This window comes from Daktulosphaira vitifoliae, unplaced genomic scaffold (assembly GCF_025091365.1).
Source record: "Daktulosphaira vitifoliae isolate Bord-2020 unplaced genomic scaffold, ASM2509136v1 Scaffold_5, whole genome shotgun sequence".
Taxonomy (NCBI): domain Eukaryota; kingdom Metazoa; phylum Arthropoda; class Insecta; order Hemiptera; family Phylloxeridae; genus Daktulosphaira; species Daktulosphaira vitifoliae.
The window spans coordinates 10,094,995-10,216,936 of NW_026099576.1; the positions used below are offsets into that span (position 1 = coordinate 10,094,995).

The following is a 121,942-nucleotide window of genomic DNA, read 5'->3' on the forward strand; positions in this document are numbered from 1 at the left end:
CTTTAGTGGCTTGCAAAGAACGGGCGACGAACTGGTCTTATGTTGTCTCGAATGTAATCCCATGGATCTTCTAATTTGTCTTTTTAAATGATGATTACTCGTTTGAGGTGGTTGTGCGCACAAGACAATGACCCAAAAAATCTGTAAATTAAACCAGAGGGATCCAGCGAGTGGATAATTAGTGAGTGACCGGGCGGGTAAACGTGACGAGAAACATGACGGGCGTCACGTTTGGCACCGTGCACGCGCTCAGGGCGCACATCGAAGCCGCCCACTATTCGCTGGTCCAACAGCCGAATTTGTCGGACGAGATGGAGGACGTGGTCAACCAAATCACAGCCCTGGCCGCNACGTATCGCCTATTATATTATTATTATTATTGTACCATTTCGCCTTCTTCAATTTTTATTTTACTTATAATTACGGCTAATTATATACGCCTCTCCTCTTGCAGCGGTCACGATCACAACCGAGTGGAGCTCTCCCGACCACCGCGCGGTCGCCGCCGTCTTTATCGGCCGAACTTCCATCGTCTCGATACACAGTGTAATGTTATGTGCGTCATCTGTAATACAACAGTGTTGCGTACACGATTCCTCGGATGCTGTTACATGCACTCGAGTTCGATAATTATAACCGGTCCCGGCAACAATAATAATTATAATAATAATGAAAACAACGGCGGAGGGTTCTCACACGGCGAACACTATCGTTCGAGTGTAAAATTAACGTGAACTTTCAGCGGAATAAAAAGAGAAATTTTCTATCTAGTGAAAAAGTCATATTTAAATATCCCGTTGGCGTTGGCGTAGCCCAAGTGGGATCGTTCCGTAAAAAGGTCATAATTAATGGTAATGATTATTTGGAAAAAATGTTGACCATATGCCAAAATTTACAGTTGGCCAATTAGATTCACAAAGTGTATGGAGTTTGTTTGTCTCATCGAGTCTATTTGAACGTTTTAACGAAATCCACGAGTAAGATTGGAATTAATGAGCTTAGTTTAGTATAATTAATGAGCGGATCAATTTTCGAGCGTGGGCTCAAACCATACACTGAGTATTTAACGGCATTGATATTTATTCGAAAAATCGTTGCACAAAAATCGGTTTAAACCTACCGACGTCTGTAAGATTACCCGACGACACAAAATATGAACATTTCCTGGGGGTCGCCGATGATCCGGACAATTAGATCTGTACAGGGGGTTGCATTTTTAAAAAAAATTGAGTTACGTCGTGTTTCGCGTAAGACGTGTTTTGCTAAAAAATGTATTAAATAGATGCGCCAAACCCAACCGGGCGGTCAGCACGACCTCTGACGATGTCGTCCAGTCTGTTACGTGACGAACAACTGCGTAAAGTCGACAATTTTCAGGCGCCACTACTGTTATCTCAGGTCGCCCCGAATATTATCATTAAGTAAACCGAGTGCTCGGACCGCTACTTATCGTACTGCGATATTACGACGTAGGTAATAATATTGTTATCTCGTACGGATAAAGTTATCAGTGACGTTCATTTGCTAATGGATCTCGTCTTCGTCTCAGCCCTCGAACATCACCGCAGTGTTTATCGAACGACTCGTATACGTGTAGAATAATATATACACGGTAGTTATTATATTAGACAAACAGTAGGAATAATAATATTATCTATTGGCGGGGGTGTGAAAAAGGTGCCGGCGACAGTGACCTGGGGAGGGTTACTCTGGTGTATATTGAGGAATATTCCCGTATCAATCATAATCAATCATCGGCAATATCGGCTCCGCCTCAGGTTTGCCATGGTAACGACACCGCCGCCGCCGTGTGAAACGTTATCAGCGCTTTGGCCGCACCACGCCGCCGGGTTCTTTGGGTACGTTTTAATAATAATAATCATAATAATGCATTCACGTCAAAAAAAAAAAAATTATTGTCAGCGTTTCACCGAGTGGAAGTCATTCGCTTTTACGATGTGCGGTTGACATTACATAGGACCGAAATCCAAATGGGAAATAAACACCTGTAACGTAACAGTGTTAAAACCGCATAAAGCGTTTCGATACTTTGGGACAAGGTTTTTTTTTCCTAACAATTTCGAATGTCACGATAACATATTCTCCGAACGGATTTTAATCATATAGTTCAATTTACATTTAGATTAATATTAACATAATGTTGGAGCATACACCTATGATAATGAATAACTTAATTGAATTTATACACTTAATGTCCGTCTATTTATTCAGACATTGGCCAATCTCGTTTAGATCCGATCAAAACCTCACTATGATATTGTTTGAAGTCAACTTGTTTTAACTTTTCATCGATAACAAACCGCATTTAGTTTATTTAACAACCGATAAAATTAACATATCAAATTAATAACGGCTATAACAATACCATCAATGTAGTATATACCCACCCACCCAATCAATCGATTTATTGTAAAAGTTTTTACAAACAAATGTTTTGACATTCACTCGAAAAATGAAGAAAATTAACGTAGGCACTCTCGAGGTTTGATTGAATCTCTTAAAATAGTATTCGCCATAAAAACTTATGATATTTGACACTATTTGATGTTTTCAGATCAATTTGTAAAAAGCTCATCAACTAATATCGATTATTTAAAAAAATTATTTATCACTACTTAGGCGTGGGGAAAGATGTTTTTTGTTTATGAGAAAAGTCGAATACCTTAGTTTATTTTATGTTATGCTTAAAAAATCTTTTATGTACGTACAGCTTCCCAGCCTTGTAGAAGGCTCCCTGTATCCTTAAGAACATTTTGTATGTATTAAACAATTTTTTTATTGGTATATCGAGTAAATAAAAACAATAATTGCAGTGTAAAAATATTTAAAAGAGGAAGTCGACCTGAGGACCCCTGCTGAGGTGCACCTATTATTAGGTTAATTTTCTCAGCAACTCGGCTAGTTCAACTGATTATAAGCAAATTGTTTTATACATAGAAATAACGAAAAAAAACCAACTTTATCCATTTTATTTTTATTCAAAAATCCTCCCTAGTAATTTCCTATTTTGTATATGACTTAAAATGTCAAATACTTTTTACTCGTCATGTTTTTCTCTAGCTATTGCAGTAAAAAAAAAAGTTTTATTTATTTATTCACACTCAAGTTATTTATTTATTCACGCCGTAAAACCTCAATACTTTATTGTTCTTACTAAAAAGGTGCATATGTAATTTAAAACCAACATTTGTGTTCATTAAAATTATGTTCAACAAATTTGTCATTGTTTAGTCAATACATTTAAAAATATTTCCATAAAAAGTTCGCAAACATTATTATATTTTTTAAATCTATAAAGACTATCATGTTCTAAATGTCAACTTTCCCTACTTACCTCTACTTATAATTACATGGTTAAAAGGTCATAGCAAAAATACGACACAAAGGACAATCCGGTTTAGAGTACATCTGTTGATTTAGAAATAACATTTTATTTATGTGTTCAAGTTTTTAATTAAAAAAAAGAACATATATATATATATATATATATTAAATGTAAGCTTCTTTCCCAACAGCGTGGAATTTAATTAATTACTAAAGAATATAACTGATCAACAGCAGTAAAATACAGCGAATGCGCAGTATATTAATCCATCAAATTAATTAAAGACACACCAATAATTTACAGCACACGAGTAATGGCAATACTAGTAATTTAATTAACTCAGTGGTTACCCGTATTAAAGTATTGGAAATCAATTGATGTATTTTTTAATCAAGTTTAATTGAAATTGGTTCTCTAGAAATGTGGTAAACAAAGTTTCTAGCATAATCTATTTTGGTGAAAAAATTAATTTAAATATAGTAATCTTACAGGAAGACTATGATTCTTTTAGGAACCACGCGGCGCCCAATATATTGAATATAAATTCACAATCGATTCATTCGGTACATTAAATAACTTGTTACAAATCAAACATTTTTGATTTGTTAAAAATGAAGTCAATTTTTAAAAGTTTATTTTATGAACTTTTCATATTAAAAGTAATTTATACATATATATATATGTAAATGAAGAATTTTTTCCATGCTCATTGACGTCATATCTACAAGTTTGTTTTTAACTACTATTTCTATACAAGTAATTATCATAATATATTAAAACGCGTTGATTGCTAATGATATTAATGCATCTTGTCATTAATAATATTATATTCTGAATTTTATGCGAGATGCATATTAACTAAGCAGCCATAAAAGTAATTTTTAATTTGAATAATTTTTAAATGTTTAATAACAATAAATGCTTAAGTACTGTGTTTGTGGTTGTAATAAATTGGTTATTCCAAAACGAATTTTTATTTTTTTACTGATTTTAAGGTTTACGATTAAACCTCAACAGCGACTCGCGTTACAAGTACTGTCAGTATTAATATTGTGTTGTAGAGAGTTTCGTGATTATTATTATTATAATTTTTTACTTTTTTTTTCGATCGCCGTTGAAAATTAAACATTATTTGAATACAATTGGTGTTCGTCACGAAACAGTTTGTGCTATTATTATCTATTTCACGTGTCTACAGTTTTTCCCATTACATTTAAATCGAAAACGATGAACAACCCAACTGTTTAGAGGGAATCATTGTGCTTGTATGTTTTATTCGTGTAATAGATTTTTATACGACAGTATATATACAACTTTATTACTTACAATTGTTAGTTGAGCTGTTATTGAGGGAACTTACGACTGTGTTATTATAAGAAATTTAAAAGGAGCACACGAGCACGTTAAATCATTACGAAGACGTAATTTTTCGTTAACATTTAAAACGATTTCTTCTAATTCTAATATATCAATCAAAATATATTATATTAATCGTGGCTGTATGTTTAGCGTCACAAATTTCAAATTTCTAGAGTTAATTTATAGGCGTAGCCAATAATAGGATAAAGTCCACCATATTAGCCAAATTTTATTGACACTATATGACTTTGGCGCTAGTAAGAGCATAAGATAAGCCAAAAAAAGAAATGGTCCTTAGCCTCCTAAGCAAAAATCTTTGCTATTCTACTGCGTATGACAATTTAAAAATTCTAGTCACCTGAAACTATTCAGGTCTTTTTGAATTTTGTCATTTAACTTTATTTAGTCAGATCTTGAATCTATAGAATTTATTTTTCAATTTTCATTTTATTTTATCTGCTAAATCTAAAACGATAAAACAATAGTCATAGTTTATGAGATTATTTATTTATGAATCATAAAAATACAATATTTTCAATTATTCAAATACTATTAATCTAACATGATGTTTATCAGAAATAAACGGGATAAAAAGTCTACTAAAATAGAACTTAAGAAATATTTATTGATAATATAAATTTTTGTAATATTTAATTATCTTTACGGCAAAATTAATTTTGTAGATCCATCTTGAAAGAACTGAAATGAGAACTATCCAATCAATAAAAGTCAATAAATCATTATAAACGTTGTCAGACCATTTTTTTATTACCTAACTTTTGATTTCTTAACGTTTTTATAATTTAAAAATTGTTAAACCAATTTATTTTGTCAATGAAAATGAGTTGACTTATATAATATTATAAAATTCTCATCATATTCGTTTATTAGTTTTAAAACATTAATTTGTTTTTAACCAGCCTACTTCACCTCAACAAAAAATATTAAAGCATAAAAAAATTAATATTAATTATCTTGAAATTACTGATCAATCAGTTGATCTGGTAGTATTACAGTAATGACTTTAGGATGACAAGAAAAAAAATAATTGTACACAAACGCTACTAAGTAATTATGTGACACTTAGTATTTTTTAGAATTCATAAATTTTCGCGTTAAGCCTAATCACGACGTGACAAAGACGGGGAGAGAAATAATTAATTACACAAGTAACAGCTATTAACTCTATATAATCGACAGAATGAACTGAGCTCGATGAGTTTGTTGACATTCGGTTTTGGAAATCGCTTGAAAATCCCACGATTCGGTCGTTTATTTTTTAGTGTGAAGGTGTTTTGTTCTTCTATTCGTTCTCTTCGAGACATTTGGGTGATATTCAATACACAAGTACACATGGTTTTTCGTTTGTTGTCCAGGTGACTGTCTAGCCGAAGAACTACACACTTATATTGGATAAATGTGGTTATATGCATCACGTTGCAAAGTGATCGAAGTGTAGGAAAAAGTGTATCTATCTTATTTTTCCCTCCGGCGGGATTGTTTCTGATGGAGTTTCTGTGTCATCTCACACGGCAACTGTAATACATAGTGTATAACGACGAAGTTCCCCTACGGGTTTACATACACCCACTCACGTATACATTACCACACATAAGTTTTAATACCATATCGTTTGCATCTATTGTCGCATAGCTCTTAAAAGCTTCGAATATACTCACAAATTAAATTTACTAGTATATAACTTAAGAAATCTCTAAAGAATTTTGAATAAATCTGCATTAATAATCTTTAAATTTAAAAATATATATCATGGAAATGTATTATACAGTCCGAGAATCTTTTATTACAAATATAAATAAAATGTAAAAGCAATAAATTTTCAAAATTTTGTTAAGTTTTAGTTTACATTCTTTGTCTTCATTCAATGGCCATAAAAAAAGCTCCAAATTTCATCACCTTAGAATAAAAAAATCCTAACGCGAGTTTTTTCAATAAGATCTCCTGTAAGTCGTAATTTTTTTTTTCATTAATAGTCCTTAGAAATCTTTGAAAATTTTATGAAAGCGTGGAAATGTATAAATATAGAGAAGCTTTAGAAAATTCACAAATATAAAGAAGCTATAGAAATGCAAAAATATTAAGTAGTCTTAATTGAGAAATCTATTTACAAATATAAAAATATTCTAAAAATATATCGTTACTTGATCAATTAAGTGGTTCATAATTTTGTGAATAAGATAGTGTGCTAAATACTGTGATGTAATGGAAACCTATTATGTTTGAATTATATAAATGTGTTGAATGGTCAATAGTTGACAATTCTAATAAAAATTCAACACAAATATTCGTACAAATTACTTATGCGAATTTTGAAATAGATGCTTACGGCACCACTGAGTGAATCCTATGCAATTAAATAAATATTAAAGAAATTAATTGTAATTGATTGCATTAATTTAGCCAGATATTTCTAAAAGATTGGAGTTCAGATCTTTTCCTTTTTTTTTTTTTAATTTTAATGAAATTGCGGTCTTAATAGAACAGAAAAAATAAACAACTTTGTAATGTATTATTATAGTTTTGTTTCGTGTCAATAAATTACAATCAGACGAAAAATAGTTTTTGTACAATAAACAACATTTTTATAAATCAGTGTTAAGTACTGATCTTCACAATAACTCCATAGCTACAACAGTATTTTAGAGAAGGTGTCTCATTTTTGTTATCGACCCATTGATGCCCACACGTATTATTTTGTTTCAATTTTCAATTTGCCTCGTGGCTTAGCGTATTATAATTTCTGTGATATAATAAATTATAACCATGATCATAAAATACAATAGTTGGCCTTACTGCGTGCAAGACATGAGTACATTCAACGCTAAAAAACCTCAATAGATATTCATTTATAATCTTAGCATTTTAATTACACGTGTAGAATGTTTAATTCAACAAATATAAATAGCCACCACTCATTGTAGTATTTACATGTTTTTATTTTGCTAAATTGTTTTTTTAATTAAATGTGACGTCAATATAGCCATCAATTAAGCATATACACGTGTACTGTACGAATTTGAGTTCTATTAGATATTAGAACCTGTCTCGTGACTTGCTGCCGGCTGCACCCACTGTAAATTATTTGGTAGCTGACCTTATGTTCTCATGATAATCGACAGATCACTTCAGTATGGTGTCATTGACAAGATACGAATCTTAAGAAGACCAATTTGTTTGTGATAAACAAACCGTGGTCCATTTAGTTAACGGTTAGAATAGTGAATTTCCAACCGGATGCAAAAACGATAAATGAATGACAAAAATAATATTCATCAAAATAAACGTTTGATATAAGCAATAAAGACGATTGCAATCGTACACGATCAAATTACTATGAATTACATGTTTTTATTTACATCAAAAGAAATCATAAAAAACGTGAAAAACTAGTATTTAAAATACGTCCGCTAACAGAGTGAATACAGCTTTGTCAATGATCTTGCAGTGCGTTGGCTTTATGAAGCAGTTAAATGATTTCGTTTAGCGCACGTGTAGCGCTAACAAATTTTAAGGAGTTCTTGAGCATATGGATACGAGCTCAAGTATTATACAGTTTCACATTTGGTTGATTAATAAATTGTTTGCGTATGAAACTAAATGAAATGTATAAATAGCCTTCAGAGCGGAAATTGAATAGTTGTTCGTGAATCTTATTTTATAAGTTGGCGTATTATAATATTTAATTAAAGCAAATTATGGAGACCCAGTCAATATTTATTCTCGTATAGATATTTTTCTTATATATAAACCAAAAGTTTAAAACGCAATATTGTGTTTTATTATATTCTAGACTCATAATTATAAAAAAAAAAATTGCCAAGAGATGAATTCATGAAGATACTATTAAATTGTGAGCTATAAGGTCAATAATAAATCATAGCATCCTTAAATGAACATTTTATTTTTGATACTTACCAACTTTTTATAATAATATAAAAATAATGATTTTTCGGAGGATCCAATAAACAATGTTAATTTCTACTATGTTGGGTACTAATTAAAACTAACCTTGCGAATTTAAATTACACAACGGCAGGACTTGTATTACATAAATTCAATGGAAATTTTCGGTCTTAAAATTAATTTCTTTCTTTGTACCAAATAAAAATTAATACATTAATAGAAAACAATTTGAAGTTATGCGAATTATTCAACAACTAGGTGAATTCTTTTAAGTAAAATAAGACAAATACTATATTTATGCACTTTAAGTTCGCGTTGGAAAATCCATTGTTTTTTATTGTGCGTTCAAACTTATAAAACATTTTAAAATTCACTAATGTAGTACAGATAAAACTATCTATGCGTGTTCTTGGCAAGATCTTATAGGTGTATTGTAATAATTTTATTGCAAAATGAATAATTTTATAAAACAAATAACAAATATTAATTTATGGTAAATGCCGGTCACATCGATACAAGCGTCCGGCCATCTGTTTCTCAATAAAAATATATTATTACTAGTTTTGCCCAGTAAGAGCTATGCTGCCAATTTTTTTCTGTCTGCATAAGTAAACATTGTAATAAGTATATTTTTAATAATAAATCGTATGTTTTTTATAAGCTGCAATATAGATTGCACGTATAGAAAAAATGTAATGTCTATTTTGAATGAACGAAACCAGTTTGAAAATTTTTTATACGAACATTGCAACATTTTTTTTATATTATATTGTTTTTTGTTAATTTTATTTAAATGAACTCTGCTTGCATGTAAGTGTATTAAAATTATACATGTGTTCTGCGAAATCTTATTAAAACTAATTATTTTCATTATTATTTTTAACCAAGTTAATCAAAAGTAAAAACAACTTTTTTATAAAATTTATATGCAAGCAGATTGCTGTTGTTGAATTGCATAAATAATTATTTATGCTTAAAGATTATTTTATTTTATGATAAACTTAATTTAATTATAATCTAAATTATAATTGATTTTATAGAAGTATATACAACGCTCGGAAATTTCAATGGAATAGAAGTGTAGGTTTTTAATGGCATAAAATAGGGTAACAGAAGACAGTCAGATAATCCGAGTACATGCCGAGACTGTAAACGAAGATTTAGGGAACTCCAAAGGCAATTGGACTTAGTGTAAGAGAATTTTTATCATTTTACGACCATTAAAGCACCAATATATAGTAATAATAATATTAATAATAAAACATCGCGAGCAAAACTAAAGTCCCGGTGTGTGTATAGTCTCAATGTCTGTGTACTGACACAACACATACACATACACATCATACACACTGGATGATACTAATAATAACGAGGCCATAACGACGGCAATACGCGTTTAATAATAAAAATATCTCAGTTTTAAAAACGTCGGTGTACAGCCACAACGCCAAAAGGATGAGGCACGTTTTTAATTTCGCACAGTTTAATGTGTGTGTGTGTCCAAAATTGGGAGTGTCGTATATAAGACATACGACGAACCGAAGAGGGAGCGCAATAACTCTGAATATATGGCACTGGTGGTCACCACGAACCAGATCACGTTGCTGGTGCAAAGTTTGAATTGTAGACACACTTATTCGGTTTGAGTAATTACGACGGCCGTAGAACAAAAGATCATATAATATTTTAATGCGTCAGCTCAATTACAAACAACGGGCTACAGGACGTGTGTTATAATATTCTCTTTACAGACGAAGTTGATTAAGTATTTTTATTTCATAGAGATAATTGCCTAAAAGGTTCTCTGCACTGTCGTTTAGCAGTATCATAGATAACCAATATATTATCTAGATCAGTTGCATTATGAAAAATTCAATTCGACAATATAAAATTATTTTTTTAATCGAATTTTAAACACTCTTAAAAAAAATGTTCACATACATGTACTGGACGTTTTTTACTCATACAATGCAAGGGGTATTTTTCATAAATTGTGTATGTTAAAAGTATTTAACTCAAGTATGGGAATTATTGGATCATTCCTTACAATGAATGTAAAAATAGTTTCTCTCCAATCTTGGTGAAATAAAATAAGAACTAAGCGTTTTTAAAATTGTAAATTATTTTCAAAAATCCTTTTCCTTCTTATACGAACTTAATTTTAATTTTTCTATAGACTGTTTTGATACTATTTTCCTTAAAAAAGGACTTTTACTCTATTACTATGAATTTTTTTGAAAATTCATATATTACACAATTAATGTTTAAAGAAACTTTTTAAAAAAGTCGTTCAGAAAGTATCTAATTTTAATTTTTGATTTTCAATAAAAATAATACAAATTATAATCATAAAATTACATATAATTCTATTTAAAAATAATGTTATAGTAGTTTTAAATTGTAGGTAATATTTTTGAAAATGAAGTTTTTTGCGATAGTGTAGTTTTTTAAACTTCTAGAATTGAAAAGTTTTTTCAATTTTTTGGCCCTGTTTGGTTTAATTAGATCAAAATATTTTGTGATATTATTAATTAAAATCAATCCAATGAAAGCTGAGAATTTTTATAGACAGACTAAAAAAGCAACATTCCATCTCATTTGTAATTTGTTTTTAACTAACCTAATAGAAAATAAAAAAAATATGTATATCGACTTTTTTCAACAAGTAATTTTCTGGTAGATACAATCTGTGTTGATTGCGTATATTTTTTTAATCATTAAAAAAAAGTCGGTCGTTCCTCAAAATGAGCTGTTGTAGGCACGTGACTATTAAGTCGTATTCAAATACACCTAACTAACAGTTCAAAATTGTTCGTTTTTTTGACGAACACATTAAAAGATTATCAAAGTTGTATTCATTATAAATACTGTAATTCTCTCATTTTCTTTGTCAAATTCGTCATTGTCATTTTATTTGCTATTGTGAGCTTTGTTTAAGAGCAATTATTTCGACCGTGTACGATTTATAAAAAAATTACAGTTATAATTTGAGCGGTAAAAACTGCGGGGTTTCATCGATTAAGGGATTATTGCAATGTCTATATATCTAAAAATATTTAGTTGTATACGTGTCACCGTTAAATGATGAACGATTCTAGTCACACTATACTACTAGTGTTTCTTATTTTTATTAGAAATAACTGGATAGACATGTATCACAATTAACGGTAACACGTTACACAGATTAAACCTCGATTTCGTATGATTGAGATTTGTGGAAATTCAATTGTATTATCTATACGGTTAATAACATTTGATGATATGTCGCACAGAGAAAACACAACAGGTGGTAGAAAAAATACTGGAACAGTTCAACATTTTCCCATGATAATCATTCTTTTAAATTATTATTATAGACAAATTATTCTTATTTGTGAAAAAATTGTTCGTTGAAATTTCCTTATTGTTTTCGATTATTATTTTATTTTCGCTATTCGTATTGATGTCAATATTGTCAAAAGGATTCGTACCGCCAACTTGAGTCCCTATAAAAAATCGATTACAATGCACGACGGCATATTGGTTTATCATTGTACTATTAATCAAACATTTTATGTAATGATATATTTTCTATGTATTCATACAAAAACAATACATATATTGTATTATAATAAAGCGTTTAGTTCCTAATTTGATAATTGAGTATCAGTTATAAATCGTTACGTCGGCTTATTAAAAAGGTCCTAGAGGTATGAAGACATATTAGGAATTTTTATACAGCGTTTTTGAATCAGTCAATAATTAATATTATGAGAAATTCCAATAATAAAAGCGATGATTGCTTATAATCAGAAATTAAAGCTGGTCTTTAGTTATGCTAATATACAAATGAAGCGTTTTTCTATTATTGACTGTCCAACAATAACGTTCTCGATAATAACAATTACCTTAGTTTGTCTTGTCCGCTGAACGCGCACAAAGGCGGATTCGATCACGACTTTCAATATGAGTTCTTTTTTTATTTTGGAAAACTTATATTGTGCAAACGGCTAATCATCGTATCGGTCTGATAATTATTGCCATCATTGTGTTCGTAGAGGTCGAAGATCTAGCGTAGTAGAATATCCGGTTAATCGTCGTTCCGTGTGTTCGTGTTTTAATTTCAGTAATTAAATGTGATTCCAAACGCGTTTCAAATAAAATGCACTCGAGATTGGTAATAATTACAGGGATAGCAGCGGCTGGGCGCGACGCTCCAGAGTAGCGGCAACGCGTTCTTGTGCACATTATATAAGTCTGTGTGTATTTCACGGAGGCGATGATACTATTTTATTACACGAGCTATAATTATTATTATAAAAAATACTAATAAAATTGGCTGAAGGCATAATTTTCGAACCAATAATTATTACAGCCATCTAGAATATCGAGTTTAATTATTTTTTATTTCCTTTTTCCACTGTTCCCATGTAAAATAAATCATCCACTAATGCTACCATATTATGTCATTTACAGAACCTATAATTGACAAATGAACAAATTAGTTTTTAAATTAAATGTTTTTTTCCCATTCTATTTCACAACACGGAAACTGGCCAACATAGTTTTGTCTAGTTTAAAATTGTTTTTGTTATTGTTTTTACGTAATTTTTAAATCTCTTGTATTTAAATTTAGGTACCGATTGTACGGTAATGTTTTTTAGACCTGAAACCTTATGAATTATCTGGATACATAAACATCGCGTTAAAATATTGTCCGAAAAACATTTGCCGCGATGTCATAAAATATCAAATAGTTATGATCTTTTTAGAAAATTAGTTTCGGTCGTCTGGAAACGAAAAAGCTGCTTATAATGATTTCAATGTTTAATGGTATCGAACATGTAATATTTTCATCAGCTATTGATAAGTACCGTAAAATGTCTATATTATTTTTTTTCTATCGTTAGCATGCGAATATTTTTAATTTACTAATTGAAGAATCAACAGCAAAGTAGCTAGTCGCAGTATAAACGACATCGAGGTCAATTTATATTTAAAGTAATTTTTTTAAATAATTGAATTGTATTATATCTCGCGAGAAAAACTACGGATTTTCTGAATTCCTGGAAAACTATTCAAATGATACATTAAAAATATATATATATATCTTCACAAAAACTGTTGTTTGGTTCAGCTATAAAGCATTTAATTTGACTGGTTTTCAAAATAAAAGCCTTAACAATAAATTGTAAATCGTTTGATTCTTATGCATCAATATATTTTTAACCGAGTGAATATTTTAGACCCACAAATCGAAGTCATGTGGTCCAAGATTAAAAATGTATATATATATATATATATATACGATTCAAGTTCAGATTCAGTATAGAAACTCATTTTTTAATAAGTAGGTACTCCGCTACAATGATATCAATACATGAAGCAACAACAATGAAGTCCACTATTAATAATGATTAGAAATAAAAATATGAATAAACGTCGATGAAACTGATACCGACTGACCAAACGTAGTTCCATCAATCATTGGCTTTTGCCAGTGAATCACCGGCAGCCGTTCGCTCGAGTTCGTTGCGGTCGTATGCGACTAAAACCGGTGCTGTTTGAATTGCATTACCATAAGGGTGAACGCAACGAGTGTACCTCGACCGCGGATGTTAATGATGATTTTTTTCCTTCAAAGTTTATGTACAAGAAAAACACAACAAAGAGACTCCGTAGAGTTTTCGCGATCACGGAGAGTAACCGTTTTTCAATTAGCCAATAAATCGGGCGGAGGACAGTCGACTAGCCCATTCATTAAACGCAGAAATCCTTCAACGTCGTCGCTGCCGTGACATTTTTACCGTCGGCCGATCAGCTGCTGACACTGTTGGCAGCCTGTCGCATTGTCTGAGACGCGCGCAAATAGTCAATGCAATTGTCGTGCTCCAATGGCCCAACCGCTAAGCCTTGCGACGTTTATTGTACACGCATTTAAATGGGAATAGCATTTAAATTGGAATATCATTCATTAAATACAAGTTTTCCGCATGTGATTCTCTTAGGTATTTCAGGCTGGGCCGGATACCGTATAAATATGTACACAAATTATCGAGATTCCAGTCATGTCTCGCCGAGATTATTATTTTTAGTACTCGATGTATAACGTATAAAACTCAGTAGCATGCGATGAGTTTTTCTTTTCTTTTAGAATCAAACAAAAAAAACCTGAGAAAATCGATACAGGCCGTTAAAAAGTACTTGGGCGGTGTCGGTTTATCACTTCGACGTACAATCGTAAGCACATCAATTCCTGTGTTGCGATTGCAAATTCAAGTGTGGCGAAATCGCAATGTAATTATAACCTCTGAGAGGTATAGTTACTATTATTTTATTGTCTTATTGTATATTATACAAGAGCGGTGAGACAAAATATAAAATGTAAAAAAATTAAGAAATCATAACACGGTGACAGTACATGTTACAAAATACTCGGTGAACTATATAGTATGAGTGGAAGTCACTTATCCTGTCATCGTACTCATGTATTATTATACATTGCCATTACAAAGAGACAAAAGTCGCATAAACTCCAATTGTGTATTCTATTTTTTTGTTCCGGTGTGACATTCGTTTCCATTCAAAAACTCAATTGCGCACACGAGATTTTCGCTTAAACCATAATTTGTTTCGTGCACGACATAAATTATATTGTTCTACATTATTCGTATAAATATTAAAGGATAAATTTTATAGCGGAAAAGCGCGCCACGGACAAATTAAAAAAGTGAAATGCGCGTTTTATGTGCAAGTAATATTGCCGATCCAGTTTAGCGCTGCGATTGCTGATGTTGTGCAAAATATTATTTAATATCCTTTTGACGTTAAAATAACGTTTCAGAGAAAAAAATAAATTGTGTATTACAAATGAGGACGGGGCCGTTCTGTCAAACGCATCTTTATTTGTGAAAAATATTAAAATACACGATTTTCTATGTATTATACATACGCAGACCGATGACAGTTTGAAAAGTGCATAAAATACACATTGTTAGGGGTGTAGACGAGGACGGTGCGCGTTTTGGAAAAAAGGGGACCACAGAGACCCTAATATATGTACACTAGAGTAATATTTGCTTATTTTCACCGAAATCCCAAAATGAATTATTGTAATAACAGTGTACACATTTATGCAAACGTAACGCACCATTGCGTTCTATGCACCCTGATCTATGAGGTCGTGTACATTGGGCTCTTATATTTTTAAGCTATCTGATTTATACTGATCAATATGTCGACCATGAACCGCACAACAATTCATGCTTATGGAAATATTCACGGTGTTTTTCGATATTGTATGCATTTCAACTTATGAAAATATCACTCCTTTATATCAGAAAAATGAACAATCAGAACGCATTGGATTTAAATAAAAATCATAAAATCTACTCATGACTCTGGAAAAATGTGATCTCACACAACAATATGGTTTGAGCCGTTTTCTAGGGCACCAAATTGATTTTATCAAAAAAAATATGACGTGACATTATGTTTGACCGATTATTTTGTTTTTCGGTGGAACGAACTTTAGTGGTTACTAATTAGATTTTCATGTAAATCCTATTAAGCGTATTAAAAATAAAATATTGTGTTCGTTCGGAAATAAGTCGGTGTATAATTTTATTTAGAAAAAAATATTACATCATAAGATTTTTATTTTCAAGTCACATTACAAACAGTGACATCATCGACTACGGCGGTACGCGTGGGCATAAGTAAAACACAGATTAATAATTGTTCAAAATAGCAAATGTTTTTGCGATTTTCGGCTGTTCGATGAGAATCTAATAAATCCACGTTACGTAATATTACACACTAAGTTGCAATTATAATTATGACAAATAGCACACACTAGATATTACTCGAGAGCATTCAAATGTTTCAAATAAAAACTATATGGAAACACCAAGTGTTCATTGACTGTCAGAATTAATTGAGTTAAAACAGCGTAATAGAATTATACGTTTTTCTTATAATTCATACACGTGTACTTTTTTTAAGCCCAAGTTGACATCAACATTTACGTTTGGTGTTGTTAACGCACTCGCCTGTCGCAGACTTCTGTTTGGCAAAATTACATTTTTCTAAAGTAATATACACCGAGTAAAAAAAAAAAAAATGTATTTTTTTTCATGTACTTCATCGTTTACTCTGTCGCCAATATTTAAACTTTAGCTCACCACACATCTTCGTAGAAAACGAGACTAGTTGTGCTCGGTAATGTCATTCTATCTGACTCGAAACTGCTAAAAAATATAATAATTATAACTTTCGAAAAAGAGCGACCACGTCTTGTCGTCGCGTTTACACGTGTACGACAAGTAATTTTTAACGTTTAAGTCAAACTTGTCGAATAATTCGACAAAAATTATACGAAAGAAACGATTAAAGCACACAATTTGAGATGGTAACTCCTGAAAACGAACGAACGTTGCGCAGGTTGGACCGTAAACTCATTGCTTAGTAAAATGTGTAATTATTGTTATAGTAATACACAAAGGCGGCTTAAGAGTCGGTGAACGGACGAGGTGTATATGAACCAGAACGCAGGATATATGCGCCCTACTGCGAAAGACATATTATAATGGACAAATGAATATAAAAGTCAAAGGGATTGGAGCGCACCTGGTCGGAAGGTGAAATTTATAGTATACACTCACACGTATAGTTTTTCTCTTCTTCGTGTATTTATTTATTTATTTTTGTCTCCCTTTGCGCGACATAATAAAATATATAAAAACCGCCTTGATTTTAAGTACGCGTATATATTATAATGTGTATGTGCATTAAACATGCGCGCATTATACACGTGATACGGATTTTTACGATTTTTAAAACTCTACCGCCACCGTGCGCATGTTTTAATGTAAAATATATATAAAATCTGAGCAATAAAACACACCCGATGGGCCGAGGACAGCGACGAGAGGAGTTGGGTCGGGAAAATATAAAAATAATAATAGTAATGATATTCTTCCACGTCTTCTTCTCGTCCTCTCGCGCTATTTGTTCTCGGCGACCATCTCCACGATAATGCTCAATGTTCGTCCGTATGCGCCCTCCTACCCCGGTTTGTTATTGGTATTTTTTTTTTTTTTGCACCGATCATTTTTATGTACACATACGATTTTTGATCGATCATTTTCCGTCTCCGGGAATGTCCGATCCATTGTGCACGTCAACCCGAAATTATTATTATTGTTGTTGTACCGCTGCTAATGCAGCTGCGGCTCCCGAGACTCCCACCTATTGTGTACACGAACGTTTATTAAAATCGTTAATCGGCAAAACGTCGTAAAAATCCTGAAACACACATTTATTTATTATAATCCTCGGAGGACCGAGTTAATCCGGTATCGGATGCAGCGAAATTTGTATTTCTTTGTTGTGCTCTCTGTGGGTCCCAATTGGAGAGCATGTACTTTGGCCCGCGTTCACACGCCTTAACCGGCCGCGTAAATGCCAATACCGATAATAATCCTGGCCGAAACGGCGGTAGTAAAAAACATAAAGATGCTGTAAATTCTTCATGGCCTTCTAGTCAACCTTACGGTTCTGTAACGTAACAACGCACATGTGCACGCCCGGACTGTAAACACAAGTCCAATAACAACAGTGCTAGCCTAAAGGTTATTCTACTACAAGCTCTCCTTTTTAGTATTGTTAATAGGATTTTTAAACACGTGGATGCTGCTAATCAACGACGTGTTATTTTTAAATCTTCGACCGCGAGTATTGATTGTCCGACGCGATGTAATTAATATTTTAAGTGGTAATGAAACAAAAGTAATATCCTTACCGATTCCCCGGGGGTAAAAAAAAAAAACCGAGTCGATTTTATGTCGGTAATAATAATTAAAATTATGTTTGCGTGAAACGAGTCCTATGTAAAGTTGTCATTACTAATTTTCTTATGGCATCACAAACTGTGCACGTCATTCGTATGTAATTACTTGACATCGTTATTAAGTCGCCGGGGTAGTGTTTATATTCTGTTAGTTTTTTAGTACCGCTCGAAAGCCAAATGTTCCGTAGAGTCGTCGTGTTCGGTACCACAGTTGTGAACGAATTAAAAACGCCTACTTTGGTTTTAACGCGGCTAAGGTAAATGTTAAACAAATATTAATAAGTAAGCTAGACGGAGAAGGAAAAAAAACGGTCGTTAAAACACGGTGCGTACTAATTGCAGTTACAGTTTGCCGTGCACGTCAATTTCATAAGTATTACATTAGAGACAAGCAGTTTTGAAATGAAATTACGAAAGTTCGAATGGAATGACCAAAACACGTAGCCGGCGCAAGGGAAACGTTATTATTTTTATGAAAAAAAAAAAAAAAACATGCATACAGCAGTGTGGTGATACGCTCAGTGTCACAGAACGGGTAATTCACCTGAACCGCGTCAGCTGTGTTTCTTTTAAACGTCCGGTAATGCTGTTGGATAAATAATACGAAATTCGGTCTTTGGTTAATACAATGCAATATATTATGTACGGCAAAAAGAAACCAATATAACCCGGCCAGTGTCAATGTATTGTGCACGGCCGTCCGATTCCGAGAAAAAGGTCGTTTTCGGTCCACCCATGTTGAATCCCATAGGAATTCGTAATCAGGAATTGTAATTTTCTATCCGGTAACACAAAAACGATTTTTATCCAGAATCCATTTTCGAAACTCGTTTTACCTATATACATAATAATAATGCACGAGCCCTATGCCGTTTTCTTAAGGACTATTTCATACAATAGACGATATCCGTATGTCGCATTATGTGCTCCGTGAATGACATCTACTTATGAACAAATCGCATAAAATCCATTTAAACCATACAGAGAGGTGGGTGCAAAAATAATTTTCGGGGTTATACATTAGGAAAAATAAAATTCACTGCGGGGTAACGCATTACTGACGATGCGCATTGTCTATTAGTCTATTTGTTTGATTTTTACTTGACATTAAATATTCATCGTGTTCTATGTGATTTTTCGCTGTAAATATCGAACTCGACGAGTTTAGGTTGCAGTTCAAATCAACGTTTTTTCCATTGGTATGTTTTCAAGCAATATTTTGTTATTTTCGCCATAAAAAAAGCGGTCGTAACTCAATCGTGTTACATAACTTTTCTCGATGAAATATTAACGTTTGCACTCTTTGTAAATCAATAACGTTACAAAGGAAAGTGCGATCTAACTAACTTTATGGCTCTGTGCTATGTTTGCACATGCAATTAATCAAAATTATTCATTCCAAACAGTAAACGCTTAACAGTTATTTACAGTAATCTACTTAATTACGACAGAAAATTGTCGCGGGGCGAAGATGAAAGTTTTCTTTTGTAAAAAGAAAAAATCACCAAGTTAGCGTTGAAATAATTGAACGTTATTATAGAAAAGAAATGGGATTTTTGACTTTAATATGACACGAAAATCGGTTGTGAATGAACTTGAAAGTGAAACGAACTGTGTGTGTGTAAGAGGAACGTTGTATTTTGCTACCGTTTGTAGTATAGGACTATGACTTTGAATAGACAGCCAAGGGGCTGGTTTTTTTTAAAAACTACTACATGACGTAGTCACATCCACGACGCTTTTATTGTGCAGTTGTCTTATTTTGTTCAGATCGTGTTATTCGGTCGCTTTTGTTGATGGTCGTATCCAAAACAATATAAATGGTACTGTTAAACAAACGTAAGATCGTTGTTTGGAGGATACTCGGATCGGGGACTTCATAACGTTATAAAGTAATAAAAAACTTCAAAAACACAATGTCAAACGAATGGAATGATCCTTTTGTGGCAATTATTATTGGTCGTTCCGAGTGCATGTGTTCGTTTTTTTCGGAAATACTTAATTTATGCAAAAGACTCTTAACTCATCCATTTAAGATAATTATTACGTGTGATTATTTTTATAATGACTCATAAAAATTTCAATCTGTTTGGGATTTCAATTTAATAATTTCGCTAATTTAACGTGACTAATTAAGATGACTCACATTTTCGTGTCCTTTTCTGGCTGACCTCGATATTAGTTGTAATTATAATTACCAAGAAGTCTGTTTTCAATTAAAAATTAAACATACTGGTAGATTGTAATAAGTTTAATCATGCTGTTTTGAAAAAAAGACATATCTTCTAGTGGAGTAATGGAAGGTGGTAACACAGTGTTGTCGTTTAGAAGGGTTTCGCGTGCGGTCATTTCAAATGGACTCACATTTCGGTCGATTTACTAGCAGGAAAGTCAATGGAGATTTTTCTCAGCAGCCCAATGAATAGTACCACTCAGATCGGGCATTGTGTTCAAAGTCGTTGATATATGCGAGTAATTATACCGGTTACCTCTATAACCACAAAACTCGTGTCTTATCGGTCGAAACGCACACGCACACTAACAAAACGTATTACAAGGGTGTTCAAAGACTAAGATTAACTAAAAGAATGACACGGTTGCACTATTTGACGTATTCCATTTGATTTTAAAATCCAGTTTATCGATTGGTAGTGGCTCATTACAATCGTTTATAATTTTAATTTTAAGAACATAAAACACTACGGCAAATATATTTTAGAAACCAATAATTTTTTACACGTATAGTGCAGATTAATGGTATTATAAGGCGTCGTCATTTGTGCTACGCGTTTTCAAATACTATAAATTTCAAGTCTACGAAATCTCGTTTGGCTCTATTTCCATCTATAATTTGATAAACACATGAATTTTTTTTTTCGCGATTTTTTTAATAAATTTGCATAGCTTCTATTCGACGCACAACATGTATTGTAAAAATATTTCGAGATTTTTAGTCGGTGGCCAGCGGGATGGGTGAAATATTATTATCGATGACAACGGCCGGAAAAAGCACCGAGGGCTATCCATCAATTGACCAAGTTCGTACACCGCAAGAACCCCGAGCAAATATACGAACGCCTTATACATTGTGCGCGGGTGGGTGCACTTAAAAAACATGAAAAATTACTCAGTTTTGGTCGGCGGAATATTTTTTTCCGCCCTCGGGGAACCAGTGATGCATATACGCTTCGCATATATTGTATATAATTTTTTTTTTTTTTATTTATAAATCTATTATAAATAAAGAAAAATATAATAATAATAAAGAAACGTTTTTGACCGGCGGATTTATTTTTCTTTTATGTTTTCCATTTTGCGTCGGAACAGCCGCTAATATCAAAAAGGTTGGCCGCTATAAATTATTTTTCCGCCTCTTGCGTCCGCGTGTATAGATTGTGTGTGCAAGAAGAGGTTTTGCTAATGAGAACGACTTCTGTGGAAGACCAGGCAGCAATATTAACGATTCGATAGCGCGCGCGCACAACCAGAGTGAGACTTGTAGGCCGGCTGGGTGCAGCGCACTATTATCCGTACACTGCCCATAACTTGTGTGTTATTACAGTCCGAACGTGAGCGCATTGTTTGATAGCGAAGCTGAGGCGACTGCGTTGCCGGCCGGAGGATATCGCAGTCGACACATTGTTCGTCTGTAGAAACGCGTGCGATCGGCACACACACATATACTTACACAGCATCCGCCCCGATAACGGCCGTGGTAATAATAATAAATGGTAACGACGACTATTAGCGCGACTTTGAACGCCTTTTATTTATTCCTACCTTCCCCACCGCCCTCCCCTGATCGCCGCGTATACACCTTGCCGCGAATCCACTCGTGTGCCTATATTTTCCTATTAGAGGTACTATTATTATTATTGTTATCATCATCTTTTGCACCGCACTTCCTACACGCACATCTCCCGCAACGGTTTTTCTATTCTTTGTCGTCGTCTCCGTGTGTCCGCGATCCTTTCAGCCAGATAACTTCGTTATTCGCCTCTTTACGCTTCCGTATCACACTGCATCCAAGTGTGCGCCACGGTCAATATCATATTCGACATAGGACTATTGTAGCCCCGGGTGGATTTATGCACACTCTGAATTCGTCGACCATATCGCGTGCGACCAGCTGTGTCTAAGCTATTGTGTGCACTGCCGACACTCGAAAGATCCGACGTGTGCTGTTTAAGATATTGCGATAACTGAGTGTCTTAACGCACCGGCCACTGTATGAGTGTCGCAGAGCTTTGCCCAAGTGTAATTGCTGAGAAAATCACACCAAGTCCCCAAAGAGCTAATAATTATAGACCCGGCATCATTAAAAGGCATAACCGAGCTAAACACGGTTAATTTAGGCAATAATGCGAACAGAGTTTGAGGTATTGCTCGTCAACTGACGTTTTAATTTGAATTATAAGCGAATCGAGAACGGTCTTTTGTTGAGTTCATTGAACGATCAATTTAGAGTAATCGGTGAAATCAATACTGAACAGTACTCGTACGTGTGTTCGTAAAATAGGCCTATTGATTGTCTTTTCTAATAATACTATCTTGATTGTGTATGTCCTCTGGCAGGTTATTCTTGCGTTTCTTAAGCACACGCAGTACTATAATTATAAACGATTAATTAAAAGCTTAACAATATCCGCTCAGAACGTAATGCGATCAAATGGAGATAATCAAATGCATGAAAAAGCGAAAAAAGTAAAAGGTTAAACAATATTTAGGAACGTCGTACAAGGTTAACACTCGGGATTATTTAAATTTCCAAAAATTAAGCGGACAATAGGTCTTGACATTGAATTATTTATAAGGCGTGTTCGACATGCGCCGTCCCCATTGGCGTTTATGTTAATTAATTAAATCTAATGAAAAATATCTCTCATTTCATTTGAGGTACCTTGTGCGTTCCAACACCGTGCAAAACATTGCAGACAATTAGCAACAACACAACGGCCGCCATCGGTAATGATACGATGCGAGAATTCTCGAAGGACTAACAGAATGATTAGTCGGCCGTACAGAAACGCGTGGCGTAAACAATGAAATCGAAATACATATTTAATTGTCGGCGGAAACCATTTTCGACTGCGACTGATTTCTGTTTGTTTGTGTGTGTGTGATATATTGTCCTAGATTTGAAACGCGACGAGAAAACCCACTTGGAATCGTGATAGTTGGGTGCGTGGTAATGGTTCCTTCTTTTTCCTTGATTCGTAGCTCTCTCTTTGTCTTATCTATGCGGACGGCGGTGGGCGAATCTGACTAATTACCAGGCATTAGTCATCCGATACGTTTTCTCTCTCCCGCGCCCGAGTCTTTGGGTTTTATTGTAATTAGCCGCCGCCGCCACGATCGTAGTTGTTGTTGTTGTTGTTGTTGTTGAAACGGCCTCGGGGAGACTGTTGAGCCAGGACCGAATCAGACCAATAATTAACGCTAATTATTGGTCAGAGCAAATCTTTTGTTTTAATTCCTTTCTTTGCTTCGATATACGTGCACACGTCCACATGGATGTGCTCTCTTAGCTTCCCCTTACTGCCTCTCCTCGTGCATAGTGCACGGCAAATGATAATAATTATACATTGATTGCGGGTACGCGCGCTCAATAACAATATAACCTATGCGTTTATACGATGTGGTACAAAAACAAGGACTCTGGAACTGAATAGTCATCAAACCGTAACCGCCGCCGTCCGTGCGCTGGAAATATGACCGGAAAACGTACATTTGGACTCGTATGTTGACCATATAATATCGCGCCATGTTTTATGTTTATTGGTGCCAAGGATCACTATGTAAATCAACCTAATCATCTGTAAATAAGCCACATCGTTTTTAAACGCGCGACATTAAACGACTATAGCTTTTCTTATTTTCATCCGCTTTCTTGGTCCACTGTCACTGCTAATAGTTTTTTTTTTTTATTGTCAATCACCAAAATATGGCACTGTTACGTTGGCGGTATGTTCAAGGTGTAAGTTAAACTAATTTCAAACTATGCCCATTGTAGTCGTTCTGTAATTGAGTTTTTTCTGCATAACGATATTTGGACAACGAAATCGTTTCGTTTATTTGATTATGTCACGGTTATTTGATTTATAATTATTATAAGAACGCGCTATGTAACAGATGAACATGTCGACTTGGTATACCGAAGCGTTCCGAACGTGGGAGTACTTTTTAATTTAAATTCTTCGGACGTTTCTGGAAATTTATGAGGATCTTGGCCAGAGCGTGATATTAAAAATTATTTATATATTCATAAATTCCCATTGCTCGACTAAATACCACGCGCACTTTGTAGCCCAATTTAAATTAGGAAAACAAACCGGCCTAATTAATCATGACGTCCAGCGCAATCGATCATTGTACTTGAGTCGTGAGCTGCTGCTACTTCCATGCGGCTATTTGTCAATATGAAGATGCCAACCCAGTCACGAATTGTGACTGTTTGATTCGGTGAAAGTCAACTGTAATTATTTCGAGGAATTTCATGTTAAAAAATAATTAGTGAATCACTATTTATGCCACGGCGATTAGGGGACCGAGAGAAAAGTTCTTTTGCGTGTAACTCGGTCGCGTAGATTTTAGAAATTATGCAAAAATAATACATGTACTTTATGATGAAATACGCGATCGTAAATTATTATAAAACATCGGAACGCACGGGTCTTTAAACTCTATTCGATACAAAACGTTTCGGCAGAGACAAAGGCCTCGATTAGGTACGCTTCAATAAATGAACTTTTCTTATATACAAAAGTTTAATAATGTTTTTACGAATAAATAAAAACCACCTCGCTACTGTAATTATTATAAATTATAACAAAAACTCCTTTAGGCCAAGTTCTATTGTACCACGTTGTAAAGACGTATTGTTATTTATTACAAAAAAACAACAATAATATGTGCTTGTATTTGTCAACCGGCAAGAATATTACGCTAATTAAAAAGTAATCAATTAATGATTTTATATTTCATGAGATCCGCCGATGACGTTACAAGGTCAGTTGAATATAAACAGTAAAATTTTGTTGCACGGCATCATCTGTTTTGTGATCTTTGTCACATTCGTCTTGAGTGTCGAATAAAAAGCGACGCAAGTTGAGAACACACAAGAAGTCCAATAAATAATTGATTCAGTGTCGTTCTTTTAGCCGTTCGTATTGATTGTGAGGAACGCTTTTAGGTTTTTTATAACGCATCCATATTGTTGTGATTATGCATAGAACACGGACATTGTCACACTGAACAAAGCGAATTATGTCTGTGGCACACGAGAGAACACTGTGATTACCTCGGAGGTGGAAAACACTGGTCGGGTGTCTAATTATTTTTGACTGAAGATTAACTCAGTTCTACGAGGCTCACTCCAAACGACTAACGCGGTGGTCTATAATATTAATTCTATTGTTATTGCCAAAAGTGTTTACGTAAACGTCATGAAATGTCTATTATTTACGATGTGTAAAATGACAAGTGTGGTACACGATTTTCGGACATGCGTTTGAAATTAAAATTAAAGAAAATTATTTTTATCATAATAATTATCAGACGTTTCCACGTGGCAGTTATTATAAACTGTTCGGTTTTGGAAATTTGAATGGAGAGAAATCTACACACGAACGTTATATAAACGTTTCGAATAAAATTAAAAAAAAATAAGAATTTTTTGGTCTATTAAAAAAGAAAAAATATTACGCCATAATAGTGCTATTATCCTGGATTATTTTAAATTAGTATTATTGTATACTCAATCAGTAATAGTGACTATTAAGTCCTACCGTCCTGTCGGGAACCTAAACGCGTTTTATTTATTTTTTGTCGAGATTTTGTATTATTATATTTTAACAACAATGGCTAATGTGTGTGCAGTATGTGACTTGAGGAATACAAATTTGGAAACAGCTGAGCTAAATACTTTTGATACGAATAAAAATACAATTGCTGTTGGATATAATACATTTTTTTATTATTTTACACCAAATCTAATCCGTTCTCCGCGGGATACACTAGTCTGCCGAAGACAAATACACATTACTACACGTTTTCCCATTATCTTACCGTTTGTTTTCTTTTTCGACTATTACCACTGGTAGTGTCTATCCTCGGAATCTCTCGCCGCGTGTGCAGTTATTATCGTATCATTATATATTATTATTATTATTTCGGTTCACATTTGATTATTAACGCCACCGTGTACAATAACAATACATCGGTCCTTACATTATCTCTATGTACAGGTATAACGCGTACTTTGTCATCGTCATCCGTCGAGATGTCATTAAACCCAACCATAGATCCAAATCTATTGTAGTGTGTCCTATACGTCGAAGTTTTCCGATAGGTTTTCCGATACGCCAATAACTCGACCATCGTGTGCTGCGTGCGTATTTCGCCGGATGACAATAATAATTAATTTCATAGAGGCCATCGCACTTAAAAATATAATACCCGGGATTGTTCCAAAAAAAAAAAAAAACATCACAACGTATAAGTACAACGGTTTGAGAATTAAAAGGGTTTAAATTTATATCCACTATAAACATGGAACATTTCAAGTGCACATTTTTAATAAAACTAGTTTACATACTATATGAAAAAACAATTAAAAAACTTGTTTTCGCGAAAATAAAAACTTATTTGAATAAATTAAAGACTTAAAAAAATCAATCAATTAATGAAATGTATTTCACCTCTTATTTTTGGGCTCTAGTCACACGCCACGCAAAAGAATGTACGTTTATGTGATTACGCAATATAATAAGAAAAATACACTCCTATTTGTTTAAAATTAGGTACAACGCATTGTTTCTGCGACACACTTGTATAAATTATATTAAAAGTAAGTTTTGAAAGCATAACGGACATACTTGCTGGAATAAATAACTATAAATCGTTTACGAAGTTTACGGATTCGAAAAAAATTGTTTGTTTGAAATTTCAAGTTCTCGGAAAAAAATAAAGTGTACGCTTCGATATTAAATGTTATTTTGTCTGAAATGCAGTACATTTACAAAGACGTTCATTCATATTAAAAAATATATTTTAAATTAAAAAAGAAATGAAAAAGAATTATGTTATAGAAAACTGGAATTGGATATTCTTTTTTTTTATATACTGAATATTTTATAATAAATAATCCAGCCCCTAAATTATGCACGAAATTTAAATTAACTATTTTACCTTAATACAACAACAATAAGACCATTCATGTAAAAAACGTAAAGAGCCGCTAAATCTTATGACAAACGTGTTTTAGTGTAGTATTTAACCAAAAAAGGAAATTTAGTAGCTGTGTCATATATTATTGTATTATTACTTGTATTGTATACAAATATTTCTTTATAATAATTATTTAATTTTGAATGTTTAAAAGCGATGAAGGAATTTGACAAGGTTTTTTTTTACTAAATGAAAATAATAATTTAGATAATACAGTTTTAGAAGAGCACTTCTTTTCAGTTTTCTCATTATTTATATCTCTTTTGTTACCTATAAAATTGGTGGCTCATGGATTTCATTGAACACTGAGCGGGACGATACTATTGTTTGACAGATGACAGTCTGGGAAAGGCAACAGGGAATGGTTGATGTAAAGTCTAATGGACTATAAAATGTTACCAGATAGGATGTAGCCAATGCGTGTAAAGCGATTTTTGACAAAAACAGTCGCATTCGTGTAAAGACAATAGTTACTACTGCGAAAACAGAGTTTATTCCCCAAAATAAGACCGCATTGGTTAGAGGGGGCCGTTCAGTTGAATTTTCATCATTTTGATTTATCGACTTAATAAATTACATCTCTCCGCAGTTTTAGCCGAGGTTATCAACAAACCGAGTACAATGTCAAAATCTCAGCAGTAAACTTTGATTCAAACAGGATATCAATATTTTAAGAAACCAAATTAGCAAATATATCAAGCAAACGAGTATGGTAATTTCAATAATTACAAGTAAACATTTGTCAAGCTATATTGTTATGATAGAAGAAATTTTGTTTAACGGTTTCACTGTGCTTCACAGATGAATACATTCATTATTAATTAACCGGAATGTGTTTTCTCGAGGCATATATTTTTAACATAGATGTACGCTAAAAAAAAAAATATATAACTTAATGCATTAAAATATGCTTTTAACCATTAAAATATCTATCTAATTCACAAATACGATATGCAAGGCGCCATTTTAACGTCTGGAATATGCGAGAAGGTATAATTAATGAACTAGACGAAGATTGTTTATTAATCACGTGCATTCTAATTTTTTAGCAGTAAAATATGCGCAGGAAACATCGGGGATTTAAATTATTGACACGTGTGAGTCAAAATTTCGTCAACGTGAATAATTAATGATTATTGAAATTAGGCGCGTTGCACAAGATTAACATTATCGAAAACATGTATTTATAACATACGCCTTGTTAAGATAATGTGAAAATACAGCATTGTATTGACAACGGAGGCGATGACGGAGGCTGTGCGAGAAACACACAAGGTCGTCTAGGGAAACACCGGTCGAGGGATATGCTGAAGACGACTGGAGGGTTGGGGGGTAGCACCGGGTTTAATTATCATTTGTTGGTGCGCGACCGATGTCGACCACAAATATTTTTCCATTATCGTTTTTCCTAAACAATAATTGGCCACGTACTCATATACATATATGTATGTATATATATATATATATATAGTCATTTGCGCGCGCGCGTCCAGAGAGTACCCAGAGGAGAAAAAATAATAACAACGCGAAGGGGAAAGAAACACCGGTCTTTAATAACGGCATTCGTCCAACCGAGAACAAGACGAATTATTATTATTCTTAAGCTTTTCGTCAGTGTGCGTATGTATCGAAGAAGAATCCTCTCGTATTATAATGATGATCTCCGCTATAAGGCGTAATGATAACAATAATTGTTATTACCGATCGCTGACGGACGCCGATGACCGCAACATCACGATTTACTATTTTTTTGTATTTTTTTAGCCCTCTGGAGGATTCAAATGGTACACATTGGTGAATGCTACGAGCAAAATTTACGCTACTCGACTGGTGTGAATTTCAAGTTGACCCTCCTCTCGTGTCCAGCCTCGAGCTTGCACGTGCGTAGGCGTATATTAAAAACACACACAAACATCGTAATTTGTTTATGGCGAATTTTAATAGCGATAGTTTAAAATTCTTTACGGTAGAAAGAAAACAGTATACGAGACGCTAATCAACGATCAAGTCGGTACAACGGACTTGATCCGATCGATTGGTGTAAAATAAACCGTTTCGATAGTTTAACAATGTTTGCTATTTGTGTACTCGATGGGACGCGTTTAACTGTGAGACTGATGATCAGATGATTGAAGAATTTGGATCGCTATAGGATTAAGATCGTGTACAGCGAGCTATCGGAGAAGTTCAATATTCAAATGTATGTGCATCAATCAAAAATGTTAAGTACTCTTGGTGATCGGGGAACAAGTGCGAGATGTGTACAAAGAACTCTTGCTTATTAAATATTTGAATAAAATACTTATGGGTTTACGTGGGAGTTTAATGTTAAATCTATTTAAAGTTACGGCACTAAGCTAGCAACAAATTATTGTAACGCATACTGTTAAAAGAAATAATAAATTATAATTTTATACTTGTATAACTGAATTACATTTGAATGATTAACACTTGGTGTACGGTGTAGGCAGTAGCCACACATAAAGCAGTATTTCGATGGTCTCTAAAGTGGACAAATGAACATTATTAAGAAATTACCATATTTCAATAAATTATCATTAGAGTGGATTCCACAAACTCGAATTTATAATTATAAAAACATCTTTTTAATATGATATGAAATCTCACGGTAATATAGAATTTAATAAATTTAAAGGTTACATTCCAATCGAATAAAAATAAAAATCCCTTTAATGGAAACATAAACTCATGAAAAATACCTAATTCCTGACAAAAGTACTTTGAGTTATTTGTTTATGTGCATTCAAATTCTTTCGATAGAACATTCCGATTTTTATTTTTTCATTATCAGTTTAACCGAATCATTAACCACAAAGGTATCGAGGAATTGTACACAATTATTATTGTTTAATTTTTTCTTCTACTTATTCGAATCTGGCTCGTTTTCCGTCAAACGGACATCCATATAATTATTTATCATTATTGAAAAAGAAAACACCTCACATTTCAATTTAAGCATAATTATACGGGTAACTATTATTTTCTCGTTTCTTCTGCATTGGCCATGTTAATTAACAATGTTGAATGTAAATCGTCGTGCAACCTCCGACCCAGTGCATCGAATATTATACTTTTTCAACACGCCGTCGTATCCGACCGTTGTGTACAGATGATGGATCGTGTGAATTTTATAGGTATACACAATATATTAAATTCGTGCGATAACTTCTTAAAAAAACGGATGAATAGCAGTAAAAACTGAGTCCTTAATCTTGTATGGCGCGTATATAAAATAAAAATGTACACACACACACAAAGAGTACGTACTCTCATTTTCTCTTAAAAATGATATAAAAATAGTTTTTTTCTCATTTATTTTTTTTAAATGACGTAATCTTGTATATGCGCGAGCCAAGAAAAAAAAGGGTCGTCGGGTCGGTGGCATAAAGTATATAGTGCGGAGCCCCGGGGTAATTTAATAAACGGTATGAGGCTAAGCTAAAAAGCTAATGTAAAAATCAATACGAGTTCGAGTATCCCCTACATTCATATCCCCTTCCCCTGGGGTTTTCATCTCTTCCGCCTTTGCCGTTCGCGTGTATTTTTTAACAGGTCCCGAGCTCTGGCCGGACCGCATTATATTCTGTGTGAGAAACTTCCCGAGTTTTTATTTATCAAAAGTTCACCTCATCCGCATCACCCGCTGTGGGTCCACCTCGCCCAACTTTCGTCTTTGCCGCCCGCCCGCTGTTACTCTCCTCCACATTTCTTATATTTATGAAAGTTCCATTATGTTCTGAGGTGAGGCGGTGTCTACCGAGTAACTGATGGCGGGGAATGGGAATGACGTGTAGAGGAAACGCAAATTTTTTCCTCTCATTTTCGCTGGAGACACGGTTTCCTTGGTAACGTGCCCGGGCATTAATAATACATAGTATATGTATACATATAAAAAACAGCGTGTACGTACTCTAACAAAGATTGGGACCGAAAAATGTCCTTTCGAATTTAATGGGGCCACCCTTTTTTCGTTCTTAAAGTTATAAATAGGTGCACGTTGATCTAGCTGTATACGTACACATAGATATTATCCTTATAGGACCCTAACACATACGAACCTATAAATTACACTTATTTCGTTCGCTATACATTTTGGTGGGCCTAAAAAAACATGCTTGTACTATATTATGTAACAAACCAAATTGACTAAAGGAGTCAATTTTACTAAGCCAAAGGGGCTTAGTAAAATCAAAATAATTTATTAAGTAATTTTGAGTGTATCGACGAAATAGAAATATATTGTATACAAGTTGATCAACAAATCGTATGTGTTTGCAATAGATCAAAATTTAGAAAGGATTGTATACATTTTACTATCAATTATCAAAATACTAATCTATCAAACGTTTGTCATTTGAATTATTTAGAGATTTTTGAAGAAACGAATGAGAAATTTGTTTACAAGCAACTTGATCGTGTATGACGAAGCAATAAATGTTAAATAAATCATTAGTAAAATTATATAATATTTATCTTAATGACAGAAAATGTTAAATCATAATATAGTTTACTTTTTAAGTTGGTATGATTTAAAAAAAAATTTGCAATATACCGAAAATTAATTTCTCTAATGCTTGCGGGTAGACTATATTCTAAATAGGTAAACTAACGTACTGGTGAAATACTCTTTTTATTGTGTCATTAAAAACGAATACCCGTGTGTCTATCATACGTTTGACGAATGACAGTTACTCTCACTTCAGTTTGGGTGAAATCTGAAGTATATCTACATTATTTAGTGACAATACGAGTACATGCAATATCATTCACTTATAATAGTTTTAGTTTTATGTGTTTACAAAGTGAGCAAATGTCACAATACAAGATGTGATGTTTATGGTGCTCATTATTTATTTAGTTTTGTTATTATTAAAAATTACTCTTTAATATTACAGTACGTAGAATGAGTATTCAAAAGTGCTTCATTTACTAGTTTATTAAATTGCTGTTTAATATTTTCTGAGTTTTTTCTTTGTCTAATCCAAGCATATTTTTTTCATTAGTCAAATATTTTTCTCAACTGTCATTAGCGTACGCAGGAGTTGGATTTTGGGATTTACCCCCTCTCTCTGCCGAAACTAGTTCAGCTATATAGTGAGGGAAATAGTCTCCCTATTATCAACCTATTGTAAAAACCCCATTCGAACTAAATCCTGCACACTATACTGTCAACTGAAGTTCACATTTTCACTGTGGAATTTTATTAAACATTTATTACTATTGCTCGAGATCAAAAAGAAATATGAATGAGAATAAAATATTATAAATCATGTTATTAAATTGAATGCGAGTTGGTTTCAGCAAGGTAAAATATTGAAACATTTTGAAGAATAATTCATAATAAATTTAACAATTCCAAGTTTTGAGAGTTGAATATTTTTGATTTAATACTTAACATATTAAATTGGCATCTCATAATTTTCAAAATACATTTGCATGTATAATATTATTATATTTTATTGTTGTATTATTTTTGGTGGACGAGTTCATTAACATTAGTTAAAACTACTGTGTATTAGACCTTAACTAGTAATAGACAGCCCAGCGGGATTCGATTGAGGTAGGAGGACGTGAAAAAAATATTGAAAGAAAAGTCCCACATGTCAGTGGCAGTCATTTGAATAGGATAAAAGACGAGATTGTCCTACAAGGAGTGATAATCGAAGGAAAAAGATGATCTCATAAATAAATTTGGACACCGAATATTTAAACTGTTGGGAATGGAACAAAACTGGTTAATTCGTTAATGTTCCGTGTATCTACACGTGTTTTCATTGCTAATCGCTACTGTACAATGATAACTACTTAATATTATTTAATAAAACTTGAATATCAATTTACATCAACTTAGACCAAATCCGCGTATGAATATTATTCACATTTATTTGACACTGATTAATATTAATTTTATGACAATATTTTTAACTATTATAAAATCGAATTTTATATAACATCGGATATATTACTCTTTTAAAATATGTAAATCTCATTTCATTAGAAATGCATTCGGTTAAATTATCACGAGCTTATATATTTTGGCTTCTGTTATTGACTATATTATAAATAATTTGTCAATGATAATATCGATTATATAATTCGAGTAGAATATTTTCCAACGAGTAACACAGCTAAATGACAATTATTGGCTTAAAAGCGTTGGAGTCTTTAGAATAATTAGAAAATGTCGTTCTTAACCGAAAAAGTGTACTTCTTAGGTATAATAAAATAGTAAAGTAGGATTTTAACGAACTTGCGTAGTTAGAAAACTCGTCATTTCCATTTTTGTCTAAGTAATTATAATTATTGTGACAGTATATCATAAAAGTAATGGGAAAAGAATTGCAAGTTAGGAGGTGATTATTGTAATTTAATAGCAATAGTTTAAAATAAACAAGTTTTATAACAAATCACAAAAAGCAACTACGCTTGAAAAAAAAAACAAATTTTTTGTACGTGTTACAGTATTAGAAACCACAGAGAAATTATGACGGCTATCATAAGTTAGTCTTATAATTTGATTATTATAAAAACACATTTCTCTGCGAGAAGTATGAAAAAAGCGAATAACTAATTTTGCTTCTCATTGATTAGTTTGAATAATAGTACTTTCATTTAGTTGCGTTTTTATTTTTACGCCTAGCTCACTTTCTCTACAGTGTGCCAAATTCGCGACCGTTTTACGAATAATTCGTTTTTCGCGTCAAAGACACGTTATCACAAAATACGGTTCGATCAAACAGTGACCAGATGTTAACTCGAGGCGTAATCTCCACGCACAACTCTTATCCCTTTAAAACAATAATAGGTTGGAGAGGCCATCCGAAAAAGGAAGTCAAGTAAAACGCAGATACGTATCAAAGTCACAATTTGCTATCACGTGTCCAACGGTAATCGGAGTAAAACCCAAGCAAAGCGTCGAGAAGTCATGACCCTCGACGAATTGTCTCGCGCACATAAAACGTCGACCTAGCAGATGATATCGCACCTCGTTTGTGTTATAGGAACGGGCGAGTTTCATTGGTTCTCAGAAAAAAATCAAACATCAGTAAAATATTCCTATTCGTTTGCGTTATTAGATCCCCAAAAAAAGAACTGTTGCGTTGCTGAATTCGAAAATTTAAAAAAAACAACAACTACAATATGGAAGCTGACAAACAAATATTTTTGCCTGCTTAATGTATTGAGGTAACTGCGTTATAACATTTCAGTAATTATTAATAGCGTATAAAACTGGCTGCGTTTACTTGGCGAGTATCTTTGTACCAGTCGTTGTCGTACAGCCGGTTATAAAAATCGGTTGCTCACAACACAATAATAATATCGTGTATACGGTCAAATCGTGTACGCGACCGAGTTACCATAGGGGCGTCGTAACAAGGTAATCGACACCTGCCGTCCACCCCATTACCACACCCACACTGCAGTATCCTCCGGTACGTACAGAACGGGCATTTCATGAACACGCTGTTGACATTGCCAGAAGGGTGTCGCTGCGGTCGCTGTTATCGTTACGGTAAGAGATAACGCCGGAGATTTAGGGTAGGTCACACCGGAAGTCCGCCGGCGACCATGAGATTACACTGTGTTTATCAAAAGCCACACAAACAATAACCTTAGCTCGTCCTAACCCTCACGTCTGAAAACCATATGTATCATCGTATGCCGCCCATGTAGTTCTAAACACATTGGCACGTTGTCTAGAGCCACCACACCTTTCCCGATGACCGATTGAGTGGACCAACCTGTAACGCATGACCGAGATCTGGAATAGCATCAGTAACATTAGTAGTAATAAAATGTTCTTTGAATAATCATTTTACTTTTACTTGTTTTTCCTTCTCGTATACCATTTCTAATACATCATAGGCACACTCTAGTGGTTAAGGTTTATGAAAGTTTTATGCCTTATGAAAATCCGTAGTTTAATGATAATAGAAAAAGAAGTTATGACAAAAATGATTTAGCGTTTCAACACGTGTACAGCTCAGCTATTTGAAAACTCAATTACCATAAAATTATATTTACACTTGGTATGTAAGATATGAAAATATACATTTGAAGTTGTTACAGAATTTCAATAAATAAGTACAAAAATAGTATTTTCTATAAATAATAAGTATAAATGGAACATTACAATCCAATAAAATCAGCTCAGAAGAGTAAATGTTTTATTTTCGTCTTTAATAAAATTTTAGTTGCTTTTATGATAAAATCAATTTGTTTATAATTCATTAAATTTTATATGTAATATGAATTTTTATAAATTTATATATTGTTTTCATTTTCTCTTGAATATTAAATTTCATCATTTCCCAAAAGTTTTCTTTTTACGGAGATTTCATAAAGTGCTGCTCGGTTCTAAGTATGGGCTACACAAAATGGTTTCTATTTATCGAGATGCATTTTTATAACTGTCCTCACAAACAGCTGATGCGCTCACAAGAATTCTTCCAGATCGAACAACCGAATTGTAAATACCGAGTGTAATATTTGTTTAAGTACACGCCGTAACTGGAGTAAACATGTAGTGGCCAGTAGAACACTGTCCGGACAGTCATTGCTGACACACTCGAACGTGATCATCTCGGCCAATGGTGTACATTTATAAATGTATATTATCGTACAGTTTTTATTATATTATTATTGTTGTACGGCAACGATGGTCGCGCGTATTGTTTATGTCGTCCAGGTGTCTCGCGCTCAGGTACATACGCACGGATCCAGCGGCGGTGCATTCCATTACCATTGTTCCGTTCCACACACGGCGGCGATCCAGTCCCCGGCAGACTCGCCGGCGTTATACCTGTTTGACCGGCACACCACTGGCCGTCGCTGTTGGCCGGCCGTTCTTCCACAGCCTCTCAGCAGTGGTAACTAGTGTACAACGCACTTTCCTCGAGTACCCCCTACGGTTTAGGTCAAATGTGTACACGAGTATACGGTTGTGGTGCGTGCGTGCGTCTCGTTTCGCCCACACATGAAACCAATTGGCATTCCAACTACACAGACGTGTGACGAGGTGGTGGCGATCATGTCGATGATGGTTATGAAAAATGGTCTCCGAAACACTAGTAGCCGTACGTGCCGTGCACCGAACACGATTCACGTTAATCGATACGCGTTGATTGGATGTATTTTGCATATGATTTACATACAACTCAAAATAACAGCCCGTAATAGGTACAAAATAAAATAAAAAACACGTTTCGGTTTTGGCCGGATAACTTATCTTTACGCTCCAACGAATTTCGATTAAGATGTCCTATTAGTTTTATCATTGAGTAGAAACAATATATCTATTCTCAACGGTTTTATTAATCCGGGCTTAATGATTGTTTTTTTTTTTTTTAAATATCAATTTAAGAACTCGTCAGTATCCAACGATAAATGTTCAAACACCTAACAGCCTTCAATGTTCTATCGAACTGTTTTATTCTATTATATAAATTAATTACGATTAAAAATTACCTAAACGTTTCCTATGGTTTTTTTTCTTATATTTCCAGCTACATTAATTATATAACAATACACGCAGTGAATCTTCTCAGGTTTCCACTCGGTATGTAACCATCAATCGCTAGTGCTAGGCGAGAGCTCCCGGTGCTTAGGAACCGTATGGTTTAATAACTGACATTGATACATTAATTGACTCACTTGGTGTGGATCGACACGATTTAAAAAATGATCAAGGACATACTAAACTCTTTTTAGTTTACTCTTGATAGAATATTATGTATGGTATATTCTATAGCTAATACTCGCGATGGCAATTTCGGGAATTCGAAATTACTTAAAAATATATACAGTGTGATTCATTAACAATACTATCCCGAAATTATTCGTAAAATAACGATTTTTTCATAATTTATTTTTGAACCACAGTAAGAATCAAGATTATTAAAAAAATATTTTTAAGGGATAACTATCAAAATTCAAGCGGGAACCTATTATTATTATTATTATTATTATTTTACTGTTAAGTAGAGGATGGTACACTGTTAAAAGTATACTTTTTTTATTAATATAACTTTTAGTTATAGGCGACAGTGGTGCGTAACGTAGAAGAATTCTTATGTGAACGTTATGGTAAAAATAAGAGCTTCACCAAACGCTATTCCATTTTTAAACTTTTCTAAATCTTTAAATGCTAATATCTCAAAAAATAATGTTACAATCATGTTTACCAACCAGTCATTATTTTATTTATTCTCAATAAATCACATTGTATACTATGGAACTGACATAATTAAACAAGTTTCGCCTAACAAACTGTATTATTTTTTTTTAGTGCAGATGTATATGCTCATACAAAATTTATTTTACATTTCAAAAGTCCTTATATCAACATGTCTCAGGTTGTTATTAATATTAATTAATAGCATACTTAATTTTACACTGATTTGTAACTTTACTGTTGATGTACGCAATATATTGCGTACTATAGGCTTACTATATAGTAATAGTATCAGAGTAATATTAGTTGGAAAACGATCAAATTACGATCATGATTCGATTACAAATATAGTTTTTACTAAATTATTTTTAGTATTATTATCTTTACTACAACTTTCAACTTATTCTTAAATCTTAACATTCTAAACAAGTACGATTTAATTAAACTTATATATTAATAAGGTACTCGTGTATTTTTTAAGTAATAAATATATAAATATTTATTTTATGACTTATTTTATGTAAACTTGTTTAAAATTAGTTCTACGGTTATTTCATTCATTTTGTAATAAAAATTGCTCAAGTCAACAACAATTTTTCAAATAATCTTATGATAAAAATACAAGTAATATTATTTGTCATCACTGCCATCGAATTTTATAAGATCACGTCAATGTCATTCTGCACATCACAAACAACTAAATACCATATTTTTATGTGAAATAATGTTAATCGTATTAAAATATCTCGATAGACGTGTAATGGTCCTATTATATTCATGTGATAAGTTTTTCAATTTCTGTTATAAACGTTAAATATTTAAATCTCGTACCCTTGAACATTTCAAATGCGTCTGGCTTAGACTACCCATAGTATTGAAAAATATTGATTGCTTTAAATGATATTCCATAAAACTCGATTTATGTTAGTGGAACTGAGTAAATACTAAATGGTTGCCGTGACTTGACACAATTGTGTAGTTTAAAAAGGTTTTAAACGCATACAAATATACTTTATAACCAGTTTTTAAGTTTTACTAATTAAATAATGTAATCCGGCGCGTTATTCTTTTTGTTCTAGTCTGATTGTTAACTACCTGTGAACAGCATTTTAAAATTAGTCTTAGACAAGAAAATTATTCCCAACACAATTATTAAAATTTTTTTTTTAATTTTAAACTTGTTTATGAAATAAGAGAACTAATTGGTGTCTAATGTTATCATGTTTTAATTTTAATTATATTGTACATTATTAAGCAAAAATTGTTCTCGTTCCTCTCGAGTCATTACGAAGGTCTAGATAAAATATGTAGACTTCCAATCTAGACAATTCAAATTTTGTAATAGTGCATTTACGTAAAAAACAACCAGATCATTAACATTTTATAGTTATTCAAAATAATTTACATAATTATTTTGGATACCCACTAAAATGTATTACATCAAAATTGAAATAAATTTACTAGTGCAGTATATACACTGAAAGAAATTGAATATGACCTCTAGAAGTTATTCATATTAGTCTCTCCCGGGGTGCGATTAATAATTTTTATTACAGGTATATGAAGTTGTACGGACCATGCCAAAATATTAGTTTCCACAACACAACCGTATACAACATAAAACATCATTAGAATAAATACGCGGTCTACGGCAGCATCCAAATCAATCAAACGAGTCCGTAACTTGTACATTAGTAAAAAAAAAATAACCAAATGGACCCCCGACTGTCGATGACGACGGGGCGGGAGGTATGCAGCGTCGATAAACGGCATTCCGGTTGTGTACATTCGTTTGGGACCCTCAGGTCTTCGTCATCGTCATCCGTACGGAGTTTAGCATGATAATTAAACAATTATTCCTGTTCTTACGTTTTTAATCTCGGGTATCATCGCCGAAGAATGCGCAAGGGTTGAATATTTTTTTGTAACTCGTGTACGTGTAGAAAAAAAATAATGGTATGATGTAGTATCCGACATGAACTTGGGTAATCGGTGTCAATTATCAGGAAATTAAAAATGCGTGAGTTACGATCCATACTATGCACGGCCAGCATTAATATCTACAGAAGCCGAACGCCTCCAGTGAAAAAACCAAGAATTACAGAAATGATGTTATTGTAATGATAATGTTGTAAAATTCAATGGTAACGTGTAATCCGCATCCGAAATCGGATTTAATAACCGTGTGGCAAACCGTTTCAATCGATAATCGCCGGTGTTATTAAAAATACATGTGACCGCGAACAAATAGGACTTAATAACGTATCCGAAGTTATATCGCGATAGGCGCGGGAGGGGTGGAAACAAGCGTTGGGAGACCCTGCGGGGGCCAGCGCCACGATTTTTGCCTTTGTAGGAATTATTGTAATTATTGTTCAAGCACAACGTTTACTGACCGCATCGTACGCATACAATACTCGGTCTCATATACACTAAACTGCGTTGTGTTTGCCGAATGGTAATTATGCAAATGAACTAACGGACGGTATCCGTTTTTGTTTTAATCGGCGGCAGTCGAGTTTACATGGAAATCGTGAGAAATAGATTTTCAAGAGACATCAAACTTGTATGTATAAATACACGAATAATGATAAATCAGTATTTTACTTGTAAAGAAAACACCGTAAGAGGATATCGTCAGTTTGTATTTTACACACTGACGAATGTACTAATTGGGCTATTCGGCGATACCAGTAAATAGAACAATAAAAATACTCGGCCGAACTAATCACTTCCCCGAGAAAAGTGGACCTGGCAATTGGGTTTGCAGATGTTTAACAAATTCAAGCGACTAACTTAGAGCCGCATTTCCTTTACAAATTAAATAATAATCGTGTTTAACGACTGAAGTTGGCGTAAAACAAAACAAAACAGCTATCCAACGTCATTTGTTAAGTTACAGACGATTAGAGTTTTATACGAACCAAAATTAAAATTTTCAAAAAAATTACGTCCTAACCACAAAGCACCTGCCTTAGTATTCCAGAGATTCCGTTAAAAAAATGAACTCGGGTTTCGTTTGAAGTATCATAACTGATTCAGTTATGACGCCCTACGAAGTTTGAACATCAAATACAAAACTCAATGGTTTCTATACCAAAACTTGTATGCATCCGCTTGATATCAAGTATATTATAGCGCATATTTTATTCTATAGTACAAAGACATGTTATGTAATACCTCCGAAAAATAATTTAAATACTTAAACTATTCATAATTACAAATGATTTGTTATAGTATAATTTGCATAATATTAATCCGGATGCTTTTTAGTTGAATTTATCATTGCTCTACAACATATTTTTTGAAACGTGATATTTTGTAACATTAAGCATTAATTATTTTACAAGAAAATGTAATCTGTTAGTCACCTAATCTTTTTAAAATACCTATTTTCGTTTAAACATAAATTATTATACTGCGTTATGCTAAATTAATTATTTGTGGGCATTGTATGAGTGTGTGAATGTTAACCAACTAATACACAAAAATTTATGCAAATGTAAAAGAAGAGGCGTTTAGCGTATAAATAATAACAGCCAAAATAATAGGTACATATTAAATTATATGAGCTATAAGTTTTAATTTCCTCAGACATAAGTTGTCAAGTTCTTACATTTAGATTGTTTTAATTTTAATATCAAATATTGATTTTAGGAGTATAGAGTTTTTATTTATTTACATTTTTCTTTGGCTAATTTTTAGGAATGACAAATTGTAATTCAATATTATATTTTAACGACCTCAATTACACTTATCTGGTTAACAATCTTATGATTTGTTTTTCACAACAGTTGTATATCCATTTTATTTATTTATTATACTTCAATAATCAGTTTACAATGTATTTATTTAAATATTCGTACGTATGCCAGTTAGATGATACGACAGGGGCACTCTGTTAAAGCAAAAATAAATAATATATTTTTACTTTCTGAGATGAGTTCTCAATAATTACTCTACCTGTTGTTTTTACAAGAGAAAATCCACAAACGTCGACCAATTATCATACATAGGAGAAATTGTCTCCAGTAAATAAAAATATTAAGTTAATACTACGAGTAAACCGTGAAAGTAGAAGTGAATGATTAAATCGAATCAACATTTATTATTTGTATGTATTTAAAGGTTGGTTTGAAATTAAATCTTCGTTTCTTAAACATATATATTCATAGCAACAATTACAGAATTTATTTATACATACTTACCTATATTATATATTAAAATCGTTTATAATTAATGAATGATAAAATGTTACACAATATGTCGATTCCATTCTTTAATATACAGAGTGGAACCAAATTAACACTTATAAATTTTGATACGATCAACATTTAGGTGTAATTTATTTTTAATAATTTATGCATTCTTAGACTACGTTGAAATAATATTTTTTATTGTTTAATAATAACATTTTTTTTTTAATTTAAAATGTTTTCAAAATTTTAAATTAGCTATCTTTAAACACTTTTCTTACAAAAATAATTAGTGGGCCGATAATAATTTTGTGATGAGTAATTATTAAGTTTTAAGCATTTTAATACATAGAGTGGGTATTCACACATACACTCAATGAATTCAAATATATGTTAGTCAATAAATACTCGTTCTAAAATTGTTATCGACTCAATAATTATTTTTGTAAATAATTATATTCGGTACATTAGTTTATTCTTAAATTATAAATGGAAGTGATTGATTTATTTTAAACTGAGTTTAGTAAAAAACCAAAATATCAATTTAATTATTCAAGTTTTTTACTGTTCGTTATGTTCCATCAACATAACGGTTCACTGATTATTTGCATCATTGAATTAATGTTTAAATTATTTTCTTTAAGTATCCTTTTAACTAGTAATAAGTCGATTTTCAATGATATACTCAGCTTTTGGTCGACTAAATTTACTGATTCTTATACTTATAATTATTTAATTTAATAATTTTTTAACTTTTGGAAAATTTTTGTTTTGTTTCGGAACAAAATGATTATGTAAAAATATATAATTTTATTATATTATAGAAAATTCTCTATTTTTACAACAATTAAAATATATATATTTTATATATATTATAATATATATATATATATTGATATAAATAAAAAAATAATTATGCTTAAAGCTTCAAATATCCATTGTAATTTTTTATCATATGGATGTTAAATGTTTACACGTAAAAAGTACAAGAGTATACGTTAAGGTTATACAAATAGAAATTTAAACGTCGAATTTTATACTATTGTACAACATTTAATGATTAATCTACACTCAAGACAAGCACTTTCATATTGTTTGATTGAATATTAAAATTGAAAGTTCGAGGTACAGGGTACTCTATTTAATCCTCTAGTGGAATGAATTACGCTATAGTTTTACCTTATCAACGTCATTACATATCACACTGATGTTAAGTGGATTCCATGTAAAAAACTACTGTTAAGTTTATTAACTATTAACTATTAGCTATTATATTATCACGAAAATATTTTAAATATTTAAATAAATTTCTACATACGGCACAGACATAAAATAATAACAAAAATAAAAATATTACTTAAGATGGTTGCAAAATTTAATTATCAAAGCAAAATAAAAATATTATATTTATTTCTGGGTCATTAGCTGTCAATTTAGATCGTGAGCTCTTATAATTCATTCCAAAAAATAATTATAATATTGGGTCAATATATTTTAATCGTGAACAGTTAATGGAGTTCCAGAATACTCAATTATGCTATTGAGATTACTCCATTAATGGAATACAATATATTTAAAATTGATCGAAAGTTCGTTTACTGTATCATACGTCACTCAACCATGTAGGATATTAAGAGTTTGAATAATAGATTAGGTTTTATTTTTGATAAACAAAATATCATATTTATAAAAAGTTATGTCATGTTTAATCATGTTATAGTTTTCTTTAAATTTAAATTAAGTATGAATGACTAATAGGAGTAGTAAGTACTTGGACATCTGTTACTGAAACAAAATTGAAAACAAAGTACATTTCCATAGTATATGCTTAGGAAAAAATGTAAATATAAATGGTTAAGGTGCACATGTCAAGGTGACACGATTCAAATCTATATCGGCTACTTCAATAAAAATATTCTGAGATCAGCTTGTAAATAATACAATACAAATGATTAACGGAGAAAATCAACTGGATTCTTAACAAAATTTGGTAATATCACAAATGATTTATATCATTAAATATTTTTAAAGAATACGATTGCATATCTTCATTAAACATAACATAATCGATTGTTCACAAATTTAAATCCTCCTTGAATTGACTTGATTAATATTCTTTTTAGACCAACTTAGCTTTTGTTTGAAGAATAATAGTACAAAAAAAAGGTTCCTGATTTAATGATTTACGGTGATTACGATTAATATCCTTTAAGGAAAAAAATATGATTATTTCGATTTAAATAATTATAATATCAATAATGTTTGAACCCGGTGAGTTTTATCTTATCGATGACCACCTGAACACCGCTGACAATTCGGATGACGAGGTAAAAGTTCATGAGCATCAAGTGTCATTTGTATCTCTTAGGTAACTGTTCTTGCACGTAGACCTTCTGGCGCTCGCGACCCTCTCGTTAATTTTCTCCCGAGTAACGTTCCTAAACGCCTAGCTGTGCGGTATATTAACATATTATACATAAGCAGTGCGATGCGTCGACTAGTCGATGGTGTTCTCTCTAATGATGATTGCGTCGTACAGTAAGTATATAGTTAACTGTATTCCCCTCGTATGCTTTCTGTACACACATATGCATTAGGGTACACAGGGGGGAAGTAAACGTGGTGTATAGGTACAGTGCACGCATTGTTCCGCAATTAGACATGGAGCCGCGGGCCGTCGTCCGGCTACTGGAATTGATCTTCGTAGCCTCCGGACCAATCGATTTTCATTATTATTATACACATTTTTTTCCCAACGACTATTTTTTTCCTTTACTCTATTCTCTATGCGTTACCGTCGTCTTCGTACTTCGCGGTAGTTATTAATCATTATTTTATGGTCGCGCATATATATTATGATTAGTATATACATACCTATACACGGGAAAAACGCTTGACGAGATCGAGTCCAATGAAAAACCACAATAATATAATAACTATATACATATAAAAAAAAAAAGACAATAGTAATGAAAGGAACAAAAATATATACTGACGTGGATGACCATTCTACATTATATATATAATTTTTTTTTTAAGTCTTTGTTCTTTACGGTGATTTTCTCGTGCGTACCTCATTAACGATACATACTCTAATTATTAATTTTCCTTTCACACTTATTAAAACGCGTGCGCACCTACCGTCGTACATGCCATGCAGCTCATAGGTATACGTACTCTTTTTATGTGTGTCTGGTGTTTATTACTCGGTAGCCGGGCGGTATTAATTAATAAAAATAATAATGGTCGTAGCGCATTCCACAGCCACCGACAGTAACCCACAAGTACAACAGATCGGTGAGATGACGTGTCTTACAGAATCTGAAACCGTGAAAAACGTTTTTCTATACGGCTCCAGGCTACTGTGTTACTGTTTTGGGCGGATACCCTGGGAAATTATCGAGATGAGTTTTGTAAGCTAATGCTCTGGGCGTTATTCTGCATATTGTTATTTGTTATTCTAATAAGTTAAGAACATTAGAAAACTGACTAAACTCTTAGTATTTCACATACATGTATAGACGTACGGTAAATTTATCTATCTTACTTAATTCAAACGTTGTAATTTTAAGAATTGTTCTTAATAATGCCCTTTGTTTACAAGAATCAATGGCATAAATAGAGGAATGCATTAATGCGGCTGCATTAGGGCCCTCAAATCTAAAAGCCTTTTCTGACTTTCTAAAATATTAATTTTTCACCGAATTGAAAACGCGATTTGCACCTTTGCAAATGCACTTGCATTTGTTTTTCGCGTTGAGGCCAACTTTGTACATCACTGACAAGTACCCTGTTTGATAGAAATAGGTGTAAAAACCCTTTCCACGACCGATAACTGCAAACTCAAAAACAATTAAAAGTGAAAAATCTTGTACACTATCATATTTTATCTTAAGCTATTTACAAAAGAAAACTTCAAGTCAAAAAAAAAAAAATTATTGAGATTTATTTTAGATATGAAAAATAAATTATTGCAGATATATTTGTGTACTTAGCGAATATTTCATAAGATTTTAAAATTACAATAAACAATTCTACAGAAAAGTCATGTCAAGAATGATAACTCCCAAGCACGACTATAATAAAATACTTATGGAGCTCGTGATATTCAATGCGTGTCATCCCATAGTAGTCATGCGATGGTAATTCATGTTTTAGTTACCAAATCGCTACCACTCATTATAATAAATTAGTTAACAAAGGGTTGCGTAGTATGCAGCCGAATTTATTTTCAGTGTTACCCTAAAAGGTTAAAGGAAAAAACCAAACACAATATACTTATTTACCAAAGCCCTACATGACTTGTATCAATCCCAATCCGATCCGAATTTTTCCCGACCTAAAATCGGATAGGATCGGATTGAACCTGAATTTTTCTAGTTAATCGGCCATAGCTTTTTAGAAAATAATGAAATCCGGTCGGATCAAGTTCAGACCAATCGTAACATTTTTCGGGTGTATCGGGCTAACAAAATAACTGGTATACCCCGAAAAAACGGTTAGAAACAAGTCAGGGCTATTGTAGTACTGTTACTATTATCAGTTACAGTTATCTGTTAAGTATAATATAATCAGCCAGTTTCACCAACTACTATAGACTCTTAACACAATGTAAGTTAACAATTCATTTAAATTGAACTTCTAGTTAAATGAAATAAGTTTAGCCATGACATTGTTTAATACAGTTTTAGCAAACCTCAAATAGAGAATGACGGGGGTAAAAACGTTATCACAAAATTAATTATACTTGTTTAGAAATGTAATTTTATAGTTGAAATTAATTAACGATGTTTTTCAAAATAGGATCGGATCGGGTTGATTTTCAAATTTTTATATCGGCTGAATTGCGTAGGACTTATTTTGAATGTTGATTAGATCACATTGGGTTGATATTTTTGGCCTGCACAGGAATTTACTATGTACATTTAAAATGCTTAATAATGGAGAATAAACAATATTAGAACCACAATAAATTTGGTTAAGCTAATAGTGGTAAAGTAGAATAATACTGAGTGCACAATGTCTATACTATCGGGAATACATTAAAAGTAGAAATTAAAAAATTCATTTTTATTTATTTTAATAATTTATCGAGTATTTTTCTTTTTTTCGGTTAAATCAATGATGAGTCAGGCTAATGGTTCTTTATGAATCAAATGAAATTAAAATCAACATTTAGAAATTATTTTTAATTTTTCTTCGTTTAAAAAAAGCGTATCCCTGCGTTAAAAAAAGTTATAGAGGTTATAGATGTTTGACTATTATGTGTTTAAACTACATTAACATCACACGCGTAGAGAATTATTTTAAAACTGCTTCTATGTACTCGTATTTACAAACACGCATTTATTTATTTAATAGGAGTAATAAAGTATCTTATTATTGTTATTATAATATATGGTTATTGGTATTTATTATATCTGCGACTAAAATCCCAGAATTATCGTGTGTGTGCAAATGGCTTTCATATTATTTTTAAAGTAGCTTCTTAAAATACAAGTCTTTTAACTATTTAATCAACTCACGTGGAGTTCACGTGGATCAAACTGAAAATTAGTAGATGGCATTTAAAATATGATTAAATGATGTTCATAATAATTTATGCTAATTTTTCAAAGAGAAGAATATGGTTTCACAGAAAATATTTTAATCTCGCTATGAACTCAACATTCACCTATAATAGTACAATATGTTATAATAATATATCCATACTTTCTATATAATAAATTGTCAGGAGCCAATTCGTAATATAACTATACTTTATTAATATAACCAGAATAGACTATTAGTCGAATGACTTTTGGTTTACTTTATGTTGTTGTTAGATAAAGTATAATTTAAATTTAACATTTTGATTGGAATGATAGTTCCAGGGTATAATGTAAGAATTTTTTTTCAACTACTTGATTAATATTCTAAATAAGTTAACGTGGGGTTTCACCCCACACTCTCCTATTTTTGATTATCTGGTTTTTGAACGTTAAATTAATTGTTTTTTTTTTATGAATTATGCTTTGATTAATTAATTAAGCTCTCCAATAAACATTTATTTAAAAGATTTATTTAAAAATGTAACTATTTAAATTTTTTATTTTAGTATTCATTAAATTTTAATGACATTTTTACAAACTCTATAGAAGTAATTTGCTTAAAAATCATTTAAAAACACATTAAATTATCACTAAATTTTTTGTATTTTAAAAAATATTGAACAAAGATATCACTCTAGGAAAAAATTAAAAATATAATTAAGATTTAACATTCCATATTATGTTAGATTAAAATAATTTAACATTTTTTCAACACCTATAATAGATTTATATAGATTTTCTATGTAACAATGACCGATTGGTGGATTATAATACATTGGTAGTTAAATCTAAATAAGATTTTATTACTATTAAAATCGTGAAACTTAACTGCTATACTCGAAAAGGTTATGGTATTTTTACTAACGAAGTATAGAGGGTTTAAAACAAAAGATAAAATAAACAAAGTGTTTATGTAACCAAATTTCATTTTAATACTATTAACATGTTAATAAAAAAGTTAATAATAAGCAAGGATCATTGTCTAAGCCTAGTTTGTTTAAATATGAAAAATGATATATTCATTTATTTTTTAAAATTAACTTAATCATGAATTTCAAAAAAAGCTCTATTCATATTTTTGAACATTTTCGATTCTATAGAATAGAAAAATTTAAATAACTATTAAAACAACAATTTAGTATACAATATTATTCAGTAACTTTTAACTATTTTATAAATTATAACATATTAAAATCGTTCCGTAAATAAAAAGTTGTTAGAGAAATTATACTTAAAAAGTTATTACTTAACTATTTAAAGGAATAGCATTTTTTAAATTTTAGAAAATAAATTTTTTTGTAACTTTCCTAATATCTTCAAGTGGATTAATATTGATGATTATTACATTCAAATTATCCTCAAAATTAAAAAAAAAATTCAATTTTTGGTTTTACATGAGATGTATTATAAAAAGTCTAAATCAGTACAGTGATGATCATCAGCTATGATCATAAAATATTTCATTATAAATTTGCGTAAAAAATTGTGAGGATAGTGTGGGGTTACGAAACAAGGTGTCAAAGAACTAAAAGTATTAAAATTTTTTTAATAATTTCTAGAACATTTTCAAAATTTAAAAAAGAACAAGTGTTATATTATGATTTAGTCATAAAATTATAAGTTATTATTTTTAGGGCTATTACGCTCTTATTTCGTGGAATGGAGAAAGTTTTTCAAATATTTTTTTTTTTGTTAATGATTAGTTCAACTAGATACAACATTTAATCTATTGCAAAATCGTTCATGAATCCAACCAGTAGATGCTCTTCATTTATGTTTACAGACATACACAAAAAAAAAACATATTATTATTCATATACATTATTGATTATTTAAAAAATAATAATAATAATAAACAGATTAATATTAATAAAAATATTTTTAAAAAATTATTCAAGAGAATATTTATTTATTACTAAAATCATATTTCGGATATTTTAAAAAATATTACTCCGACATTGATGATCATAGACTAACGTTTGATACTATAATATAAATACAAAAAGTCCAATTTTTTATTATTTTTAAAATACTGTAGAATTTAATGGCAAAATATTAAGAAAAGATTTTGCTAATAAATTATATCTTAATTATAAAATATTTATCTTGGATTTCGTTTAAAATTTATGGTAATTTTTTATTAATTTTATATTTTTATGATAAAATAAAAAATAAATTATTTTTATGATATTATTTTACTCTTAAGCTCTTATAAGATTTTAAAAAAGAAAGTATCAAAAATATTCAATAAACTAAAAATTATAGGTTTTATCAGGACAGGACGAGATTCCCTGAATATATGCTATGCATTCTTAACATATAATTATATTTGTAGTTTATTTTTAAGATTTTCTCGTGTTTTTAGCAATATCAATTAAATTGAATTTTTATTTGTATATATATATTGTTGAGAAAAATACGTTGTACTCCTGTACCTACAGCATTTTTTTTATATTTGATATGCATTGTGTATAATAGTTTATTCATTGATTTTTAAACAAAAATTTCAGAGAAAATAAAAGAAATTATTATAATAATAACAATGATTATGCGTGTCAAATTTGTTTATATTTCTAAATTTAAATATTAGGTAATTATTTTCATGCATTTTAAATGGCGTTAATTTATGTTTCCAGATATTATCATAGGACTAATAAAGAGTTTTGAAATATAGGATAAATCTATTCGAAAAATAGAAGATCAATTTACGGTAATTATGGTGTACGATAAAATTAATATGACACGGTATTACCGTACTTGGAGAGCACTTATTGTAAAACAACTACGCCTCAGACAGCTGTTGCTCGTTGGTACCGACTCAATGATGATAACGCACCAGCATTTATTATCAATAACCAAATGTATATAATCAAGATTTAATAAATGAAATTATTAATTTTTCTTTAAATAATACTATTGCTACGAATGCACATTCAATATCATAATGCATTTTATTAAGTACTTGTTATATTCAACAATATAATTTTACTTTTGGCTTCATTGAAACGTAAGTAAACATAAATCTGTAATACTATCATTTGTACTCAGGTTGATATATTTTTTTGAATCGCGACTTTATATAAATAGTTGTTATACTTTAATTCTATATTATCCAATTTGAATAGAGTTTTACTTAGAATTTCTTGTTCATTTATCAGAATTTAAATTTTATTATTATTAACAGTATTGATTATGTTAGTTTATCGCTGATGCATTAAAACATTTTACAAAATTAATTCAGTGAAGTTCAAGTTAAATAACTTAAAAATTATCGTAAAAAATTATATTATCTAAAATAATGTATAAATTTCCATATTGTTGTTTTATGAACATAGTATTTATTACCGATGTGCCATTCAAATATTATCTCCCACTTACACTATGTGCTGTCTCAGTTTGAATAATTCCCGCCGTTCAGTGTTACCAAATCATTTTTTAATTAAACAAAATATTTTCAAATCTCAATTCTCCTCATTTGAGATAAACTGTTTAATGTATCTATTGTAAATTTTTAATTACTGATTTTCTTTTGAATAGTAAGTCTGTTTTTTTTTTAATTTCTCTTTTATCATTACAATTATATACTACTATTGTAATGATTTATGGTTGTGTCAGAAAATTTGTTTCTAATAATTGCTACAGAATAAATTCAAAAAAGGATTATATTTAATGCAACTAAAATATTTGACGTTTAAATATTATTTTATGTATTAAACTTAGCATTAATATTTTATAAATATATTTAATGAAAATTTTTAATTATTCTCTTAATGTTAAATAGTAATTTTGGTTATAATAAAATAAAAACAAATTGGTTCGTGATATGAATAAAAATGATACCTTAGTTATTTGTTATATGTTGATAGTTGTTATATTGCCAAAATTCAATGTAAAATATTCTTAGTAAAGGACTTAATATATCATGTTTTTAGTTTTTAATTTATACTCACAAATTTCGTCAATCGACAGCCACCTGTTATAAGTACCTATATATATAATGTTATTATTTTTTTAAATCTGTATGGACTTTAGGTACTTATTTTTTTACGTTCATATGTGTTTTGTTTATTTCGTATAAATATTAAGCTCCAGATAAATAATGTATCTAAAATTGGTATTATTAATTGTTATAGTACTTTGTCCGTTTAAGTGTATTGTTGGTAAGGCCAATATGAAAAATAAGGTACAATATGTTCTTAATTCAAAGCTCGTATAATCAAAATAATCGTCTATATTTTTATTCATAATAATTTTAATAGTTTTTATTCAATGCAATTGTACATTTGAAGGACTTCCGTTGCAAGTCATTTTATGTACTTACCAAATAAATCTAAGCTATAGACTCGTAAAATGTCTGTGTGATTGTAGACTTGAACAAACAACTGGCAACAATAATTTAATCTTATCGAGCCCTGAATAAACACAAAATTCAAATTAATAAGTATATATACACTTAAAGTAAGAATCGGGAGTAGGTGAGAATACGATGTTAAAGAAAGGGTATAAGTCATTTCCCCCCAACAACCGTTTGGTTATTTTCTTTTTTCTTTTTGTATTCGTAGTGTAAACAACTCTCTCGGGAGTTTTCATTAATGATTTATTATTACTGTCGTGTGAATGGTTTATTATTATTTTTGTATTTGCATTTTTTTATTCTACATAATACTATTTGTTAAAGAAATTAATTTATCGATCTAAAAATCGAGACACACACATGTGTATCCAAAAATGAATATATATGTACATTTGCTTTTATCTATTAATGTTCAACTTATACGTGCTTTAGTATTAATAAAACATTTCTAAAAAAAAAATATATTTAATTACCCCTTGTTATTTTAGAGATTCCTCAATGAATTTTTACTTATAAAAATAATAATACCCGAATGAATGAATATATCTTTAATTGTACAATCATGACATTTGTCTACAATGTTTATACTATATACGTATATTCGTAAATTGGTTAACTAATATGTACAAGTATAGTATGTCAGCCAAGTTTTAATAATTGGAAATACAAAAAAATTCATAATATTATATAATAATATTACACTATTGCATTAATCATCATTACATTGAATTATCATTCTAGATAGTGTAAAAAAAGTTCTCATGTTTCAACGTTAACAATTATTATCACTAAAACAATAAGACATTGTCAAAATGTCATTAATTAAGCACTCTACATTTGAGATTTTTCTTAACACTATTGTGTTTAAGCCCTATAGTATTCCAAATAAAAACAATCATCGAAACAATGTGCAACACATTGTTTCAATGATTGTTTTTATTTTCCATCTATTTTTTCAGTAGTTATTGTAGCGCTATTTTACTGATTGCTTTATGAATAACTACTGAGGCACTTCCACTTGCTTATGATGCTCTTCTTAGTTATATGTTAATGAATAATGATCTGACAATAATGTTAAGTATAATAGAGATGGGTTTTAATATGTATAAATAATTACTATTCATTGTGTCTCGTTTCATGTTTGACTTAATTAATAAGAACAAAATTTTAACTGGCGTTTAACGAATATAATAATATTAGCTATTTTAATAGTTTAAATATATTACGTTTTAAACTTAGTAGTGTTCTATAATTCTGTATGGTTGATATTTGGATTGATAAGTTAAAGTTTTATTTACTTCAATCAATAAATCAGTTTTTTAACATCTATTTATATATTAAATATATTTTTCCAATAAATTATTATTTTATTATAACCCAGATAGTAGTTTTAAAAAAATATTTTATAAATACATTTTTATAATATTAATATAACATTATATCCTATATTAACATTATTTAAAAGAAATACTATTAGGGAACTAAATAGTTGTAAACTATTTTATTTTTGTTATTTTTGTCATTTTTGTCATTAATTAGTTATTAATGGGTGCTCTAGTTTTTTTTGTAAATTGTTATTTAGATTTATTTTAATAAGTAACTTGCACAATTGGAAAATAAGTGTATGCAATTGTAATTACTTACCAATAATTACTATTGTTGAAATTTGACTAAGTATAAATAATGAAATATGCATTAGTATTTTCAATAGCAACTTTGTATCTTTTGTCTATTTATTAACACGATTAAAATAATGATGTAGGCACTGTATTATTATTTTATACTTATGATGATGTAGTTATATTCACGTTTAAAGTTGTTTAGTATTCCTCTTGGTTACCCATTGTTTTTACTTCCATCATATCGGGTGGTCACCGGTTTAAGCACCAAAGATATATCGTCCAGACGTACACTACGTGACAGGTAAATGTATTCAGATTATTATTCTATTCCTTTTTATAATTGATATATTTATTACATTGTATATTGACAATTGTATAATCCCTTGGAAAATAACGAGTTAAAATTTATAATTATATTATTAATACAGCTGGTGTTGTTAATACATTTCTGAAGAATCTCCTAAGGTATAAAATACATTAAATTGTTTTTAAATGTAATTTGTAATTTATAATGGTTTAAAGTACGTAGTATAATTTACAATTACCTATTAGAAATAGTTTGTAAGTACATTTTGGATTTTTTGACAACTGATATAATGACTCCATTTATGTTAAAATATATGAATTTAGTTTCAGGTTTATTTAAGTTTTTGGATTCAGAATTTTTAATAAAATAATAATGTAAATTGTAAAATTTATTTTTATTTATAAAATTAATCAAAAATGATTAAATGGATTGAAATGTTCTCTGTTTGTTACGATAGTATACAGTGTGATTTATTAATTATACTACCCTCGTATTTTTTCACAAAATAATGATTTTTTTCTTAAAAATGTATACGTTTAAATTAAATTTATTTTTATAAACTATTGTAAATGTAAAGTTTATTGTAAGGAAAAATTATTCCTAAGGGTTATTACTATTACATTTTTCTATTAAATAGAAAATAGTCTTAATAATAGTATTAATGAAAAATACTATTTTGACTCGTCTTTAACCAGTATTGTAAGGGAATAGTTGGAGTAGTGATTAGCAACGCTCTATTTTTACCATATCACACAGATAAGAGTTTTCTACGATGTGCAACTTACTCGACTATGACTAAAAATTATAACAGCACAAAAAGAAATAATAAAATTCTGGTTATAAATCAGTCAACATTTTGTTAGGCTATTCTCTAGTTAGCTAGTTAGTAAAAAAAAAAGTTTTCCATTTAACTTTTGGAAGTTACCTTTAAATCTTCCCATTAGGAATAATTTTTTTGTTTAATAAACTTTATACTTGCAATGGTTTATATAAATATTAAATTTGAATCTATACATTTTCACGAAATTATTGGGGTAGCATACTTAATATATGCCACTGTATACATATACATATACCATATACATGAATTTTTTAAATTTGTGTTATGTAAAACAAGCTTATAATTCAGTAAGTAATAACTATTGATTTTTAATGAATTTCTTTAAACAATGTTATAGGAATTACTCAATTATCAATCCATAGTTCTAGACTATTAAAAGTACTCAGCTAGGTCGCTATGAACAGTCATACAAGACGTAATATTGCGAAGTTGATTGCTGAAAAATCATTGCTCAGTCAATCATTAAAAAACTCAAATAAAGCTGCGGTGAGTGTTTAATTAAGTGTACTTATAAAAATTTACTTGATAAATAATGTATTTATATCCTAAATAATAATTAATTAATCAAATGATAATTAATATAAAATAAAAATACAAATACAAATAATAAGTGAAGTGTGATAGATGTATGTAGTAGAACATACTATTAGTCGATCACCAGCTAATATGTAACAAAAAATGAGTAGCCAAGATGTCTAAAATATTACAAAAAATTAAAGCAAAAATATTACATATTTTCAATTTATGCACATTTTTTTTCAAACTGTTGATATTTTAGTATTATTAAAATGTTACATGCTTGATTATCTTGCAATCGAATTGTGATTAGTTTATTTTCCTTTAAAGAAAGAAAAATGCGTTTCATGATCTTAGTCTAAAAGATATATAAACAAAAGAAAAATTTTGAATTTCTACTGGTTATTATTGAGTGATAGATATAAAAAATATCGTTTTTTTAGCATACAAAATCAATTTGAGTTATAACAACGATCTGGAACAAATAAATATTTTCTTTAGTTCTAACATATATGTGTGGAAAAATTAATTATTAAAACTTAATGGTCTTTTTGGTCGATCAGATAAAAGAAAATGCAGTTATTCAAAATGTGACTAAATATTTTTTTTATTTTTTTTCTCACTCAGAACATATTAATTTTACAAATAACCATTGAAAGCCTATGTTATAGAATATTTTAATTAATTAAAAATTTATTTTATTTCAAATTAAATTAAAATCCTGAAAAGTTGTCCTGGACGACTTTTTATTTTATTAACTATCAGATAGTAGCTTAAAGTAATAATTATAAATTATTTCTTTATAGTCCTTTTGAATCGTTTTTTTTTTTTATTATGATTTTATTCGGTATTTAATCGTTTATTTTAGCTTCGATGCAAAGCTGAGAAGGTATTGGTTTTACTAAGATGTGTTTTTTTTTTTTTTTTGTGTCTGTTACCACTTTTTCTCAGGTCTCACCGAACCGATTTCTTTCAATGATACGTCAAAAGATCACAAATCGTATCTAGTCGAAGACATTACCCTTAAAAATTGAAAAAAATTCCCTCGTTCCCCGTAAAAGGGGGAAACCTCCAAAAAAATTACAAATTTAAAAATCGCTAATTTTCGAAATTTTTTCAATTTTTTTTACTTAAAAGTGCCATAACTTTTTCAAAAATGAACATATCAATATAATTCTTTTTTATATAGATGCATAATATCATTACCTTTCATTTGGTATATTTTTTTCATAAATTTAACCCTTAACCTGCCCACAAGGGGGGATTTAAAATGACAACTTTTTCACAAAAAATTAATTTTTTTAACTTAAATTTTGAAAATGTTCCGGAAGGTCTGACACTTTTATATATATCTTAAATTAAAGCTAATGTAATATGCTTTATCATGAAAAAAAAAAATTTCGGACTTTATTTTATCTTCATGGTGAAAACAGACATTAAACTTAATAAAAAAAATACGATTTTTGTAAAAAAATTCTTTTTTATATTTTTAACTTTATAATGCTATAACTTCTCGAAAGATGTATGGATCAATATAATTCTTTTTTTTGTAGATGCATGATGTCTTTACCTATCATTTGGTATATTTTTTTTATAAATCTGACTTTTTACCTGCCTACAGGGGGGGATTCAAAATGACAACTTTTTCACAAAAAATTGACTTTTTCAACTTAAATTTTGAAAGTGTTCCGGAAAGTCTGACACTTTTATATATATCTTAAATTAAAGCTAATGTAATATACTTTATCATGGAAAAAAAAAATTTCGGACTTTATTTTATCTTCAAGGTGAAAATGGCTACCAAATGCTATTATTGTGTGAAAATTCTCAATTTTATTTTTTACATTTTTAACATTATAATGCTATAACTTATTGAAAAGTGTATTGATCAATATAATTTTTTTATGGGAAATACTATTTTCTAATAATCTCTTTTTTATTCTACATACTTTGTCTTAATCAGGATATTAATAAGGAACTAGCAGTTTATGAAGCTTTTGGAATAATCCACCAATTTTTTAAAATTAAACACTATCTAAAGATTTGCATCGAAGCGTTTTTTTTTGATAGTGATTTTAATCACTGTCAGATATCATTATACTTGATCCAACTATGCCACGTCACCACTGTGCCGCGACCCCCCTGTGCTGTTTTTTTTTTTATTAAAAACATTAGTTAATCCTTACCCCAAATAACTTTTAACAGTATAGACGAATGACAATCAATAATAACCCAGAAAATGCTGTAATTCGTCGTAACGTTAATGTCCTTGTTCTTTGACCACCGGAAGCAAACAGTTTGAAAGAAACCCTCTGGGGTAAAGTTTTAGTTCAATTACACGTGTATCTAATCTCATGTGCGTTTAACCTATTAAGTAACAAACACACACTGTTTGACCATTTGATTTTATCATTGGTTTTTTTTCTCATTCACCCCTGTAATAGAGGGTTTATTCGTTTTAGATCTATTATGAGCCATGACCCTAATCGCTTACACTGCTTACTGTTTACAAACTAATTTAGTAAAAGAAGTTGACAAAAAAATAAAAAGGTCACAAAAATATAGAACGTTACTTACGTACTTAATACGTAACGTTCTATAAATTAAAATATATAAAAAACAAAGTATTGGTATCTTTATGTGTCGCGACTTAGAAGCTTAACAGTCACAGATGATTATTATTTATCGTCGGATTAAGTGATTTTATTATCATAATGAAGACGTTTTTATCATGTTTACTGGTGACATGATTTGTTTTTTTACCTTATTCGATATACTTTTAAACAATGGGAAACATCTCCGTTTACACGGGTTTGGGTCCATTTAAAAGAAAATACTGAAATAATATAATATGTTTTTTAAGATTCTATTGTGATCGGAGACATTCACGGTTCATGTTCCTAAAATCCATGAATCTTTAAAAACATTTTTTATTTTTACCATTTACTTTTTGTCTTTATCATGGTTTAATGAAATTATTGTTTAAAACTTATTTTTTCTAATATTCAATATAAAGTTTTTTTAATTTTTCTAGAATTTAATTATTGGCAAAATTATATGTGTTAAGGTCATATTAAATAAATTAATACGAATAAAATAATTGAAATTGTCCACTTAAATTCAAATTAAGTATATTACTTGTATATTTTTGGTTAAATTTAGACTCTTTATCACTTTCCTAACAAATATGCGTCTCTTAGCAATTTTGTAAATCCTCATTCTCGCCATTTATGATCTTCATTTTTATCTATCTATCTATTTTAAGCGACTCTATCTTTTTTCGCGTATTTTGCAAACATACCTATGTATTTTTTTATCTTATACGATCTTGTCCAGTTGATTATCAACTGACGATTATATAATTATTTTTAAATACTCAATATGTTCGATTTAATGAGGATTTTTTTTTATTCTACATTTGAACTTTGTTAATAACTTATTAAGTTTAATTTTTGTTACAAAAATCTCAAACCTGGTTCAAATTAAATTAAGTGTTGTACAAAATGGTACTCTAGTAATAATGTTTTGTAAATGTTTAGAACTATATGATAATAATATTTTATATGAATTAAATATGTATAATAAAGTATTTACATGAAATTGAACGTTTATTGTTAGTGTTATTTTATTATAGTATAAGTAATTCTATTATACTGAGTATCACTTTATAAACCGTCTAGACTTACAAATTACATTTACATTCGTATTTCCTTAATATTATTAGCATATATATGTATGTATCTGGTCATATTTCATAGGTAATTTTATTTTATTGATCAAAATTGATTTTTTAATAATATGCATAGCAAATATTATTAGTAAAGGGGTATACAAATATATTTTATCATATAAATTCTTAAAAATTTTACCAAATTACATTTAAAATGCTACTTGGCTAATTACCTTTTAATTTATAATCGCCTTATTATTTTTGACAAGTATTAGCAAACAATACTTTTATAAGCTATATAAATAACAAAATAATAGTCGTAACACCAATAAATATATAGGGTGTTCAGTTAGTTAGGAACGGGTTTCTATTGTTCTCATTATTTGTAACGATTGACCTGTTTCCTTACTTACTTAACACTTTGTATATTATTTATAGTAAGTAACCATGAGAATTATTATAATCTTCATAGTTAATTTCTACGAAGGAAATAGATAAAATCAGAATTTCCTTTTTGAATTGCTTCCATCACTATCACTTTCGCGGTTTTCTTTACAAATTTTTCACATTTATTTAAATTTTTTACTTGTTTTCTTTGTGGTTAGTTTTTCTGTTTATGACTGTTATTAACTGAACAATTTTCTCAGTCGATTATTAGTTAACAATTCATTTTTTTTTAATTTATCCAAGAATACAATCTGAAACTTTGTTCAGTGGCTACTGAAATTACAGGGGCTAGTGAAATGTTTGTTGCTACTTAGGCCAAATTAATAGAATGAATAAGATGTTTCCTTCAATTTAGTGATTCATTTGAACCACTTAACTGAAAATTTAGATATCATTTATGTTATGTAAATTTTCAACTAAAATACCTTCCCTAGTTTTATAACTGGCTATATAGTTCCAGACATTTAGATGTATTTTATTATCAACATCATTAATTCGATGAATGGCTTCAATAATTCGAGAACTAGTAAGTAAGATCGTCATCTCTTCCTTTTGGATCTATAAAGTAAGCAAGAGCCGCATGCTCTTGAAAAAAATTTATATTATGATACGCATTATCATAATATAAATTTTTTTCTTAGCAGTATATTATTTTTAAAATTTAAAAATTTTAATCACATTTAATGTGATATCTCATCATTGCTTAATGTAGATAAATTAATTTATAATTTTTTATATACCCTTAGTTTCAACATAATGTACTCACTTAAATATCATATGAATAATTGCATTATTTAATTCCACAATATGTAAAAATATTTATCATTATTGTAACATTATTTCAAAATAAGTTATCATTAAATAAATTTTTTTTCTTCTTTTGGCAATGATACATTGTCTGTATCGAAAGACTCCCTCTCAGTGGTAGTGATCACTATAATTCAAAAATTATAAGAATTATAATTATCAGTAGCCGCCATTTTGTTTATTAAAAAAAAAATCTTTGATCATGTCCTCTTTTAACTATTAAATTAATAATACTCTTTAGTTTGATTGATTTTATATAAACTACTAAAATTTTATGATGGTCATCGCAATACATGGTTTATGATAGGGGGTCCAACAAGTATAGTCATAACTTGGTTTATAATAATTTTTTTTTAATGTTTGTCAAATAAAATTAAAACATAATATAATAATTTTGTTTTATAAAATAAATTAAATTGTGCTAAAAAAACCTATTTAAAATATACTTTTTTTTATATCTCTGACTACTCCTAATCTCTAAAATATTTACCCATCTAACGGAAAAATACTCATTGACCCATCACCATACTTCAATTTCAATGGCGGTAAACATTATGTATTCTACCACAGAAGGTAAATGGAACTGTACTTAATAACCTTCAGGACACCAGTCTAAACTTCAAAATTTTACTGGCGTTAACCAACCAACAATTATATAATATATATATAAGAATATTAGGGATTAGTTGTTTTTAAAGAAAATTTTTATGCCTATTACAATAACAGACACTTATTTTTTTACTTATACACCTATTTATATCTGTACATGTAATGAAGATATTTATTATTGTTGTATAAGAATAGTTCAACCATAGTAGGTGATGGGGAAATTGAAATTAGATCCCCTTTTAACATTGGTGACAATACTTTAAGAGAGGAAATAAGGTAAAGCAGTGGTGGTTGGGAATTTGTGATTGTGCATGTGCGAAATAAGATTTGATATGTGTAGTGGAGAGGTAATATTCGCGTTTCCTCTCCATAACCCCTCATCTATTCAGAGTGACGGCAACGGTGTTCATCAGTGCCGTTGGTTCGTTTTTTCTTTCTTTTTTTCTCTAGCCCTCTCGCACGCCACCCACTCTACCACTCCTCTCTGTCTTGATACGATCCGTATGTGTGCATGACGTCTGAGCCCTGTTAGAAAATTGCTGAGGAAAAACTCATTTTCGCATTTTCTTTCTTTACACACAATCCTCACACACACACACACACATACGTGGTTACCCTACCTCTGTTCTCTATGTATATATGCCTCTCATATATACACCAGTTTTCCGTTCTTTTTTATCCGTAATTCCTTTTCGCCGTTAGAGATCCAATCAGCTCACGGCTTCCTCGTCCGCCTCTTCCGGGCTTTTTTAACTTTGAATTTCTTCTCCTTTTCCTCTCCTACATGGTCGTCATCGTTGTATAGGAAGCGTGTGTATTCGGGCAACGAGATTTTGGATTTTTTCGCTTCAGGGATCCCGCAATTTCCAAGTCGCGTATTACGCATGATGTAGAGTGAGATATGAAGAGGGTTGAAGAATATATATCAGGCAAGACAGGGAGTAGTTCATACATGTGTGTTTGTATGTATGTATGTGAGTGTGTGTGTCCTCTTATCCTGCCCGTCGGTTTAAGTCGACTGTTGCATACATTATAAACGTTCCATAGTTCTCCACCACACACCTCTTCTACGTCGTCGTCATTTTGTTTGTTTTTACCGCCTTCCATGCGTAAGTCCTTTTTTTCTTCTCTACGATTCTTTTGCTTGTACTTTCACCCAACATTTTCCCGCAGAATCGATGTGTGTTTTTTAAATATACAACCAGCGCCCAGCTAGCATATTGTTTTTAGAACCTTTTCCGTAACTTACTCGTAGTTTCATCAACTTAATCACCATAATTACACCCAAAATATTCTAAGAAAAACTAACGTCGTCAAATTTGTTTATTTTAAACATTTTGCATAAAAATAATTTATTTTTAATGTTTTAGTAAAATATATATTGAACGATTAATTTTTATTTTATACGATATGTGTAAGATAAATCATATTTTTTTTTTATTATTAATTGTCGTTCATATGTTTGTTTTACAAAACTAATCATTTCGTTAAGAAATAATTTAATTTCACTGTAATAGAGACAACATTGGTAGCGATTGTAAAATAAAAGTAAATAGTAAAAGAGTTTGCTAAAAAATTGCAGAAAATCCCTGACCTTTCGTTATTATCTATAACTATGAATTTGTATATTTTTTGCAAAATGTATAAAATAAATAAAGTATATTAAATTAAAATAAAATACAAAAAAAGTTTAAAATATAACATAAAACAATAATATAATAATGTAATAAAAAATATACATTAAAATTATTTTATTTATAAAACTTAAGTGTTATAAATAAAACATTTCTTATGTAAATACTGAAACTAGAATAATTACTATTATATGTATCATTGACAAAATTTATTTCACAATCAAGTCAATTTAAAAGTAAATCATTTTTTATCAAGTAATAAAATATACTGATGTCTTAGCACCCAAAAGTGGTCAAGAATTTTTAAACATTTTTACCACCATTATGGTTAATGTAAATTTTCAAATTTAATTAGTATAAATTGAATTAATAAATATTGAATTTTGGTAATTCAAATTCAATTTTTATCGTTTGTGTGCAAGAAATTATATTAATTATTGTGTGTGGTAGACCATCAGTATTTAATGATTAATTATTAAAAAACAAAAAAAAAACCTATTAATTTGTTATTACTTATACTATTGTATACACTACATAATTTAGTCTATTTTATTTATTATTTTTTCGAATTTATTAGTTATATTAGTCAATTATTCCAATCAATTAAAATTTTAATAAAATTATTTTTTTTAATGGCAGTATACATATTAAATATTTGATAATGATTTAATATAGAATATGACTTTAACATTTTTTTGATGACTCTTAAAAGTATAGTCTAGATATGGTATGTGGGTTATAATAAAGAAATTTACAGTTTATGAAAATACATTTTCATTCTATTACTTACAGTTAGTTTTGGTATGGTTTTACTTGACATTGTACATTATTATTTAATTCAAATAAGCTATTTTAATATCGTCTGCCAGAAAAAATTGAAGTAAAGTAAAATTAAAAGTATAATAAATTAGATTATAAGATTTTCAATTTTGGCTTATTTGGAGATAATCGATATACTGATATATCTTTGCACGTGGACAAATTACACATCAAACCATAAATTAAAATCATAAAATATTATTTACAAGTTAGTTACACTAAACTAAGCTGTGTGCTGATATTGAATTGGAAACACATTCACTTTTCGCATACCCACAATAACCATTTTGATATTTTTTGAAAGTACTTATACGTTTTTAAAATAAAAAAATATTTTTGTATTAATTACGTTATTTTTAATTTAGTTATTTTTTTGGCCTAGTTTTTACTTTTCAATTAATCAAGTTAAAAAATAAGTTTGTTAGCTTATTACTAAACTCAACTTGTATTTTTCAAAATTAATTTAATGAGTAAAAAAATTAATCAACTTGTCAAATCTTGTATATTACCTCTTACCTTTGTATTAAATTATAAAAAAGACTATTCATGTACAATCGATATTTGTTCGTTAACATTAAGTAATAAAATATTGCATTTTAGAATAAAAAAATATTGTTTATTTTACAAAAAATTGTATACATAATAAGGATTATTTTTTTGGTATTTTTCTAATAAATATGTATATAATCCCTATTTTATTTTTTGTGTTATTATATTATGTATTAAATTATTTATTTAAAATTTATTGCCAGCAAAAATGTCAAAATTATTTTTTTCATGAACATTAAATAATTATTTAAACTGCTGATTGACTATAAAAGATTCCATAAACGAAAGTATATTGTCTTCAAAATTTTGTAATACTTGAAATGTTATTTGCACACATTTTTTTCATATTTTTCGCATAATTTCTCCAAAATTAACTTTGAACAACTATGGACTTAGTTTTGACATGTTTTATATATAGTGCAAAATAGATAGAAGCATATATGATGAAATATTTATTAAATATATATATGTATATATATTTTCGTTCATACATTTTTGTGCATTCAAACAGTATTTTCCGGTGTCCGTATTGTATTTAAATACTAAATTATTGTATGTTTATATTATTAAACTTAATTTTATCATTGAGGTTTTTTTTGGTCAATAATTGAATATACATTTCACTTTTGACAACAGTAGTTTTGTATTCGTCCTTCCATTCATTTATAACTGTAATTCATTTATAAGAGTAAAATCTGTAATTGCAAATTTTGTTATTTATTTCATTGTCTATGTATTTTAAGGAATTATTTATTTCTTTTAATGTTTGTAAAGTGGTATTTGAACTATTTGGCACTGGTGTACTATTTCTTAAGATCTTTTAAGAGTATACCTATCAAAATAATCAGCTTTTGATACATTTTCTTAATCTTGACAACTCATAATGAGAGACCAATATTGGTTATAATTAATAGATGTGACAAATTATTTATTAGACTATTAAAAATAATCGTGTTTTTGTCGCAGTTATTATTTCATTGATCAATAAAACTTGAAGTAGTAATGTAGACTTAATGGAGTTTTAATTTTTAATGATTAAAATATTATTTTGAATTATAAAAATATTTTCTTGTTTAATTTTGATAACGAAAAATGTATAAATAAACTATTAAGTATCTTAAAATATCATAAAAAAAATCTCTATACTAATAAAAAAAAAAAATTCTGTTATACATTTGAAAGTCTCAAAATAAATGTAATAATAATGTTATTAAAATACCATGATGCTCATTTAAAAAGTGCAAATTTTGTTTTATGTTAAAAAATATTTATTTTTTTTCCTTTTAATTTTAGAAATTAAATAAAGATAATTTATAATTAATCTATTTAAACTTTTTATGACAAATTTAAAGTATTAATCCATACATAATACTCATTTAAGTTGAAAAATAATAATAATAATAATTTAATTATTTCATTATACTTCAATATATTTTTTTCATATTTTAACCAAATTTTATGGTCAACAAACCAATTAAAGAAAAATTAATATAACCTTAAAAATATGACGACAAAAAATCAACATTTTAACATTAAATATAAAAAAATAAATTTAAACAACAAATTTTAGAAGTTTTAATTTAATTTATCTCAAACAATTTTTTTTATAAATTTACATATTACATATTACTGGTTGAATGTTAGAGAAGTGGCTGTATAAAAAATGAGGGTTTAACATAAAACAAAAACATTAAAAAATTATTTAAACTGCAATACCTTTTCAAATAGAAAATGTTTTTAAATAGAAAAAACATTGTTATTTTGTACAAAAAACTAAGGACATATAGTATTTTTATACACGAATCAAAGATTTTAATATAGTAATATTTTAGTCCATTAATTTTTTGTATAAAATTCGTTCTCCGTGGGTTTTTGCTTCATATTTTTTACAATCACGTGTTGTTCTATATTGATGACTGACCAGTTAGTTTCCTAAAATATTTGAATATATTATAACATAGTAAAAATTCGTGAACACGACTTCACATCATAGTTACATGTAAATAGATAATTTCTAAAATTTACCGCACCATTATCTATTCAAAATGAATGTATTTTTACATTTTCACTAAAAAAACTAACAGTATTGTGTATAACTTTTTTAAAATGACTCAACATTAAATATAATTCTTCTGGCTGGGAACTGTCTACCTGAATTTCTTCTTGTGTTTTCTATTGTAACATAAAGTACATAAAATTGTTCTAAATTAACTATATAACCTTAAGTGATACACGAAAATGCGGTCAATAAAATTTTATTTATTTTAATTATTTTTTACCATAATTACTATAACCGATAAAAAATTGCTGCCCCTCTATATTTTCGTCTGTATGTACATACCTAGACTGCCTATATTAACATATAGGCAGTCCCTGTAAACGGTAATTTACAAAAAAAGAAAAACTATATTGTTCTCAATTTATTTGTAAACTTTTAATACAAATTACAATAAATCATTTAATTATTTACAAAATGATTCCAACGCTAGTCATTCGAATTTATTTAATATAATAATTACGTTAAGAAAATTATTTTTGGTATTTTTTAGTTCCATATCAATTTTTTAAATTATCCTTTATACTTTAAAAGGGTCTCAATTTTATTTGTTTTAATTACGACATAAATACATAACTAGCTTATAAAATATAAAATATTAAGAAAATAACTGGTCGATAACAACTTTTGGACCAGTTTTTCGAGAATTATTTACAATTTTATACTTAGGTGGAAAGAGAGGTGCCGCCTAGTCTAATAATAAATATTTTACCCGCACTACACCACCAGATTATATTTTAAAATGGTATTTATTTTTAAAGTAATAGATCAAAAGTTGTTATCGAATTGACATTTTCTTACTTATATAATTTTTAATTTTATAATCAAGTTAAGTATAATATAATATAAGAATTAAAAAAGTCATTAAAAGCTGATAAATCGAGAAATATATGAAACTAAAAATATCAACAATTTTTATTATAATTTATTTTAAGATAAATTGAATAACTAGTCTTAAAAGAATCACTTGGTATACATTTTATCATCTTTATATTGATAAGGAGTTACATATTCACTTTGTTTGGTGTTATTATAAATTTTTCATCTTTTATTTAAAACGATAAATAAATACTTATATTTTTACCATACTTTAAACTATTTATTTGCTAAATGTTTTTTTTTTTAATTTAATCATTATGACTAATTAGTAATGTTGTTATTATTTTAATGTAATATTTGAATCCTACAATGAATTACAATGAAAATTTGTATTTTATTTGTTTATATGTTATGATTCTTGCCAGGTATTCATTATAACCCGTGTAGTTTTCTTTCTATAAGTGAACAATTTCTGATAAAACCGTTTTTAAATTGCCATATTGTTTCCATAACGAATCGGTATTATTATAATAAACATAGGTAATGCATCGAGGAGAGAAATAATAATATAATATAGAATTATTGAATTCATTGATATTTTATATTCACATAAAAAGTCAAGTTATGGCGTTTCTTCTGTAAGAAAATTACTACATTAGAATTTCGACGAATAATCACACAATCAAATATGATTACTCATTGGCCAATAGACACTGTTGATGTCCTAAATAGTTTCTTTTTAAATTTACGTATCGCTTATATCGATAATTCACTGGCCTTTATTAAAACGCTATAGTAATATTTTTCAAATTTATTATACAAAAGTAAAGTTTGAAGAACGTTTATTGTTATCTACCTACAATGTCAGTCACAACATTTTTTATTTAGTGCATTATACCGTATACTTATAAGTATGTATATTGACGCGTCGAAAAAACGATACAAAGATAAAACAACCCGACGACTGTATAGGCAATGCATTCCCGAAAGCTGTATGGGTAATTAAACAATAATTTATCTAGAAATGCCGAAAAGTGTTTTTTATGCCTCTACATAAGCAATCGTCTCTATTGTTTGATTGAAAACGCGTTCACGATAAGTCTTCCTTTCACTCAAAAAAAGATAATAAATAATAATAACAACGAAACGTTCATTAACATTGGTTTGTGCTTATATTCAACAATAATAAATGTATACATAATAAATAAATACAACGCGTGTATGTTTTTTTTTTTTATTATTATTATTTTCATTCTTTTTACTTCTCCAAATTCGCCCAAGTCATCGTTAATGACATCGAAAAATACAAGATTGGACTAATGAACAGACCGCCACTGCCCCACCACTTCATCCCTCGAAACGTACGATTATTGTTTACAATATCGCCAAGTCATCGGCGGTTGTATGACCTTAAAGGTAACACAGGCAACTAGAAAAACCAGGAAACAATATCAGATTATCTATGTATAAAAAGTGTATTCGTATTCGAAACACAATTAATGTTTGATTATTATTACTGTTATTGTATGGTTGGCAAATACGATTTGTATGGAGAGGTAATAAAAAAAAAAAAATGTTTAAACTCTAATGTGTCGACGAACTCGTATTAGCCGGCAATAAAAATTTATTTCATTTAATAAGAGTGTTAGTATATTTTCTTACTCGAAACTAATTTTAGGAATTTTTATAGTTTTTAATAATAAATTCTAGAATGATTATGAATTTTTTATTTCAATCATTTTCTTTACGTAATTTATTATTGTTCATTTCATTTAATTTATGGAAATTGTACTTGTGTAAATTCAATAGATTTTGTATCTCCAATAATGTTTATCAGTCTTGTCTAATCACCAACATACAGGCGAGTACTTGTAAAGAGCGAAACAGAGGCGAATTCTAAGGCTGCGGACGCCGCTTAGATCTTAGATAAGATACCAAAAATAAATTTTGAAAACTTATTGCGAGTAGCATATTATGGAATAGGGCATTCACCCTATTTTATACCTCTTGGTAAATATATTTTTTAATACGAACCACTTAGTGGGTATCGCTGTTCTAGGGAGTGGCTGGACTAAAAATTGTTTGTAATTTTTTTTTATAAATAAAGAAGTTTGGCGATCAATAAAGGTCGTAATGGAAAAAAGAGCTCAAAAATTGTATTTCAGTAAGAGATTATTTTAGTGAATTTAGTTCGTAAAAAAATCTTAATTTAAGTATGTAACATGCAACCATTTTTTGTAGCATACGCAGAAGCGTCTATTTTGCCTATATATTGGTGCCGTGATATGACTGTATGTAAATTTTTTTCTAAATTACTTTTTAAACTTTATATATATATATATTTTTTTCACAACACAAATTAATAAGTACGTCAGAAACCGAATACTATTAAATATTGAAAAAAACAAAAGCTAATAATAAAATCGTAGTTGTATACACACTTAACGTACTTATTAAAGTACGGTATAGTTTTTCCTTGTGCTCTAAATAAATAATAACCGCAAGGCAGCTTACGATTCGTCGTCATCGCGTATACAACTCTGAAGTTCGATATTTATAATTAAAATGTCCCTCCATTCCGCCTAATTACATGTTGACGTACACGTATACTTAGTATAGTTTTTATTGTTTTCACGTTTCTAGGGTAAACTTGGTCTCTCTACTCGATATGTATAAATTATTTTATTGGGGTGCGAAGCGCAAGACTACATCGCCGCTGCGACGTGCGTTATGTATTATTCAATAAAGGAGGGAAGAAAAAAAAAGTAAATTAAAAAACTTAATGTTCTCAATATGGCCGCTAGCAAACATACATACGTATATATGTGATGTTTTATGTCATATATGAGCGTATAGAACCGTTTTCGTCACAAACATCAAATAATTTATTATATATATATAATAATATCGATAACTGGCATATTAATGGCCGGCGGACCCACAACACGATGGTTTATGGTCATCGTAAAAATTCTTCGACTTTACGTGCCAACACATCATGATTAACCCCACTTGGGTCGTTCGAATGACATTTAGATCGTCTGTGCGTATAATAAAAATATTAATGGTAATAATAATAATTACTGTATTTCCTTGATGGCAAAACGTTCGTGTATTTTTGAGGATAAAAGTCCATCAAAAGAAATGCTGTGTAAAATTGTCCGCGAGTTATGTACGTTTTTAATGTCGTAGCTAAATTGCGACTGTACACAGTAACTTGTCAAGCTGACAGCGGTGACTGATGTCACTGTAAATAACGTTTAAAAAATATTTTAACTTGACCACCTTTTATACATTTACGTATGAAAATTTTAGGTATTAAAAAAATTACTTCCACAGAAGCATTAATTAATCTAATTATGAGTTTTTATTAACTTCTCATTTCGTTGTTATAAATAATATTTCTTAAAAGTAATAATGTTGTACCGCAGACTTATACTTTGCACTTAATTTTAACGTCATAATTTCATTGACTTAAAAACTACATTGATATTATAACAGTTAGCAGTTATTATTGAGTATGTAATTAGTATTATTTTTTTTATAGTCAAAGGGTTATTTTATTTTTATAATAGTTGTAGTAAACAGGGGTCGTTTTACCACAAAGAGGTCTTTTGTTCGTCGCATTGTTTTTTTTTATTCTTCTAGTCGTCTGCTAAGTGTTAAACAAAAGGACACCATCATCACAATAATAACAGCGGAAGGGCATACACAATTCAGCTTATTCGCCATATGTGTGCACCTCGAGTATAATTATATTCGAATAGTCGTACCTACTGTCTAATTAGTCATTACCGAGCTGCTGCGGATTACAACAAAGAAAAAAAAAATAAGCAGTCGCGTCGTTCCCTTGATGTCGCTGCACCTGCGAGTACTTAATAATAATTAACCCTGTCAACGAATATATTCTTATGCGCTGTTGTAGTGCTAAAAACGCTATATTATTAAAAATAAAATAAAGACACTGCCAGTCATGACCTTTAATTTGATAATTAAAACGGTTAAGCTTGTGTGAGAGCGCGTGACCTTTTCATCAAAAGTCATAATAATTGCACACATAATTGTATTTTAACTAAAACTGCTAAATAATTCTACGAGTTTTTGTTATAGTGGTACAACGTGAGGAAGGAAAATTTGACTGATGAAGTATATGTTAAGTTTGTGCAAATGTCACTGGACAAGGATACTGAACAGTTTCTTGACGATTCGACTGAGCAGAGCGATAACCTTATCACGCAGCTCTGGCAATCAGCAGTGTCTACCGTCTTGAACGTTTTCATGACGAAGACATCGATTAACGGGTAAGTCTGTTCTCGTTTTACCATTGGCTGTTGTAAACGTAGTGGCTGATTGGATGTCTCTTATTTTTTACCAGCTTTGCTTTTCAAGTAATTAAACTCCACGTCTACCGACCGGTCTGACGTCTGACGTTGGTCGACGTCTCGTCTCTCATGCATATTGCATGCCGTGTATGTCAACCGGCGGCAATGGTCACACACAAAAATGCATCCGTGGGATATATTTTTTGCTCATTGCGCGAAAATATTCAGTCCGGTTCTTAGTCAGTCCATTCATACGGTTGTCATTCTATTGCTGCTGTGTTGCTTTGATTTAAACATTTATCATTATAGATTAATCGTCATCAGCACTAGAATAACCTATAGCTGTGTATTTTTTTTTAAGTTTACTCGTAGCCGCTTTATTATCAAACATTTCATTGTTAATTTCTCCCGACCTTTGAATTTCATATATTTTTTGGCATTAATTACAAACGCATTAGGAAAGTATGTAGATACCATTCAATACTCTCTTTTATTTGATACACTATACCTAAATTGGTGTTGTCATGTCCCAGAAATAGATAGAGACATGCAGGTGTGCGTGCAACGTAATATGTTGTAGACTCTTAATGCACCTCAGTAGAACTCGCGAAGTTTAATGTGTCGAGATAATATTGTTGGAATCGATTCCCATTATGTGCGGGGGCCTATCGAATATAAATAGAAAAATATCATCGCCCTCCCTTAATTCTCCACATTAATGTACTGTGCCCGGGGGTAGGAGGTGGCTACAACGGTTTTCTTTTACAATACACATGCGTTTATGGGCAAATACCGTCGGCAAAGCTGCGTGGTATTAAAAACGGCGGCACCCGAGTATAATCCTGCTAATGATATTTTGATTATACGCCCACGGTTTTATATATAAATATCGTTCTATAGATAAAAATTCTCATTTTCATCACAAAAGACTTGCATGTATATAATGTATAAATGTTTGTACTCGAGAGAGGGTAAGAAATTGGAGAAATGGAGCTGCGAACACAGACGGGATCATCTTTATTGGTAAGAGATATGGAAGTATTAAATAAAAGAAAACGGTTCTCTTCCTTGTGGGTATTTTTATTTTTTTGCGTCCTAGGGTCGAGTCGCTCTTTATTTCATAAGTTTAACCTCGGGCACCTTTAAACTGTACGTATTGTTGTCGTATATATATATATATACATGACGGGTAAGTGGTAGGATAACGTTAGTTTAGTTTTTTTGTACATAAACATTTCCATTACATAACTTCCAGTCAAAAATATTATCATTGGTGGCGCAAGTAAAAATCAAAATAATATTTTTAAGTTTTTAATTTGTCTTAAACACATATTCTCAAACATTTGGTCTTAACATACACACGCACACACAAATATAAAACGCCAGAAGAAATTGAAATCCAATGACGTTGCTTTATAAAAAAAAAAATAATCATATAGTTATTATCATTGAGGTGTGAGAAAATGCGGTCTACATCATAGAGTCAATGGGATACGTTGGAATTGTAAATTCAATTACTACATCTCGTCGTTTTACCGCAATCTTTTATATGCTGCACGAGATCTGAATCGCTTAAACCGACTTGTTTCTAAATTATTCATCTGTATAGAACTAGCAAAATTAATTTAAGTGTTTTTTTTTCCAGTTTTGTTAGTTTAATTAAAATTATTTGGTTTAATATTGTTTTCTGTGTTTACTCGTCTTTAAATATTATATATCAAATTATTTATGAAATCAGCAAATTATCTATACAACTAAAATATTGTCAGAGAGACGCATATTTTTTTTCTGTGCAACGTATCTTTAATATTTGCTTACATTCAAGTGGAAGAATACACACTGAAATATTTTACTAAATCGTAAACGGTTTAGGACTTTTACAAAATACTTAATATTTTGCTAACTTAGCGAGACCGGTCCAGTGTTTTACAGAAGTTTTTACATTTATACACGACGGCGTTGTTTATTTAATCCATTGAAATTTTATTAACTGTTTATTATTAGACTCCAAAAACAATGTAAAACCAAAACGTGTATGCTGTACATGTTCATTGTGTGGAATATTAACAACTGTAGTGACCATCATACGTATACTTGTCGGACGTTATTAAAGTTGATTAAATTAAAAACGACCGAAGAGTTTGGTTGATTAATGATGATGACGCGTTCAGAATCGGCTTCCTGGCCGGTAGCACAGCGATCTTTATTTTAACGTGTAGACACGGCAGACCTAAGCATCCGATACGTACACACTCCATTGTCTCTGTATCGAGTCTACACTATCTGCTGTTCGGTCATTAAACAACCGGAGGCCCGATGATTACTATACAATGCCTTAATTGTTTCCGACTAGACCCTGTGAATCGAAAACTGCCTCTTTGCCTCTCCTCGCTAAGGTCTATTCACTATGTCTTTATACGTGTATCGCTTCGTATCGAGACGATGTTTGGTTGATTCATTCATTCATTATATCTTTAGTTTTTTTTCGTTTCATTATTATCATCGTCGTTATTATATTATTATTATTACTATTATTGTTATTATCATACACAAAACCTGCGGACCGGTCGGCGTAAAAAATTTTTATGAACGGACACGGAGAAGAAGCCTTTCACGGTCCGTGATCCAGAGTCCTTGAGAAGAAATAAGCCAACGGCCCGTCCCGAGCACACAAATACGCAGCTTCTTCATATTCTATTATGATATTATAATTCACCTACAAAGTATGGGCTGCGTAAAGCATACGTGACATGTAATGGACGGGCCGCACCGCATCGCCCATCTCGTTAGCCCGTCACTCTTCGACGTGGTCCTGGTTAATTATAACGATTGTGTAAACCCATGTGGCTACTGGTCTACCAGTCTCAACTTGGCAGCTTAATATCAATGTTGTTTTTACACGTTTAACAAAAATTATTCATATGTATATGCATGCCAACTATCTACGATGAAATTATTTTCTTAGTTTATTGTTGATAAATATGAGTTTATCTACTTTTATTGAAAAATTCGTTAACTTCCTCGTAAAGGCGTCGCGTGCAAACATTAGCTTAAATATTATCTACTGAATAGGGTTTTTTTTATAACTGGAAACATTCTTTTACAATTTTGTGATGATAACAAGTTTAACAATACCCATAAGAATTTCTAACGTAGCACTCAAAATACGACCCTTTAAACAATCTGTTACTTTAACCTATGTAGAGAAATATACACTCGAGTATGGGACAATGGTCTGAACTCTAGCCCAATTTAATAGATCCTATATTAATCTGTAGAATTAGAGAAAATACTGTGTTGAATTAAATTATTTTAATTGCGTACTTGACAAAAAAAAAATGTATACAATCAATAGTACACAAAAAGCCAACTATTAAAAAGAATATTATAAAACTTAATAAATAATATTGCGAACTGGTCAAAATTAGTATCTCAATTTTATAGTGACAAAAAAATTTAAGCGTGTGATTGAAGTGCTATAAAGTTCTATAGTAAAGGATGTATTATTACTATATGTATTAACTAGTAGTAGTACCAAGTAGTTAATGACAAACAAGGCCTCCCGAAGAACATAAATTATTTACCGCGGCATACCTAATGTATTTAACTTGTTATTGATATCCATTTTTCCATAATTTCACGTATTCTTTAATCATTTATTTTGCGTTTTGGTTAGTTATTTGTTTTCGAAAAAATAGCTACGACTTTCGTGTATTTTATGTAATAAAATCACTCGGTCCAAACAGGCGAAAACGTGGATTTGAAAATCATCAACAGTGTAGTGGACTGACTCTGCGGCAAGTACGTCGCATACATTCAATTTGATTCTATTAACGCGACGAGTAACAAATAAAATACACGTAGTGTCTTTAAAGCGTATTAAATATCCGTGAAACAACGAAATAATAATGTGATATTATTTTCCGAGAACGGGTTTGTCTTCCACAACGACGATACTGTAGTAACAATACATAGTTACGACTGTTGATTGTTTTTTTTTAACTATTTTTTCTTTTTTAATTCACAAAACGTGTATTGTATTATTATGTTATAATAGACGCTGCAGTAATATTATGTACGTATTTAATTCTAAACAATATCGTTCGACGAGTGTATTTGGTTCGCCTTATACGTTATGGTCATCGCAATTTAAAATTTAAAATGAAGTATTTTTACATTCAGTTTAATTGTACCCGTTTTTTTATTTCTATAATATACAAAGCAACACTTTGCTCTGTAGATGTTCCCATCGAGCAAAGTGCACACTGTACATGCCTACGGATAGATATAAGTACACATGATGACTGTGGCAGACTCAACAATGTAATGTAATTTTTTCCGCACTCTCTTTATCGTTATTATTATTATTTTTTTTCGGATTTACGATTTAGTATGGATAGTTATTATGTTTCTATATCCACAACTCTTAGACGACGAGGGCGATGACGTTTCGGAATCTCTCTGCGTTTTGTATTTTTTCGGACCACAATGGGAAATCGAAAAAGTAATAATAATAAAAATGTTCTAATTGCGGGCGCAATGCCGGCCATCTTGAACGCGCTGATGTTTTTTAAAAAGACCAATCGGCCATTTGTGTACACAATGTAGTCTGTGATTAGCGAACAACGCGCGAATGGATTAAACTATTTGTCCACATTGTGTAATGTTTATTGTGTACGTACTGCGGTCAGTAAACTTTCCGCCGAGAGAAATATGACGTGCGTTTGTCTAGGCGATATCGTTTAGACCGAACGAACATCAAACCAAAGTGCAAAACGTTTAGATTGAGTGGGTGACTTATATATCTTTTAGTAGGATACTAAACATTTTATTTGACAATAAAATGTTATCGAAAAATTACCAACAAAATCAAAATAACTGACAACTTCAAAATCTGCACAATTAAATAATTAAAATTAAATATTCATTGTATTGAATGAGTTTTATATTTCTAACAAGGCTCATATATTCGTTCAATCTATTTTTATCGATCGTCATTTTAACCAATTTTTACCGCTTAAATAATTAACAAGTTAATGAAATTAATAGTTTTGGAAATAAAAAAAACATTCACTTTTTCGATTAATGATAATGCTGCACTGCGAATTTAGGCGGTAAGATATTATATTTAATTGACCATAAATGAAACTTGAAAGTTTGGGTGATCAGTGTACAGCAAATAAATTGATGACAAATAAAAGTTGCGTTTGTAACTCTTTCATTCTTGGCACTTGGTCGCGTCTGCGGATTGGTCTGATATCCATTTAAACAGCTAATGATAACTAGTTTTTGTGCTCGAGTCTCGACTAGAGGACTCCGCATGTTAAAAAAATATATATCTAGCCTCAGACGTGCAATATTTATCGTGTTAACGTTTTGTAATAATATCGATCTGCTTATACGGCTTCGAGGTGGCATAATCCGCGCGGCTTGAGTATTTTTTTTTTAACACGTGCTGTATATCTGCACTGAGTTTCGTTGCGATGAACTTGACGATTAAATTGTTCTCCAGTCTTACATTTACACGCGCATTGTCGCTGAAGAACAATTTACTTTTGTATAATATTGCGCAAAATATTGCCGACGACGATTCTAATCTCGACGATGATTTATTAAGTCTACTCCAAACAAGAGGCGACGGTGTTTGCGCGCGGTCTAGTCGACAACAGCTCCTCTCGGACCGCGCAAACCGTTCATATTGTGAATATCTAAAAAAGTATTATACACCGCGTGTATAATTTGTTGTGCGGTCCTATTGGCGTGCACCAGTGTAGACCACCACCGCTACCTTCTTGTACAAGACGCTATTACAGACAACAATGATTTTTCCCTCCCTTCGCACCCCGTTCTCGCATTATAATAATACACGCTGTTTTTAAGTATTGTATATGCCCGGGATATGTGGTGCGCGCTTGCCCGGAGAATTTTAATAAGCAGCTACCGTATGTATGCGCACGCGTTAGTCCGTCCCCACGACCAGAGGTGGTTCATATTACACGTACGGACATTGATAATCATCGAAAGAAGGAAATCTTGTGAATAATACCGGCAACATTTGAACGAAACTCATGAGAAGCCAAATTGATTTTTCCTTAAATAATGTTTCCATACAATAGTACATAGAATAATTTCAGGCCGCGAAAGAAAATCGAGGGTAAGCCGAACCCTTCAGGTTGGGCTTCTGTTGCTTAATTTTACTCGCGAGAAGCTCGTTAAATTCTTAAACGAAAAAATTCTCTAGTGTGTAATCAATACATAAATTCGAAACGAGTTGATATTCACGCTTTACAATTTATTAGTAATTTAAGGTGTAGGATAATTATTATTAAAAGGAAATCGGTAGTGGTCGTCGTGCAATATCGTGTATGCTTTCGCGCTTCCATTTCCGCAATATAGTTAAAAATTAAAAAAAAAATTAACCACACACCCAACTCGGCGTGTGTATAATATATAATCTGTTCCGTGAATAAGTAACAAGGGTGTTATGCTTAAACGCGCGTTTCCAAAACGAATCGAATGGCTACCGTGTGGACTTGTCATACAGCCGTCCTCATCATTTTCTGCTCGACTGTACCTGTTAATCTCACGCGGACGTGTTGTTTGTTACCGCGATAACACAACTATTACATTGTTATGCGGTCGAGTATGCATATTAAACATGTTTTCCGGAAAAATGTTTAACATTTTTCTCCCGCCCACTACAATTGTTGTTGTCAGAAGATTTCTTTACAGTGCAGATATTTCTATAATGTGCTCCAGAAAATATTTGGTGTATTGCTTTTGTCAGTCAACCGACACGCGGGGCGGTGTGCCGCATTTATGCAGAAAATACCACAACGGTAATAATATACTTCCTTACTCAGAAACAATCTGTATATTTCAATTATGCGTTGGATATTTTGTGTAAATAAATAGATTTCAGATCATTGTTCGGGTTTTAGTATAAAAGGAAACCTTAGATTTTATCCAATACATATTATATTTCGCTTTGCGTTCAAATACATTTTAAACCAATCGCTTTAATGCCTGTATTGTATTACATTTGTTTTTAATGGTTGCCTCTTATAGTTACCTATTAAACTAAATCCATAAAACTCAAAGCATGATGACAGTTTAAGAAACTCTGTGACCCAATTGGTAAACTTAACAACTACGATGGTTACATATACTCAACAAATGTACAGCCCATATGAATCGTATTTACAGAATATTCCATAATATTAACTTAATAAAAAAAAACTTTATGATTGAAAACTGAAATAAGCATTACATTAAAAGAAACAAATAAAACAATAATTAATAATATTTTTATTTTTCGATTAATAGATTTACTTATCAGTTCGTGCTAAGTGAATCACCGTGTGTATAATTTCAACTTTTGAAGAATCACTTATCAACACTTGCACCATAGTTTTTTTTAATAATCGAATCAGTCGCGTATGCTTGTTCTAGATCAATGTTATTTCTAACAGCCTCTAAAAATATGTGTTTGTTCTTTGTATTTATAATTTTTATAAAATATATTATAATAACTGATTAATGTCATGGTTTTAATCAATATCGATAATAATAAAAATAGTACTTTGTGTATTTATAATTAATAAGCTATTGATTTGATCGTACTCATATATTTTATCATTCAGGTACTTCAATAAGTAAATAGACCGTTTAATTATTATTAGCGATGATGACCTTTCTCAGTGAATACGCTAAATAAAATTATATTATAAAATAAAATAAAGTTGTATCTTATAAGAAAGTAATATTTGTGATGTGATATCTTCGATACAAAGTTAAAAATTGGCCTATATTATTGGTAATATAAATATATATGCAAACTATAATAAAAAAAATTTTTAAAGTTTTAAGTTTCACAGGACAATAATAAGATATAATCGCGTTGATAAAACTAAAAAAAAATTAACTCGATAGGCCTGCAAATAATAGCGACAAGGGTGTTTTTACTGTACCTGACTTGTCTAGCTTAATTGAATTAGGTGATTTAAAATTGATACTAATTAGAGAAGTCGGTTGTTTACTTACTATGAATTTACGAATAAGTATATATAATACATAAGTATTATATAACCAGATACCAATAACATCCAATGGGGTAATTAAAGGGTGACAACGGGGTGGCTTGCCTCTCTTAAGTTACCTCAGTTAGCCAACAATATGTATATTTTCGATATTTAAAAAATTATATTGATAAAATATTGCATAAATATTTCGAGTTAAATATTCTCTATTTATTCTCATTAATATATTTTCATAATATTTATATACAAATATTTAAAAAGATATTTTTTAAGCATATTATAGAAATATTTATACTCTAACATCCTGTTTTTATTCTCTTTAATATATTCTCAAAATATACATAAACAAATATTTAAAAAAGTATTTTGTAAGAATATTTTGACAATATTAATATATCTAAATTGTTAGTTGGGAGGGTGCAGATCTTAGTAGAAATTGACCCTTTTAAATGAAGGTTATCTAAAAAATTCTTTTAGAAAAAACTAACATGAAAAACGGTTGTGCAATACATTCAAATTAATTGAATTATAATATCAACTTCCACAAGAGTGACTCGAAATCAATACTTTCTACTACGAATATTTTTAAGAATTTATTTCGTGTTTTTCGTTTGTTTTGTGGTGGTGGTTATTTTAAATTATACGTCCTCTTTAACCCTGTACAAAAAAGTAATTTTTTACTTTAAGTCTCGTTTCAATATAATGAATTCTATGTCAGCGTTTTGCAAGGAATAATGAAAATTCTGTCACTACAATGAGTACATACGCATCTCACATTCTGCGACATTTGGGTACCATATAGTAATAATGTACATAAGTTCTACATCTGCTTTATTCTTAGATAGATTTATTTTCTTAACTTTTTCCTTTTGTGCTCTTTAAGCAAATCAAATAATAAAACGATAACCGTCACCATTTTAACGTGAAATTATTTTTATTTTTTCATTATTCAACGTCAAAATTTACAAATTCGACAAAGTTTTCTCATTTACTATTGTAAACATTTTTTTAATTTTGTTGACAAAGTATCGAAAGAATGAAATTTGCTTTTAAAAATCATTAAAAATATCAAGCGCTGTTGTAAAGAAGTATTTATTTTGCTGTTTTTGAAAACCCTGAGAAGTCTATTTGTAATTATTACCTACTAACTTATAGTAAAATATATTATCAAATCTAAGAGAATTTTAATCACGCGTCCTCTTTTTTTATATATTTTTGTTAGTTATATAGAACACTATATATCTACATTTTGTGGATATCCTTAGATAATAAAATATTCGTACATAGTATTATGAATTTCGATGACACTAATGTATCGAATAAATTATCCCTGCAGTTCAATGTTAACCAGTGCGGCTTAATTGTGTTGATTTATTAATAGTTTTTAGTAGGTCCTATGTTATTTTTTATTAATTTAAGTTACAAAATTAAAAGGGCAGTGAAAATATTATGTTACAAAATACAAAATAGTTGGAATTTTATAGTTTTCATTGGCTATTCCCGTTACCCACAACGCAATATAATTCATCAGATACTAATGTACTCTTCATCAGACTGTACGCAGTATGCGTAACACGCATTATTAAGTACACTTATTTAATTGGAAATTCGATTAGGTGATATTATTGGCAGTGAACGAAGTAAAGAGGAGGGTAAAACAAACATTATGATAATAGTATGTCTAAAAACCAAGCAGGTATAATTACTAAATTCATTATTCATTCTGCTATTAATTATTCAACATCTAGTGTTATATTTTTTTAGTATAACACGAATAAAAGTTTAAAAACCCTAAGGGTGGTGAAATATATATAAAATACTAGTGTAAAACTCAAAAGTTATAAAACACTGGGAACGTTAAAAATGACTTAAACAAATAATGTATCTTTATATATGACATTTTAATGATTTTTATGATGGTTATTATACTAAGATATGAAATGATACAAGATTGTCTAATAAACGCGCTGAATGTTTCCTAGACGTTTTTATACTTACAATAAATTATATTTCCGAATTTATTTCCTATCCTATCGAATACAGACCGAAACTGTGCCAATATATAATGTTTAAATATATATTTAATTCACTCTGTATTATACTTTGATAACGAAGTGATGATATATTTTAAACATATGATACAAACATATAACAAAAATAACTTTATGACTAATGTAAATTTTGATACAATACATTTCAAAAAATATGTATTTTTTTTCGTACCTATCTATTTTTTAGTACAATTGTATTAAATAATTTGAATAATTCAATTTTGTATATTTTAGCCGATCTGTTTGGTAAAAAAACTTATAGTTATTTATGAGTTTGTACATTTTATATTAGATGCATAATTTTTATTGTAATTCTTATAATTGAAGGCAAAAATTAAATTTTGACACTTTTGTTGTTCTTTTCAATAGTAAATAACTTTACAAAAAAATTGAATTATGAAATAAATTTTTAATTCAAATTTCTACTCAAATCTAAATATTTATAAAAATTCCGATAACCAACAAATTTAATACTATGTAAACATTTATACGATTTCCTTTTTTAAAGTGACTTACTAATTTTAATTCAATATTTAGAATGATTTCACTAAATTGTTGATGAATAATAGAATAAATCAATATTCGTAACTTGATAAACTTCAATAAAACAAATACGAGGATATCTATTTTTGTATTTTTTACTGTAAAATTATTTGGATTTACTTAACAAAATACATTTTTTCCTATGTGACTGACATATTTTTCAATTCCGCATAAATAATAGTAGTAATAGTGATAATAGTACAACCATTTTGACACAATTTGATTATTTGATAATAAATTGAATACATCCTTAACACCAGGGCAACGGTTGTTTTAACTTAAAATTATTCAAATGATGACAGGAGTACTTCAGAGGCTTCTAAGTATCTTGTAGTTTATTTTATTAGATTTCGCGTTGATTAACTCGATAGTCATCGTTTTAGATTAAAATTACCGGTGTTCCTTTTTTTCGTTTGGTACTAAAAAGTACAATATTAATGAGTACCTAATGAGTTTTTAAATATTTTTCGAGTTATGTTTTGGGCTTTGGAAATATAAAACCTACTAACAATGTAAGAACATTACGTTATAGCATATTGTCAAATATATAAAAATAATCATCGAAATAAATCTTGTTGAAGTATTTTAATAGTAAATATTTTTAGTACTCAATAAAAGATTTAATACAACTGAATTATTTATTTTATATACGCAAATATTTCATCGTTTTCCTTTTTATGGGTATTATCGAAATATTTCCAATGCTCAACAAATTACAATGTAAAGACATGTAGGATATATTTTCTAATATTTCACTTAGTAAAAACTTCATTGGTGTTTCAGTCTATGAGACAAAATGTTAATACTAATAATTCATTAAAATGTATTTTACAGAAATTAGCACAACATTTTATGGCGTACTAAAACATTCTTCTAATATTCGTAATACTTACGGATAACTTATTAATAAATTATATATTTGTATTTCATAATTTCACCGTCGAAATTAAGTATGGAAAAAGTCGATAGTGGTCTCGACAATATACATAAAAAACTACCGGAGTAATTTTAACTCTGACGAGAAAAAATTATTTACGTTCTAGTGTTAGTGTTGTGTTAAGTTCACGGACACATTAAATTATTTTACGTTGTACACATTACCCGTAATTGAAATGTAACAACAATTCATTGCACGTGATAATATCGTACTTGAAAAATTATATAAACTAGCCATCCTTTTTTTACTTGTAATGTTATTGACTTGAAGCAAAACACAGCTCGGTTTGGTACGACTCGACCTTACTAATTTCTTTGTCAAACAGTTTACTTCCGCCAAACGATTTTAACGGGCTATAGACACAATAATGTTAATAAAATTAATTTATTAGTCCACTTAAAATAAAAATCATATCGTCATGGAAAACATATTATCCGTTCTCGTTTCGGTCTAGGCGCTTAAAATGGAATCGCTAGTTTTTAGTAAAAAGACAGGTTTAGTGTGTGTTATAAAAACACATGAGTGACCGTGATTTAAATAATCCGACAATTTCTACGTACAAAAAGCCCTCACACGAACAAACGAAAAGTGTATAACAAATGATCGTAAAAAATATATCCATTTACAATTTCTAATGCGGCAATTATTTAAGCCAAAAACCATCACGCCATTTACTACTAATCTGTATTTATTGCTTTCTTGTTTCATATGCCGTTTTATTGTCACCGCAAAAGAAACGATTTTTACGATAAACTCCTAAGCTCAAGTGACACATCTTCACCTCCGATCATTTAAGTATTTGGAAATTTCGTTTTTATGCCAACTCGTGTTAAATATTAAACGTGTGGCTTGTATAAAAAACATTTTGGTTTTCAACCACAATTTCTAATCCGTTAATAAATCGCTCCGAATCTTCTTGAGAAATTCAACAGCGGTTATTATCTATTGGCGCGTGTTTATCATTAAGGTAATTTTTAAATACCAAATACGTACAATAATTAAATAAATAATGATGAGCTTTACAGGTACGAGACACTATAATGTTTACGTACTCGCCAACGTGCGTTCGAAGTTCGCTGGTGCTAGTTTAGCAGGCCATTACAGTAAGTAATGTTTTTTTACTTATTGACCGCGTTGTAGTCATACGAGTACAACAGTGTGTATTATGTTTTGCGTGTTACATTGTAAGAACGACGATATTGCCATTTTTGCCTTCGGCAACTAGACGTGGCTAAATGTTGTGGTGTATGTGATACGACTGCACCGCGTGCGTGTTCAACACACAAAGTCTGGTTATTTTATTTTTAACCGGCGCATAAATCAGACGCTAAAAAAGGTATGAAGTGCCATGTGGCGGGAGGGGAGCACAATTTTCTAATTACTCGGCCGTTTATCGCACAAGTAGTGCGGTATACTGCAATGATATTATTTGGCGAGTACATTTTTACGACTCGCCGACCAGTGAAATAATAATTATTCGAAATCCTAAGAGACGTGGCGAATTGTCGTTAAGCTACTCCTCACCTCTGCCGCGCTTCTCATACTCCCATCGAATACCTCTGACAGGAGTTTTTTATATTGTGTTCAGGATTTTAACGACCGTGCATAGTGATAAATCCTTGTGGCCACCCGGACACGCGATTGGTAAAATCTTACCAATGAACATTATCAAAAATTACTCCAAGTTTTCTCCGCTAATTAACTAGGACGTTTCGACAACTGAAAGTGCATAAAAACAATTAAACGTTATGCTCGATAGTTACGGTTATGAATATAATTGATGCAATTTTTTTGTTAAATTCGATTTTTAATCTAGTACGACTTATGCTATTTCTATTAATATGAATATGTATAAAAAACGGAAATAAATAATTCTAAAGATTCATTAGATTGATTGAAAATTGAAATGCAATTTAAAATTAAAAAACGAAAGGAAAAAAAAATAGCTTATGCGATAAATATATTTTTGTTCTATTAAAAGTTCTTACAGGTACACCGAAAACAATGAAATCCAGTTTGCTTATGTTAAATTTCTTTAGATAAGTGATTTTAATGCGATTCGGGCGTATGTCTGAAGGTTAAACTATAAGACCTAAATAGGTAATACGCGCATTATCATTTCGAACAGAGCAATATAATCCTAACCAAGTGCTATTCAATTGTATAAACGTAATATGCACTCAATTAAAATACATTCAACAATAGAAGTGCCGAACAAATCAATGGCATCGGTCAACGCGTTTTATATTTGAAAAAACTATTCTTCTTCGTTTAAAATCAAATGCCACAGTATTTTATACATCTGTTTTTGTAGCAAAATTTCATTTATTTTTCATTGAAAATGAGTTTAGTAAGCTTAAAAAAATATAATGAAATTCTAATCCGCCACAAGATATATTTCATTTTTATAAATTAACGAGAAACGCCGTTAAAGTAAAATTCAAATTTTTATCAACGTAATAAACTATTCTCGGTAAATAGATATTCTGCTAGTAAACACGGATAAAAAACATCAATTTTTATTTAAATAGCAGCTTGACAATAATAAATATTATATAGTTAAGAAGCCATTTTGTTGACTTAGTCACTGTTATAAGCTTATGGCGAAATTAAATGTCGAGTAACATTTTCGTATCAATCATAATTTTCACGAACAATCGTCTAAAGGTTTTTGATTTTCATACATTTTTTTTTTTCAAATACAAACATTCATTATTTTCATATGGTTAGTATTTGGAGAACAACTATTGTTCACACGGTAGAAGAGCACTGTTGAAAGCACGTTACGAACAAGAAAGGAATGTAATAGAAATTCCAGGGTGTTGGTCGTCACCGGGTTGGTGAGCAAAGGACAACCCATTGCTATAACGACAGCCACCCGTAATTAAAAAAAAAATTATAAAAAAAAAGACCCGCATTAATTGCGCGCCTGCTCTCCGTTTTAATTAGTACAGTGCGAAGGGCCTACCGAACAGGCACCGCCTACTTTCGCGACAAGGTTCTATTGTCTTCTCAATAGAAACTCACGACGCAGTGCTGAAAATCGATTAGGGAAATTTCCAAGTAAAAACACTGTTCGCGTCCTGCACAGTGTTGCTGCTGTGCACGCTGCCACCAACAAAGCAATAGATCTCAAGAGGATATAATTATGGTATGACCATTGAACGATTTTGGTTGATTCGCTGTACGCCGGATAAAGTGGATAATAATAATATTCGTTTAGATTCCATCATAGTCGAATGGCGAGTTTATCGGCGGGGCGGGAGAATAATTGCAATTCTCCGATTTCGCGTGCACTGATTTATGGCGCAGTGGCATTTACTGGGATTTTTAATGTCGTGCTCGGCGACCGTCGTTGTAGCTGAGCAACTATTTGCGCGGAACAATGATAGCTGCTCGGAATGGCCACCCGATCATGGACGACGTCGACCGCTGTGGCTGCCGTCCGCTGATTGACGTCCGTCGCCGGGATGCAAATGACGAAATTAAACTTTGCGATCATGTGCAAGCAGATGATGTGGTCGCCGCCGCCATTCATTCTCGGCCTATGCAGTATATTATGTGTGTAGTAATGTGTATTATATGCTCAGACCGAGCGCTTGGGAACGAGCCCAATCAACGGCGTATGATAATAAACCGTTGGCCGACGCCGTTTATTTACCTTTATGTCCGTGACGGACATCGAACAGGTTGCCGTGTCGTTCGGACAAGGACCCCGTTGGCTAAAAATTACTCGAACGCAAAGTACGTTTCTATTAAAAGTATTTAATACTTTTAGCGTTTTTTAACGTTCTAACATTTTCATCGAATGGCATTCAGTAGGCGATCAGTCACCGACATTATTAGCCCTTCAATATTTATTACAATATTCAGTTCTCAAATCTGAATGTTATTTCTATGATTACAATCATAGAATTGTATTATAATCGTAGCGAAATTATTATTTAGCTACTATGAAAATAACTCGTTAATCGGTTAATTTTTAATTAAAATCAAAACGATAACGGAGTAGCCTTCGGTCTTCTATTAAACCCTACGATAATCAAAAAAGTGATTTATTATAAGGTTATAAGAAAAATAATTAATAATAATAAAAATATTAATTATCGTTCAGGTATCTTAATAAAAAATTATTAATTATTCTATTACGTGATTCTATTCGTAAATAATTACATTTTTTTATAATTATTTTTCAAATTTTAATTTCAATGGCCAACATGTTTAGTAATTAATGTCGTTTCAATGACATATATAAATACTTTAAACTATTATTCTTTTATGTTATGCTACTTAAAACTTTTAATTTGCTTATAATTTATAAGAAAATTTTTCAGACCTTATGTTTATAAATTATAAACATAAAGCCTGAAAAATATTACGTTACTCAATGCTAGGCATATTCTCGAAAAATCTCAACAGACATTGTTATAAAAAATTATTATTGTTAATTAAGTACGCGTTATTCGGGGCCGTATTTAAAATTTTTGCGTGGGGTGCTACATGAATTTTAGCCCTCCAAATGTTTGGAGGATTTAAATAATATTGATGAGCAAAAAAAAATTGTCAACATTTTTTTATTCGTCACGACCCAACTTTTTTTCCAAGCTTTCATCAAACTCATGATGATAATCTTAAGATAAAAATGAAGGACATAAAATATCATATAAATCATAACTATCAATATAAGAATAAAAAAATAATTGACTGAACGTTGACAATATTTGTGGGTTTTATTCAATACCATAAATATTAATGTTTTGATGTCTTATTGTATGACTACAAAAAAAATGAAATACGAATGCGTATTCAAAAATTTACTGAATAACAACCAAATAATTATTATTTAGCCAACGGGTATGCAAATGAAAATTTACCATTATTAATATACAATTTGTAAATACCGTTTTTAATATAAATAAAATACCTAGTTTATAATTGTAGGTTTATTTAAATATATATGTGTGGGCATCGCAATTTTTATGATGCGCACACACAAAATGCAAGTAAAAAAAACACTTTCAACTTGGTAAAAACCAACAGAGTTTAACGAATTTTTCAAAATACCTCTGTGACGTCTTTGGACAAACCTGGTAAAAATATCAGATTTTAAATCGAAAAATTCTTGTGCCAGTGATCGTTTTTACCATCATTTTTAAACGCTCGCGGAGTGCAAAAAAACATTTTGTTATTTTCGTGAATAATTTCCCCAGAATAACATCACAGAGCTCTTTCATTAAAAATCATTTTTTTGAAAACCGGACATGGTTAGGTAATTTTTCCAGTACTATTCAATGTTTTATTATATACAAGGTGATCGGAAAGTAAATACAATATTGGATAAAAAAACTTTTGATATTTTTTGGATATGTATAATTTTTTATTTATCAGCTTATTATAACTTTTTAGAATCATCCCTTATAACTTAAAGAGGCGTCAACTTAGTTTTTTTGAAAAATGTCAACGTACATATTTAACTAGCTTATAAAATAGAAAATATTCTAATTAAAAAAATGACTGGTCGATTACAACTTTTGGAACTTATTAACAATCTGAAGTATTTATTGGACGTGAAGAGTGAGTGCTTCTATCTTTATCACTAGCTATTTTCCGGTCGTACTCTTCTATCCAACCGGCATAAAAACTTCCAAAGTACCGGTCCAAATATTGTTATCGGCCAGTAATTTTCTTAATTAGATAATTTTCTATTTTTTAAGTTCATTAAATATGTAGGTTACCATTTAAAAATATAAAGTTGACATCACCATAAGGGATGATCCTAAAAATTAATTAATAGCTAATAAATCAAGAAATATATGGAACTAAAAAAACCAAAAAATTTGTTTTAATTAGTGTATTTATTTTGAGAGTAATCGCCGAGTTTGGTTGGGTTGGTGAATATTGATTTATGATCAACCGATCGTCATAGAATCGGTCTAGGATTAAAAATAAGTTTAATTATTTCCGGTAAATTTGAAATGCTTAAAAACTGAATTGAATGCCCTCGTAAATCCTTTCAACATATACCTCGTAGACGTTTGTGGTGCATTTGTCGGGGACATCAACTCTATCCGTTGATCGACATATATCGATCTCGACATGTCCAAATCGATGGAAAACATTATATGTGTACATCCCTATTTGTATTTTTCCACTGCGTAGAGCACCCCTTTTTCAAAAAAAAAAAAAAGATTACATTAACGGACATTGTTTAAATTTCAATTACACGAGCACAATATGTGCCCCTCAGTTTACCCTACTCGATTTCAAAACTCGAATAAAATTCAGTCGTGACATTCATTGGTATCTCACAATTTTAAAATTCAATATTTTTGGCAACTACACTTCTAAAAATGTGCTTATCACTTGTAGATCTTGAAAACCACAGATTAAATGTTGTGATAATTATTGTTATTTTCAATTCAAACGAGTTTTTAATGTTTATAACAAATAACATCGTGCGCATGATATTAATGAAAGTTTTTGTTCTAAAAAAAGATATCAAAATGCGATTTAACGAACAAATTTTATTTTGCTATTTATACACGGGAAGTATTTTTGTCGTCATGAATATATACATTTTTTCTGCTTCCACGTTATCCAAAAACATAACTAATAATTAGCAATAGTCATTACTATTAATATTTACTACGGGGAATATTATTTCGATCATAGTTCATTCGAATTTGTGATTCTATTGTGAATGGCTATACTTACGCGGTTCTTATCGGTTTATGTAAATGTTCCCACAACCAATACGGTAAAGTAATGACACGCGATCATTTCCGCTTTTTATGTGTGCGCCACACTATCCCCAATCATAATTTTTCATAATTATTGTCAGCGGCTGATGAACCGTAGGCGGAAAATGGTCACACACACACACTAGCAGTTTTTTGTCCGTCACCCCTCTATGTTGTTCAAGCGGCAGGGATGAGCATCCTCGTTCACCTAGAGACACTGTGTATCCGATATCGATAGATGTGTTTATTATAATAATCACGTCGGACGACCAGTGTGTTCACTGCGCCCATTTATCAGCCATTCGCTACGAACTGCTGCAAGTGTCGATAATAATTATTAGGACGGCGAGTGAAATTTCGGATACATCGCCTCTCTATCGAAACAATAGGACACTTTAATGGATGCATTAGTCAACGCTGTGTAGATTTATGGGCCGTAAAAAATTGGCAAAGATCCTTCTGGTAGGAAGGGAGCTCGCGGATTCCGCGATGATTACAACTGTTGTGATTGTGTTTCTGATGAGTTCAACGTTGCCGCCATTTAAGTTCACCGTTTTAACATACATAACCGCGATAGTACATAATAAATATAAAGTCTTTCGGAGTAATGCAATTAGAGCCTTTACAAAATTCTATTATCAAATTGTATTGATGCCGCGCACGTTTAAACGAACCGGTTGCAAACCAAAGGGTGTAAAAAACCAATAGTAATTGCCGGGTAAATGGTAAAATACGCATCCTAGATTCGACACGTTTGTTAGATTGTATTGTGTTCTAATAAATTACAACTATAAAATAAAAGCTTCGAACAAAAAACAGCTGAAAATTAACCAGTTCACAATATTTTATTTGTTCGATCATGAACATGGTTTGATATTATAACTATAAAAGCGTAATTCAAAAATAACGCTGTAAACTAATTTTTTCTAGCTAAATATATTTTGTTTTCATTCTTTAAGAGACTTTGTTCAATTATTTTATTGCCTTGAAGTATATGTGTTTGTCGAAAATATCTTAGTATAATCATCTCTAATTATTTTTAGCTTCGATGCGAAGCTGAGAAGGTATTAATTTTACCATTATGTGTTTTTTTTTTTATGTCTGTTGCCACTTTTTCTCAGCTCTCGCTGGACCGATTTCTTTCAACAATACGTCAATAGATCACAAATCGTATCTAGTTGAAGACATTACCGTTAAAAATTGAAAAATTTGCCTTCGTTCCCCGCAAATAGGGGATATCTCCAAAAAAATTACAAATTTAAAAATCGGTAAATTTTGTCATTTTTTTCATTTTTTTTTCTTAAAACTTCCATAACTTTTTCAAAAATAAATAAATCAACATAATTATTTTTTATACTAAATTCTTAGATATTTCCCTTTCATTTGATATCATTTTTTTGAAAATCTTACACTTAACCTGCTCATTGGGGGGGATTTAAAATAGAAACTTTTTTACAAAAACTAACTTTTTCAACTTAATTTTTGAAAATTTTCCGGAAATACTGCATCCTTTAAACATATATCAAATNGGGGCATTTAAAATAGAAACTTTTTTACAAAAACTAACTTTTTCAACTTAAGTTTTGAAAATTTTCCGGAAATACTGCATCCTTTAAACATATATCAAATTAAAGCTTATTTTATGTGCTATAAAATGAAAGAAAAAAATTTGTCCCGACACTTTTTCTTCTGCATGTAAACGGCTGCCGTAGTTAAAAAAACACTATTTTTGTGTTAAAATTTTCGATTTTCGATTTTAAATTTTCAACTTAAAAATGCTATAACTTTTTGAAAAATGTATATATCAGCACAAATTTTTTTTTTCTAAATACATTATAAGTACATCTTTCATTTGACATACTTTTTATTAAAATTGGACAATTTTCCCTTATATAGGGGGCGTTCAAAACTTGAAACGTTGTATAAAAAATAGAACGTTTTCAACTAAACTTTTAAAAATGTTCCGGAAATACTGCGTCCTTTAAACATACATCAAATTAATGCTTATTTTATGTACTATAAAATGAAAAAAAAAATTTGTCCCGACACCTTATCTTCTATGTGCAAATGGCTGCCGAAATTCAACAAAAAATGTAATGTTAGCGATTAAAATCACCTTCTATTGGGATATTTTTTTACTTAAAACTGCCATAACTTTTTCAAATATTAACAAATAAAAATAATATTTTTTTATATTGAAACCTTAGGTAATTTTCTTTTATTTGATATCATTTTTTTTGAATATCTAACACTTATTGTGCTCATAGGGGGGGATTTAAAATAGCAACTTTTTTACAAATACTAACTTTCCAACTTAACTTTTGAAAATGTTCCGGAAGTACTGCGTCCTTTAAACATATGTCAAATTAAAGCTTATGTATGTCATGTACTATAAAATTAAAAAAAAGAATTTGTCCCGACGACCTATCTTTTATGCGCAAATGGCTACCGTATTCAAAAATATGCTATTTTTATGATAAAATCCTGAGTTTTGTATTTTATTTTATTTTAAAATATCTTATAAGGGCAATACACTGACTTTCATGAATATTATATAATTTAATTGACATAGAATAAAGTTCATAAGACAAAAGAAATTAAACTTATTAAATTTTTTTACTTTTTTAAAGTCGAAAAAGTATTTTTAAATTTGAGTTAGCTTAAATAGCTAACTTTATCATTCGACAAAGGCAACGAACAGTTGCCGAGTCGGTAGCACTTGTGTCCTTCATGCATGCGGTACGAGGTTCGAATCCACTTATGGCAATTATTATTTTTCATTTTTTTTGAGTTAGAATAAAATTTTCAAATNTTTTTCATTTTTTTTGAGTTAGAATAAATTTTTCAAATAATTTGATATTTATCTTATTTAGATTCAATAACTTCAATAAATATAAAGGATCCTATCACTATAGTCTCTCCCCGTGAGAAGAACTTTATATTCATGTTAATATTATTTTACTATGTGGTTCTTTTTGTTGCTACGATTTATTTTTCCAATCCTCACTAGATCTACTATTTCAACGATACGTCAAATGATTACAATTCGTATTTTGTTTAAGTTATTACTCTTAAAAATCGAAAAAATATTCCTTATTCAAATAAAATGTAGCTTAACTAGCTTTTTCCATACAAACAGTTAAAATCATTAATTTCTAATATTCTTAAAGTATTCATTTTCGAATTAGATTTGATATAATAAAAGTATTCAACTACAAAAGTAAATAATTTTACTTAGTAATTTATTAATGAACTCTATTTGTGTGTGCTACTACCAGTCTATAATTTTTTTGTAACATGTTGCTATATAAATCATAAATTAAAAAACAAATGATTTTTAGTTTCACCTGAATTAACAAAAGATTTTTACAATTATAATCAAATTTTATAATACGCTCAATTGAGTAAATCTTTTTAACAACTTTTTTTTTATTGGTTTTTTTAGATATGTAATCATTAAAATTAATTAAATTCTGAATATTTATACTTTTCAAGATATTTGTCAGTGTTTGGTTAATATACATAATCAAAAACATTTACAAAAAATTTTTTATATAACTAATAATAATAAAATAATTATATTTTTCTAAAATATAAGAATATAATATAATTATACAAATTAAAGTGTTGAATTTACGGGGTTCACTTCCGTAAATCACTCGATTTTTCTTAAAATAACAACTATTATAAAAACTTGATTTGGCATTTTTAAGTTTCATATATGTTTTATAAACATTAAAAATTGGTAATTTAATATTATGTGTTATTATTATCTATATTTAATGTCAACAGTGCAAAAAAATCATAAGTATTTTTTATATACGAGTCAATGTAATAACTTATATATTCTGCAAGGCTATCCTTATATTCTCTATTATATAACTTATAATTTTCGTAATCGTTTGACAATGAAACAAATTTGGTAATCATTTTTTTTAAAGAACATACATTTTTTGAACAATTATTAATACTTGTAAATGAATTATCTAATGTATTTTTCAAATTACTTGCAAAATTATCATCATCAGGTATTGACATATTTATTATGGACGATAGTTTCGAAAAAAATGCCTCAGTATAACTTACATGAACAACACCTACAGGAAGTAAACTTAAAAAAAACAGTGCCTTATTATAAAGATAATGTACTAATTCTTTATAGTCATTGATTTTTCTTATAAGCAAATTCTTTATTTCTAAGGTCATTGTTCTATCTTGCTTTGTTTTTTCTTCAGCATAAATCAATTCATAACCATTATTCATGTGTGACAATAATCGATTACAGATCCTAATATCTTCAAAACACTTACATTTTACGAATTTAAAAATTAACTCTACCTTTTCTTTATGATTGTTTATATTAACATGCAAATTTGTTGACGAAGGTAGCTGTGTATTATTCTGTTGTATATTTATATTGTTGTCGATATTATCAAAGATACTATTAACTTTAAATATTTTCGATTTTTTTCCTTGTCCTTGTTTAACTTCTACAGTCTCGAATTTATTCCATACACCTACATTCGCAAGTAAACGATTAAGAATTTCAATTTTTTCAATTTCTTTGTATTTTATTTCCACAAAATTTGACAGTAGTGATGGAATTAAAATAACGATTAATACAAAACAGTTTAGAAAATTCATATTTAACACAATATAATGTTTAAATAAATAGTATAAATTTTTATAAATCAAAACTAATGAACACTAACACACAAAACTTGTACTGAGATCTATGTATAGTGTAATGCCATTTTTTAATTGTCCTTAGTTATTTATTTTAAGTAGGAATAAGAATGAATTATGAAGTCAACTGTACATTTTTTTATTTAATTAAATTTTAAAAATAATTATTTTAAAATACGTTATAGCATAAATCATTAGAATACGTCGCCTTGTTAAACAATGAAGTACTTTAAAAATTTAACAAAAATAAAATTATATAGTGTGAAATTCAAATATTATATTTATTACTACTTAGTATACTTTATTGTTTTTAATGAAAACGTACATATACAGGGTGATTTTTTTATCATGTTTTGTTTTTTAATCCAAAATGTCGAATGTGACACGACGCTTATCATTTATTATTCACTAGGCGCGCCTTTGAATTGTTTTTTTTTTTTACTTGCTAATGAATCGTAGTGGTCGATCGTTAATGAGACAATGACGACGTATATCAGTGATGGATAGCTGTCGGGTGATTTTAATTAACTGTAATACCTATGTGAATAAAACACAAAGGGTCAAATACTAAAGTACTTCCATAAAAAAACCTGCTGTATCTTTATATTATATTGCTTTATTAATACTACAATTATTGACGGAAATAAATAATACTTGTACAATTGGTGATACATATATTTTTGAGGGTACACGTGCCTTGNTTGTACAAGTGTACAAATGTACAAATGTACAATTGGTGATACATATATTTTTGAGGGTACACGTGCCTTGTTAAATTCTATATTATGTTTAATAATTATTTTGATACGTTACTCGATGTTTGAAGTTATGATCGATCTATGTTAGTGTAATTTATGAAGTACGACACAATTCAGAAATTTATTTTTAATTAAATTAGTTCAAAGCGCTTTTTTATTTTCGGATTTCTAAACATTTTCATAATGTTTTTTATTTATTTATGAATAATATGCATATTTATACACACCACAGTAAAGTCAATACATTAAGATTCTTCGAAATTCAAGTCAATTTTCAACCTTATTACAAACGATCGTATGGCTCTCAAAAGTAACTTCCTAGCGACTCTTTAGAACAAAACTAGTGTATAGTATTTCTTAATATAGCACAAATAAGAAAGAAACAAAACTTTGTTAACATTTATGTGATAGACTATTATAGCGAATCATATATTTGCGTGACAGAACAGGAGTAGTCTACATTCCGTAGATCTGAGTACCCTCACACCAAGACCCCTTTAATATTTCACCTTGAAAATTAACTATAGACACTTTTGATACACATAGTTAGAATGATCAGTGTATGAACATGCTAAAATGTGGTCATGCCGTAAAAAACGCTAGCAGCACTTTTAATGAGCAGTAGACGTTCACGTAAAGGTGTAGGACGTTGTCGAGTGTAATGGGCATTTGCACTCAATTTAAAATAATAATAATAATAATAATCATAAGACTTTGGATCTGCCCAGGATAGCACGCAAACACAACAATATAGGGTGGGTTTAAGTAATTTATGTGTGTAAAATTATGGCTACAACAGCGCAAAAGTATATAAAACCGTCTTCTGTATACTTTTACTGTGCCCGTGTAATTATAACGTGACTGATTGTGTTGCCACACCGAATGGGCTCATAAAAGTCGGTCTGGACGTATTGTATAGGTAAAACAAAACGGGCAGGTTATTACAAAATATTATTTTGCCACCGACTCCTGGAAATAACGTACTCGTAAGAAACATGTTTCCTCTGGCACATTTGTTATGATTCTTCATATTTTAAGTATAATAACTGTTGTGTGTTCGGTTTAACACTTATCGGCAATCAACGCCGTCGGTGTGCACCTCACCCGTAAATATTACTATAATGTGTACACAAACGGTCCACCGGAAACTGACACCCTTGTGTAGCTTTTCAACTGTTCCCACAGAAAATTTTTTTACGTTTTAAGCTACTAAACGAAATCTTCTCGACAACTTCCTTATCTGTAACGTAACGTAATCTGTTAAATTTATTTACAAATAATTTTATCATCTTTCTCGAGTGTAGCTATCCAATCGAACCAACACAGTTTTAAGTGGTTCTATTAGTTTCTTTACATTTGCAGCTTCATGTACAGCTCATAATTTTAAAAATTTAGACCCGTTTCGGGTACGTTTTTTATTTTTACTAGCTAAATCAAGATTTTATGCATATGATCTCTCTTACAATTTATGATTTCGAGCATAGTTAATATTTTATTGTCTTATATCAATTTTTACTGATAAATTTATGTTTAAAAATTTAATGTATTGGTATTCCTGATATTGTTAATAATTGTGCGATCGTAAACATACGATTTTAATCATTGTACTTGCACCAAGACATGGTAATTCTTATTAGTAAAATTATAACAATTATTATAGTCTGAAGACTTTGGATATTAACAAGGGTCATATAATCGAATAAAATATAATGATGAATAAAATTCGACAGACAAGGGTAATATTTAAAAGCATGGGAATGAGACTGTATAAATTGAGTTATCTCCAATATTTCTATTGTAGTTTTCTCAATCGTTTGATATTTTCCTTTTGGCCACAATATCGATAAATTGTAACAATAAAAAATGTACCCTTTTTTAACNTTTGGCCACAATATCGATAAATTGTAACAATAAAAAATGTACCCTTTTTTAACAAATGTATGGTGATTCATCCTGGAAACACTTATTGATGAAAAAAACTTACCTTCGTTCCGGGAAACACAAGCTAAAGCCTAATGAACCGCATTGGATAGATTATAATATGGAAGGAAATAAATGTATAACATCATTATGTGTTTGAAATCCCACGTTTAAAAGACTTGAATTTATAAAATAAATTCACCTGGTAAAGAGTTCTTTAACCTAAACACTTTACTTTTCTAGGTCAAGTAGAGGTTCGTAATGTATATACAAATCCATTGCAGTCACGAGGGTGTATATATTTTACTCGAGTGGGTTTGAAAGCATAATCATCCAAAAATGATATTAGCTAGATAGGTTAATTTCCGAAGTGGAAAAATACGTTACCAGTCATACTTATCAATCACTGACGTTTAACTACTTATTATACATTTGAAGTGTAAGGTATACGCTGAGAAAACCGAAATACTTCCAATAAGTGCATTATAAATGAATTAGCGTAATAAAATATTTTATTGATTTCTCTCTGTACCGCAGAATATTTGATCGACTGTAGCGCATTAAAAAAATTCAAATATAACAAAAAGAAAATCATAAAAATTAAAAGAAAAATAATTCAAGTAATTTTTCCATTCTACTGTGCATACAAAGTTATAAAAACGTTTATATATATTTATATTTTCTTTTATTTAAAAAAAAAAAATTATTTTGATTTATCATTTCCAATTGTTTACATATAATAGTAATGTTGAAAAAATAATATTTTATTTTTTGAACGCGACGCTTGACAAAAACTCACTATAATACAGTGGTTCGTTGACTTTATGGGTAGATAAAATACTATTTGAATTGCAGGGTTAAGGAATAACAATTGTTAAAAAATGACGCCAAGTAAGCAAACAAGATGGGATATTTTTTAATGATTTTGGTTCGAATTCCACATCTCCCTCTTTCAAGCTAAACGACAGCAGTTTTGTTACTATGGAAACCGGATAAGTGGTTATTGTGTGTGCAAAACGGTCTCTGGATTTTTCGTTTTCGACATTTCCACTCTTACGTTAATCTGCATACCTTTTTATTTTTTACTCTTTACTTCATTTGTTTTATTATTACAGTGCACTTGGATTTAATGAGAAATTAACGATTTCAATTAGAACTAAATAAACTCTAATGGCGTATGTTTCGAATTGTGTGAAAAATGTGTTAATTTTTTCGTATCCACAAAATTTAAAATGTTTTCATTTAATGTTAATAACTGAGGAAAATTATTTATTTTAACAAAATTTAACGACACGAATGAAATTACGATAAGCGTACCGTAATATGTTAGAGGCGTTTTTCTCTCTTTTTTTACACTACGGTCGTGTGACGTATTGATTTTATCCTCCAGTCTTTTTAGAGCCCGGGAAATTCTTAAACCCCCATTCATCTCCTCCGCCTAGTCGGATGTCTTCTGGACCGTACGGCGGTGTTGGTTGTTTTATATATATTGTCTTAGGTTTNACGGCGGTGTTGGTTGTTTTATATATATTGTCTTAGGTTTTTTTCGCTCATTTGTTCTATGTGTATACTTAAAAGGCAACAAAAAAAAAAACCCAATGATAATGCCGCTAATGAACATTAGAGGAACAAAGAAGCGAATCAATCACACACTGGTCGTTCACGATTGCAAAAGGAAAGTGTAGAAACGGGTGGCGGCCGATACACGAATCGCGATGTGGAAACAAATGGAGAAAATACCTTTTTGCCAAACGGACCATAGGAAACGGAAAGGAAGAAGGTCGGGACCAATGCCGGTTGGACGAGTACATAAAAGGGGTTTGGAAGGCGCAAGCGTGAGCCACCCCAATTAACAGGGCTGCTTTTAATTAGTGGACCGTCATGGGAGGGATTTGATGCGAGGGATTATCAGCCGTTTGCGCCTTTCTCCTGCGTCCGCTGTGTTTGACCCGCCGTTTCCGTTTGTCATGCAAGTTCACTTGTCTACAGCTTTGTCATACCGCAGCACAAATCTTATTTATCTTTCTGTGTCCTTGACGCTCAATTGTTCAAGATACATTCTCGTTACCGTCTCTAGATAAATTCTATTTCTTCAATTTTTCATCTTTTGGACATTTTTCAAAGAAAATATATCAAATCGTCGTTTATCTTTTTAAACATTATAATCTAAATAGCGTTTGTGTATTTTATTTTTTAATAATTTCGTGTTATAATATTACGCTGAATTACTTGTGTATTTTTTTAGAATTACATTGTTATTGCATCGCATCCATTATTCAATGTATTACTTATATCTTAAAAGTCCCATAAAATTCTTTGATTTTGCTCGACTCAATGTTTTGTGATCGTTTTACTAAACCCACAAAAACTTCAAAAGTTTTATGAACTGTGAAACCTTTTCCTTTTTTTATTATGTTAACAAAACATAAAGAAGAAAAGTTACTTCAATCTAAATCATATACTTCAATAATACATTACACGGTTTTATCCTCATATGTACGTTTTATAATTTATTAGATATGGAAATTAATCAAATAAAAATATTACGGAGCAATTTGTCGTTAGATATTCTATAGACGTAATAAAAAAATTTCAGAATATTTAAAAAAAATATATATGTGACATGTTTACTATACTGCATAAATTTCTAGTTTCAACTTGTTTTAGTAATTACTTGATCAATTTTATTCTAAAAATTAAGTTTATATACTTCTTAGAATGGTATAATAAAAATGTTTATAAAACTTTTTATTGCTCAATGCTCAAACGTCGTATTACTATCTCTATGTATGGTATTTTTTACATATAGTTTTCTATTTTAGATTATGTTAAATACTTGGTTCAATTTTATAGATATAAAAAATTCTTTGAATTAAATGTACGATTTTCTTTGTTAATTGCTCTCTGTTTAAATGATTGGTATTAATTTTTAACCTTAAACGAGTTTGTGCTGTGTTCAAAAAAGATATGTTGTTAAACCCTATCTAAGAATATATTTATTAATTTAATAACGTTTGTATATAATATGCACTGATGTTTATTGTTACATTCAAACATATTAAACGTATTGTTTCGTTATAAAAAAGTATTAATACGGTATTGAATAAACAATATGACCAAGTGGTTGATGTATATGTTAGTTTATACTTCAGTTTATTGGATGCAAATATAACGTATTTTGTTTTTTTTTTTTAAACAATAAGTTACTCTACTAATTTACATGACCTCTGCATGAATTAGAATTTTTGGAGGTTAGGCTTTGTCTGTTGAATTTAAAATCAGATCATAACAGTGTGATAAAACATTGTAGTGTTTTAAAACATAACATAATTTTGGATGACTTATGACCATGAACTGTAGAGTTATTATTATATTTATAATATAAGTTTTGACGTAATGTTAGGATTAAAAAAGGGCAAAATGACCCAGGGAAATAATTAATTGATAGTATTAACTGAGATCAATAGATAGGTTTATATTTACATTAATCTGGCCCTGATTTTTTTTAATTTTTACTAACAATTATAAAATCACATTGGAAATATTTGTAAATAGTTTTAAAATAGCGAATGTTAAATTGAATTCAATGAACTTTGTTTTTCATCTTATCATAAATTTAAATAAGATTCACTGTAGTGACACGGTCAATATTTAATAAATGTTCTCATAAAGATTTTAGTATTATTTTGTATATAATTGTATTAGCTATTTCGTTTTGATATACTTTCTATCTAATGCGCGTGTCGTGTGTAAACTCTAAAAATTAATTGATATTTTTAAAACGAGCATGTAGGTACACTATATGCTGAGCTGTGACATATTAAGTCGCGCATAAATGGACTGGGCCAAATGCGTTAAATGCTAATGTTTTTTAATAACAAGGCCATCGGTCGCAGATAGTGATCGGACGCGGTCAATACTGAATACTTTGAAACAAGGGCGTAAGGAGACTAAAATGAATCTTCATTATGTAAAGCGCACAAAATAGTAAAAAAATAAACTATAAAATACTGCATAATAAACTATGTAATGGAATAAAAAATATAAAAGTATTTTTAATATATTCTCAACTATTCTTATTTGAAATATTATTTATTAAATGTATGAAAAAAAAAAATGAATTTTTGTTTTTTCACAGGTGGTTTAAAAAAATATACCATAAGAGATTAAATACCAAATATTTCTACAATAAATAAATAATTCAGTTATTGTGCTCAAAGTTATAGAATATGGTAACAATAATTATTATCGTTACTATAATCTAGCATTTTTTTACTTTCAGTTTTCCAGATTATATTTTTATAAAATATGGTTAATTTACAGAGTAGTCTACAATGTTTAGGTCAAAATATTTTTGATACAACAAATATTTTATGTTACTTTTTTTTAAATAATTAACGTAAAACATTTACTAGATCAATAGTTATTATATTTTTCAAAAAATTGTGACCTTCAATATATTGGATGATCCGTTATTCAATTACTCACAAGATAAAATTATAGATACAAAATTAAAAGAAAAAAAAATTAAAATATATATTTTATTTTATGGTTTATTAGTTATCGATTACTTTGTAGCATCGTCCCTTATAAGTTATAGGGGTCAACTTAATTTTTCTAAATGGCAACATACATTTTTAATATAAAAATTATAAAAAATGATCTAACTTCAAAAATTAATGGCCCATAACAACTTTTGGAACAGTATGTGACATAAACCATAGAATTTTATTTTTAAATACTCATTTACTACAACATTGCTTGTGTGACAATGTAGTAACTTATGCCACAGAAATAAATTTTATGGATTTTAATGTATTGAATAGAATATTATACGTCTATATAAGAAAATAGTTTATCTATTTTATCAATAAGAAACGACTTTTGCTTTAGAAAATATGTCGATTTGTTTGAGAAGTTATTGAAATTATTAAATTGTTTTCTCTTTTCTTAAAATTTCTAAATTTGACATATCAAATTGAAAATAAATAGAAAACCCTCGAGTTAATTGTTTTAACAATAATAAAAGAAAAATTCGTTATGGATCATGAATTTCTCATTTTTCTACAACAAAGAGTTAAAATTAAAAATTTTGGAGAACTTATGCCAAGAGATAGACGTATGTGGTTTAAACGGTTTGCTTATTATTAAAAACTAATTAAAATTAGGCGGCTTAATTAGCTCAGTTGTTGACGCGTGTGCCTCAGTGCGTAGGTAAACGTGAATTCGATTTTTTTATGCTGGGCTATGTTAATTTTCCGCCCTCTTTAATACAAGCATAGATTATAAGAAATGATCAAATAACTAAATAATAAATAACACCATAATATAGTCTGTCTGTTCAATGCCAAGATTTTTATTTTTATAGTTCAAAAAATCTGATTAATTTAAGCTTTGACTTGACTCTTTGTGCAATTTATTTTAATATTTAGCAGTGTCGTCGTCAAAAACAAATGGCACGTACGAGTTTATACTTAGTAAAATACCGTAATATTGTGGCAGATTTATAATTATACTAAAAGCTTTGAAGTTTTTGCGCAGGTAAATTACCCTTTTAATAAAACTATCTGGATCAGACAACTGGTTTGGGCTGGTAATTATTGATTTAAACTTTAGTCGCGTTTAAGAGAATTTTCGTTAATTTATAATCAATGTGAGTAAGGTAAATTTAACCAAGTGTCATTACAGTTATCTAAAATTTAGTATAATGTTTTGTTATTTTTTTGTCTCGTGAAATATTTTCAACATTTTTGATTCGTGATCATCATGTGATAAAAAATCAATTTATTTTCTCTTTTTAACATTTTCCTGTTGACAACTTATTATAAATTCATAACTATTAACTTCTACAAATGTTTATTGACGACACTAATGTTATGGTTTTCAGAGATCGCCTTATTTGTCAATTCGACGATCTAATTAACTGTATTGGTATCAATATATTTTCTGGGATGTATGTTTGAATGACCTGGCACTGGAAAACTCTATTAATTCTTTTTGTCTCGTGGAATCTTCTTTTGTCGTGTAGAGTTTAATTATACGGGTAACGTAGGCAGACAAACTATTGGCGACTTGCGTGTGTCCGCGGTAAGGATAGCGAACATCCGAAGAAGAGTACTAGACCAACACAATAGTAACAACACAATGTACTCGACAGCCGGCGACGTTTACCCTTATTATCGCCCATTGCTCGACAGCCAGCCGTATTTTACTCCATATAAGTATCGCAGGCAGTTGGATTATGTGTGTTACGCCGTGCAAAAAGAAACAAAACACTCAATGGACAGTGCATTGTTGCATTAAAATAATCTATACGTCTATTATATTACTCGGTTGGGAGAAGTTACTAACTGCTATACACTGCAGTTTATGCTAATTACTTTTCATGCCGCCAAAGTACGCGCAGACGTTGCGCACGCGCGTTAACGACGACTTAATTAAGACGATATAGAACGCAGAAACATTATCTTTGCATAAAATGTAAATGGTATTTTTAGAAAACGTCTACTATCCATCATTAACCGTTGAACAGAGCGCGCTAAAAAGTTTATAACTCTTCAATCGCATTTTTTCTTTTTCATTAACGCATTTTATTTAAAAAAAAAAATCTATCTATGTTATAACAAAGCGGGCTTAAGGTAGTTTATTTAAACTAGCTAATAATTAAGAACACTTTTAATAAATTTATAAACCAATTTTCAAAAACAATGTTTTTTTTTTATTATTATTTAATTTTCTTTCAGCTCAATTCAGGAATAGAATTATATCTTGATGAGTTGTTAATTAACCTGCTTCTGTAAATAATTAATCGACCATAAATATAATTATATTTATAATATATTATAATTATATTTATAATATATTATAATTATATTATATTAATTATAATTAACGTAGCAATTATTCGGATATGTTTACATATCATATTTAAATTTTAACGAAGTTATTGGTGTTCGAGAACGTAAATTGAAAGGCTATTCCTTCGGAAAAACATTTCCATAGCACATTGCCTCGGCGTTTGTGAATCTTTTCGAAGGAATATTCAATCGTGATTGGCAATTGCAGGCATTTGAACCGTTGTCGTTATTTGTTTCTTTTGTAAGGCGAAGCTCATTCGCCGTCACTTCGTTTCCTCGAATTCTGAAGTTGCCTAACTGAGAGACAACGGGGTGAGGGTAAGCGATTACGACGAAAAGAGAAGTCTCCGCGGATAAACGCGACCTTTTTTTTCTTAGCGCCTTTTTTGTCTTCCCCTACCGCGTTTCTACCATCCTGTGAATAGAACGAGACAGAGTTCGTAATTTATTTCCCTTACATTCGCTCCACTAATATGGAAATGCGATGCAAAATAACGAACCCAGAGAGAGGCAGAAAAAAAAACACCCACACATACACAGCATCGTCAGAAAGAACAATATTATTCTTTTTCGTCGTAGTCTTTCTTCCTTCTTTCTACTCAACTCTTACCTATATTATGTACACACAACACCCTCGTCGTTTCCTCAACCCGCTACCGCCACCATTGCTTTCCTTGTCTCGTTCGTCCGGAGAAGGAAATCCGATCGATCTCTCGTTAGCACGACTGTGGTAACCCCTCTCCTTATCTTCATTTCCCCGCCATCGGATATTTTTTCTTTACTTCCGTCGACTAATCGGCCGGATATGGAAATCTGAAAACGACGGACCACTTGACTCCTTCCAAATCTGAACAAAACAATCACACATTTTTTGTACAACGTACATATCAATATCGAGATCCTTTTTTTACAACCGACACTCCACGCCTTAAGCAAACTTTTAACACTTACCTGCCCTACCTTACATGTAAAAAATACACTGGGTATAGGTCAGTTACATTGACTTAGTAAAATCGGTAACGTATTTTGAAACTCATTGAGAGTGAATTCAGTTAGGATTTATGTTGAATCAATTTTTACACATGTCACACATGTATACTTTGTAAATTTAGTAACCCTCATTTAAGTACGCTGCTGAGCAAAACTATTTAACATATAGAATCCTTAAATATCTACATTTATGAGAGGAGTAATATTCTTCAAACAAATTAATGATTTATTTGTATACATTGCATCAAGTACATCACCACATAAGGTTTGGTTTTTGTTAGTTTTTCAGTCCTCAATAATCGCTTATCAATATCAATTTATTTTTGTTAATACGCGAAGCTTTATAAACACAATCATAAAAGACTCTTTAACTGTTTTTACGAAACTGTTTTTATAAGAAGTGACAATTAATAATAAAACATTACTTTTAGAGAAAAATGACGTTAAATCACATATGTTAAAAATGTAAAGCATATGGATCGTCATCGTAATTTGATATAGTGTATCAGTGGTTAAATCCTCTAATTCCACAGATTTAACTTTACTAGTAAATTACAAAAATAAAAGTACATATTTAGAAATTTTACCTTAAGTAATATAAGTAAATTATAATTCAAATTAATATTTATACAAAAAATAACAGTAGATACATTACAAAACATGGTTTTATTGATAACACTTCTATATATATTAAATAGTATTGAGAGTATTTTATTTAAGTAAAAAAAATGTATATTATAACTTAATTATTTAATTAAATTGTTGTTTTAGATTATTAAGAAGAGGTTCAATGTTCGTTTTTTCATTAGAACAAATAAGGAAATTACTTAATATTACATATTTTGCCAGTGGTTCCTCTTTAGTGGATTTAGGAGCAGGGGATGGTGCAACCACTGAAAAATACACACCATTCGTTAATCATGTGTATGTAACAGAAAAATCTGGACCAATGATCAGAATTTTATCCCAAAAAGGTTTTAGGTAATTTTTTCTATCTATACTTACAAACGTGAGCGTCATTAAAAATTTTTTTTTTTGGTATGCATAGATATTATGTAGGGTGGGGGAATTTCTTATCTCTTATTTAAAACTTGTGAGAATGAGGTTAGATAAGCTATACCTTAGAGCCGAATTGATAACATTAAATTTTAACTACGTGATTCACAAATGACGACACTGCTTATTAGTTTTAAAATAACAATTTTTTGACCTCTGCTAATTTTGAAATTATACTTTAAAAAATATGAAAATTATTTTATGGTTGGTCTGGGAAGAAATTATCTCAAACGAAATCATTTATGGGACCAAATTTCAGATTTAAATGAATTTTTTCTTGGTTTATATTTTAGTTTAAAAAGTGATAAGCAAAAATAAATGTCTGTAATATGGTTAAATTATAAATTTCCCCAAAAATAAATTATTATAAATAAATAAATACCTTATGTGTATTTACTATTTGCCTGTATCTATTAAATAACTATTTTTTTAGATTACTTAATACTGAGACATGGTGGAATCATAAAGAAAAGTTTGATATTGTGTCTTGTTTAAACTTGCTTGACCGATGTAGCGAACCAATTAATTTGCTCAATAACATCAAAAAATCTCTCAAATCCAATGGTAGAGTAATAATTGCTTTGGTTCTACCATACAAACCATATGATGAATTTAGTTAGTGAACATTAAATACAATATTATACTTAATATTTTGATTATTCTTTTCACATCTTATTTAGAAAGTGCTGTTCCCGACGAAAAATTGCCAATCACAGGCGAGACTTTTGAAGAACAAGTGTCATCTACAATAGCAAACGTGTTTGAACCATCAGGTTTCAATGTTCTTTGTTGGACTAAATTACCATACTTATGTGAAGGGGATTTAAATCAAGATTATTATTGGCTACATGATGCCGTTTTTATACTGTCAGTATAAATAAAATAATAACATTCCAGTATTGAACTTACTAGATATGTAATTTCCTGTATGTTTCACAAAAACAATTAAATTATTTTGAGTTTATAAATTATTTTATTTATATATTAAAATCTACATAGTAAACATATATTTTATAGAAAAATTCTTACAAAATATGATGTAAAATTCTAATAATAAATTACTGTTTATTAACAAGTGATTCAATGTTTTAAAGTTAAAATTTTGTTATTGAAAATGATAATTAAAAAAAATACTCAGTTAATTATGTTATACATAAGAATAATTAATTAAAATCACAGATATATAATATTTTGAGAAGACAATAATTAAATTAATTTGTTTAAATGTGTTTTAAAGACATTTATTACAATTATTACTATTGTGTGCTACTAGACTGTCGGAAGCCCAATTACTAAAGCGAGCTAATTAGACTTTAGTAAAATTATTTCATGTATAAAATCTAAAGAAGCACAACCCAGTCTAGCAATGCTGCTGGTAACAATTTTACACAAAATTAAATGAACAGTTATTTGATACAAGTATATTTAATGTATTTAAAAAAAAAATATTATAAATACTAAAAAGTATTTTAAATCATTACTTTAAACAAACTATTACATAATATATAATAGAGCATAAATAAATTACATATTTTGGTGTAACTAAATATAGAATCACTTTTCTTATAAATGTATACATTTTAAATGTATGTAATATTTTAAATCAATATTTTTATTATTTTCAATTATATTTCAATTCCTTCGAACAATTACTTTAGTTATAGCAAGTATATTAAAACAATCTTGTTTAACAAGAGATATTTCTTTTATTGAAAATAATGCTTGATTTTAAAGAGAATAACAAAGATCATATTTAATTCTCAAAAAGTATTGAATATTGTATTTATAATGTTTCTATGATTCTATAAGAAATTTAAAATTATTAATTTTTAAAACTTAAGTTAGAAAATAGTTGGATGTTTCTTAAAAGTCGAAAACACATAATATTATTATTATGATTTTTATTACTTGAAATATATTTAACATACAGACAAAGTATAGTTATATTTCAAAAAACTGATAATTAATTTTATTTAATCAATTAATTATAGACATTTTGACTAGCACAATGTTAGAATTTTTAAAGATTATAATTACTGTTTCACAGTCACACTTAGCAAAAGTATGTTCATTATTTTTTTAATTTAATATCATAATAAAAACAAATTGTATGATATTCAAATTTCAATAATTAATAATTATGCTTAACTTTTTGAAATCTATAATTATTTCATGTATTTTTTTTATTACAATTTACATTTTACAAAAAGGCAGCAAATTTATTAAATTTTATGAATGATCTTGAGCAAAGTTGTGCGTACAATTAATTTATTAATCTTTATATATTATGTCACCAAAGTTAATAATATTTTTATTTAATTATCTCAGGATACTTATCAATTAAAAATGGCTAAATTAAATTTAGTTGCTATAAAAACCATAATTTTTTTAACATATTTTTTAAGACCTAGTAAATACTATTAAAGTATTAATTATTATTAAAGTAAACTAGAACACCATGCACTCAAACATTTATAAAATAATAGAAATAATAGTTTAATTTAATACATAATAAATCCCAATCATTTATAATTAATAAATCATCATCATTTACTAAAAATGTGTAACAATAGGTTTCTATAAAAGGAATTATTGGTTATTATTGATGTAAACCAAATAAAATTGAAATGTGTCAAAAGTAAAACTTTTAAATTAGTTTTTTACAAATTAATGTAGATTTACATTGAATAAAAATTATATACATCTTATATATAATTATATTTTAACTGCAGCAAAATATAATATCTACCCAAAATTTAATAGTAAATAGCTTTTCTGAATATATTATACTTTTAAAAAGTAAAAAAATTTTAATTATTAAAATTTATAATAGACATAATTTTTATATTAAAATGATGATTGTTTATTATGGTTTAACATTTTAATAAATTTGTCTGTTTTAAATATTTAGTTATTTAATAAATGTAATGTTCATGTGAATATAAAAATAGAGAACAAATGAAAAATAAAACGCGTATTATTTAAAGAAAATAGATTGAAATCGAAGAAATTGAATAAAAAGTAAAAATAAATTACCTAAATAATTTAATAAGTTGTAATATCCTTAAAATACAAAGTATCTACCTAATAATAAAGTTGGATTTTGACTAGACAATTATTTTGAATTTTTAAAGAGTTATTACAAATATGATTTAAATTAAAGATTTATTTAAAGGATAGTCAAAAGAAACTTAGTTTTGCTTATTGCGAGTCATTGCATCACAGAGATCTTTAAAGTTAGGTGCTGAAATAGTTTGATTTGAATTGTCCAACACATTTTTTCGCATACTATATGTAAAAAATAATAACAAATAAATATTAGTAATATTTGAACTATTCAATTTATGAACCAAACTCGTGGTGTTCATTACACTTCCAAAATTGAAAAAAAAAATGGAACCAAACTTTTTTTTTGAAAATCAGTTAAACATTTGAATCAATAAATCAAAATAAAAAAATTACTGAATGATATAAAAAATATATTGCCACAAAATGAGTAAAATTAATATTGATTTAAATATTTGGATTATTTAAATATTTTAATTTTAAATTTTATTTGTTTAATTTTTAAACAATTTGATATTTTAAGTCTTATTCGACTTAAAAATTAAAATTTCGGCTCAATTTCAGTTTGAAAAGCAAAAATATGGGTTCGTAATATTACTAATAAAAGTTTTAAATTAAGTTATATTGAATAAAAGTAAAAAATACCCGTGTTTATCTTCATTCTTCCAACTACTAACTGCGATATGTGGTGGAGGAAGATAGGATCGAAGTGACTGTACAAGCTGAATTGTATCAACCAATGCTAAAAATAAATATTTTACTTAAATTATTCTGATTGTATTCCTTTAAGAACTAACATTTTGTTATATCATGTATTTAATGCTTTCTTTAACTAAAAAGAAGTTTAAATTTTATAAATGAATGTAGTAAATCTAGGCTTTTATAAAATAATAACATCTAAATAAAAACATATTAAAGTAGGAAAATGTAAAAACAGAACAGTAAGAAAGCTCTATCACTGTGAATTATATATATTAATTTTATTTTAAATTTTATTAATTCAATACTAACAACAATAAAAACTTTTTAATTTTAAATTAAAAGTAAAAGAGCTACTAAAAATAGATTTTCATGAATACAAAATTTATTTATTTTGAAATAGTTTTTAAAAAGTACAATTCATTAGACTTTCAATAAACTTAACATTTTTAGTATACCATTTATGCTATTAATAAGATTACTTTTTTGTAAAGATTCTGATTGTTTTCCATAAGGCTTACACATAGATGGTCTAACACAAGCTTTCATTCTTCCCATATTCTTCATTATTTCTGAAAATGCTCTAATTATTTTTTCTTGTCCAGCTAAAAAAAAAATTTATAACATCTTAATGGTGTAAAAGAATATATTTAAAAAATTTTATTATTGAAAACATACCATCTAAATGACCTTTACGGTTTTCAGACACATCGGGCCAATTAGTATCATGAGCAGCTAATAGATCTTTATTATCTAAATTTTCTAAGTTAGCTTTTAAAAAATCTGCCAATTTATTATGTTGAGCTTGTCTAACACTAACTGTTTTTGAAGCTTGAGGTATATTTATAGGCATTGCATTTTGCATGTCACTCTGATGAGACGATCCAGTTAGATCAACTGGTGCTATATGTTGTGATTGAGGAGCATTGCTAGAAGACATACTATGATTTATGATTTGACTCATAGGAATATTGGGACTTTCTCTACCAACAGGTATATTGACACCTATAAATTTGTAAAATAAATTATAACTATTAAAGAAATTAATGTACAATAAAAAGCTTTATTGTTACTTAAAACCAGTAGTACTAAAAATAATAAATTGGTTACCAGAGCTTGAAGAACTGATATAGTTTGGCTGTTTAGAATGTTGAGATAAGTCTAATTGATTTTTATAATAACGACATGCTGGATTTGGACAATTTTGAACTACTTCAATAATAAATTCTTTTTCCATCCCAAAATTGTCCCTACCAATAGTATACGAATCCATAACCTTTACGAAAACATAGAAAAATATGAACAGCAACACTACTAAAATTATTTTTACCAAAACTATTTTTATTTACTTGGAGATTTATATATATATATAATTCTAAATTAATAACTTTTTTTTTTTGGCTCATTTTAGTAGTATTCATTTCTTGAATTTTTAATGGTTAAATACTTTTTATGTCCATATCTTGTTTCTTATTAGAGAACCAACTTAATTTTTTTAAATGGCAACATATATTTAACTAACTTTTATAATAAAAAAATTATCTAACTAAGCAAATAACTGGTCGATAACAACTTTCAAACCAGTATTTCAAGAATTATAAATATTATTACATCAGGATGGGAGCAGTAGCACTTAAGAAAAATGCATAATTATAAAAATAATTTTAGTTAGATTATTTTTTATTACATAAATTAGTTAACTAAGTATCAATGACAGATCCAGGAATAGGATATAGATGCAAACACTTTCCTTTTAACCATTGTCATTTTAAAATAAAAGGATAAAAAGGGTTTTGGATGATAAAATTGACAAAAAAAATTAATATAGACATTTAAAAAACCCAGTACAGGGGGGTCGTGGCACAGTGGTGACATGACATAGTTGGATCAAGTATAATATCTGACAGTGATTAAAATCACTATAAAAAAAAAAAAACGCTTCGATGCAAATCTTTAGATAGTGTTTAATTCTAAAAAATTGGTGGATTATTCCTAAAGCTACATGATCTGCTAGTTCCTTAATAATATCCTGATTAAGATAAAGTATATCGAATGAAAAAGAGATAATTAAAAATATTATTTTTCATAAAAAAATTGTGTTGATCCATACATTTTTCAAAAAGTTATAACATTTTAAAGTTAAAAATGTAAAATATAAAATCGAGAATTTTCACACAAAAATAGCATTTGATAGCCATTTACAAGGTGAAGACAAAATAAAGTCCAACATTTTTTTTTTTAATATTAAAGTATATTACATAAGCTTTAATTTAAGATATATATAAAAGTGTCAGTATTTCCGGAACACTTTCAAAAGTTAATTTTTTGTGAAAAAGTTGTCATTTTGAATCCTCCCCTGTGAGCTGGTAAAGGGTTAAATTTATAAAAAAAATATACCAAATGATAGGTAAAGACATCAAGCATCTATAAAAAAAAAATTATATTTATTTGTTCATTTTTGAAAAAGTTATGGCAGTTTTAAGTAAAAAGAATTGAATAAATTTCGAAAATTAGTGATTTTTAAATTTTTTTGGAGGTTTCCCCCATTTATGGGGAACGAGGGAAGTTTGTTGAATTTTTAAGGATAATTTCTTCGACTTGATACGATTTGTGATCTTTTGACGTATCATTGAAAGAAATCAGTTCGGTGAGAGCTGAGAAAAAGTGGTAACAGACACAAAAAAAAAAAATACATCATAGTAAAATTAATACCTTCTCAGCTTCGCATCGAAGCTAAAATTTTGTCTGTACCCTTTGAAAAATTTCTAGATGTGTCCCTAATAGGAATGTTGCCATTTAAAAAAAATAATTAATTACCCTTATAAGAAGTAAAGAATAGACCTAATAAATATTTAATCACTTAGGATGAAGTGGAATTATTGTAAATGCATTTTTTAGATAAGTGCACAAGTTTTTATTTTTAACTTACAGTGGTTATACTAATATTATAGTAACACATATAAAAACTAGGACTTTTCAATCAAGCAATACAAATGTTCTTATTAGTTATATAAAGAACAAATAAAATTGATTACTATAAACATTAAAAAAAAAGCAAAATTTAAGTAAAAATATTCTTATTAAACAACTACCGCTCTAACTGTTCCTTCGACACCCAGATGTAATCCATGTGGTCCATTCATATGCTTTAACATCACTGCATTAGCAAAGTGTTCATAAGGCAAGATGATTTTACCATTTTCTCTAAGAATTAATCTTGCTTGGCTGTCCAATGAAACTCTTGATGCCATCATTCTGAAAATAGATTAAAACTTCAATTTATTTAAATGAAAAAGTAATAAAAAAAACAGTAAATAAATAATAAAAATAAATCATATTTCAAGTTTTTTTTTTAACTTTCCTATTCTATAAGTTTGATGACATGTAAATAACATGCTTAAGAATTATGAGGCTTAATTATCTGGTCATCAATTTTCTAAAAGACTTCTTAAATGGTTATCCTTATACCTAAAGTGATATAGTTTTGGAAAGTATTAGATTTGTAATAATATTAATTTAAAATATAAAAGTCTTATCACTTTAAGACTGCTCAAACTGATTAAATCGTAATTTAGATTAGATTTATTTCATAATTCAGTAAAATAATATATTTATTATTGAGATATCATATTGAATCTAAACTTAAACTTTACGTTGATAAAGATATCCTATGACATGATTATACATGTTGTTTTATCATTATATTTTTTTTTACTTAGACAATTTTAGAATGAGATGAAGTATCATAACTAAAAAGCTACTTGATACAAAGAAATAATTTTTAAGGTTATTCATAATATGGTAATAATAAATTTACTAATAAAAACCATATAACTTAAACAACTTAAAAATTAAATATTTTAAACTTTCATTAATATAATTTTACCATGCATTTTTTAATAATGTGATATATTTTATAAGAATGACATAAAAAAAAAATCATATGACATAATATAAGGAGATGTTAATATATAAATAAAACATACTGCAAGTAGGAAGCACTAGGTAGTACAGATGAATCTTTCATCTCTGAAAATATTTTTAACAATTCAATACTGTTCCATCCTTTATTCTGCAAATAGAGTTGCAACAACATGTATAATTTCTCAGTCACATAACCACTGTATGCTGAATTGATATCAGCAGGCAGTCCTTTAGGAACCATATTTTTCATTGCTTCAGTCAACCCAATATCCATTTAACTCACGTAATTGGCTAAAATATTAGCCTATAATTAAGTAAAGATTACATTAGAGTAGGAGTTAAAAATATAAGCTAAAAAATATCTTTAATGATCAAAAAAGAATTTTTTTGGTTATGTGTAATCAAAAAAAAAAAATTACTTTATATTGTTAAACCTAATACATTATATGTACTACAATAATATAATAATTTATAAAATTTAAACGATTTTTTATATTTTATATCTAATTAAAAAAGGAATTTCATCTACAACAAGACACCGACACTACAATTAAAGTTATGTTATTATTACTAATTATTATTATCAATAAGATAACTGAATATTTTACCAATCGTTATTTTTCTTCCATGCTATATAAAATAACCAAATTTCGAAACACAACCATGGTATAATATGATACATGAAAATATATTTAGGGTTAGAATGATTGTATGATGTAAACACGATCGTCTTTAAATGTCCATTTCGTACCTATCGGGTAATTGACGAATTTCTTTAACAAACTGTGAAAATGGTAAGTTTAATCCAATTCAATCTTGTAATTAACTTTATATATTTATTTAGTATTTTTATAAAATAATAACTTAGTACAGTATTTATTTATTTATTCTTGGTTTGTTTATTATTAATGACTTTTTAATTTTACTTGTTTGATTTTATAGACTAAAGTCAAGTGCTCAGATTTACGTCTCAAAGACAAAGATTCCTTGTTGAAGCAACTCGAAGAGTTGAAACAGGAATTAGCTAATTTAAGAGTGTCTAAAGTTACTGGTGGTACAGCATCCAAACTTTCGCGGATGTAAGTATTGCACAAAGTTATTCTTAATACTGTTAAACAATTGTAACAAATTTTATCTTATGGCCTCCATTTTTGGTATGCATTAATAAATACTTATGTATTAGTGTTGATTCTGTTTTTTATTGTTGTCTTGATTATGCAGTATTGTTTCAAAATTTATTTATACCTATATATATTAATTAATTAAATATTACAAACATTTTATCTCTTCACATGATGTTCTTTAAACATATTCTCTAATCAGATTTTCGATTTATTCTTTGAACTTTTTCCTTATAAGTTTTTGTGTTGTATTTCACATAACATGTATTATGTATTTAAGTGGTTTTATTTATTTTACAAGTCTAGAATGATAATAAATTTCTAAGTGCTAATTTGTTGCAAGCATTTTTAAAATTAACAATCTTATTTATCATTGAATACTTCTCTAATTGTTTCAAATGAAATTCTTCTATATTCCTTCTATAATAAAAAAAAAAAATTATATATGATATTCGATATTTAAAATGTATTATACATTTTTATATTCTAAAAAAATAGAGTGTTATTTATTTTTAATTTGAATGTTAATTATGTTTTTAGTCGTGTTGTGCGTAAAGCTATATTACGTTGTTATGTTGTGATCCATCAAAAACAAAAGGAAGCTTTACGGAAAATTTTCAAGGTAGTGTATGCTGTATTCAAAAAAACTATTACATTATTTCTATAAGTTTATCTTCAATTTTGAAAATATCTCCTTTAATTCAATACTTCAAAATTATTCATTCAGAATATAATGCTCAACTTCTGGATATTTTTAGAGTATAATGTATCAACTATACACATTGGTGGTTTTACTATAATTTTTTTTATCATTAATCTATTTTAATCAAATATGGAATTGAATTTGTTAAAAAAAAACGATATATAATATATATTATATGTTTTTCCCAAATATTATAGGTTTAATTGAAAAGTTTTAATTTTTGCAAACCTGAATTTGTAATATTAAATTATCAACATATTTCTTTAATAATTTCAAGAAATTATTATTTTTTATAATTTTTTACATTTAATACAATTGTAACTTCTTATAATAGTATTTACGAAGTAAACGCTGAGAGAAATAGTTTTCAATAAAATTTATTTTGTTATTAGAGATCTAGTGAACAAATAGCATTATAGTACTATGATTGTAGAATGATTTTATTTATTTTTATTTATTGTTAAGTATAAATTTATAATTTTAATACTTATTTTATTTTTGTAGAACCGTAAGTATAAACCTTTGGACTTGAGGCCAAAACTTACTCGAGCTAAGAGACGTGCCTTAAATAAGAAAGAACGCAGCATTAAAACCCTAAAGGAAATTAAGAAGAAGAATAAATTCCCCCCCAGAATGTATGCTGTAAAGGCTTAATTTTTGTTAACATCTTAATAAAAAAAAAAAACCAGATTTTGATCAGTTGTTTTATTTTTCTTTAATATTTTAAAATGTTTTCATTTTATGTTAGATGTAAACAAAGAATAATTAAAATAGTCAAATTAAAATTAAAATTCTGACTTTCCAAACAATAATTTTTTTAATTATTATTAAAATTTTTATAATTTTGAAAAACAAAATTATGGTGTTGTACTACAGGTAATAACCATGGCTTGGGATTTTAACAGTTTATAAATTTTGTTTTAATTGTTGTTAGAAATAAATGTTAATTTCTGATCATTAAAAAAATGTATAATAATTAAGAAGCGAGAGTGAAGGATCATTCCCTATAGGACAAAAATGTTTTTTTTTTACGTACTGTAATATACTTATGATCAGAATTTCACAAAATTATATTTAATTAGGAGATTAAATAGTTATTTTAATTAAGTTTTTAGCAAAATTATTAGTATAATATTAAATATTACTTAATGTTTCAAGTGATAGGAATAAATACTAAAATAATTGTTGTTTAGAAATTAAAGTAACTTGGGGAAAAAGAACCTTTAACTAGTAAAACTTCATAGTGTTGGTTTTGGACTCAAATACACATTTAAATAAGTTAATTATATTTACAATTAATTTTAAACTTATTTGACACATCTACAGTTTGGTAATAAAATGACTATCAACACAATGAAATGTATTTTATTTTCTAAAGTCATACTTTTAAAATAAACATTCTTTAAATAAAAAATAATATTGAAAATATTTTAAATCAATATTATTTATATTTTAATCCTACAATAAATTTTTATATTACATTTCAGATAATTTACTAGAATGTAAATCAAAAAATCTATAAACCTAATAAAAATTGTAGGATTATACTGTACACGTAAAAGACATAAAATAATGTACTATGATGAAAAGCTAAAAAATAAACATTCAGAGTAAAATCAGAAACACAAAATATACTAATAATTGTTGTATTGATATAACTGTGAAATTAGAGATAGGTATATAATTGAACTACTTAAATATTCTTTTTTATAAAGTTGAAGAAAAATCGACTACCCAAAAGTTATATGTTCTTCTATTTATATGACAATTTATTTAATAGGATTAATCTAGTTAGATTTTGTCTGAATTTAGTAGAATCAATAATCATTATTACATTAGAAAAGATATTGTTTATATCAATAGAATTGTTACTCATAAACCATATTAAAAAAAAAATTAAACAACAAGTGTTAGACATGTACAAATGTTTTTATTTAATAATTGGTTGCAACGCAAATGTTTCAACTTTATACATTCCCTTAGGAAAATTTTGTTGTGTTTTTCTAGTAATACACTTCAAATTAGCTTCTTGGTAAATATTACAAAAGCTATCAATACTTCTTGTTACGGAACTATCAATTGCATCAACATCACCTTCTTCAGATGATGAAATATTCTCTTTAATCACAATAACACCATTTTTGTTAAGAAGCATGCTGCAATTAAAAAAAAACATTACTTAGAACAATATATTACAAAAATAATATTAATAATAAAAAAATAATTATTATTATAAAAATTTGTTATTAATCTTACCAACATTTTTTTAAAAATTTAATCAAATCCTCATTAGTAATATATCCAAGAACCCATTGAATCCAAATGACATCATATTTAATATTGTTATTAGGTGAAAAATCTTGAAGACCTAAAATAATTGATGTTTAGTACTTTTTAAACAGAGCAAGCATATTTTTTAAATTAAATAATATTAACTAGCACAATAAAAGTTGACTACATTTGTTCCTTGTAGAATAATTTGAGCTTTTTCAACAAATTTTTTATCTTGTTCCAATAAATCAACATATGTGAAGTGTTTAGTTAGTAGTTGTTTTGATATCCTTCCTATACCTGCACCACAATCAAGTGCTCTCAGGTTTGACGGTCCATTTTTCATTTTAAACAAATTTTTAAGAAATACATTAGACTCTTTAATATCTGGAATAGTAAGTTTTGCAAATCCTCCAAGCATGCCATCTAATGATGCTGGAGTATTAGACCAGTAATTTTTGCTTGTATTATAATTTATGTCAAATGTATCCATACTCGATAAAATGAGTTAAAATTTATACTAATTATGATTTTCTTTTCTATACTTTTATGATTCACTTGATATTTTTATTTAAGATTTTAAAAACTGCTGATTTCATTGTCGGTTTTAATAAATAAAATACAAATTATACAACAATTTCATAAAAATAGTTAAAATACAAAACTATATACTATTTTCAAATTAAAAAATTATATATAAAATACATAATAATTAGATTACGGTTTCCATATTTGCAAAACTTATTGTTAACTTTAAAAATAAAAAAATATTATAAACTGTATTTTTACAAATTGACACATGTGTTACTATAGATAAGTGATTCAAATCTACAAAATAAGATAACACGACATCATCATTACATAAATATATATTCAGATTTTATCAGTCTAATTGATAACACAAGTTTTATTTCAACTTGTAATCAATGTAAAATTATTTATTTTTACTCAAAGTAATATCGATTAACATATTCATTAACATTTATTAGTTAATTCTTATTTAAATTAAAATTGTTTTTACTATAATAATATTCACAATGTCAAAAGTTTCGTTTTCAACATTGGCATATTGTAAAATTGTTGGGCATGCTGCTAAATATCCACATTGTGAAGTAAATGGTTTACTAATTGCCGAATCCTCAAATAAAGGTGACAATTTGATTATTGTTGATTCAGTTCCTCTGTTTCATCAATGCCTACATGTATCGCCCATGTCTGAAATAGCACTTACACAAATTGATCAAATAGCCAGTTCATGTAATATGTATATTGCTGGATATTATTTAGCCAATGAAACTCTAGATGACTTGAGGTATAAATCATACTTTACTTATTAATAACTACTATATATATGCTTATTTTTTTTGTTGTTTTTCAGTCATGATAAGCCAGCTCATAAAATAATTGATAAAATAGCCGAATATGAATCAGGTGTCTGTTTAGTTGTTGTAAGTTTTAAGGATTAATATTGAAATAAATGCATATTTATATCTTTCTTTCTTATCATCTGCATAATTGTGACACTCTTGAATTGTTATAATGTATTGCTCAGAACACTTAAATTATAAGTTTCAACCTCCTTCAAAAAATTTTTACAAATTATTTTATGAATATTTTAAACAAACCTAAATTAAATTTAGCTTTCTAAAAATTTTATTGTACTATACATATGTATAGATGTAGTTTTAAATTTTTATCTTGTTATAACGATTGTTTATTATTATTATTGATTTTATCTTTAACTTTCTCTTTGAAAAGCTATGCTTTTGTAAAGAGAATGGGAATTCCATAAAGCTTAATGCAATGAAAACAAACCAAGGTACAATGCATTGCTGTTTGAACTAAGTAGGCCACCTAATAATTTGGTATTGGTTTTTATTAATTTCTTAGTTTCATATCTAAAAATCAATATAACTAATCAACATTAAATTTATTAGTTTAAAATTTACTTAGAAATATTGTTTATTAGATTAATAATAGATTGATTGGAATAAATCAGAAAGAAAGTGCTCTTATTGTACACAGACAAGAAGAGGGGAAATGGAAACGTCATAAGTATGTGTGTTTTAAATAAAGTTCTGGCATATTATTTAAAAAAAATTATTATGTAACTTATATATTACTTAATTATTTAAAAATTAGTGGACAAGTTGATAATGGAACTTTAGAAGCTGCATCAGCGGTGCTTCAGCAGCAATTGTATACCAATTTAATAGACTTTGACAATCATTTAGACAACTTGTCTAAAGATTGGCTTAACTTAGAATTTGCCAGTTCAATAGAGAAATTGTGTGGACAAGAAAATGAAAAAAAATTGGCTATTAATGAATTAATATCTTGACAATTGGATTGGGATGAGGGAATGAAACAAATAAAATTTTAAAGTATTCATTTCAAATTTAGCTCTTTAAGTTAATTAAAAACTAAAGATTTAATAATGATTTACAATTATTTTTTTTTTATAAAATTAGTGCTTTTTATTATAACTGTTAGTAGTTATAACTATAATTATTAAATGTTATTGTTTATCAGCACATAATTTCTTAATGTATAACTTTTCTATTTGTAAAGAATAATTTATAGTTAAATTTTCATATTTCAATTTCTAAAATGAATGCATTTTAATGTTCTTTTAAAAAATATTTACTTCTTTAGTATGAGTGTGCTGTAAGTTAGATACGAATAATAAAAGCTAACACGAGCTAGGGCTTATTACTCATAATTTTCATTGTCAAAAATATACTATGTATTCTCATGTATTTATATGTATTATATGTATTTGTTGAGACATGAAATTTACCAATTTAAATCATAAATTGTAGTAAAGCATTGAACTTTTTGCATATTTGTTTCCCAAAGTAAATGTAATTTATTTTTTTATTTATGGGGTGTTAAATTATAAGTAACTAATTAAATTTTTTTGTATTAATTACCAAATTACTTGAGGTGTTTTCATTATACTTATAAATAAATGAAATGTTAACAAAATTGTTTATTAATTAAATAAATAAAAGGAAAATATATTTTTCCCTTAGAATATCTGATGGTTAAATAAATAAGTGACCTAAAAAAAATTATCTCATTCAGAAAATATAATTTACCACTTACTCCATTAATAATTAATGAAAACTAAGTGCAATAATTGCTCTCAGTTTTCTTACAGCTAAAATTAAAGTTATATTGTTTAGAATATTAATTGAAGTTCTATTTAATGCAACCTTTAAGCATTTCTTTAAAAAGCACTTTTAAAAAACTATAAATTATTTTAAATTACTACTTTGCTAAATACTTTTTTGGTTTATCTAAAATCACGATTCTTATTAAAACAAAAATAAATTATTTTCAAATATTTTATTTAAAAGAAATACAAATAAAAAAAACCCAGCACAGTGGGGTCGTGGCATAGTTGGGTCCAGTATAGATGATATCTGACAGTGATTAAAATCACTATCATAAAAAACGCTTCGATGCAAATCTGTAGATAGTGTTTAATTTAAAAAAAAAAAATTTGTTAAAATAGCATTTTTTTGAATACGGTAGCCATTTGCGCATAGAAGATTGGTTGTCGGGACAAATTTTTTTTTTATTTTATAGCACATAAAATAAGCTTTAATTTGATATATGTTTAAAGGATGCAGTATTTCCGGAACATTTTCAAAAGTTCAGTTGAAAAAGTTCTATTTTTTATACAATGTTTCAAAGTTTGAACCCCCCCTATATAAGGGGAAATTGTCTAATTTTAATAAAAAGTATGTCAAATGGAAGATGTACTTATAATGTATTTAGAAAAAAAAAAATTGTGCTGATACATGCATTTTTCGAAAAGTTATAGCATTTTTAAGTTGAAAATTAAAAATTGAAAATCGAAAATTTTAACACAAAAATAGTGTTTTTTTAACTACGGCAACCGTTTACATGCAGAAGATAAAGTGTCGGGACAAATTTTTTTTTTTCATTTTATAGTACATAAAATAAGCTTTAATTTTATATATGTTTAAAGGACGCAGTATTTCCGGAACATTTTCAAAAATTAAGTAGAAAAAGTTATTTTTTGTAAAAAAGTTACTATTTTAAATTCCCCCCAATGAGCAGGTAAAGCGATAGATTTTCAAAAAAATGATATCAAATGAAAGNGTTGAACCTTCTTTTTTTTGTCCTTTAAAGTGAAAGTTTTAATAGAACAAAAATGAATTTATTACCATAACTTTTAGCTCAACTTGCAAGTTTGAAATTGGCATTATTAAATAGAGAAAAATGAAAATGTTAAGATTAATAAGGTCAGGAGGGGTAATTGTGAATAGGGGTAATTGTAAATGAGGTTGGTATTCTAATAAAATTAATAAATTATAACCATCGAACTCGATATAATTATTTAATATTTTTTCTTCCATCAAACATATTTATTACAGTATTTTAAAGATTATGTCATTTGTATTATCATTTAGAAAAAAAAACCCAGCACAGGGGGGTCGCGGCATAGTGGTGACGTGGCATAGTTGGATCAAGTAAATGATATCTGACAGTGATTAAAATCACTATCA

General features: G+C 29.2%; 5 protein-coding genes and 1 long non-coding RNA gene across 8 annotated transcripts; 3 read left to right on the forward strand and 3 right to left on the reverse strand.

The window, feature by feature from the left end:
• Positions 1–50,499: 50,499 nt before the first annotated feature.
• LOC126906576 (protein-L-histidine N-pros-methyltransferase) lies at positions 50,500–106,842 on the forward strand. Of its 2 annotated transcripts, none has more exons than XM_050687164.1 (6): positions 50,500–50,675; positions 55,130–55,278; positions 70,829–71,019; positions 105,333–105,542; positions 106,051–106,232; positions 106,298–106,842. In XM_050687164.1, exons 2-6 carry the CDS (start codon positions 55,189–55,191, stop codon positions 106,492–106,494), a joined length of 870 nt encoding a protein of 289 aa, XP_050543121.1. In that variant the 5' UTR covers positions 50,500–50,675; positions 55,130–55,188; the 3' UTR covers positions 106,495–106,842. The 2 variants fall into 2 exon arrangements, with proteins under 2 accessions (XP_050543121.1, XP_050543122.1); XM_050687165.1 differs by lacking the exon at positions 50,500–50,675 and adding an exon at positions 53,844–53,945.
• On the reverse strand, positions 51,964–54,107 carry LOC126906577 (uncharacterized). Its single transcript, XR_007704285.1, has 3 exons — positions 54,001–54,107; positions 53,667–53,934; positions 51,964–52,080 (listed from the first exon to the last, which is right to left on the reverse strand). It is a non-coding gene; the product is annotated as an uncharacterized LOC126906577 (long non-coding RNA).
• Positions 106,843–108,506: 1,664 nt separating the features above from the next.
• LOC126906575 (uncharacterized) lies at positions 108,507–113,870 on the reverse strand. Of its 2 annotated transcripts, none has more exons than XM_050687162.1 (8): positions 113,726–113,870; positions 113,369–113,597; positions 112,475–112,637; positions 110,493–110,658; positions 110,061–110,387; positions 109,865–109,987; positions 109,329–109,425; positions 108,507–108,905 (listed from the first exon to the last, which is right to left on the reverse strand). In XM_050687162.1, exons 2-8 carry the CDS (start codon positions 113,578–113,580, stop codon positions 108,809–108,811), a joined length of 1,185 nt encoding a protein of 394 aa, XP_050543119.1. In that variant the 5' UTR covers positions 113,581–113,597; positions 113,726–113,870; the 3' UTR covers positions 108,507–108,808. The 2 variants fall into 2 exon arrangements, with proteins under 2 accessions (XP_050543119.1, XP_050543118.1); XM_050687161.1 differs by having other exon boundaries at positions 108,509–108,905; positions 113,369–113,610.
• Positions 113,871–113,945: 75 nt separating this feature from the next.
• On the forward strand, positions 113,946–115,826 carry LOC126906901 (60S ribosomal protein L35). The gene is made up of 4 exons (XM_050687829.1): positions 113,946–114,100; positions 114,249–114,385; positions 114,968–115,049; positions 115,635–115,826. The coding sequence occupies exons 1-4, from the start codon at positions 114,098–114,100 to the stop codon at positions 115,782–115,784; spliced, it is 372 nt and encodes a 123-aa protein (XP_050543786.1). The 5' UTR covers positions 113,946–114,097; the 3' UTR covers positions 115,785–115,826.
• A 1,212-nt stretch (positions 115,827–117,038) lies between these two features.
• LOC126906899 (N-terminal Xaa-Pro-Lys N-methyltransferase 1) lies at positions 117,039–118,145 on the reverse strand. Its single transcript, XM_050687827.1, has 3 exons — positions 117,567–118,145; positions 117,387–117,498; positions 117,039–117,286 (listed from the first exon to the last, which is right to left on the reverse strand). The coding sequence occupies exons 1-3, from the start codon at positions 117,892–117,894 to the stop codon at positions 117,061–117,063; spliced, it is 666 nt and encodes a 221-aa protein (XP_050543784.1). The 5' UTR covers positions 117,895–118,145; the 3' UTR covers positions 117,039–117,060.
• Positions 118,146–118,295: 150 nt separating this feature from the next.
• Positions 118,296–120,341, forward strand: LOC126906900 (ER membrane protein complex subunit 8/9 homolog). The gene is made up of 4 exons (XM_050687828.1): positions 118,296–118,713; positions 118,780–118,849; positions 119,371–119,456; positions 119,544–120,341. Exons 1-4 carry the CDS (start codon positions 118,439–118,441, stop codon positions 119,740–119,742), a joined length of 630 nt encoding a protein of 209 aa, XP_050543785.1. The 5' UTR covers positions 118,296–118,438; the 3' UTR covers positions 119,743–120,341.
• Positions 120,342–121,942: the final 1,601 nt, after the last annotated feature.

Excerpts from the sequence above, each read along its gene's own strand:
- LOC126906576 (XM_050687164.1), top strand. The coding sequence starts at position 55,189 with ATGAACAGTCATACAAGACGTAATATTGCGAAGTTGATTGCTGAAAAA. Across the intron at positions 71,020-105,332 it reads ACGAAGACATCGATTAACGG|ATTATTAAGAAGAGGTTCAA; the intron begins GTAAGTCTGTTC and ends TTGTTGTTTTAG. Across the intron at positions 105,543-106,050 it reads TTATCCCAAAAAGGTTTTAG|ATTACTTAATACTGAGACAT; the intron begins GTAATTTTTTCT and ends CTATTTTTTTAG.
- LOC126906575 (XM_050687162.1), bottom strand. The coding sequence starts at position 113,580 with ATGGATATTGGGTTGACTGAAGCAATGAAAAATATGGTTCCTAAAGGA. Across the intron at positions 110,659-112,474 it reads TCGAAGGAACAGTTAGAGCG|GTTATGGATTCGTATACTAT; the intron begins GTAGTTGTTTAA and ends GTTTTCGTAAAG. Across the intron at positions 109,426-109,864 it reads ATCAGAATCTTTACAAAAAA|CATTGGTTGATACAATTCAG; the intron begins GTAATCTTATTA and ends ATTTATTTTTAG.
- LOC126906901 (XM_050687829.1), top strand. Across the intron at positions 114,386-114,967 it reads GCATCCAAACTTTCGCGGAT|TCGTGTTGTGCGTAAAGCTA; the intron begins GTAAGTATTGCA and ends TTATGTTTTTAG. Across the intron at positions 115,050-115,634 it reads CTTTACGGAAAATTTTCAAG|AACCGTAAGTATAAACCTTT; the intron begins GTAGTGTATGCT and ends TTATTTTTGTAG.
- LOC126906899 (XM_050687827.1), bottom strand. The coding sequence starts at position 117,894 with ATGGATACATTTGACATAAATTATAATACAAGCAAAAATTACTGGTCT. Across the intron at positions 117,499-117,566 it reads AGTCAACTTTTATTGTGCTA|GTCTTCAAGATTTTTCACCT; the intron begins GTTAATATTATT and ends CAATTATTTTAG. Across the intron at positions 117,287-117,386 it reads AAATTTTTAAAAAAATGTTG|CATGCTTCTTAACAAAAATG; the intron begins GTAAGATTAATA and ends TTTTAATTGCAG.
- LOC126906900 (XM_050687828.1), top strand. The coding sequence starts at position 118,439 with ATGTCAAAAGTTTCGTTTTCAACATTGGCATATTGTAAAATTGTTGGG. Across the intron at positions 118,714-118,779 it reads GAAACTCTAGATGACTTGAG|TCATGATAAGCCAGCTCATA; the intron begins GTATAAATCATA and ends GTTGTTTTTCAG. Across the intron at positions 119,457-119,543 it reads GGGAAATGGAAACGTCATAA|TGGACAAGTTGATAATGGAA; the intron begins GTATGTGTGTTT and ends TTTAAAAATTAG.